Genomic DNA, 118,785 nt, shown 5'->3' with positions numbered 1-118,785 from the left:
AAGAAGATTGTGTTTACAAACATTTTTTAAATATTATACAAAATACTTTTTATTTCAGTTTAAACACCACCCCGTCCGAACTTCTAAAGATTCCTGGTTAGGCCCGATCGCATTTCTTTATCACAAAATTCGTTTCTTTTTTTCCCTTCACAACTTCGGGACTCTGCTCATCTGCAAACCAACTCTTCAGCGCCCTCAGCGGCCGTTTCACCAAAAACCTAATTTCAAAACAGCTCGTTTGTTTCGGTGCAAAAGTGGACGTTGCCGCACTTTCGGCCCTCTGCGCATATGTCAGAGCTGGTCGCGGCGCCGCGCGCACATGTCGCCATTAGCGACCGTGAACTCCCGCGGGACGAATTTGTCCATTTCGCCGAAAATAACCCCGCGCCGCTCGCCAACCCTAGCAGCTACGAAAATATGTCTTCGTCACTGTTGCGCGTTCTTTGTTGCGTCATAGACGTCGCAAATTCACGGTCGCCTTCTGCCGTGCATCGCGAGGCACGCGCGTGCTCTGTGACGACACAACAAAGAAGGGGCACGCGCCTCCCATTGGTATGACGTCACATTGACAACGAAATTGAAGTCTGCTCGACGCGAAGTTTTTTTTGATGTTTGTAAGAAATTCTTTCGCCTGGCGGGTGTGAACGAAATAAAGTTGATAAGACTGAAGTTCAAACATGGAAAACTTGTTTTTAAACATTTCTATCACTTTAAAATTGTAAAGTATGGTCTGTCTAACATAATTTCCTTCTAGAGAAGTTCATGATTTGAATAAGCTCGATGAAATATTTCTAATATTCGTAAGCACAAAAAATGTTTTTCCGTTTGTTGTCAAAAATAGTTTGAGTACCAAATAAGAAAGAGTTGAATTTAAAACAAAAACTTGAAAAAGTTTCATATTTTTGTAAGTATTATATTTTATTATCAAAAAATATAAAAAAAGTGGAATATATGAACTAACCTAACAAACTGCTATTTTTTAACTTTGACTGTAACACATTGAAATATGTGTATTTAATTTTTTTTTTTTCATTTTCCGAAAGTTTTTTAAGATATGTTTGTTTATTGTTGAAATGGTTACGATATTTAAGATAACAGTCTGTTAGAATTAAAAAAAAAGTAGTTTGTATAAACTATCGACATATACAGCAAGTTTTTTTTTTAATAAGTATAATACTTTTATTAGTTTGCTCTACTTAGACCTTATAAAACTTTATTTATAACTATTGTGAAAGTTTTCAAACAGTTATACGAACAAATAAACCATAAGTATTCTTTTTCATTTTTTATTTACATTTCAATTGTTTACGAATTGTATCTTACTTCTGTTATTCAACTATCGTAGCAGGAAACAAAAATTACGCGTTAGTAGTAAATTAAATAACATCATTATGCAAGCAAACGAATATAATTGACACTACCGCGAACATTGGTTTACAAATCATTTACACCTTTTCTCGTAAACTGATTAATTTAATCTTTACTCGTAAATATAACTCGTAATGAATGTTTCAAAAACAAACCAACAGTCAACACAGAGTTTTCAATATTAATTATTATTTACGCACATTTGCTTGACTGGCAAGATTTTAAATCTATTAAATGTTTACATTGGAAAATGTTTCAACTTATGATTGAAACTCAGACATGTGATTCTGAGAAAACAATGAAAAAACAACTTTGCTCAAAACGTTTGTGTTGATTAATTCAAAACTACATTTGAAAAACATATACTTTTTATTCTATAAACTAGAGATGTTTACTTAATTTCTAAAAATATTTTTGGTAAGTAAATTCTGATACTTTTTTAAAGCTGCATATGCTTGAATTTTTTACGTCTTAAGCTACGTAAGTCTGCTGCCATTTTGGTTAGTAATGTGCAGTAATATTTTTGAAAACAGTAAAACTTTTAGCCTTGCTACAAAAATTCCAAAAAATACTAGTGCTTGTTAAAATAAAAAAATGTCTTTATTAAAATATATCTGTACGGCTTATCGTTGTAAAAAAACCATGTCAAGTGTTTTAATTAAACGTATGTCATTGTTTTAAATAGTTTAACATTGTTTATCTAGTTTTTACATCTTATGTTAAAGTTGATTAAGTTGGGATGATTCCAAAAGTTAATTGATTATATACTAATATTTTCTTTACATAAAAGAATAAAACAAAAACTTTCAGTTAACAGCTAACCATAATATGGCTGTTAAAATCTTTAGTACAGTAAGAAGTATAGGACTAAAAATTTCTTATATGAAACAAATGTAGTTGTTTTACGATTTATGTTAAGAATATAATATAATCGAATTTTGAAACATATTTATAGTTATTACGTTAAAAAATTGTAAAAAGAAATTCCAACTTATTTTCACGATTTTTTAAAGTAAAACTTTAACTTTTATGCACATTAAAACCACTTAATTATGTATTTCTTATTTGAATGTTAAGTCAAGCCTTAATCTTGTGTTTAAAAACTATATTTATTTCTTAAACGTTAATTGACAGTATATGATAGATTATAAACAATTAAATGGACAAGATAATACAAAATTTTCCATTAGGTGCTTAATATTCGTATTTAGATGTATACTTTAGTTTTTCGAGAACAATATGTAACTATTATAACAAAAAAGTAAATTTAATTGTTTCTTCTTGTATTTAACTTTTTTTATTTAAGCTAGTAAATTAAAAGATTTTGTAATTAGATTAGTTTATATAATTGTCAAAAATAGATGAAAAAACCAAATGTCCAAAATAGTTTAATAAAACAAGTATAAGTGTAAAGAATTCAAAATTTATAGCAGCTATGTTACATTTATTGTTTTAATATAACGAAATTTTAAATTCTAAAATTACAAACTGTTAATCACTTTTTTTATACAGCTAATATATTATTAGTAACATATAAAGCCTTTAATATTAAGAGTTTAGTATTTCTCCGTAAAATTATATTAAATAGCTCTACATTACCATTCACGAAAAATAATTTAATAACTTAAAAGACAGCAATTAAAAAGTGAAGTTGGGAAATTTTGTGCTAAATCTAGAAAAAAATTATTGATTGTGACTAAATTGAACAGTAGTATGCTGTTTTTATATGAATTTAAAACTTAAGTGTTTAGAATTGTTGTTTTTGTTTTTTGTTTTTGATTTGTTTACAAAACACCCAATCGTATACAACAACATCAAAACTTTCAAACTTCAAAAGTAAACTACTAAAAAACAAGTGTATGAGTTTATGGTTTACCACACAAAAATAGTTTTAAACGACTAAAACTGTTGACGTAGAAGGCATATTACATATAAAAAATATAACAAAAATTCAAGTTATTAAGTCTGAAACTCAGATATTTTATTCCATACACAATAAAATCATGTTTTTCGAAACAGCTATTAAATCAACATAAGGTTGGGGTTTGTTCAAAAAATTTCAACTGAGAAAATAAAATTTTTCAAAACACACAATAAAATTTAACATATTGTTCTGTTTGAAAACGAATAACGACTTACGGTCAATTCCAAAACGAAACTTTTCGAAATTGGTTTGGCAAAATGAAAATAAACAAAGAAAAACCAAATAGAAACAAGATGAACACAAAACAATAGCATAAGTTGAGGTGAGTTGTACATATGGAAGTTTGAGATCAGGTAAGTACCGTGCATTGTGGGAGTAGAAAGTTTTACACAAAATATTTTTTGTTTCAAAGTTTTTAGTTTTTTTATTGAAACGTGAAAGCGTGTTGCAATTTTCGAAAACTGATAAACCAAGCTTTACAAACATTTTGAAACATGTGATTAGTGTAACTTTGCAATGTTACATGCTGATACTTAAGCTTTCGTTGTCTTGAGATTTTTAAAGTGTATGTAAGTGTTTCTAGATTTGTATTCTAAATTAATTAAATCTAATTAACTTTTTATAATTTTGTTTTAAGTGTATTGCTAGTTTAAAAGTATTGTAGTATGTTTTGCGTAAAACAATGAAAAAGTAATATTTAAACTCATAAGACTTTTTGTTAATGTTGAGTACGTCTTACCGAAATGTCAGTTTTTATGAAAACTTAATTAAAAAAGACACAGTGTAGTCTGTTCTGCTCAAAAAACTACTTAAATGTTTATATATAATTGGTAAATTTTCAAAGATGCTAACCATTTAATACATTTTCTAAATAAATAAAAGCTTGAAGTTCAAAGTATGACACTTTGAAAAGGAGTTCAGCAAACTATACGAACCGTAAAGCTGAAATATTTGGTCAGCAACCATCTTTTTAGTTCAAAAAAATGTTCAAAATAGTCTAAACAACACAACTTTAGTTATCGAAGTTTACAAATGTAATGATCATCAAGGTGTAAAAAATCTATGACTCTAGCAACATTGTTTTTAGTTATAATTTGATAGATAAACAAAAACAAGCTGTTATACTTTTAACTTTCAAAATTAAGCGATGGACGAAACGCTATATTTATTAAACCTGGGCATATAAAAAGCTGCTACAACTTTTTTTTTCAAATTTGAGGATCATTTAACACTTTAAAACTACTTCAGAGAGTCAATATGTTGATTGTTTCAAAGCAAATAAAGTTTTATCAATAAAAACAATAAACATGTTGAATTTAAAACAAACTTTTTTTATAACTATAAATTGTTTTCTTTACTCTACTGGCGTGTAACTTTGATTTAGTATATAGATTACAAATTTCAATCTATAGTTTTAATATTTTTCCGTATATTCTAAAAATACCTTTTACAAATTAAGTAAGTAAATCATTATATATTATGAAAAGTTTAACAATATTTGGTTTAAAAATTTAGAATTGCTGTTTTACTTTCTTTTAAACCCTGTTTTTAAATTATTTTTGTTACTTGTTTCCAAAAAAAAATAAAAGTTTTATAGAAAGTTCATACTACACTTTTTTAAATACGTACAGTTGTTTTACTTAATTTTCAAAAAAAAAAAAAAACACTTTATGTAACTGCAGCTTTTAATTTAAAAAAATGCTTAGAAAAAAATTTTACTAGAAATGATTACAAAGTTTAACTTCTATAACTACAGTAGACTACCGCTTAAGTACGCACTTTTTTTGGTACGCATCACGCCTTAAGTACGCACTTATCAAGAAAGGTAGAATGACCAACCTGCTGAGTTAGCCTAAGACTTTCACAAATTTTAAATTTGGGTGAGTAATCCTGAGTAGTCTAAGTGGCCAATTGTGACAGTCCTGTTGCTAAATGTTAATAAACAAAATACTTATATAGTGGCTGAAGAAAACTGAAAAAAATAATGTTATTTTAGCTGTAATGCTATTAAATTAATAAATCTAGATGACAAAGCTAAAAAACCTACAAATACAACATAGTTAAGTCATAACTTAATTTAAATGTACAAACATTGATGTTTTCAAAATGTTTGGTAAACACAATGTAGTTTGGTACTTTACTTCTAACAAAACAAAATATGGCTTAATATTCTTTTTTATACCATTGACTGACATTGACTTTCTATATTAATAGTATGTATTAATTATGTAGAAACTTTTTATAGACAAAATAATGTTTTTTTAAATCTAATAAAAAGTTTTGCAGATTAGAATTATGTATTAAATGTTATTTAAAATAAAAAGACTTGTTTATTTGGCTTAATTACTTGGTGGCTAGTTTTAAGAAAGAAAACAAACAACTAAAGTTTATATTATACCATGTCTTTAAAAAGTACGCACTACCCGTGCTAAGTACGCACTTTTTGGTCGGGTTCAATTTGCGTACTTAAGCGGTAGTGTACTGTAGTTAGTTAGAAAAAAGTCTTCAAACTACAACAGTGTTTTAATCATTTTATAAATGGAAGTCAGTTTTTGAAATAAATTATATATAAGTAAAGTTTGATTTCCTTTTGGTTTTTTGAGATCGTTTTCAAGAAGAAGTCTTTTCAGTTTTCATAAAAAATATTTTGTTATGTTATTTATTTCATTTATTGAAATTATATACTTAACTTTTAGTTTTTTATTATAATTTTTTGCAGCTTTAACTAAAGTTTAAAAACGTTTTGTTACTTTGTAGTGTACAACAAGTTTTTGTGATAAATATTACTATTAACGGCTTTGTGTTTCATAAATATATAAAGTACTTTATACTGATATAAAACTTAATAAATTTCCGATTGAAAACTAAAACATTGTTTACTTAGAGACAGGCAACAACTCGGAAGTAATTAAACTAAATGTTTTAAAAGCTGTGATATAATGAGAAATTTTTTTTTTTTATAACAATTTTCATATTTCCTTAAAAACTTAACGACTTTTACTAAAATTTATATGTTTTAAAACACAATTTTTAAAGTTTAATCGTTAACATTGGTATACAAAGTACTTTTACCAAAAAAATTGGACTGTCTATAAGCGTAAAAATATTTTTTATAAAAACTTGCTACTTTTTTTTTAAACAAAAACTTAAACGGTTTGTATAAACCAACTTAATTTAAGGACTAAAAACCAAGGCCAGATAATTTTCATTGGCGGGCCTTATCTGCTCCACAAGTCGTTGCTTGTTGACCCCTGCACTAGCTACTAAATTAAGATTGTTTGTATTTTACGAGGTTTTTACATTTTAAAGATATGTTAAGAAAAGTTATTGGTTTTGAACTTTTAAAAAGTTGTAAGGAAACGTCGTGCATATGCACTAAAAACATCAGCTGGTTTAGGCAAACAGCCTTCTTAGAGTGTGGCTAAGTTCAATTTTTTATTTATTTAGCTTTTGCCGTTTGCTTTTGCTCGGATTAAGCTAACAAAAAGTGTTAAAAAAGTGTTTTGTTATACTTGATTTGTTGCCATAGGTAGACCGATTAAAATTTGATTTGTTAAATAATTAACTGTTATAACTTCATACAAAATTATATCAGGTATAGTTAGTAGTATAAACTGTTTGTGTTTTAACTTACAACTTGTTATTTACCATAGTTTTAAAGTATGTGACTGTAAAAAATGACTTGTTTTAGTCTTGGACTTATTTTATTTAAATATAAAGTTCATATAGAATACGAAAGCAAATGAAATTAATTTATAAATGTACATATTAATACTTTTAATGTTTTTTACCTTATTTTTATTCAGTATTCTATTTCATAACTGGTTTTACTTAAAAGTGTTCGATCTAGTGTTAGAGTACTGTTTAAAAAAAAAAACTTTTATTGTAAGACGAAAGAAGTCAACTCTGATTTTCTTTCAACAGGGTTATAAATAGAATGAACATAGATCTCTCTACTAACATTATTTTTGTTCGACTTTCAGAAAAGATGAAAATAATTTCAAAATTCAGCCTTTAATCTCCAAAAATCTCAATAAAGTTTCAAAACTGGTGAAAACGTTTTTTTTTTTGTAGTTTTTTCATTACGGTCTATTTTTGAAGCAAAGTCTACTTTTATTTTTAAATCAAGTGTTGAAGACAATACCTGTAATTTTGCATTACATATGTTTTAAAAGGTTGATGATAAGTTAAGTTTTGAAATATGTTAATAACATGTAATTTTAGTGTCTTTTCAATTTAGTTATTTTCAAATTGATTTTTTTAAGGTTTTAACTAGATTAAAACTATCAATTACACAAAAAAGAATTTAAAAGGTAAAATAATATACTTTTAAAAAAGTTATTTTCGTTAGTTTAATTTAAAATTATATGTGTTTGACAACTACAAACTTTTTGATTAAAAATAGCTTTAAAAAATAAAAACATTTGAAAAACTTATTACTTACAACTTCAAACTTCTATTCAGCTCCCAAGTTCACGCTTTTCTAAACTTAATATAAGATCTTGTAGTTGTTTTTTTTTATTATTAATAAAACGTTTTAAAAGGGTAGAACATTAAAAAATATTTGTTGTACTTTTATACTTTAACTACAAAGTTTATTTCATTCTTTCAAAACTGTTATAAATAGGCAGCGCGTTTAAAAAAAAATTTAAGTTGAATGCATGCTTTTATATTAATGTGTGTATAAAACACACGGTTTTGTTTAACTAAGTGTTGTATGTTGAATGATTAAATACAAAATAGTATAAACAAAATATTATTATTATATTTAGTATGATGCTTTTAACATAAATAGTTGGAAGTTAAAAATGTACTTAGGAAGTCAAGTAAGATTTGTTATAATTCAAGCAAGTAAGAAATAATAATAAGATAAAGGAAAAATTCCAAAGTAGAAAAATAAACAACAAATTAAAATATAATCAGTAAAAGTTTTTTTTCTTTGCAAGATTATTTTGCACTTACGACGTATAAGATTATTTTTGTTATTTTACATTATATAAACATATAAATAGAAATTATACAACAAATATCTGCTTTCAAATTACTACTGAATGCTGTACATACACAAGTGGGGGATTCAAAATCATTAAAAAAATTTAACTCTTGCTCAGTTGCTTTCTTGAGTCCAAATATACAGTTTTTTAAATGAATTTAGCTTTATTAGATTAATAAAGAACTTAAATAGGTCTGCATAGCTTCCTATAATTAATTTTGTAATAATATTAAAGTAGTTTGCAAATCTATACTATTCAGCAGTAAAAAACTAAAACTAAAACATAATATTGTTCCCTTAATAATAAATTTTTTTGACGTAAAATATTTTGGTGCACACGAAATTCCTTTATATAGTGGTTTATTGGACAAAAACGAAAAATTGCTCAAAATAAATAAAAGGTACGCAAAAACAACTCTCGATCATCGAGTCGCATACTGAACATTATTAAAATTATAATGAGCTACAAATGAAAAAAAAATACAGTCTTTATATGGCTTACACACATGAGTTTTTTTTTTCATAAACTTTTTTATAGTTCTGGGTGCATTGTGAGTGTTTGAACTTTACAAATAGAATAAAACAACATTTTCAAAGTATTTCTTTTTGTAAAAAATTCAAGGTTTTGTCAATCAGAAATTTAATACTTATGTAAAAGTTTAAAACGTATTCTAAAATATTGTAGAAGTTTTAAAAGTATATACAATATATATCATTTAAAAGATATGGGTGGAGTTGCCCATATAATACACAAATAAACAACAATTACGAGAAGGTAGCAATCAAGAAAGCGAAGATTGTAAAACTTATTTTAAAAAAAATCTTAAAAAGCTTCGCTCTCATTTATTTATTAAATTATTTTTCAATTTTAGCTCTCACAAAAATGAGCTAGTATATACAGCATTAAACAATGTGCGCAATACTTTGTTTGAAATGTTGTTTTCTGTCAAAACTTATTCCTTTATTTTTATAATGATCTTTAAAAATTTAGATTTTTTGTTTTTCATATTAAAAACACCTTCAAAGTTTTTTGTGCGTACAGTTTTAAATGCAATACATTTATTATAAATCAAAAAGCTGTTGGAAGACAAATTATTTTCTTTACAAATAAAAATCCTTTAGACTCGTAAGTGCAATTTTTGTTTCTTTAAGCAATCCTTTCACTTTTAAGTAAGGGCCTTCCCTATTTATATTTGCCTGTGCACTCGACTGAATTGGGTTTTCTCTAAAAAAATCATATAAAAAAAAACTACTTAACTTACTAATAAATTATAATTGTAGTTATTCACTTCACAATATTGAATTAACATTAAGAGCACAAATGTTTACTTTTTTAATAAATTCATTTCAGAAATTTTGGTTTAGAATACAAGTTGTCAGCAAAAATGTTTGTGAGCTTTACTTTTGTTTTGGTCTACAGTAAGTTTAAACTTACTTATATTTATATTATTTAAACTTTAAAATAAATAGTTTAAAGTTTTGTTTTGTAAAAATAAGCTAGCTGTTCTATAAAATAAAAAGTTTATGAATCAATCTTTGTAAAAAACAACATTTTTTTATACTTTCAGTCGCTGTTTATTACATTACTTTTTAACACATTAAAGTCTGTTTTTTATACAAAATACTGATAAGATAATATCTATTGAAACTAAATTGAACTTTTTCAATATTTTGTTTTACTTCTACCAACTATAAAATAAAAACTAACTTAACTTAAACAAACTTAGAATACACAAAAATTTTTGAGAAAAAATCACTAAATGCGAAAGTTTTTAGGTGAATATTTTTATTAATTGAAATATTTAAAAAAAATGAATAACTACGTAAAAACTTCTATCTACTATTTATCCTTTCAAGAAACTTTAAAGATTATAAAAGTTTTTATGTTACGTCATCAACTGAATTAGAGGTAAATATATTCGTGACACAATATTAAGTCTAAGAATTTTTAGAGAAGCTAAAAAAATATAATAAATATAATTGAAAGCGAATATAGGTTTAATCGCAATCTTAAAAGAGACTATCTACCAAGAAGACGTATATAAAGAGCAAGGTAGTACTCAAGCGCATGAGATGCCTAATTTCATATAGATAATTATCAGAAAGTAAAAAATAGAATTTTCTAAAATAATATATAAATTTTTATGAAAAGTCACTAACGAAAGTTTATTTCAGGTTATGACTTGACTTCACATTAAAAAATAATTCTTAAAAATATAAATGTTAGTTACAAGTGCGCAATTTTGCAAAAAAGTTTGTGATATTTCATTTGTAAATAAAAACTTCCCTAATTAGCTTGCTTTTAGTAAACTTTTCTCAAAAATTATTTTATATTTTAAGGTTTATACCTTTTAGTATTGAGTATCTAGTTTATAGTTGGTAGATGTAACAGAAAATATTAAAAAAGTTGTGTAGACATTAGCTCGTTATTTTTCTGTATGAAAAACAGACTTTAATGTGTTTAGAAGTAATTGATATATAAAAATTAAAAGCATGCTTATGTGGTAAAATGTTTTTTATTATACACGATTTCCCGTTTAAATAAGAAAGTTTTTATTTTTTTTATTTTTTTTTGATTTTTGCCAAGCAATAAATTATTAAGTATTAATAAAACAAATTAAAAACTTTTTTTTTTTTATTTAAATCAAATTAGAAGAGTTAGAGAGATTTCAAAATTCACGTTTGGTTGTTAAGCTCTACAAAACTACTTATACAAATATTTTAATATTTAAAGTAAACATGAAAAAATTACTTTTTCAAAATTGTTCATACAAATCTCAAAAAATAAAATGTATGTCAGATCTACGACAAAAAGGAAATTCATAAAAAGTATTTTTATTTTTATATTTATACGTCTTTTTACATAGGTATAGTTTTATACAGATTTTATAAAAAAAAACTAGTTTCGGAAAATTTATAAGTCAAAGTTTAAGAGATATTAAGTAGTAAAATGTTTTTATTAGTTATTAAAGTTGTTTATTCTTTGTAAGTGTAAACTACAAGTAGTTTTAAGCATTTATACTGACATTGGCTAGGGTTTATTTCAATAATAATATTTAACTATCTAAACTATGAAAATACAATAAAATTAAGCAATATTTATAAAAAAGTCTGAAAAGGGTACTGTTGTTATAAAATACTTTCTAAGGTAGAATTTAAAAATGGTCTATTACTAAATATTATCAAAATTATCTAAATAAATCAGCTACAATTTTGAAAGTTTTGTAGTGAAAATATTTAAAGTCATTCGCAAGAAAAATTTAGTCCTTTTTAAGTCCTTCCTATTGTGTTATCAACTCTTAATTAGAATATTTAGGAGTTATACTAATTTGGATTCTTATAAAATAATGCATTCATAAAATTAATAATTCAATTACCCCAATGTTTTAAGAAAAATATGCAGGTACTATATTTAAATCAGGTGTGCACATTTTTATATTAAGCTATATTAAACAAAAAAATAATTTATTTCTAGTTAAGTACTTTCAAAGCAAAATATGCTTAGCTGCATTTAAGTTGCGAACTGTTTGCACAAATGTGCTACACTAAAGGGGTTTTTCTGTGGTAACAAAGATAGCAACATTGTTAAACGAGCATAAAGTTATTGTTATAGGAAAATTTATTAATTTTTCAAAAAAGATAAAATTTTAATGTCAATATTTTCCTTATCTTAAAAGCTATCTAAAAATTTTTTTTTTATTATAGAGAACGCACCTTTGCCTTTAATTTAAAAAAAAAATTATTTAATTTGGGGTTGGAATTTTTTCATGGGGTCCCTCCAAAAATAAAGGTTTTTTTTCGTTTTTTTTTCATCAAATGGTATTAGAACCAAAAATAAATATTTTTTTTTAATTTTTTTTTTTGATTTCCCTTAGTTTGCATGTTATTAAAACTCTTAAATAGTTATTTTATAAATAATGTTAATATCTTTTACGATTTGGCCCAAAATCAAAATGTAGTATATTACACTATCATTTGCCTTGGCCATTTCCTAGATAAAAAATTGATAAAAGGAAAAAAAAAGTTAATAAGAATGTGAATATACAACTAATTTAATTAAATTATTTTATTTTAATTTAGTTTGATGTAATTCACATTCTTATTAACTTTTTTTTTCCTTTTATCAATTTTTTATCTAGGAAATGGCCAAGGCAAATGATAGTGTAATATACTACATTTTGATTTTGGGCAAAATCGTAAAAGATATTAATATTATTTATAAAATAACTATTTAAGAGTTTTAATAACATGCAAACTAAGGGAAATCAAAAAAAAAAATTAAAAAAAATATTTTTTTTTTGGTTCTAATACCATTTGATGAAAAAAAACGAAAAAAAACTTTTATTTTTGGAGGGACCCCATGAAATAATTCCAACCCCAAATTAAATAATTTTTTTTTAAATTAAAGGCAAAGGTGCGTTCTCTATAATAAAAAAAAAATTTTTTAGATAGCTTTTAAGATAAGGAAAATAATTGACATTAAAGTTTTATGTTTTTTGAAAAATTAATAAATTTTCCTATAACAATAACTTTATGCTCGTCATTGTTAATAATAAACCCTGATTATAGGTTAAAGTTAATATTATTGTAAAACTTATAAGCATGTTTTAATTATACATTTTCAGTAAATTAATGTTCTATTTATTGATGTATTTAACTTAAAATAAAAATTTATGTATGTATTTCTTTTCTAAATATTTTCTTATTGGATATATTTTATTTTTAGTTTTTAATTAACTAAAATAGCATACTAGTTTAACATTGTTACACACTCAGGATATTCTAAAGTTTTTTGAAATCTCAGGACAGCTCAGAATAGCTTATTGAACAACAAAAAAAATAGCTCAAAATATTTGGTCCTGGTCCTGGGATTTGGTGCACAAAGAACCTTTTAATTATCAAGTTGCACACCACGGATACCTTTTAACCCCTTGTCCAGGAAATATAATAACTCAGGATGTTGTAGCAGATATCAATTTATACCAGACTAACCGTTTTTTAAAGCTTACAAGCTTATTACTTGGTTGTTGCAAGTTGCTAGTTTGAAATTTTGAGACTGATGTTTGTTAACCATAAAAAAATATCCCACAAAATTCATTCAATCATTTAAGAGTAGCTCCCCAAAAATAGTTAATAGAAGTTCATTTCTCATAACTCCTGTGACTACTGATGCAATTTTTGATGGACTATGCACTGCTATATATAAACGTCAGTTTCAGAGTATACACACATTCAAGCTTGAACCTTGTGCCAGTGCAACTGTAAATACTTAGATCCAGAAATTTTTACCAAAAAAAAATTGATATTTTTATTATATCATTTTAAAAACCTTTTCAGTAATACATATATTAAACAAAAACTAGAGACAAAATTCAATCAAAAACATTTTTATTAAGCAAACAAGGAAAATATATTTCAGCTAACCATAATCAACTACTTTTGTTAGCAAACAGTTTCAAAATTAAATTTTGAGTAAATAAACAGTTATAGTTTCATCAGTAAAAACTTAATTCAGGGTTGCCACACACTCAGGAGAACTCTGGGCAGTATAGGTTACTTCTAAAAATTTCAGAAAAATTTAAAAAAAATTTTTTAAATCTCAGGGAAAATTTTTTCTAGATCTATAAAGAGATCTTTCAGTATTTTGTTCAAAAAAGTTAATTTTATTTCTTTTTAAGTGCTTATTTAGAAATTTTTTAGCCTTGCGGCTAGTTCTTCAATATTCTTAGAACTAACATTGTAATTTTTTAGTTAATAATAAAATTTTAAAGGTTTTGAATAAAAACTCAGGGAAGTTTCTGGTCACTCAGGGAAGATTTTTTGACTCAAAGAGTGGCAACCCTTTCAATTGATAAAATTAATTAAAAATAAGCAAAGTTGATTAGAGATAGATTAGCAGTTTATAATTACACAATTATAAATTAATTAGTAATTTATTAAGTCAGAAAAGCATACACACCAAAATAAGTAAATGTAGTATAGTTTGTTTTACTTATATTTTTGGGTGTATGCTTTTCTTACTTAAATTACTAATTAATTTATAATTGTGTAATTTTAAACTGTTAATCTATTTCTAATTAATTTTGCTTAAATTTGTTTAATTTTCTTAACACAATATTTTCTGATGTAACCTATAACTGTTTAGTTACACAAAATTTAATTTCAATTAAATTGTAGTTGCCTACTAAAATAGTTGAGAAGGGTTAGCTGAAATATATTTTACTTGTTTGCTCAAAAAAAAAAGTTATTAGTGAATCCTGTCACAAGTTTTTATTTTATATTAATCTTAAGTAAAGTTTTTATCATCAATGTTTAGTTCTTATAAAAAATAAATATATCATCTTAATTTATACAATTTAAATTTTTTTTATTTAGATTTAGCAGTGTTTAATAATTTTGAATCTATTAAAAGTACTTTGTAAAGTATGATGTTCTTTGTATATTATTAGTGTTTGCACATTTTCTTTAATGATAACCAAACCACTCATTTTTTGTGCCTAGTTTATACAGATAGTTTAAGTAGCTTAAAAAATAAGCTTAATTAAGTATATTTAGTTATAGCTAGGTTTGTCTTTTATTATATATAGCTAATACTTAAGATTTAGTTCATGATAAAAACCATACAAGTTTATTAAGTTAAATAACCCACATTCTGTGTTGGATATAATATTTTGATTTGTTTTATAAACTCAGGCAAAATTTAATTTTGTTTTTTTTATAAAATACTCTTTATAGATTTAAGATTTTATAAAATATTGACACAGTTTTTTTAGATTTTGAATGAGGTTAGTAGCAATATTTTGTTATTTTATTAACAATTTTGTCAAAAAAGTTAATTCTTGTTTTTTTTAGCTTATTTTATTTTTGAAAAATAAAGAATTTTTTTTAGAACTTGAAAAAAAACTTATAATGACTCAGGACAGTTTTTTGTCATGTAAAGATTGGCAACTCAGGTTTAAATTTAAAGCTACATCTACATTTATTACAAAAAATTTAGCTAAAACTATTTGTGATAAATTTATTTTGTTATTGAGTTTTTATTAATTACTTGGCTACCATTTAATACTTTGGTATCTTAAACAGTTCTGATCAATTAAAGTTAAATGTAGAACTCTAGCTATTTTACATAGTTTCTAACATTTAATAATATTTTATTTGTTTAATTTTTGCTGTTAAATTTCAATAAAAAGTTTTACTTTCATTTGAGTTTATTAGTATCACTTTTTATATACAAGTGTTTCATGCACATGGCAAGGTTGCAGAAAAACCTTGAAATCTGGAAAAAACTGGGATAAACCGGAATTTTAAAATATTTTTTCATGTAAAGTAATGACATTTTGACTATACACTAAGATCTATTAATAATTATGTTTTTTATAATTTTAAAGCTTTTAAAATAACTTACAGTATCTGTTTAATGTTGTTATACTAATTAAGACAGTTTTTTATCTAAATTTAGTTTTTTACTAAAAATTAACCAAAAAACTTGTTCTTTAAATAAACTAGAAGAAAATTCAACAAACTTTTTTGCAAGCCTGACAAGCAATGTTCCCAGTAACAAAAACAATAGACAAAACTATATAAACATTACTAATTACACCATTGCCACACATTTTTTGAAAATCTCAGTCGGTTTTTTCTACATCTTGAGTAAATTTAGTTGTTTCAGCTTTAATATTTTGATAACCAATTTTGTTCAAAACCTTGATTTTTAATGATTATTAAAAGTTTATTTAATTTTTATTTATTTATGTAAGACAAAAAAAAATAGTTTTCTTGTTTATAATTTAAAGAAATATTAAAAAAACTGAACTTTCAATTATTTTACTGTTTTTGTCTAGTGCTTGACAAATTTTTAAATTATATATGTATGGTTTTAGGTGTTTTAATAAGAGTTCTTAACTCAAGTTCAAGGAGATAAATAAAAATGTTTTTTATGAAAGAATTCGGTTTAAAAACTATGTACCACGTTCTACTTAAATAGAAATTTGATATAAACTGAAGATCTAAAATAGAGTAAAACATTGTTTTATAACGGAATTAGTTCAAATAAAATACTTCTACATGTACTGTTGGGTACTTCTGGTGCTCAGCATAAATGAGAAATTTGTAGTAGTGTTTGAAAATTTGGCAAATGTGTAAATAACAAAAAATATCCTCTTAGCTGTTACCAAAAATGAGTTAATGGTATTGGTAAATTTATTTTAATAATTTTTAAAAGATTAACAGAAGAGGTCATAAATTTATTCTTTACCTTTTGTCTACTTTATTTTAAACTTAGTGGTTACAATAACTTTAATAATTTGTTGGTACAGTTCTACAAAAGTATTTTAAATACTCATTATTATTAGAGTTTTATCTCTTAAAAAGTTACTCAAATCACAAATAGTTGTAGATATTTTTATTAAAAACAAAAGTAGAACAAATTGATTAAAAAAAATTCACACTAGTTTAGTTTTAAGTTTTTCTTATTTCTCAAGTTTGTCACTTCTTTCTCATTCTCCTTGATAACTTGAAGATTGTCTTGGAACATGTCTTCATTTCTTGAAGAAGTTAAAAAATTGCTGCACAGTTTACATCTTTCTCATAAAGTTGACAATGCTCATATCATTTACTTTATTGCCTTTATGCTAGGTAATATTTGTTGTTAATCATTTTTTTCAGGCTATATAAAAAAGAATAATTGCAGCCTAGGACTTTAAAATAACACTGAATACTTCCAACAAAGTCTGTTAAATCTTTTCTCTCTTTCCTCAGTAGCACAAACAAGCAGTTTAGGTAACTCAATTTTATTTTTTTAAGATCTTGATCTAATCCTGTCTTATTTGATGATTAAAAGCATCAGAAACCTTAGCGTTAACTGACAGAATGGTATCATTATCAAACAAACTCTATTTCTACAGCAAGATACCAGAGGTGGTGATTTATGGATTTTAATGTATAGGTTGAACACAATTTATCAGTACTTTTGAAGTGTGTTTTTTTAAATCCAAATTTTTGCTAGGAGCTTCTGCTTGTTTTACTAAAGAGCTATAACTATCTACTCTGTCAGTTTTCATGCATTCAAGATGCTGCAAGACAATTTTTTCGATATTTTTTTAGAAGACCTACTGTACAAACATTAATGTATCTTAAGTGAAACTCATTTTTATCTAATAACTAGAAATTACTAGTATTGTATAAAAATTATATTATAAAATCTTAGATAGACTAAATTGAACTAGTTGACTGTTACTAAAAAAGATACATAAAGAAATTATGTAAAGGGCATAGGGGGATGAATCACTTTTTTACAGTTTTAACTAAGCTATAAGTTTCTTTTTACAAATTTTTGAGATAGAGCAGGTCAAAGTCAGAGACAACAATAAGTTCCTTATGGGAGGCGCAAACTACAAAAAGACTAGTTCATTCGAAATCTACCTTCTACATTTTTTGAGATAAATACCTCAAACTTTCAGGAAATGTTACTTGCAATATTAAGAAAATTCTGACAAAAAAAGTTCAAAAATAAAGATTATATTAAAAATATAAACAAAAAACTTTTTTTTTTCATAAAATTGTAATTTTTTTGATGGTTTAATATTTTTTACCACAGAATTTTCTAAATAAATATTTTACACTCAAATAAAAACACTTGACTAATTATAAACACTACAACTGAAAATAAAACTAAGTTTGTTCTTCAAGAAGTGCGCTGTCAAGACGAAAATGCTGGTCAAGACAAAATAATATTTTCAGAGAAACGCTCTTTTGATATGATAAGTTTGTTGATGAAAGTAAGGAACCGTATTGGTATTGCCTCAGCTATTTTGCTCGTTTGACTGCAAGAGTTTGAGATAACCAAAAATTATATTACAAACATGAAAACATAAATATTGTTATATGAAAATTTTAATATATGTTTTTATTTACAAGCTTTCAAACTCTGTTTTATATACTGTTCAATATGACTGTGTTTTCCTTGTTGGAACTATTAATATATATTCTAAAATTTACTTACATTAACAATTATAAATAATAAAGTTTAAAACTTAGTAACACGTTTGTAATAGTTTATACCAATACTTTAGATTTCATTTCGTTTTCATCTACAATATTAAAAAAGTTATTTTAAGAATTAACCTAACCCAACTAAGCTAAATATTTATCATATTGTATTTAAAAACTCTACTTTTTATAGCAGAAAAATACTCTTAACAATTTTAAATATGGTTGCCTCTAAAAAAACAGTTGATCACAAAACAGAGATGAATTCTATGACCCCTGAAATTCTCGAGATCCAAAACATCACGGAGATCTTCCAAAAAGTCGAACGAGACCAGAAAACCATTGATTACTTGAAGACGGAAGAAAAAGAAACCTTGCTCAGGCGCTTGTACAACATCTACCCCAAAAGAAAATCCCCCAAAGTGAAAAAGGACGCGAGGGCGCGCAGGTCCTCCAACAAAGTCGTGCTCGGCGAGTACGACCCAAGCCGCGTCAAGGTCAGCGTCCTGGACATATTCAAAGAGGGTTTGCTGGTCAGCCCGAAGCTGAAGACGTGCTTTCTGACCAGCATCAGGGAAATGCAGCCCAGAGTGAAAATGTCACCGGCGGATTCGGCTGAAAACGCGCAGGAGTTTTTCCAAATGCACAAGATTGCCACGCCCAAAGCAATAAAAGAAGAAGTTTTATCGAACGACGAAGAAGGCAGATAGCTGATGAAAAAATCTGAATTATAAGTCGAGCCTTATTTTAGTGCTTAAATACAGACTGATAGTTGTTTCAAGATATTGTTTAGATCTATACAATTTAACATTTTGATAATTTGGTAAATTTGTTTTGCCTCGCTACAGTATTTAAGATATTAACAACCTGTATGATAATTTTTCTTAAAAATAATTACTTGAAACAAAATTTTTGAATATACATTAAGTATTAATCTGACTATTTGAAAATTATAAAGTTGTTTTTTAAATGTGTTAATCGCTAGTTGCAAACTTAAAATCTTCTACTTATTGGTATAAAATTTTATTTTATTTATTCAGAAAAAAGTATCTGCAATGATAAATGACACAAAAGTAAAGTGTGTTCTTGATAGTAAACTTGATGTATATTCAAAATTGTCATTGAGTAGATAATATGATTAGATTTGGTTTAAAATTAACTTTGAATTTGTTTGCCATATAAATGTAGCCTTTAAAATGAGTTAAAATTGTAAAAAAATATTTTTAATACTTAAAATACAACTTTTAAGATGATTTAAAAATAAAAATGAATAACTTTGTTTTTTATATTTCTAAAGCTAAACTGAAACAATACAAATGTTGTATATATAAACATTTCGTTTTTTCAAGTGTTTTAAATGCCGAACCATATATAGTTCTGACAAATTAAATATTTTTGCTTTCTTTTTTCAAAATTTATTTTTTTGCAAAGTAAGCATTTAGTCAGTTACACAGAGTTTTGAAGACCTAAACAAGCTTATTAAGCCGATCGTGAGCCTTCGTTTGAAAGTAAGTAGCGCTTTTATTGTTTCTAGCTTTTGAAAACATTGCCAGCTTCTGAAAAACTTGTTTACAACCTATTAAATTGTAAAACCTCAATTTGAGTGGCGATGCTTTCTCAATGGTTTTACTTTTGACAAGTTATAAATTTTCATGTCATTGGTTGGTTTTTAGTGTCGGATTTTATTCTCAATGCTTCATAATTGCTATCTGCTTACTCGTTAAAAATTGCATACTAATAAATTATAATAAAACTTTTGCTTTTTTATCTTCCTAATATGCAGTTGTGATGAGGGTTGACTAACTCAAGTTAGTTTGTATTTTTTTCTGGAAAGCTATTTAACAATCCTTATGTGAATATTTAAAGAGATAGAGAAATTGATTGAATGTTATTTGGATAAAAATAAAAAGATTCGGTAGTTAGTTTTGTCTGCATACTCAGAATAAATAAAGACTAATTTTAAAGCTTGCGGTTAAAATACTAGATTGTTGAACTTTCAGTAACTTTATAAGGTATTTCTCTTAAGATTTAATAATTTTACTAACTTTTTTAATTTCAAAATACTTTTAACTTAAAACAAGCAATATATGTAGCATTTACTTCATGCAACAATGCATTGAGTAAATTTATATTAACTCAGTTAAGTCTTTCTAAAAAACAGACTTTTTTTTTTAAAGTTAAATGCAGTATCTAGTTTGTTGTCAATATTATGTGTACTAAAAAAATATTTTGATAATGATAACAGTCATATAGTAGAATAAAAACAAACAAACTATAGCATCATAAACCTTAGATATATTACGGCGTTAGTTTTAAAATTTAGTAAAATATTTTTTGAATAAAATTTTGAAGAAAGCGAAGCTTTTTGAATACCAGTAACATACACTTGTCAGTATCAAACACACAATAACTTAAGTAAGGGAAGCCAGAGAATAAGCACTTTAATAAAATAACAAATACACAAGTTATGGCAATTCTACTTAAAACAATACTTTACTAACAAAATAATAACATTAACATATATAAGGCTTTAATGACTGCTGTATTGCATTTGAATAAAGATTTATAACACCTGTTTTCGTATGGATACGTAAGGTTCATTTAAAAATTCTTTAAAATCGATGTAACCGTAAAAAAATTTACGTATTTATTACAACATAAGAAACTAACAAACTTAGTTTGCAAAATAAACAAAAACTTTCATTTAAATCTAAAAAGTTGTCGTGTATAAAAAGAGTTTAATAAAAAAAAGTATAAAATAAATAACTTTATAAAAAAGTTATGTTATTTGAATTATAGGTTTTCAGCAAATAAATTTACAACAATACTAATACTTCAAATGTCGACTAAATCAAAAAAAAAACAGATTTTACCAAAAGTTTAAAACTCTTAATAAATCGATATGCATAATATGTTTATCGCAATAAACTATTTTTATACTTAAAAACTAAAATAACAAAGACTCTTTTACACGTGTTTCAACTCCCCTTCAGGATTTTATGATTATGTAATAAAGTGGATGATCATAAACAATCTAAAACCAGTTTGTTAACAAAAGGTTATTATTTTCATAAATTTTTTTCAAGTCAAGGGATTATTGCTGCATTATATTTGTTAACTTGCAATTAAAACGACTCAACCGTGTGAATTCAGTTTTAAAAAGTATAGGTGATTTTCAAAAAATTTTTAAATAATAATAAAGTGTTTCGTAAACCTACACTGCTCAGAAATTCAAGTTAAACTTAACGTTACGCTCTTGAAAACATATGGTTACAAATATTTTAGCTCACATGAAAATGTTTCGTATAATTTACGCATAACAGTATGTTTTACTAACATTAAACATTAAAGATTTTGTCTATAATAAGTTTAATAGTTTATAAAACTGTTCTTGAACATAACACAAAAGTTTAAAATTTGTATTTAATTAAATTTTCAAGTCAAATGTTTAACAGCTAGAGTTCGGATTGGTATTAGAATTTTGTTGGATCTTGTGTTACTTTTTGCCTGTGTTTTTAAAACAATTTCAAAATAATTTTTATTGTTAAACTCGTTTTTTTTTTTTTCATGCCAAAAAACCAGTTTGGTTCCAAAATAGAATTTTCTTATTCACTCAAACCTTTCTGGCTTGTAGGTCAATGATATTCCTGAAAACTGTCATTGATATGAATCAATTCTTGTTATTTCAATTTGTAACAAATATGTTTCGTCTTTTAAGATATATTCACGTCTTTGGTGCTTACTTAGAACTCAATTTTACTTGAAAACTTGCAAGCTTTTGTAGCAGTCAAGTAACTTTTATTAGGCAAGAAAACCAAATTCACCAGTTGCAGGCAAATTCAGTTAAAAGCGTTAAATCCTAAGAAAAAGTTTTTGTTGATCAAGGAAAGTAATTTTAATTCATAAAGCATGAAAAAGGCGGGCTGTAGGTGAAAGAATTGATAAAGCTTTCTTTCAATATTTTGAAAGATCTTTTCATATTTCTGCAGCTTCTTGAGAACAAACTTTTTGACTTATTTTCCGCTTTGGGAGCTTCAGCGGTTGGAAAGACTCTATTGCGTCGTTTTTTTAAATTTATAAGTTTTGTTCGAGTTTTGTTTGATCTGGTGGGAGAATCTTTCTTGGAATTTGAACTATTGGTTGCAGTAGACTCATGGCTGGTTATTTTGTTGTTTGTTGCTGTGAAGAACTCACAATCGTCCTCGTCAAGTTCTTGATAGATTTCGAACAAGTGGCTTTTCATTGGTGTCATGTTATTAACCTTTTTTGTTTCTGTTTTAATTATTTCATTGGTTACAGACTCAACTAAACTGTCCACTGAACTGCAGCATTCGCCACCATTTTGCTTCAGTGAAGAGCAGTCTCCGTTGGAAAGTTTCGTTTCTTCTTTTTCATTTATCTCTTTCTCAACTAACAAACCACCTTCAAACTCACCAAGCTCATTTGTTGTTTTCGCCTCACAACTTGTTATGTTTTCTTCTGAATTGAAACTGTCAGAAACAGGTATGATGCTATCAGCAGCTTTTTTTGAACTTCCGGTATCTTTTTCGAGCTTTTCAGTTATTTCAATTACAGATGGAGTGTTTTCGATTGTATGTTCTTCAATAACTTTATCACTTTTATTGCTGTATTCTTTATCTTTTAGTACTACTTTTTTATAATCTACATTGCTTTTAATAATATTTTCAAACAAGTCAATTGTTATTTTTCCAGCTAAACTATCTAACAGTTCGTTTTCACAATTTTCTGTCTTCAGATTTTTATGATCGACCGTTACATGTTCTTCTTTTTGTATTTCTTTTTCAGTTTCTTTTACAAAAAAAACACCTTGACTAAATCCATTGTCATCTGACTTTTCAGAAAACTTCTCATTTTTGTCAGCAATTACACTTTTACATATTTCTACAGAATTGTCATTGATTTCTGTTTTTCCCATCATTTTGTTATTCACGTCAGCACCATTTAATCCTTCATTTGTCTTTTTAAAAAAGAAGGTGTCATCAACAACTTTACATTCCGGTAAATTATTTGTTATTTCAAGCGACTTCTCATTTTTTGTGTGTTTATTATCAATTATCCTGTTACTTGCTTCAACCTCAACTGAGCTGACTTCTGTTTCACTTTTTTCCGTCTTTTTGTTAATCGCACCAATGAAATCAGACAATTCTTCACCAGCCTTATTTAAAAAGAAGCTGGCATCAATACGTTTACATTCTGGCAAGCTGCGAATAAAATGTCTGTTTACTTTGTCCAAAACATCTGTCTGCTCTTCTAAAACGCCACCTCCATTATTGTCTGTTTTACTAACCCCCAGTGATGTACCAGAGTTAAGTGTTATTTCAGAAGTTTTATCATTTTTCATTTCTACGCCAGTAATCATCTTGTTACATACTTCAATTGAGTTAATTTCAGTTTCCGCCACATTTTTTCCCGCCAAATTATCATTTACTTCAGCACCACTTAAATCAGACAATCTTTGTTTCTTCTTATTTGAAAAGAAGCTGTCGTCTACAACCTTGCACTCCGGCAAGTTTTTTGTTAGTTTAGGCGATTTTTCATTTTTTATGTCTTTGTTGTCATTTACCTTGTTACACATTTCAACTGACTTGATTTCTGTTTCAGTTCTAACTTTTCCATTTTCGTCCGAACCACTGAAATTATCAAATCCTTCGTTTGCTTTATTTAAAAAGAAAGTGTCTTCTACAACTTTGCATTCTGGCAAGTTGCTAATAAAATCTCTATTTACTTGATCCCAAACTTCTGTCTGCTCTTCTAATGTTTCATTATTGCTTGTTTTACTGGTTGAAGCACCATAGTTGACCATACTATTTGAAAGTTCATTGTTAGAAATTTCGTTATCCTGTTCAAAAGATGCTTTTTTCAAATCTGCTTCACTCTCTTCCACTATCGTAGCTGGAATCTCCAAAGACTTGAATTTTAGCTTGAATCTGTCTTTCAAGCTAACGTCGTCATCGGAAAAAAAGTCTTTGTTTTTCACGTTTTGTGACTTAACCGGATAAGCTTGTACATGTTTTAAAACTTTACTTTTGTAGCTATTACTAAAAGAATTAATCAAATCGGCATCAGTCAATGTTCCATTAATTTTTGATCTCCCCTTAATTTTATACCTCCTAAATCTTGGCTTAATATTTGTGTTATCACTAGACATGTTTACCTTCTGATAGGTGATCTTGTTCAGTTTATCTTTGGCTTTTTCCTCCTTAATTTCTTTTAATGCCGAGTAAATTATTTTGTTCAGATCCATTTTGTTTTCAATGTCAATGATATTTTATAAAGATTTTAACTATTTATTTTTCGCCATAAATCGTCGGCTGACGTAATAATACGTTTGTTTTTTTTAAATCAATACTTTTTGTTGATTTATTATAGATTTTTTTTTTGTTATTTTATTAAATTAAGTTAGCTATTTATTATTGTTTTATTAAATAAATATATCTATTTGCTGCGCCAAAGTGTAAAATAGCACAAATTTAAACTTTTTCAAATTTAAAAGTAATAATAAGCAAAACTATTCATATAGTGATCTACCGGATCCACAAACTAGGATTTGGGAGAAATTGATCTTTTTCTTCTAAACAGATATTCGGCTTGATCCCGACAACTTTAACTCTTTTATTAACGACAAACAGCTCTTATGTCTATGTTTGAAGTTGAAACAGTAACGTTTCTTTTATTTTTTTCGAACGTAAACTCTCAAGCTTACGCTGCTTTTAGAAGTCAATCTTCTTTTTAGTCAGAAGGCTCTTGTTCACACTTAAACTTGTAGATTTTTGGTTTCATAACAAATCTTTGAAAAATAAATTCGACCTTGAAAGCTCTTTTGATGTGTTTATTCGCTACTTCTAGATGTATACTGCTAGGAAGTTTAACTTTTCTGTTAGATCCAGCTTTTTTACTGCTAAGTAAATATTAGTGATGTTGATGTAGGAAAAAATGTTTGACATAAACGTTGATTTTTCTTCTACAACAACTTTGCAAGCTACTTTTACTGTTTTTAAATTTTATAGTTTAAACCGTTTTCTTAGTTTAAAGTTGATTTGTACAAACTTTTTAGAGTGCAAAGAAGCTACATTCCAAGAGCATGGTTCAAGTTTGTCCACACCAACCAAAAATTCCCCTTTATTCGCGTCATCAGTCGTTGAGACAGAACGAGTCAGTTCTTTATCTGGAACACGTCGGTTCAAATTGCAGTTTGGATCTTAAAGTTTTAAAGATTTTTCGTTACGATTAGGGCGTAAGCGTTGCTAGATCCGTTTTTTTTTTGCTGTCTTACCAACAGGTGGATACAGGCAAAGAACAACTGAACTTTGAACAACTGAACTTTGAACTAACTACTTCGGCAATAAAGTGGTCCATGAGGATCAACACTGTACTATTTGCTTCCCAGCTGAATTAACTTACCATACTACCACTAAACAACATTATAAAAAAAAAACGGATATGTTCTTTCAGATGGTGTGTGAGAATTATAACAAGCGTGTTTAACAGAAGCATTTTCAAAACAAGACGCTAAACGATTTGCAATCGTTCTTTCGGACTGAGCAAGCGAAAGGTTTACATTGTAAAGCTTTCCGAAAACTATTTTTTAAACCAAGGGCCAAATTTTGAGAGTACAGCGTAAGAAAAAGTTTTACTATAAAACGGCAGGGTGACATCAACCGTTACACAAATTTTCCCCTGACAAACGTTTTAAAGGAAAATTCCACTCTGTTTTTTGAGCGGTGGATCGATGGCGCGATTTTAGTTGAAAATTCAGGTTTTTGAGATAGAATTGCTAATTATGATATTAACCCACAATCTCCTAAACAGCCCCGATTAAAGTCACATGTTTTTCAAGTTTGTAACTTTGAAGCACTCAAAAGTTTTATTTAATTTTTTTATTTTAATTTTATATCTTGATGTTATCAACTTTATGTACTTTGTTCATTTTTTATAAGTTTTACGCTGTTTATAAACAAGCAATTAACTAAAAATCAACTAATAACATAATATACTAAATCAAAAACCTATTTCAAATGCTGATTTAATTTTTTTAAATAAGAAGTAATACCTTTTTTCTAAAAATCTAATAGTTAGACTAAAAAAGATATTAAAAGCCTTTACAACCATAAATGTTTTGTTTCATCTAGTAAATAATTGTACATTAAACTCAAAGAGCTATGCTTAACCTGGTAAAAATATTGGTAACGTTATGTTGTATAAACATGTTTTTTATTAATTTTCTAACGAAAAGCTGTTATTAAACTCTTTAGTAGTCTTAAAAAACAACAAAAAGGAAACGTTAGTTAGCTGTAAATTAACCTATAAAAGCTTCGAAAGTGATAGATAAAGTTTTAGTAGTACAAGTGCAACAAATACTTCGGAAATTTATATTTTTAAAGATTTTTTAAAGTTAATAAGTAGAGAATTTCCAATCTAAGTAATCAAAAACTGCAACTTAAACAAAAAAATTTAAAAGATAGATTTTAATGGAAAAACTTATAAGTAAAGATAACTAAATAATAAGATTGAGAATGCAGCAAAGAATTTCTGATCAAAATGCACAGAAAAAGCAAATAAAAAATTATTACTGTATATAATTTTTGGTTTAATATATCTCAAGTATCGTAAAAACCCAAAAAAAATACTCAGAAAGATTAAGTCTGAGGTTTATTTTTGCAGAACCTTTTACCCCCATAACCATCGTTTAAGTTTCGGTGTTTTAAACTTCAAACTTTAAAAAGTTTTGAGCCCCTAAGTTAATTCTTCACCTTTGTAGAGAAAGTTCTATTTACGCGACATGACTAAAACACTTATATACCTCATCTCATATTTCTAAAAAACCTATTATTCATTTTTTGATATGTGATTTGAACTAGTTTTAGATATTATAAGTAAACATGTTTTACATACTGGTTTACATTTAGTGTTTCCTTTTATATCATTTTAGGAAGTCATAATACGCATTAATAGTAACGAAAAGTTATTAGAAACTTATTCAAGTTTATAACTTATTTAATGTACCAAAGTCGTTATTTAAAGCTCATAAAACTTTAATTTATTAGCTAATGGTGCTTCTAAATTGTTAATAGAAATGTAAAGTTAAAGTTGTAGTAATTCCTATCACTAAAATAATACACTTTTTTATACAGTATCCGGAATAAATAAAAGAGTTGAAAAATAAAGCTGATTTTGTTGTTTTTTGAGATCTTTTTACTTTAAAAATGACAAAAATTCCAAACTTAAAAAATATACTTTTTATGTCAATAAATCTTTTGTCTTATAACTTTTATAAAAACAATTAAAAATACGTTATTTTTTAATATATATTTACGTATACTATACTTAAAGGTAAGTCTGAGGCTCGAACTGAACTAAAAAGATTGCTGAGTAAGAAAAAAAAAAATTTCAAGATGTTTTTTTTAATTATCAAAACTTTACTTTTTATTAACTTTTGTTATGTTTTGGTTAGGTGGTTATGTATAACGATGTAAAAAAAAAAAAATCTTTAAAAAATGCTGATTCAGCTTTTTTTTTGCTCAGACAGTCAGACTGACCCTTAAAAATAGTTTCCTGTATATACTACTGATGGTAACTTTATTTTTCGTGAAAAAAGTTAAAAACAAGTTTTTGTTTTACTGACCTAATATTTACATAATACAATCAACTAGAATACACTATATATACTTGGTTTAATAATTTTAGTTATATGTGATTGTCTTACTTAACCTCACAACATTTTTACAGAATAAACAAAAACTTTGTTGTTTACTGCTACTTTTCATGTTTCAAAAAATACACACTGACTTAGTTATTAAAAAGGGGATTACTTTGTTGTAAAGGAATTGCAGAACACAATAGTTAGTGAAACCAAAAGCAGTTAATTATTAACAAATGTTAAAATGATGTCCTTAAAAACAATTTTTTTGACCAATTTCAGGAGACAGTCTTTTAATAACCTTCGTACCGTAAAAACTTCAAGAAGCATGTCTTGCAAGAGAGACTTAAACAACGAAACAGAGGGTGATGACTGTTTGTCTCATTACAACTATTTTTTCAATCCAAACTTGTTAAAGTAAGTACATTAGTTTTACTAAGAATTTATTAATTCTGTAATCTAAAAGATGTTTTTGATTAAACTTAATTAATAAAAGTACTTTTTGATAAAAAAAATTGTAGATTAATAAGTTGTTCCTAAAGCTTATACTAACTTGAACTATTTCGCTCACTAATTTCTACATACTCATTTATATTATCATTTATTATTATTACATAATCATTTAAAACTTGCTTAAGAATTTGATGCTGTTAAGTTTTCCAACAAAATTGGACTCTCAAGTTGGACAATATATTCCCCTTGAAAAGACTTTGTCTATTAGAAGATATTTATTATATAAGAGTTAATTACTAGAAGTAAATGAGAAGTTAACTATTACAAGTGTAATATCTATTAAAGAGCAATTATTGTTTCAATTTCTACCAAGTGGGCAATATGAGCAGGAACTTATTATGAAATTTGAAATTCAATATTTATAAATTCTAGTGAAAAATTAGCACTAGTCTTCTCATGTTTTACCATACTAAACTTAAACTTAAACATTGAAACTTTTTATTTGTGTATTTCTAGTTCTTGTCTCCAATGGGTGTCAATTTAATTGGTCATTTTACTGTTTTCCTATAAATGTTTAAGTGTCTATTACAAAGCACAATTACTACATAATTTAACGAACCAAAACTTAGCATTCTTCTCATTTTTCAACCTACTAAGTTTAAACTTGAAACGTTGAAACTTTTTATTTGTGTATTACTATTTCATAGTTTGTTTCATTATTTTTATAATAAAACAAATTTTTGGAATAATAATAAACACTAACTCATTTAATTGTTTAGTGCTATATATTTACAAAAACTGCAAACATATTCTTTTGATTCCAGTGCATTGTAATCTTTTTCTGTTATATTCAGGCAGCATATATGGTACCATTTGTTGCAGTTATGATAGCCTAACTGAAGATAAATGGTCTCAAGAATGATAAACAATAAATGGTCACCCGGTGGAGACGAGATTTATTGATACATGAATAAACATATTTCAACCTTCAAGTTAAAGTTTAATATGTTAAAATATGTGGGAAGACAAGTGCTGAGTTTTGGTTTGTTAAATAGTATAGTAATTATGCTTTATATTTGACACTTAACCATTTATAGGAAAACAGTAAAATGACCAACTAAAATTGCTTTCAAACTGCAAGTTCGTGCGCAATTCAATAAGTTTATTATTTAAAATTCATCATTTGTCATATAACATCCGTAATAAACCCAAAACATAGAATGTCCGTCATATAATCCATAATTTCTTCACTCACACTTAGAATTAAAGACTCATCTTCATCAGTCACTTCTTCGAGTGATGGATAATTTGCCTCTTTTAACTTGTCTACACTAGAGATGTAACTGTTCTTTATAATTTTTTAACACTTCACAACATTTTAATATGTTTATATTTTTCCCTTGCATAGATTCACTCAGGTTATTTATACGGTTGAAAATGCCATTTAAATAAGCTATTATTTGAATAAATTTCATTGACTGCATTTCTTTGACATGGTCATAGTCATGTTACTTAAGAAAAGCTTTGACTTTCTTGTCTTTTGCTTTGGTGGTTCTCTTCAGATCTCCACAAAATAAGAAATTTTCCTTTATGATACCATCATGCACATATCTCACTAATTCCATCAGCTGACTGCAATTTTCAACATCTGTTGTTTTGCCAACTTAAGAGAGATTTTTAATGGACTAGCTTTGATATCAGCAATAACTTGGTCCAAAATATCCAACCTTAAATCACTAATTCGACTCTAAATAACATTATTTGATAACTTGACTAATTCAAGCTTTTTTGAAGCTTCTTTTTCCAGAACAATTTTTCTCATTTGTAATACACATGGCTTTATCACATCACACCCACATTATTCATAAACTTGTAAAAAAACATTAGTTTTTAAAAAATACAATAACTTTAACAAGCTTTAGATTCAGGTAATGAAAGTAATGTTTTTTTTGTTAATCAACAGTTAAAATCAAAATAACAACTAAATTAGTATTGAGTCTGAAAGCTTTGTTTAAATTATGCAATTAGAGTATAAGCTAATGATGAAAACTTTAATTTTTTATATGATTTTGTTGCTTGTTAGCTTTAAAAATGCTATGTTATGTTTTGTTTAGTAAAATAACTTTAGGCTTACAGTTGCCCAAGTTAAAGAAAAATATCCTTATTAATCAAAATAATTGAAAAGCCATCTTGCACCCCCAAGGGGAGTGAAAACCCCTGGTTGGGAAACCCTGCTATAAATGTATTTTGGGCATAGAGGAGTAAGGACTTTTTTTAAATGTTGATCTTATTTTAAAGTTCTTTAACTAAGCTAGCAGTTGTTTTTTACCGTTCTATAAAATTCAAATTAGTTTTTGAGATATGAGGATACAGAGTGGAAAAGCTCAATGACAAAAGTAAAAAGGCAAACAAAAACTATTTCATTAAAATCTATCTTCTCCTACAGCTTTTAATCAATCTTTTTGGAACTTTCTGAATTTAATCCTAACTTAGTAAAAAGCATTTTTATTAAAGAACATATTTTTTATACTAAAAGTAAAATATTGTTTTTATTAAAAAAGTAAAAATAAAAAAGGTTATATATTAATTTTTATTATAAAACTTTTTAAAATGTTTTCAATAGGATTTTTTTTATTAATGCAAGGAACATTTCCTAATTTGAGGTAGTAGATTAAGAATGAAGTAGATGATAAACTTTTAGTATAGGTTAAAACTTCCAAGAAAATCAACAATTAAACATTTTTCTCCATAGCTTTGTATCAGAAACTTTTCACACAACTGGCATTATCTGAAAAGTTGATTTTTTTTTCTGTTAAAACTATCTTTTAGTATATAATTCTAGCTTTCAAATAAGGTCTTAAGTTAGTTTTTGTAAAAAAAGGTGTTGGATCCCCTATGCCCTTAAAAGGAATTTAAATTTAAAATAGTCTCTTAATTTGACAATGAATTTTTTTAGTTTGATGTCGTAATTAGTAAATAAATTTACTTGAAATTACTATTTGCTATTATTGAGTCCAGCAGTAATATTTATACAAGTTACCATAACTATATATGCAATGAATTGCACTGTATTCTGAAGTGTATATTACTATCAGCGCAATGTCCTAGAGAGTGCAAGCAACATATTACAAGTTAAGTATACAGCCTAGTCATTTAATTTAGGGCCTTGTAAAAACCTAAAATATTGTTAAAACAATTTTTATTAATATGCTTTTATAGTTGTTTGTCTTAACTAAACAAGATTGCTCAATTTAATAAATGTAAAGAGCTTATTTAGATAAAGATGTGCAAATTAAATATTTCATTTACAACCAGGTTTTGGTGGCAAAAAATTGCGACCATCATATATAAGCAACATTGTTACGTGCAGTTTACTATTTTATTATACTTAAAAAGGTCTCAATTTTTGCCACTGAAGCTGGTTGTAAACAAAATATCTAATTTGCACATTTTTAATTTACTTTAGTTAATATGCTTTTATAATTAACTACCTATTTTTGCCATTTCATTTTTTGCTAACAATTAGCTTCTTGCATTAGCAGAAATTTCCCATATACGTTGCAGAAAGTTAAAATTTATTTTTATCACGGTTCAGTATCTTTTGACCAGATAAATGCCAATAATCAATTAAATAGTTACCATCTTAAAAGTTTTTGTAAACAGAACATACCGAAAAAAAAACACAAATAAACTATGTTGTCATAGGCACTACTACTACTACTGTGCAAACTTTGAGAGACACAGTCTTAAACCAAAAGACACAATCTTGCTAAGCAACTTTAAATACTGATTTACCAATTTATTCAGCAATTAACAGTGCTAAGCAGCATATCCTAAAATATAACTTCAAAATTTATTCATAAACTTTACATATGATTTTTATTTTACTTCAAATTTTTTTCTTTTTTGAAGTTTCAGTTGGAATGCTGTTTTTTTATATCATGGGTATTGGTTTCACAGAAAAAGCTGGAATTAGATTTTGTTAAAATTAAATTTTGACTTCATCTGTCACTGTTGATCTTTACTTATGGTTATAATGTCACATGTACTTTATTCTTGTTATATTTATAATTCCGTTGTTATCTCTATAAAGTTCATATTTTTTTTCTGAAAAAAACTCATTACGCTAACTGAAAAATAATCATTATTATGAAAGTATATTATAAATAGTTTTATCTAAGTTTGTAAATCAATTATTAAACTTTTTAATTTTTGAAAACTTTATGTTGCTAATATATTTTAAGTGGACTATGTATTAGTGAAAATTCATAATAAAACTTTTATTATTTTATTAAAATAAATCAGTAGTATTTAGAATAAATCTTAAGTGCTTGTAGTTTAAAGTTTTTGTATTATAAACTGTAATATAATCAATTGCTTCTTAAAAATTTTACTTTCTAAACTTATTTAGGTTTATATAAATGTTACTTGATCAGTAAAATAAAAAACAAGCTGTAAAAATCTTTTAAAAGATGTTAAATATAATAAAACTTTTTTTATCAGGGACAAAGTAGCATTCATCACAGGTGGAGGATCAGGAATTGGATTTAGAATAACTGAACTTTTTATGAGGTTTATAATATTATATGATATATGAGCTCTATGAATTTATTCTCTCAAAAATTTATTTTACAAACTAAGTTTCGGTCTTAGTTTGTAAAATAAATTTTTGAGAGAATAAATTCATTATTTCTCCTCCAGTAGTTGAGATCTCTCTATTTGTTTTCTTAAAACCAAAACATATAATATGAGCTTTATAATAACTGATTTTTTTATGAGGTAAAATATTTTGAACTTAAACTAAACTAGTTACTCGTTTTTGTTTAGTTTTTATTACTTCCATAACTGAAGAATCATAAATTTGTCTAACTGTTTTTATAAAATAGTATGTTTTGCTGTTAAAATATGTTTAAGTAAACTAGTGATAGCATACTGTTAACAATGTATTAGGATACTGAGTCTGAACTTTTTGTAATCTTTTCAACACTAGAAACAATTAGTGCTGTAAAATATTTTTGCTTATTTTTATTACATAACGCATAACAACTGAAAGATAAAAAATGTTTTTTTAAAAGTAAATACTACGTAGTTTTATGTTTATTTATAATACATATTTTCAGCAATTTTATTCTTAGTATTTAATTTATACTAAAAAAAAAGATATTATAAAGTTTAGAGTTTGTACTATTTCATTGTATCCATAATAGTTTTTAATGGATACAGCTGTTAATAACAAAATAAATCATATAAATGTACTTCATATTTTAGTTTTTACTCAATTTCAAAACTTTTAAGAAAACTTATGATCATGTGTTTAAAAACTATTTTTGGTTTTTAATTTAGTAAAAATATTTAGTTATTTTTTAAGTTTTCTTGTTTGTCTTATATCTTACAATAATGTACTAAAATTGTTGTCTCGGGAATTTATGAAAACTATGAAGTTAAAATTGCTACAAACTCAACAAAAGTTGAGGCAGAACTAAACAAATATTTTAAAGTTGAGGCAGAATTAAATTTTTTTAGTACAAACGAATATAAAATAAGTATGTTGTTCAATACTTATCCAAATCGGTCTTCTTTTTACCATACTCTCATATACTAAAAGACAGTTTTTCTCGTGTTAGAGTTCAACGTTTTTCTAGGTTAATTTTACTACAAAAGCAAACAAAAGAAATATAAATTTTTAAATATAGTATTTATAGTGATTTCTTTCTATCTTTTTTAATAAATTAAAACGCAGGCACGGTTGTTCTTGTGTGATTGGCAGCAGGAACTTCGAGAGAGTCTCACAAGCGGCAGAAAAACTGTCGGCTGCCACTAGTGGGACCTGCATACCCGTTAAAATGGACGTCAGAAAAGTCGGTTTAGTTTAATTTGTATGTTAAGGTAGACGGAGTAATGCATCATGAAGTCGTAAGAGGTGCGGAGCAAAATTAACTATCTTAGACATTGTTTTCGTTCATTCTTACCTATTTCATTTCGAATGTTTTTAAATTTAAAAAATAACATTCAATAAAGTGCAGTTTCAAATACAAAATAAACATCACATTTAAAGCAGTTGCTCCGTGTTCATATAACGCCCACACCGCTAAATTCAAAATAATTTTCGAAAACTTAATTTTTTGCAACTATATATATGAATTAATAATTATTATTTTTGAGAATAAACAATTACTCAGTTTCACCGCAGAGCGGATTTTCAAATTGTAATTCTGTAGTAAAATAATAATGTTAAAAATGGCAAATAATTAAAAATTGGTTTGAGTTGAATTTATAAACAAAAAAAAAATATAATAATAAATAGATTAATAATTATATTGATGCAAAACAACCTTTAATTTAAAAGCTATCAAATTATAGTCTACAAACAATACAATTAAACCATAGTATACAGTGGGGTATTGATATCTAATGGATTTAAAAAGATAAAAACTTTTACAGAGTTAGAAGTTATGGAGTAGTAGATACATATTATTAAGCACACAGTTCTAATAATAAATTAATAATGTAATAATGTTCAAAATAAATTTCAAAATAAAACCAGGGAGTAAACATTAAAAATTTTTATGAAAGCATTGTTGTTGTTGTTGTTGTTAACACAGTTGTATTATGATGACAAAGAATAAAATGGCTTTTTGTGAAAAATATTAGATAAGCGAAAAATAGAATGAGGGTTAGATTTCAGATGTTAAATTTAAAAAATAAGATAAAAAATTAAATATATTTAGTTGAGAGATAATCAAAGAGAGTATAAACTACTAATAATCCAACTCAAAAAAAAAATATATATACTAATTCTCCAATAATTATGATTTACAACTGGAAATGGGTATATTATAAGGCATGCACAATTTATCTTATATCTTAATAAAATGTATTTAACTAATAAACAGACTTGAAAAAGAGAAAAAATAAAAATAAAATAGTTTTAACAGTTTAAGACTGAGAATGGGAATAATATTATAATACATGCACAAATAATAAAATATCTTAATAAAATTGATACCTATGTGAGATATAAATTATAAATATTCATTTAAGTAATGTGGGCATTGGGTTATCAGTTCGTTTCTCTTGTTTAAGGTTTTTCTTTTGTCTGCTAGGGCTATATGGAGTCTTTCTAGGTTACATAAAGTGCACATGTTAGTATGGTTTGTGATAGATTTTACTGATTCTACTATTTTCCATTCAATAGAGTATTTTATATGGTTACTGTGTAGATCCCATAGGTGATTTGCAAGTTGGGTACAATTTTTGGGTTTGCTTTTAAAAGCTTTTAACTATATATATATACATAAATTTTACCTAACATGTATTTGTTTAGCCTGAAGAAATTGAAAACGCAATGTCAATCACCCTTTCAAAGCTGAACAAGCTCGACATTCTTGTGAACTGTAAGTTTAAATGCTTATACAAAGTACAAAGCCACTCATTGCTTACAAGTTGTTGTTGACAGGCGCCGCGGGTAACTTCCTGAGCCCGGTGGACAACTTGTCGTACAACGCGTTCAAAACCGTCATGGAAATTGACACCATGGGCACATTCAACGCTTCAAAAGCAGCTTACACAGCTTACTTCAAAGTGAGTAAAAAATTTTAAAGTATTAAAAAAAAAACAAGTGGTTTAAAGCTCAAATTTAAGAAATATTATTTTTTTTTTCTAGAAGTTAATATGTTAATTTCAAATCGAACTACAGTGTTAGTAATGACTCTTGTGTTTTTTATATAAGAATAACTAAAAGAAAACTATTCCATGTTTCTATACTTTTGTGGAATAAACATCAAAGTAATGTGTTTGCCTATTTTTTATTCTATGGTTATAGTTTTCTTAGTTCAAAGAAGTAAAAAATAAAATGGCTTGCATTTCAAATAACTAATATCATTATCAGGAGATTTGGTGATGTTTTATAAACTATCTAAAAACAAAAGTAAACGCGCACAAAAGAGTTTCCACCAATTAGAATATACCTAATTGTAAACGGTTTTCTTTTAAATTCAATGAAGTTGTATATTTTGCTGAATCGTTCTATATTTTATTTCTATGTTGTAGGAGAACGGAGGAAACATAATAAACATAACTGCAACTCTTCATTACAAGGGACAAGTGATGCAGTGCCACGCTGGAAGCGCTAAAGCCGCTATCGGTATTTGTTTTATTATTTTTATATAAATATTTATAAATAAAATAGACTTTATTTTTTGTTTGATTTTTCTTGTTAAGAACATTATTTTTTCTAGCTAAATACAAGCTATGTTTTATAGTTAAATTTTTTACTTTTCTATACTAAGATCTTGTTAAGTTTATAAACATGTTGCTTCTAAGAAAAATATAAAAGAATAATGTAGTTTAAGTTTAATATAAAGTATAAAAAAATAAGATTCTTTTTACGTATATAAGTACTACACTAAGTACTAAATCTGTTGTGAAAAAATAGTAATTTCTTACAAAAATTTAAATTTATATAACCATTTCCCATAACTGATCATGACTGGGTAAAAAATGACTAAACAAATAAAGTGTCATAAAATAAACAAGTTGGCATTAAAAGGTATGTAATTTATTTCAATATGATTTCTTAACTGAATTTGGGTTTTGCTGAACTTTCAAATGGTGTGAAAAAACCCAATTTAAAAGTTGACCATTCGTAGGTTTCTTTGTAATTTTAACCTTAATTTTGCTTAACTAGAAGTTTTTTACAATACAATATTTCTCCATAAATTCCCCAAACTTATAATTGATAAAGTTTTTATTTATCTTTTTCAGAACAGTTTAAAATCTATAATTGTTTTTTTTAGAAATTAAAAGCGCACTGTTATTTTTTGCTTCTTTAAATCACGACCACCTTAATTTCTCCAGACTTGTTGTTTCAAGGTTTTTCAATTGATAAAAAAAAACTTATTGTTTCAGACGGAATGACGAAGCACATGGCTGTTGAGTGGGGCGGCAGCAAACACGTGCGAGTCAACGGGGTGGCACCGGGTCCAATTGGTGGCACCGTTGGTATGAACAAGTTAGGTTGGTTGTTAAAATATATGTACTTACATGTTGGTATGAACAAGTTAGGTTGGTTGTTGCGTTATGTAGAAAGTATAAGAAATTTTGAGAAATATATGTATTTATATGAATACTGTTCAATAAATGACAACAAATTTTGATATGAACAAATTAGGTTTGTTGTTGAAATGTAAAATATTTTGAGAATTATGCGTACTTAATTACTTTTTTTCAATAAATGCCAACAAATGTTGATATGAAAAAATTAGGTCGATTGGTTTGTCCTTGAAAGTTAAAAAAAAATGTATAAACTTATACGAAAAATTTCGGTCAGTTACTTATTAAAGCTTAATTAGTATAAATAAGCTCGGTTGTTTGTTCTGTTATAACAAAGTTATTTTGAAAAAATATATATACATACATACTTAAAAGAATAATGTCAATTACTTGGTAGCAATAAATTATGCTGCCACAAGGTCAGGAAAATCAGGAAAAGTCAAGAAAAACTAAAAAAAAAGAAAAAAGTCAGAAAAAATGAGGGTTTTTTGAAAAAATGTTAGGACAAAACTTGAAAAAACTTCATATTTTAAATGTTTAGATTTTCAATTTTTTTTATTTTCCAAAGCCTTCAAATGGTTAAAAATTGATTAAAAATTTTCTTTAAGTCAGACTAAAATTGCGAAATTTTCCTAGAAATTTACAAAATTACTCATCTTCCACCAATGCCTTCATCTGGTAAAAATTAGTAAAATATCATTTATAAAACTGCAAAGTTTTTCTATTAAAATATGAGACAGATACCCTACTTGAACAAGCAGTTTTTGTATGCTTTTTAGTATTGATGATCTGTGGCAAGGACACAACTATAACGAAACTGTGATGTATACACAAAAGTTTATCTTGCAGAATTTTAGAATCAAAGTATTTTTTGTTTAAGTAAAAAAACTAAGTTCTTTATAATTAACCTCTAAGTTTAGTATTTTATATTACAAGTTTATAAGTATACTTTACCTCTTTATAATTTTTTAAAGTTGTTGAAAAATAAGTTACAAGAGAGGGATATGCCATGGTCAAGTTTACTTATTAGTAATCTTTTGTAGAATAACTGTAATTTTTAAAATAAATAAGAGTAAATTTTTTTGTTACAAATTTTATACTAATTGATAAAAGGAAATATAAGATTGAAAGATTTATATAGTTTCAAGTGTTTGATTATGTATTTTAGAATAAGTTTAAATTAATAGTTTAATTTAGAAAACTCAGAAAATTTAAATAAAACGTCAGGAAATGTCAGGAATTTTTTCTCAGCTAGATCTGTGGTAACCCTGTAAGTTGGTTGTTGCATAGGTTATATGCTGAGAAAAGTGGTATTTTGTTTTGTAAAATTTAGTATTGTTGATTGTACTTTACCTGTACTTAAACCAAATGGTCTTAGTTGTTTTCACACCTGCGCAATGAATTAGTAAAAATAAAACTTACTAGTAAATTAATGGCTATACAAGTTACTTACATGCTTATGACCTATTTTACTTAAATTCAGTATTTGTCAAATACTTAACCAAGAATTGATTTGAAAAAGTAGTCACCATAGCTTTTGAAATAGTTGTTTATCTTAATTATGAAAAAGTAAATGCTCTAGAATAAACTTAAATACAAAAAATAAAAACACGTATGAAATCTTAATTATAATAAAAATATGTTGAATGCACAGTTCATCAAATTTTATATGTTCAAATGTTTGCAAAGTCATCCTTGAGCTTTTTAACAACACTGAATATATTCTAACCAAAGTTGAAAAGCGAATGCACAGATTCTGTATAGAACATTATTTAAAAAAATAATTTGTTAAACTAGAGTACTTAAAGTTAAACCAAGGTTATAATATTTACTACTCACACTATAACTAAAAGATTTAAATTAATTGAATTTTATTAAATTTTAGTTTATTCTAAACGCTACAAAATGCAAGGGTACTTGCAAATGGGCACTCGAAACCCGAGTTTTTATCAACTATAGTTTTCGTGCAAACCTTACAAAGAAAATGGTCGCACGGAAAATGACACACATTTTGAAGTTTGGAATTTAAGAGTTTGATTTGTCGTGCACCCCGTTAAATTGTATTAAAACATGAAAAAATAATTTTGAAACATGTACAGTATACTATTTTTTTTACTTCCAAAATGTAAGAAAATAATCTATCTGGGACATTTTCTAGTCCAGGGTTTCCCAAACTTGTTTTCATAATCGCCCATTTGGCAGGACCTTAAAAAATAGTTGCCCCCCTATACTAGTTTTTGCCCACATGCACATTTGCACAAGAGTTTTCCTTGCTTATTCATGTCTAAATTGGGGTGCCGAATACAAACTGAGATCACTAAATATCATACTACGTATAGAGTGTGTTTATAGTATATAGTTAGAGCTAATATAAGTATCAATAGTACTAAAAGCTAAGCTGCAAAAGTTAAATTTCAAAAGTTAATAAACTAAGCGCAGCTTGCACAACGATAATACACGCAATTTATTGATTAAGTTATAATAAATAGTCATGGTTTATAGCTTATTAACTATATGTAAAAGCCATGCAAATTGGTATAAGTTGTAAATATATATAAAAAAATTTGATCTTGAAACTGCTTTTATTTTGTTTACTAAAAAAATAGTTGCACAAGCTAAAGTTTTTGTTTGTACGTGATGGTCATAAGGGGTCGGGAATAATAAGAAGGTTTAAGTAATAAGGTTAATAAGAAGGTTTAAATAATAAGGTTTAATAAGAAGGTTTAAATAAGAAGGTTTAAGGTATAAACTGTATGTCTATTTCTATATAAAAATTTTAATATATGTATTAGATTTTTGAAATAAGAAAATCTATACAGCCATATGAAACGTAATTTTTTAAAATTAATTTTCGAGGGAAAATTAAAATTTTACAAAAATATATTTTTTTTTTCTTTATTTCTTAAACTATTGAACTCAAAATTTTAGAAAATGTGTCTTGCATTATATGAAAGAATTCTACTGAAACAATTAAATAAAAAAGAAAAATTTAGCACTTATTGATCAAATAAAAAGTTTTTTTTATAAAATATAAATATTGATTTAAAAAGCCCTACAATGCAATTACTTAAAGTTTAGTTAAGATCTTATACCAAGAAACTTAGAGAAAAAATGTTTGAAACTGTAAGAGAAGATACTAATTTAATGAAATAGTTTTTCTTCTCCTCCCTAAGTTTTCCCCTCCATAAAGAATCTATTGATTTCTCTCATTGTTAGCTAAATTAAAGATCATTACATGAGATCACGATATAAAAAAGCTCCTTATTCCCTAATGCTCTTAACTTTAATAAGTAATTTTAATAACTGTGAGTATGTACTTTAAAATTTTATTCCGACAAAACATTTTTTTTTTGTTACTTTTTGATACAACATGTATTTCTTTTGAGTAAATTTTAAATAGTGCGGTTAAGTATCGAGCTTCTAATAGATACTTACTAATTTGCCATGTAAAACCCATTGTTTTTTTATAGTTTCCGTAAAATTTGAAAAAGAAGTGTTTTAAAAAATATTTTTTTTGATAGTTTCTGAAAAGTTATGTATTATTTTGTTCCTTAAAAATGTGAGTTTATTTCTTCTCATTGATTTTTAGTTAAGGGCATAAGGAGGTAGAAATTTTAATTTGTAAATTCCAACATTTTTGCTTATTTTAAAGCTTAATTTATGAACTATTAGTCAGCTTTAATAGAGTATAAAAATTGAAATTTTCTTTTCATATATAGAAAATTTGTAAAAAGTTTCTGATACAAACATATTGGCCGAGATTTTCTATGTCAATTTTCTCGGAAATTTAATAACTCACTAAAAAATTTTCTCCTTATTTTTTGAGCTAGGTATATAAATTTTAAAAAAGCTTTCCCTAATAAGACTATAAATGTTATTTTTTTCAGTATTGATAAATAAAGATTTAGAAGAAACAGAAAAAAGTAGGTGGTTCTTTTTAATAAAATTGTTCTATCTTAAAATTTGAAAGTTTAAAAGGTTTAAATATTAGTAATGGGCTTACTTTGAAAACTTGTATAAAAAACATGGTTAAAAAACGAAGTAGAGGATAAGTTTTTAGTGGTACAACCTCTTTATGAGCTTTTAGTTTGTTCCTTCTGTTAAGGAACCTGTTAAGATCAATGACTTAAATCGCTTATATCTCAAAGGTTACCTTCAGTTTTGTTAAACGGTTAAAAATATTTAATAGCCTAGGTACAAAACTTTATTAAATTAACTTAATTTAAATAGTTCTACAATATAAGTTCAATTTGTAAAAAAACAAAGTGGACCCTATATGCCCTTAACCAAAAGGTATTATGGGCACTGCAATTTATTTACCTAAAATTTAAATTTATTATTCTACTGCAATTTAATTTAACTAAATGAAATCAAAAAATGCACTGTCAAATTAAGTTTTTAAATAAAATAGTATTATAATTGAAAACATAAAAGTTGCAACAGAAAAAGTAAATAAAGAACATTAATGTAAGCTATAGAAGCTATAAATGAAAAGCATTTAACTTTATTTAAAACTTTTATTCGAAGTCAATATTTTTTTGCTTTACCAAAAAGTTAATTTTAAAGAGACAAACAAGTTAGTTTTGCTCACCCAATAAAAAAAATACCGAATAACAATTCATTTTTACCTCAAAAACAGCGCTACAAAGTGTTTATACATAAAAGAATGTAGGTATACAACATTCACACAATATTTTAATTCGAATTTATTCTAAACGCCTAAGAACACCAAAATGTTCAAGTAGAATCGCCTACCTACGATTCTTTCTTTTGTTGTTATTTTTCTTTTTCTTCTTGTTTTTTTTCTTGTTTTCCGTTTGCGATGAAACACCCAGATCGTCTAAAATTTCATCAACCGTGTAATCCGCGTAACTTGGTTGGTAAATATCGTCCGTTATTGGCTTTGTGATGCCCAGCAGCGATTCGTAAAAAATTGTCAGCCTTCAGCACGCCTCTTTAAACTGTGATAAGGCATTACAGGTTGCGTCATACATTATGGCACAGGCATTGATAACTGCTGATGGAGCTTTGACATCTGAAGATTGAGTTTTGTCATCTAATGATGAAGCCTTAACATCAGCTGCTGGTAGACTTTTATCATTTGATTGAGAAGGTTTGCCATCTTTTGGTGGAGTTTTGTCCTCTATAGATGGTTTTTTTCCAACTTTTGATTGATCTTTGTCTCCTTTTGATAAAGTTTTGTCACCTTCTGATGGATTTTGGACTTCTGCCGGTGATGAAGTTTTCTTTTTATTCCTTCTCTTATTTACTCTTGATTTTATTTTGTCATCTGCAGAGCATGAAGTTTTTTCATCTGCTGGAGCTTTGCCTTCGTCCGACGACGCAGTTTTCTTACCAGCCGAAGGTGTTTTGCTTTCATCTGATGCTGAATGTTTCTCCTCAACTGAAGTTTTGTCACCTTTTGAGGCTTCCTCCTTGCGACACACCGGGCAGTGGAAATCCTCGTCCTCGAAAAACATCTTCTCGCAGCAGTCCCTGCAGCAGAAGTGGTGCTTGCAAGGCAGCCGGCAGACCTCCGTCTCCTTCCTGTACTTTTCCTCGCACGCCGCGCACTCCTTCGCTCCCACGTGACCTCTTATCTGCCCGGTGAACTTGAACGCCAGCTTCTTCACCTTCTTCATCGTTTCTTGCTCCTCGCGCTGTGCCTCCGCCCTTGCGTCGATCGAGGCTCGCAGTTCTTCGTAAGTGGCGCAGTCGGTCTCGAAGCCTTCCAGGTCGACGAGGCAGTCGGTTTCCAAAAACTTTTCCATCTTTTCGTTGGTCACCTTGCCGAAGCCGGACTTGACTCTTTTGAGGATTTCATCCTCGACCGGGTGAATGGCGCACAGCAGTTTGAAGTTCGTCTCGCCGATGCTCACCTTCTTGACGAAGCTCGTCACTTCGCTCAGCCGCATGAAGTCCCTCAGCGAATCAGAGTAGCTCAGGCCGGTCACGTGGAAAATCAACTTCTCGCTGAACTTCACCTTGACCGAGTGGACCTTCAGGTACGGCTCGTGCTCCATGATGAACTCGATCATTTCCCTCCTCACGCACTCGTACTTTTCCCTCAGCTCGTCCACTTCCCGCGAGTACTTGGCGTTGACGGAGTGGGAGATGCGTAAGAGGTACTGGGCGTACGACTTCAAAACGCCTCGGAACGATTTCTTCACACTGCTGAACTCCAACTGTTCCGCTTGGGGGAGGATGTGAAAGTTTTCACCGAACAATGTTGAGTACAATCCCATGCTTTGTGTTTAGTTATATGTTTTTTCTGTGAAAGATTTAGTTATGAGAGAGTACTAAAAAATATAGGTATAATGAGAATTATAAGAGTTAAAATTTTGACTGTAGTAGCAAAATAATCTTAACTGAGGTTGTGTTCCCTTCTTTAGGTTCAATATAGGATGCATCCTACCCATAACGCCATTAAAACCTCACAAAGGTCGTGGATTACATATTTGATCCATTCATAATTAAACACTAACTTATTTAATTAGTATATTATAAAACTAGGTGCTATTTCAGTCTACTTTATATGAATCAGACAGTACAATCTGGGCAATGTATTTATTACAAAAAAGAACCACAGAATACTATTATAAAAACATTGTTTCAAAACATAGGTTAGATTTATAAATCACTTTAAAACTTTAACTAATGAGAATTATAAAATAAAGAACTCGAAAAAAATTTTTTTTAATATGTTTTATGCAATAACTCTTATATTTAAACCATAGACATACAGTTATAGATAATAGGACTATTTATAACTTCAAGCAAGATCTCAATACCAACTCTATATTGTAATAAAAACTGTAAATAAAAAAATAGTCTATTAACATGCTTAGCTGCACAACAGTCTTCAGCTTATTATGTTTACTAACTCCACATGTGCAAATAAAATGCAGCAGTTTCATTGCAGTTAGTAAATTTTTGAAAATATTACAGCAGGTGAAATAAGTGAACTTACTATCTAAAACCCTTTATATATTATTTCATGAAACTAGAAGTAACTTCTCTATGTTTGTGAGATACCTGTGAATAGTAAAAATTCAATATTACGTTGATAGCAAAAAAAAAAAAGAGCTCAAACTTTTATTGCTGTTACTTATAGCTCTCTTGATTTAAATTAATTCCTTTTGCTACAATACAGTCTAACTTCAAGATAGTTATAATTTAATTCATGATGAATTATTATGATATTGTATTTTATTTCTGTAGTTAGTATTTATAAATATATTTAAGTTATTTTAAATACTTTTAATTAGTTTTATTTAATTGCACATAAATACAATAAAGGATTAAATTTTTATAGCTGTTACATTTAAGGGTTACCAGTTGCCACTCTTTTAGTCAAAAAAAAAACTGTCTTAGATAACCAAAAACTGTTTTGTATCATCTAACTTTCAAAAAAAGATTTTTTTTAAACCAATAAAAATAAACACTTTTAGCAAAATTGGTTGTAAAAATTTTAATATTTTAACTAAATATTCAAAATATAGAAAAAAATATCCTAAGTTTTTTTTTCTTAAAAATATCTCAAGTTTTATTTTAAAAAACCAAAACTATCCCAAATCAATCTGAATAAAAAAAAAATCCTGAGTCATCCTTAGATTTTACAAATTTTCCGAGTTATCCTGAGTGTCCTAAGTACCAAGAGTGTGTGGCTCTTGTTAGCTTTGTTAGCTACAACTATTTTAATTTAATGCATTCAATTTACAAAACAATCAACTCCATTAATTTAATGCCTTTAATTTACAAAACAATCAATTCCACATAGTTCTGATGTTATATGGTGGAGTAATATATCATTTTGTTTCATTTTCTCAGTTAATATTTTTGAATAGTTATCAGCTTTTTTTATACTTTTCTTTTGTATTAATAGTGTAGTGGGCGTTATTTTAATTTGAAAAATTTGGTGTTCATTAATTCATATCTACTAACTGTAGAAATTTATACTGAGTTATCTACAATTTTGGTAGAATCTTTTAGAACATGATTATTTTAAAATTAATAAAATAAATTGTGGCAAAACACTAAATATTGAAAAAAGTATATAAAACTATTTTTAAACCAGACTCTCTATTTAACTCTTTTTATTTGTTAAACTCAATTTTTTTTTGTTACTACTGTTTACTTTGTATCTACTATTTATAACTGACATGTCACCAAGCAAAAAATATTTTTTTTTTTTTTGTATTTTTTCATTATTTCTGTGGAAACCTTGTTAAAATCAAATAGTTTTACCTCTTGAGTTATTGAAGCAAAAGCCAGGATGACCAAAAAGTTTCCATGAAATTAGCCTGAATCATCTCAAGTATGTAAAAAAAATACATACCAAGAGTTTAAAATTTAAATAACTTTATTAATCAAGCTTGAAAACCTAACATTATATCTAAAAGTATGTATCTAAAAAAATATTTCAAAAGTCTTAAAATTTAGCCTGAAGTATAGGAAAAAAATTCAAACTAGTTCAAGGAGGTGGCAACCCTGATATCAAAGATATGAAAAAAAAACTTTAATAAACCAAGTATTTATGAAATTATACAATTACTTTTATAAAACCTAAATTGAGATTTTTTTTAATTTAGTAAATTTTACTCAGAATTTAGAAGTATGGTACTTGACTTTTTTATGTATACTAATTGTTATTTCGTGTTTTTTTCATAAAAGTCCGTTTTACTTAACTTTAAAAATAAATTAAAGTCTGTGCTCAAAATTATAATATAAAATAATCACCCCTACAAAGAATCATAAAACTATAGGTTGTAAAAATTAAGCTTATTATATTAGGAAATCAATAAAAACAATTTATGACTGTTGGAAAATATTAGTGAAAATTTTTATAACTTACAAAGGTATTAGTGTTTTCATAAGAAATATTTTTTATACTCAGTAAAATGGATTTACAGTAAATTAGTTTTTGTTCAAAATTTAGTACTTCTTTAAGAATTAACCTGATTCTATATTTAGAATGCAATTAATGATTTACCTTAATACAAAACAAAAACATTTATACGGTTCTAAAAACCATTAAATATTGCTTATTGCTAAATTATTTGCCTTGAAATATTAAAATTGTAACCCATTCAGGGTTGCCACAAAACCTTGAATCCTGGAGTTTGACAATTTAGGCTAAAAATACCTGGAAAAACATAAAAATTGAAAAATTTTGAAAAAAAAAACCTGGAAAAACATAAAAATTGAGAAATAAAAAAAAAAAACTGGAAAAAGCTGGAATTTTAAAAGTTTTATATGGTAAGTAGTAAAATTTTTATTTGAAAAAAAAAATCTTCTATATAGATAAAATATTTTTGTCATCAATAAAAATTATTATTTATTTAAAACAAATTTCAAGTATCCTTACAGTATCTTTTAAATGTTGTTATACTACCTAACCCAGTTTTTAACCTTAAATTTAATTTTCAACTAAAAATAAAGCCAAAAACGTGTACTTTTAAAATTTTGGAAGAAACTTGTCAAAAACCAGTGGCAACCCTGTAAATTACAAAAGTTCATTTTCTGACTCAATCTATATTTTGAAATTTTTTTCACATCTACTTCTATTTTATCAGTTTTTTTCACTATTAATCAGACTTGAATACCTAAAAAAATTCAAAGTCTTAAAACTTACCTGAAGTATAGGAATTCTACTTAGTTATAATATGTACGGTATTTTTATTTTAATATACTAAATATTATATTTTGATTTTTTTTCACAAAAGTCTTCTTAGTCTTAAAAAGAATTTCAAATACTTTCACCAAAGAATTATTTAGAATTATAAACCCCTACAAAGCAACCTTAAAATCTTAAGTTGTAAAACTTTATCAATTAAAACAAATTTATTACTGTTAAAAAACATTTAACTAAGAAAATTTTTATACTCATTGGTTAAGATATTTTTTTAAACAATAAAAAAAAATGGATACATAGAAAGTTAGATTTTAGTGTTTAAAATCTACTACTTCTTAAAAAATTAATCTGATTAAAAAAAAAAAATTCTATTGGGCTTTCATGTTTGCTAAATAAAACGCTAAATTACAACTAGGAAATAAGACTATTCAAGATACAATAATTCTAAGTTTTGTAAACAATCTTATGTCAAGAATTTGGAAGAACACAATGAAGAAAAGAGTTAATACAAGTTGCAATAAAATAGAAATTATGTAAATATTTACATGGTATCTTCTTATTTATTTAAAACTATTCTTACAATCTTTTTTATTTTAAATGTTAATTTGCATTAATTAGAGAAGTAAAGATTTAAAATTTAAAGGTAGTGAAAAAAAGATAATAAAATCAAAATTCCTAATTTGGATTTAGAAAACTTTAAGTCAGAAAAAATGTAAGAAATTTCCAAATATTTTAACCTAGTTTGTATGCCTTAGAATATTATGAAAACTTTAAATATGGAAGTAACTTAAATATTCATTAAACTATTAATGAACACTTGAAGAAATGAGGTATATCTTAAAGATAATGTATTTAAACAGTTATAAGTTACTATTACTAAGTAGATTTTATAAGATTAATTGAAAGACAATTTTATATAAAACTAAATTTGCTTATGAAAGCTACTTGGTTATTTACACAACTTACCTTTATATTTTGGCAATTTTAAGATTATTCAAATATTGAGCACTAAATATATAGTCATGCAAAACTTTCTTATCTAAGTTTGACTAAATGTGATTTTCAATAACTTACTTGATTAAAAAATTTCTATCCTTAGAAATAACAATTCTTTTTAAAGTAAGATATTGTTACTTATTTAATGAACAAAAAGAAACTAAGAAAATACTAGGTTTCTAAAATGGCTCTTATATAATGAATATTATTCAAAAATTAATAGTAAACTCCAAGTACCAGGGAGGGACATTTAAAATAAAATATTGTTAAAGAAAAACTCCCAATGTTTAAAGAATTAGTATAATTTTATTGAATACTTTACTAAAAGCATCAAATATTGATAGGTCATAATACTTTCTTAGGTAGAAAGTGTATGCTACATTAAAAAAAAAACTCATACTCAGTTAAATATATTTCAAATATATTTCAGAAACTCTGTTGAATTAAAAGTTTTTTTAAAACTGAAACTAGTGGATGAAGATGGCTCAACATCCTAAAATTCAGTTTGGTCTGTTTGACTATCTGAGGGCAAATTTTCCTTCCAGATTTTATAAAGTATATTTCTGTTGTAGTTGGACTGACTTTCCATAGGGTAAGAGCTCAAGATATGCAGCAGACATATTATTATGTGTTGGACTACTTGGCTTAGACTGCTACTCATAATCTAATCTAACTTGGGTAAATACTACCTTGTAAATACTGGGCAAAACAAATGAACTATGACCCTTCTAATGCAAAGAAAAAATTTAGACAGTAATATCACAAAACCTATACTATATAAATTTAGGTTTCGAAATTCACTGTAGATTGAATGAGAACCTTAACAATTAAGTTGAGCTTAAATGAGATGTAAATAAAAAAGCTTATGAATTAAAATGATAAAAAAAAATATTTAAACTAGAGAGACTTTTAAAAAACTAAATAAACAATGAAAAAATATAAGTTTTATTACTGTAACTAAATCATAAGGTTAAACTTATCTGTAAGAAGTTTTGACTCCAATGCCTGACTTTAAGTTTTGATGAGAAATATATACTCTCCGTTACGCATAGTTACACTTAAAACATTTCATCAGCATCCATTTAATTGATATTTAAACTGCATTAAAATTGCATCAGAAATGCTGGTTAAGTTATTATACATAACTCGGTTTTCAATAAACTAATTAGCAAATGAAAGTTGCAATTTAACCTGTGAAAATTGAATTATCATTGTTCAAAATTATTTTTAGAAAGAAATAAATCATAAAAAAAGAGAATGAGTCAAACAAATTTTGTCTTTTTAAGTAGTCTTAATCAAAAAAATATGTTTTAGTTTGCACAATTAAAGCACTATAAAAAAGTGTTTTTTACTTTATAGTGTAAAATTACAATTTAATATAACTTTCTGATTATTTTTGCTGTACACACTCAGAAAATTAGATTCAAAATTGTTAATACTTAATACTACTATTCAGGATTGCTAAAAGTAAATAACCCACAACACTGAATTTTAATATACTTTTGTTTGTTTCAACTCAAAATGTTGTGCTCAAGTATTTTTTATTAATCAAATGGATTAGCATTGGAAACTCTGCTACTATAGCATAACTTAACATTTTAAGAGTTTAGATTTTGACTGTAATTTTTTTTTTCTTTTTTTTTCATTTGTAGCTCATTATAGTTTTAATTAAGTTGGGTATGCAACTCGATGACCAAGAGGTCTTTTTGCGTATCCAGGTCCTTGAACCAAAAAAATTTGATTAATTTTCCGTTTTTGTTCAATAAACCACTATAAATATCTCAAACACTGATAAAATTGTTTAATTAGTTTTAAATTACTTCCTTCTTACAAAAAAGTTATGTTTAGTTTTTTATGATTTATCTCATTTTACTTGCAAAAGTTTCTGAATAAACTTTAAATATATACCTGCTTTAACACTGAGTTTAACTTTATGCGCATTTTTTACAAACGCAAAACTTAACACTTCCACAATTATGCTAAATTTAAATGCTCAATACAATACAAATTCCAGGTGGAAAGTCGGAGTACGCTGAAGAGTGGAAGAAACGGATCCCGGTTCCGAGGTGGGGACTGAAGACCGAGATAGCGGAGAGCTGCTTGTACCTGGCCAGTGACGTCAGCAGTTACGTAACCGGTCACGTGATGGTGGTGGACGGCGGCGATTGGCTGAGCAACCCCAACTTCATTCCAAAGTTGTAAAGTGATTTGATGTTTTTTTCAAGTTGGTTCTTAACGCACCGTGTCGACCTAATTTTAGCTATTGGTCACAATGACATGATATGTGCTGTTAGGACGCTATTTTTAATTAGATTTAACACGTCTAAAGCTTTTCAAAAATGTAAACTTTATTAAAATGCTAAATTGTTTTTATCGTAATTGCTAGAACTTTAGACATTTTTAAATGTATCTTTTAACTTGTTTGTTTTATCTTTATGTAATTTCAAACGTTTTCAAGGTTTAAAACCTAGATAATATTTTAATGTTGATTTAAATATATCTGTTCAAAATTTAATAATTTTCAAAGTAAGTTATGTTTTGCTAAATTTTTTCTAAACTAATTTTCAGACATTAATATCTTCATTACTATTTTAGAAATTAAAAAAGGATACATTATTTAATCTACAATATTTATTAATATGATTAGTCAGCAATTATTTTCATTACTTTTTTGGTTTATATTACTGTAAATTACAATTAATGTTTTCTGTGTTCTAGCAATAGTTATAATCATAAGAACTTTTATGTTTACAATATTATTCTATGTTTTAAAGATATGTGTACTTAGTTTAGATGTGTTATATATAGTAATAGAAAAGTGTACTTAGTTTTATGATGGTTTTTAACATGTTTAATAACAGTGCTAATAAAACTTTGATTTAAACAAACTAAAAACGATTAAGTTGTTTTTAGTTGTATTTATCAAGTTTATTAGTTGTTTATTAAGTGTATTCAACTAACTTTGATATAAAAGGAAAAATAGTCCCGCTTAAATTAGTATACTAATAGGTTTATTTTTTAATAAACAAGCAAATCAATATACTTTGAAACTTTTAAATTGTTAAAATTAATTGAAAATTATAATATTTTTGCTTATTACTTTAAATAAAAATAATTTAAGCTGCTGAAAAATCAAAAGTTTCAAGTTTTGTCAGGAGTTACAACAAATTAACAAACCGTTCACAAAAAAATGTTTTTTAGGTAAACGCACCATAGAACTTGAACAGTAAATTAAGTATGTTTTTAGATACAATAATTTTGTTTTACAGAATTTTTTAGATTTTATTAGGTTCAATTTTCCCCAATTTTTAGAAGCTTGCTAACACGTTTTCAAGCTTTAATTTAGCTGTTATAAAAACATATTTGACCAGAGTGTTTTAGAAAAAACAGTTTTTCAAAAAAATATGGAGTTTAGAATTCTTGTGCGATTTACATAAAATACATGTTAAACAAATTTCGCGGTTCTTCAACATTCATTTTTTATATGTCCGGTCCGCAAAAAAGTTTTATTCTGTTCAAGCGACTTCTTATTTTTTGTGTCTTCATTATCAGTTATCCTGTTACTTGCTTCAACCTCAACTGAGCTGACTTCTGTTTCACTTTTTCCCGTCTTTTTGTTAATCGCACCAATGAAAACACTCAGTTCTTCATTGCTTTATATAAAAAGAAGCTGGCTTCTACATGTTATTTATCTTTACATGTTAAATTATTTTTTTTCCGGTAAATAGTCGACTAGAAAATATATTCAATTCTCATATAGGTAACAAACAAATAAGAAATTGTAAACTGAAATTTAAATTTTTAAGTTGTCGGGATCTAGCCGAATATCTTTTTAGAAGAAAAAGATCAGTTTCTCCCAAATCCTAGTTTGTGGATCCGGTAGATCACTAGTTTGAATAGTTTTGCTTATTATTACTTTTAAAGTTGAAAAAGTTTAAATTTGTGCTATTTTACACTTTGGCGCAGCAAATAGATATATTTATTTAATAAAACAATAATAAATAGCTTACTTAATTTAATAAAATAACAAAAAAAAATCTATAATAAATCAACAAAAAGTATTGATTTAAAAAAACAAACTTATTATTACGTCAGCCGACGATTTATGGCGAAAAATAAATAGTTAAAATCTTTATAAAATATCATTGACATTGAAAACAAAATGGATCTGAACAAAATAATTGACTCGGCTTTAAAAGAAATTAAGGACGAAAAAGCCAAAGATAAACTGAACAAGATCACCTATCAGAAGGTAAACATGTCTAGTAATAACACAAATATTAAGCCAAGATTTAGGAGGTATAAAATTAAGGGGAGATCAAGAATTAATAGAACATTGACTGATGCCGATTTGATTAAATCTTTTAGTTGTAGCTACAAAAGTAAAATTAAAAAGCATGTACAAGGTTATCCGGCAAAGTCAAAAAAAATGAAAAACATTTTTTCTGATGACGACGTTAGCTTGAAAGACAGATTTAAGCTAAAATTCAAGTCTTTGGACATTCCAGCTACGATAGTGGAAGAAAGTGATGCTGATTCGGAAAAAGCATCTTTTAAACAGGATAATGAAATTTCTACCAATGAACTTTTAAATAGTTTAGTCAACTATGGTGCTTCAACCAGTAAAACAAGCAATAGTGAAACTATAGAAGACCAGAATGAAGTCTGGGATAGAGCCAATAAAGATTTTGTTTGCAATTTGCCAGAATGCAAAATTGTAGAAGACACTTTCTTTTTAAATAAAGCAAATCAAGGAATTGATAGTTTCAGTAGTGAAGACATAATTGAAAGTAAGGTGTCTGAAATCAAAAATGACTTAATTGAGGTGGAAACATTTAATAGCATAGTTGATAACCAAGACATAAAAAACGAGAAGTTGCCTGAACTAACAAAAAACTTGCCGGAATGCAAAGTTGTAGACGCCAGCTTCTTTGCAAGTAAGAAGAAGCAAATATTGTCTGACTTAAATGGTGCTGAAGTAAATGACAATTTGGCGGGAAAAAAGGTGGCGGAAACTGAAATCAACTCAAATGAAGTATGTAACAAGATGATTACTGGCGAAGGAATGAAAAATGATAAGTCGTCTGAAAAAACACTTAACTCTGATACATCACTGGGGGTTAATAAAACAAGCAATAATAGAGCTTTAGAAGAGCAGAATGAAATTCGGGATCATGTAAACAGAATTTTTATTCGAAATTTGCCGGAATGTAAACATGTAGAAGCCAGCTTTTTTTTAAATAAAGCAAATGAAGAACTGAGTGATTTCATTGGTGCAGTTAACAAAAAGACCGAAAAAAGTGACACAGAAGTCAGCTCAGTTGAGGTTGAAACAAGTAACAGGGTAATTGATAATAAAGACACAAAAAATGAGAAGTCGCTTGAAATAACAAATAATTTACCGGAATGTAAAGTTGTAGACGATACCTTCTTTTTAAAAAAGACAAATGAAGGGTTGTATGGTGCTGACGTGATTAACAAAATGGCAGGAAAAACAGAAATCAATGACAGTTCAGTAGAAATAAGTGAAAGTGTAGTTATTGACGAAAAAGTAAAAATAGAGAAGTTTTCTGAAAAGTCAGATGACAATGGAGTTGGTCAAGGTGTTATTTTTGTAAAAGAAACTGAAAACGAAAAGCAAAAAGAAGAAAATGTAACGGTCGATCATAAAAATCTGAAGGCAGAAAATTATGAAAACGAACTGTTAGATAGTTTAGCTGGAAAAATAACAATTGACTTGTTTGAAAATATTATTAAAAGCAACGTAGATTATAAAAAAGTAGTACTAAAAGATAAAGAATACATCCATAAAAGTGATAAAGTTATTGAAGAACATAAAATCGAAAACACTCCGTCTGTAACTGAAATAGCTGAAAAGCTCGAAAAAGATACCAAAAGTTCAAATAAAACAGCTGAAAGCATCAGAACAGTTTCTGAAAGTTGCAATTCAGAAGAAAACACAGCTACTGATAGTTCTATGAGCAGTTCAGTTGAAACCAATGAATTATTTGAAATAGAAACAAAAAAAATTAATAACATCAAACCGATGAGAGACCACTTGTTTCAAGTTTATCAAGATCTTGATGATAAAGAATTATTCACAGCAACGAACAACAAAATAAACAGGTTTGAAGCAACTGCAACCAATAGTTCAAATTCACCGAGAGGTTCTGCCATCAGACCAAACAAGACTCGAACAAAACTTATAAATTTAAAAAAACGCAGCAACAGAGTCTCTCCAGCCGCTGAAGCTCCCAAAGCGGAAAACAAGGAAAAAGGTTTCTTCTCAAGAAGCTGCAGAAATGTGAAAAGATCTTTCAAAATATTGAAAGAAAGCTTTATCAATTCTTTCACCTACTGCCCGCCTTTTTCATGCTTTGTGAATTAAAATTCATTTCCTTGATCAGCAAAAACTTTTTCTTAGTATTTAACGCTTTTAACTGAATTTTCCTGCAACTGGTGAACTTATTTTTCTTGTCTAATGAAAGTTACTTGACTGCTAAAAAATCTTGTAAGTTTTCAGTAACGTGTTCTTAGTAAGAATTGAGAGCAGGACGGTTTTTGGAAAACTCAACTATGTTTGTTTCAATTGAAAATAACGAAAATTGATTAACGACATTTAGAAGATAAACTCAACGACTCACAAGCTAGAAAAGTTTTGATGTTTGAATGAATAAGAAAAAAATTATTTTGGAGGCAAACTGGCATTATGAGAAGCTCATTTTGTAACTACAATGAGTTATGGAAACAACTTTAAAACGGTTTTATTTTGAATAAAAAAAGTGGATCTAGTTTGCTTTGTTTTTGTTAAAGTTACCTAACCTAATAACTTATAGTGTAAAATTTTTTATTTTAGTAATAATTCAAATAGGAATACTTAAAATTATTGAGAATTTGAAATATTTTACAAGTCTATACTCTACTTGTATGCCTTTAAAGTTTCTTAAAAACTAAAAAAAAATCAACCATATCTACTAACAAAATTTATAGAAACCTTAAAACTTTGACTCTTAACTAAACTGATCAGATTTTGTGTTTTACATGTTTAGAGAAATAATTTTTTTAATATTTATGAAGTGCTTCTTTTGGAGAATTAAAAAAAAAGTTGGTAATGTCTGTCTTCTTTGGACTAAAATCTAAACAGGAAGTATTAGTAATTCGTAAATACTTTACTAGCTACCAGAGACGTAGCTAGCTCAAAAAAGTTACGAATCTACAAAAATTAAAATATCTGAAATGACGCGTGATAACGTCCTAGCGGGAACATAGCAACTTAAAATACCTCTAATGTAATTGAATTTAATCTGAAAATATGCAGTAATGTTAATACATCAAAAATGGAATGTTGAAGTACGAGTAATAACTGTATACAAGGCAAGTTATTTTTGCATTACAATCTTCAAGCAAAAAAGCCGGGAAGAAAATTTTCTGCTGATTATAATTTCATAAAATTCTTGTAGCACTACATAAGTATCTTAAGATTAGTTAATTGCACCAACCTCTCTTGCATTTAAAAACTGAAGAGTTTAAGATATTTTTACGACTTAAGTGATTGCATTAATTTATATTTTGTTAATTCATGGATATGAAGTGCACTTTTAAGTGTCTGTAAGTTATTTTTTACATTATAAAGCAGCTGTAGCTTACATAAAAAAACACGATGTGTTGGTTAAATACTTTTTTAGTTTGGAGTTTTTATTCAAGGTAAGATTTTATGAGCTAGAATAAAAGTAAATTCTAAGCCTTTCTAAATTTTATGCTAACTTAAAGCTTAAATTACTCCAGACTTTAAGTTAAGATAATACAAAAATGTAAAATTTTCAAAAATTAAAAACTCTAGGCTCTGCTTACAATTAAAAGTTACTCTGGTAAGCCTTTGATTTTGTTTTCTACTTGGCTGATTAAAACCTATCTCACTGTTTACCACAAAACGAACATTTACAACAGCATTATTGCCAGATTTTGGTTGTCTGAAATTAAGAAGTTTATTAAAAAAAGATTTCAATCAGTTTAGTTTCGATAGTAAACCATTTAAATTGTGAGCTATTATCTGAAATTCTAAAGCAAGGTTTCCTAAACTATTTTTCAAAAGGCCCCCTTTAAAGAAATTAAAAAAGCTATGGCCCCCTTCTAAACGATTTCTACCACTAAAACGCCTAAAACTTTTTTTATTCTTTTTATTATAAACTCCAGAACATCTAGTACAATGATCTTATGGTCCCCTTACTGTACATGCCTCCCCTTTTGCTGTTCATGGCCCTTTAAATTTCTGTAATGGTCCTCGAGGGGATTTAGAACTACAGAAGCTGCGTTTTATAAGCTTTTATTTGTAGTACGTTCTATATATACATACAATGTTTAAAAAATTAAATTACAATAACATGAATTATTTCTATTCTATCAAAAACTAAAATTAGTACTACTTTTAAGAATTAAAAATAACAAATTTTTTGAAAGTTATAAAGTTCAGATTTAAAATTTAAGCTAAAGAAGATGCTATTTAAAAAGCATTTTGTGTTAAATGTATAAGCATAAAATAAACATAAACAAAAAATCTAAAGCAAATATACTTTTTCTGTCGATTAAAGTACTTTTCTGTTAAAGAAGACAGCATAAAAAATGATATAGTTAACCTTATATTTAAAAAGGTTATATTTTGAAACTAATAAATTTAAATAAATGGCTGTTTATATTATTCACAATGAAATTCGATATTATTTAAGTAACTTCTAATAATAATAAAACTTTCAGATAAGTTTCATTGCAAAGCAGCTCCTCAGGTACAATAATAAATTTTACTTTTTTTATTTAAGTAACTTCTAAACTGAACACAATTAAAAAAAAGTAAATCAACTATGTTGAGTACAAACTGAATAACGTTTGTTTTTGCATAAGTTTTGTTTTTATAGTTAATTTAGCTTTTAGTTGTTTTACACGTCATGAAAGTACAAAGTTAAAACATTTAGTTAAGCAGTGTTTTTATTTTTTGAAAGTTACACTACTTATGTACTTAACGTGTTTATTTAAATTTTAGAACTTTCTTGGAAATAAGTTTAAAAAAGTCAAAAACTTTTGAGAAAAGGATAAATAAATTTTTATTTATCTGTTTGATTTTTTCAATAAGGCTTTACTTAGAATATAAAAAAATTAAAGCGTATAATATTATTTTTACGTTATCTTCTTTTTATAATACTTTTATTGAAAAAAAACCTTAAACTATACTTATCTTTTTCTATTAGAGTGTTTTTGAATACACTATTTTACAAATCATGTGTACGATCAAACTATAATGTATAAAAAACTTACTTTACAAAAGACTTTTGTAGATATAAATGTAGAAACATACATGCTTTCTGTCCTAACCTAATTGAAATATAAAATTTTTATGTAATTAACAACATCAGTTTTGTTAAATGATGATTACAATTAATAGTAGTATTTATCTGAAAAAAATCAGTGAGTTTTCTTTTGATGATATATTTTTACAGCTTATAGATAACTCAAGTGTACGAACAATGTTTATTTAATTACTTTATTAAATCCTTGCTACTTATGCATTTTAAATTTTATTGTAAAATGTAACTTTTGTAGAGAACAAAAACTTAATTACCGTATAAAAAATAATAACAAATTAAACAGTGCTATATCTTTATTACACTAACGCATGTTTTTGTGTTTTAAAGGACTAACAGACTTCAACGGAGCTATGAAAATAAAGAAATTGAATTTCTATACGTTGTTTTTAAATTTTTGAAGATGTGTGTGCACTGTTGAAAAAAAATTAACATTAGAGTGATTACGTGCTGAAAATTTTTATTAAGTAAAGTTTTCTTCACCAGTGTTTGTTTTCTATGTGTGAACTCAGCAATTTTTATTACGAACATGCTGAATATTTTCTAAAAATCATTTCTAAAAATATGTTTTAAGCACAAGTTTGAACTTGAGAAAAGCATTTTGAACTACAAAAGCTGCTACCCGGAATTTATCCAACTGATAAAAGAGTAACTTTTTTTTTTTTGAATAAGTAATTATTTAGTTAATCAATACTTTCTCTTTTAAATAAATGTAGTAACATTTAATATTATTACTACCACAGCTATAAATGTTATAAACGATGTTGTACTAAAAAAGGTGAAAAGTTTCTTTGAAATAAATTTTTTGGTTGTTTTCGATGATTGGCATTTGAATTAAATTGTCTTTTAGCTGTATTTTTAATTACTAGTGTTTTTTGTAAGTTTTTGGTATTTAAACCTAACAGTTAATATTACATAGCGAAAAAGTGTGAATAATATTATTTAGCTAACAAGATATTATGAATAAACTGTTCTATAACTTGAAATATTTTTTAAAATTTAAGGAAAACGCTTAGAAAACTTGAAAAATTAACTATTCTATTAGTTCAAAGTTTTGTAAAAAAAAAACGAAACATGATCTTCAATCGTATCAAACAGGAAGCCCGCGTCAAATCGCTTTAAACTTTAAGCCATTCAATTTATTCAAAAGTTCTGTGAGTAAGTTAAGATTTATTTAGTATTGGTTTCATATTTTTTAGCGTTTATATTCATTTAAAACATATGCAAAAAACGAGTTTGATTTGTTAAAATTCAAAGTTTATCAGTTGACTTTTGTTTTATATTCTGTTATCATGGCACAGTAAAATTGTTTAGTTAAGGATTTTAACTTTGTTATAAAACGGTAATTGGATTAAAAATACTAATTAATTATAGTATTAAAATTTGTATTAGCAAAGGGTCTAGAAGTTTTAATGAACTTTAGTTGCGAACGAGCTGCAACTTTTGCTAAAAAATATAGCAACATAAGTAGGTTAACATTATAAAATTTAACATTACCTTGACAGAACAACCATAAAAGGTTAAAACTTTTTGTTCATTGCAAAATGAGATCGTGTTTGAACTTGAAAGTCGCGCAAATCGCGGTGTTGATCTCCGTGGCGTTCAGCCTCGAAACACCCGAGCTGAACCCCGGAAGCAACGTGCTGCAGATGAAAAGGTCTTACGAGGTTTGGGAGGAAAGCGACAGGATCTACAGGCTGCCGGGGGTTTCCCGGATGCCCAAGTTTCCCATGTACTCCGGGTACCTGGACTCCAACAACACCAACCACGTGTTTTATTGGTACGTTAAAAGTGTTTGGTAAAAATATATTTAAAAAAAAAATAATTTTTGTTCCAAGTCAAGTAGTTTTAGTTTTGCTGAATTTAAGTTTTGCATTTGTTCAATTTTATTCTAAATAAACTGAATGAACTTTTTAAATAAACAAATCACTTATTTCTAGGGTGCGTTTGAAATATTAGCTGGTTGTTTCTATTGGTTGAGTTCATGTTTCAGTTCAGAACAAATTACTTCTTCATAAACGTTTTTAGAAAAAAAAAAGTTTTGCAATAATTTTCAACACAGTTCAATTTCAATGTATAATCTACTAGAAATACTTTTACATTAAAAGAATTTTTATGAAGGCTAGTTGAGTGCACCGACCCGAAGTCCAACAACCTGATTCTCTGGTTCAACGGCGGTCCGGGCTGCAGTTCCTTGGACGGTTTCTTTTACGAAAATGGACCTTTCATGGTTACTTTGTCAAACGAAAATAAAACTTTACTTGAAAACTATTTATTTCAAATGCTTTTAAAGGCTGGAAATTTCGTTAAAGAAAAGTTGTTTATTAACTGTTTATTAGTATTCGCACAAAAACGATTTTACATATTTACTTACAACTATTTAAGTAAAAGTACTGGAAACGGGTCAGAGAAGCACGGCGTCAGTTTAGCACGGACTGACATTTACAAACTTTGTTAATTTAATTTACAAAAAAGTTTTTTTTTACTTTCATATTTTCGACATAAAACTAGTTTTATTAACCTAACAATATACAAAATCTCTAGGTTAATTCTCAAAACTTTTAAAAAAAGCTTTAGTCAGTTAGAATAAGGTTAAACTTTTTGCGTAAGTTTTAAATAAAAGGTGAGATATATAAAGGTTAACAAGTATTGATAAGCAGTCTACGTTTGTTATTTACCAGCTCTGATAACTTTATAGCTTTTTAGAAATTTACTTGTTTCATTTAGAAATATATATAGCTTTAAATGTCATAATACATAAAGATGTTAAGTTTTCTTATTTCTACATGCACGCGTCTCGCATCTTTTTTTATATATACTTATTTATATGTTGTAAATTTATATATGGACTTCTACAAGGGTAAATAAGCTTGATTAAACATTTTTTTTACCCGCAAAGCTTTATAATTATTTCTTTTTTTTTTGAAATTTTAACAAACAGCTTAATTTAAAGTGCTACTAGTAAAAACTTTATTTATACTTTTTTTAGGACGATACTTTCAAAAGAGTTAGAACTAATTTTCGCACTTATTTGTTTATTAACTTGATAGTTGTTAAGTGATTTAAACGAACATTTTAAAAGATCTAAAATTACTCCGTGCTAAAGTGACGACGCGTGTTAAAGTGACGACCCGTGCTAAGATGTCACTCCGTGCCAAAGTGTCATTCTGTGCTAAGGTGACGCTGTGCTTTTCTGACGCCTACCCAAAATAAAAAAACATAGAACACGTGAAAACGAACACACTTTTGTAGTTATTTGAATCATTGTTACCCACTTAGTTCGACAAGTACACGGGGGAGTTGGTGAAGAACAAGTATTCTTGGAACAAGCTTGGCCACATCGTCTACATCGAGTCACCGATCGGGGCCGGGTTCTCCTACTCCGACGACCAAGACTACTTGAACTTTATTAACGACGAAACCGTTTGTTGATTTTTACTTGAAACAAGAAGTAGTTTGTATTGATTAACGAGTTCACTTCAAAAAACCTCTTTGAACTTAAAAGCTTTAATAAAAAAAGTTTAATATTTAAATAACAAATAACACTTTCATTGTAAGTTTCTTGAGTAGCAAAAAACTTCACCCTTTTAAAGCAATTTACACAACCATTTTCTGAACACCAACGTTGAGCAGTTTTTGTGAAAACTCCAATTTTTTTAAAACAAAAGTTGCTTCGCAGACTGCAGAGCTCAACTTTAAGACGATCGAAAACTTCTTGCTGAAATATCCCAAGTTCAAAGGCATGAACTTGTACGTAACAGGAGAGAGTTACGCCGGTGTTTACATCCCTACGCTGGCCAGTTACATACAAAACGAAGGAGGGGATATCAACGACATGCTCAAGGTTTTTACTGAAACTTTTTCTATCTTATTGTCAAGCATGGTTTAAGTTATGAATTTTTTTTTTAATTTTTATGACTGTTTTAAAGTAATGCAGCTGTTTTCTGAAATCTAATAACTTTATAGAACTAAATATATATATATTGGTTATTGAACGATAAAAAAAGCTCTCAAAAAGTTTGGTCTAAGGATACCGATAAATCTAAACTGTATCAGTTTTAAAGTCTGTTTGAAAAACAAAGCAAAAAATGTTGCATAATTTTAGCACAGATTTAATTTCTAATAAGTAAAACTAAATTTTCTGTTTAAACTGAATACAAAAAACTAATTATAAGTTGATTTTTTTTAAGCTTTGACTTCAACTTTCCAGGGTCTTTTCATTGGAAACGGTCTGTTGCACAAAGAACTGAACGAGAAGACACTGATTGATTACTCCCGTTACCATGGATTCATCGGACCGAGGCTGTATGACGACATAGTGAACTACTGCTGCCACAAAGACAAGAACGGAGAACAGTACTGCAACTACCACAACTCCAACTGCCAATATAGTGTTAGTAGTTTTTAACAAAGTTTTCTAAGCATAGCTGCCGAAAGTGAAAGTTTTCTAAATCTTGTTAGACATGAGTATTTTAAAACTCTTATATATAAAACAAGGTTTTAAATACAATAAATAAGTGTTATAAGCTGCTGAAGTTTTAAAAAAGCATCATTCATAACAACTGCCAATTAAATAAATACCAAAGCGAGAAAAAAAATTGATCATTTTTGATCAATTGACTTTTCAAACTTTTCAAACTTTTTCCAGATAATAAAGTACTAGCATTTTAGATCTAGCAGTAAGTAACTTAGCAAAACGGTTTAAGTATCAAAAAACAACTAGATTTAAAAAAACATCATTCGTAACCTTTGTTATTTATAAACATAATTCAAATATAAACATCGAAACCGAATATGTTTGATCAAAGACTGTTTAATTTTTGTTCAGGTAATAAAGTACAGGCATGAGCTGTTCAGCAACGGGCTGAATATTTACAACTTCGCCGACGACTGCACATACAACTTGGATGAAAGTAGCAGTGGAGAAAACCTTCGCATCGCAGGGTGGCGAAAGGTGTGTGGTTTTTGAAAAAAGTTTTTGAAAAAAGTTGTAAAAAACGGTTGATGTACTTATAGGTCAGTCTTATTTGTATATTTTCTAGGTCAGCAAAAATATTTTTGTTATATTTTAAAATTTAAATACTGAAACTTTATTTTTTAAGTTTTAACATGTCTGAGTAAGCTGGGTTTCGGATAAGGGTATAAGTATATAAAAAAAAACAGTTTTTAAAAAAATTTATGATTCAGCAAATATGCAAATCAAATGACCTTTAAGTATACTTTTCGTAAAAAACGTTGAATATTTCATTATAAGTTTTTTTATTTGTCTTTTTTTTAAACTTTATATGGTAATTAAACTTATTTTTTACAGGTTTCTTCATAAAAAAATACTTAATTATGTTTTTTAATTTACTATTACGTTACTTTATAAATTTATCAAAATAAGTTAAAAGTAATAAATTTTATAAACATTTTAAAACACCTAAAACATTTTGATTATCGATACAATTTTTTTAGAAGCAGCTTGTATCACCAAAACTGATGATTTTGAAAATATAAAACAAAGATACGAACTCATAATTAAACAAAATTTTATCTATTTGTAGAGTTTTTCCTTCATTCTCATAATCTTTTGAATTTTTAATTCACAATGACAAAATTTAAACAGCTTTCATTTAGCTAGTTGAAGCATTAGAGTTTCAGAAATTTTACAACAAAACTTAACTAATCAAAAAAATTTAAGGTTGAAAGCAAACAAATTAAGAAAAAAAAAGTAAATAGCTCTACTTGAACTTGTAAGTAATAAAAAACTATCAAAACCATTAAAAAAAGACGATAAAGTATTAAATCAAGAGTGAAATCAATTTAAATTTTTCCGAACGGTAAAACCTAACACTTTTATTAAAGCTTGCATTGACAACTGAGTATAAACAGCGTCATCAATGTTTCCAGATAAATTTTCTATTTTAACTGAAATTATTAACAAATGATCATTCAAGCGTGGCGAAAGCAGCTTGCTGTCCGAGGAGAGGTTGGGGTTCACTCCCGTTTGCTCGAACATCACCTTCGTCTCCGAGTACCTGAACAGGGACGACGTCCGGGAGGCCATCCACGTCAGGGACACTGACAAACAGTGGAAAGTGTGCAAGTTTGTGGAGTTTCTATTTTCTCTAAGTTTTTTATGCAAAATTTACATAAATAAAGATTGAATAAAGATGCACAAATTAAATATTTTATTTACCACCAGGTTTCGGTGACAAAAAATTGCGACATCTTTAAGTTAAATAAAATAGTAAATTGCACATAATAATGTTGCTTAACTATAATGTTATTTTAAACTTTTTAAACAGTGGAAAGTGTGCATTTTCTGTTTTCTTTAGGTTTTTTATGTATAAATTACAAAAAAATATCGAACATTTGAAGTTTATAAAAATATTTACGTACAGCTTAAACTTGAAAAAACACCAAAATTTTATTTGAATAAAAATGTTAGTCACGGTTTTGAAACTTTATATATGATCCTATATGTAACTGAGCAACTTAAAAGTGTTTGTGTAAACGTATAAACTACTTCGTGCGTTTTATGACAACTTATGTTCACTTTTTTCACAGCACGGATATATTTTTCAACTACGCGCAAAACTACGATGATCTCAGTGACGTCATAAAGTCTTTAGTGGAAAACGACGTAAGCGTCTTTAGTTTTTTTTTTATTTAGCACAAATGTTTTATGATATGTGGTTTTTTTGAATAGTGTACTAAAGTTAAAGCAAGGTTAACGGAAAGAACGTTTTGTTTTCTTTTATGCGGTAAAAATTTTGAGCTCAGTGCTGTAACGCGCTTTACAACTATTTAGAAAAGTTTGAAAATCCTGTTGTACTACGGGGACTTCGACTTGGCGTGCAACTTCTTCGGAGGAGAGAAGTTTGTGGATCAGCTCGGATACAGGGTGAGAAATAAATATTAATATAATGATTAGTAAAATTTTTGTAAAGAAAAGAAAGTACTTTTTTTGAAAAAAAAATCTATTACGTGCATGCAAAGCTCTGCTTTGGAAATATTAAAGTAAAATTTTACACTTGGGGTTTTTAAACACTCAATGTTTCGTACAAAAGGCTCGTATACAGGGTTAGAAGTTGTTATAAATTAGTTCTTATAAAATGCTATTTGAAAATCTAGAAGTTATTCATTGCTAATAATAATTGTACGTTGAGATCCAGATGAAAAAAGTTTGTTTCATCAAAAAACAAACTACTTGATTTATTAACAAAAATCGCCGTTTTCCTACGTTTAAACACTAGCAGAGCTCTTAGTTATTTCAAGGAGAATTGTAATAAATAGCATTAATTAATGCTTGCTTCGTAGCTAACAACGACTCGGCAAGAATGGATGGTGAAGGTACAAGGAAAGAGGCAACTAGCCGGTTACTACAAGGAATACGGTAACCTGATATTTGCAACTGTAAAGGTAAGTTTTTATTTTCAAATCTTTTAATCAATGCGTTTATACTACCAAAAAAAAGGATTATTTTTTATTTTTTGATAAAAACCAAATAACTTTGTGTAACAGATTTAAGTAGTGAAGTATAAACTTATACAAAATTTTAATAATATTTTTTCTCGGACAACACACTTATTGCTACTAGTACAAGCTTCTTCAATTTAATATTAACAACATTGCTTTAGTACTCATGCTCGAGTCAATAACGATTTTTAAACATCTTTATTTTTACATGCTGCTTCTGTACGCAGATTTGTTTAAAAACATACAAAACTTAATGCAAAATAATCAAACGTTTTCAATATCCTAAATTAAAAACAACCTCAAATTTTGTTGGTTTTGTTACAGGCCGCAGGGCATATGGTACCAACGGACAAGCCGAAACAAATACTGCAGTTGCTCAACAGGATCATCAAAAACAAACCCATATAAAAATATCCGCTTTCTTAACTGTTTTGTACTAATCTTTTGAGATCTTTTTTTGTTAACTTTAAACTCACACACTTAAAAAATGTTGAGATGACTTTAAAATTTTTAAATAACTGTTTGATTTTTTGTAATTTTTTGTTAAACGTATTTTAGTTAAATTGTAAGTACATATGTACTTAAATTGCTTATTTGTGTAAAAGTATGTGTATTTTAAATCTTATTTGGTAATAGACATTTTTAAAAACTATTTATTTTTTTCTTGTAAACGAATGTTAAAGTAAGTTCTTAGTTATGTATTTCATTAGTAAAGTTTAAATAACTAGTTTACAAAAGTTTTGAAATCTTTCATTAACTTTCTTCGATAAATAGCTATTTATACAATTATCAAGTTTTGGTATTTACAAAAGTAACATTTTACTTTAAAGTTTAAAAAATGTTAACTAGCAAGGATTCAATAACGAAATAAACTGAATATTGTTCGTACACTTGAGTTTTTTTTCAAGCTTTAAAAATATACAAATAAAATAAAACTCACTGGCTTTTTTTAGATAAATGCCACTACTAATTGTTATTATCATTTAACAAAACTGATGTTGTTAACAACAAAAAACTTATAAATTTCAATTAGGTTAAGACAGAAAGCAAGTATGTTTCTACATTTATATCAACGAAAATCTTTCTTAAAGTAAGTTTTTTATACATTATAATTTTATCGTACACATGATTTGGAAAATTTTGTATTCAAAAACACTCTAATAGAAAAAGATAAGTATAGTTTAAGGTTTGTTTATCAATAAACAAATTATAAAAAGAAGATAGTGTAAAATTAATATTATAAGGTTTAATTTTTTTTCTGTTTTAAGTAAAACTTTACTGAAAAAATCAAACAGATACCTAAAAAATTAATTATCATTTTCTCAAAAGTTTTTGACTTTATTAAATTTATTTCCAAGAAAATAAATACTTTAAATACATAACTAGTTTAACTTTAAAATAAATGAAAACACTGCTTAATTAAATGTTCTAACTTTGTACTTTCATGACGTGTAAAACAACTAAAAGTTAAATTAATTATAAAAACAAAACTTAAGCAAAAACAAACGTTATTCAGTTTGTACTCAACATAGTTGATTTACTTTTTTTTTATTTGAATTTAATTTAAAAGTTACTTAAGTAAGAAAAAAAATATTATTGTTCCCGAGGAGCCGCTTATCAGTGAAACTGTGGTATACTACTAAATAAAAGTTTGTTATCTGAAAGTTTTACTCTTATTCGATGTTACTTAAATAATACTTACATTATAGAGAATAAAAACAGCAACTTATTTTTTATTTCCAAATTTTAAAAGTATATCGTTTTTATATATAAGGTTAACTATAGCAATTTTTATGCTGTCTTCTTTAACAGAAAAGTGCTCTAATCGACAGTATATTTAAACAAAGTATATTTGACTTTATACCTGCCTAAAGTTACTCTTTTATCAGTAGGATGAATTCCAGGAATCAGCTTTTGTGTTCAAAATGTTACTTTTCTTACTTGTTTGTGCTCAAAACATCTTTTCAGAAATTAATTTTGAAATAAATTTAGCATGCTTGTAATAATAGTTACTGAGTTCACACATAGAAAACAAACACTGGTGAAGAAAACTTTACTTCATGAAAATTTTTAGCACGTTATCACTCTAATGTCAATTTTTTTTAACAGTGCACACACATCTTCAAAAGTTTAAAAATAACATATAGTTATGATTTGAAATGTTTTTGTTATATTTAGTTTTGTTTTTAATCGTGCAAAAATGTTTCACACGGGCCGATTCCACAGTATTTCGTTTGAACAAATACTTTATTTTCTGTATTTATTTTTTTATGTCGTTGTTTAGAAACAACTTGTTGTTTTATTAATTAAAAATTTTGTTAAATGACTTAATTTTTTTTTTAACATTATGCTGTTTGTATAGTTATCAATCATATAAAATATCCTGATGTAAGTATGAACTTCTTTGTATGTCATACTAAGTTATTTTGTTGTATTAAGTACTTAAGGCAACAATTATATAGTCTTGAAAGAACATTTCAACTTGTTCTCTGGTTCAAACCTCTTGAAACAACTAAAAATTTCGTTTGAATTACAATTTAAAAAATTATTTTTATGTAAAGTCCTATTACTTTTAAGATTTCAAAATTAACAAAAAATAGTACATTTGTGCCTTTAAACTGTAATTTGTTAGTACGTGTCTGTATATCTGTGAATTTTTTAAAATTAAACTGTTTTAAAATAAAGCATTGCCAATAAAAGCTTTATAGCATTTATAAACTGCAAATCGCCGTTTAGTTTTAACATTTACTAAGAACTTTTACTTTTCAATATCGAACAAAAAAAAAAACAACAGTTAGTTAAAATTTTAATAGCTAAACATGAAAACTGTTTTTAGTTTCTTTTCAAGACCTGAAAAGCTGGATTGTTGATTTCACACAAAAACCATACGATCTGTTGCAACCAATATATTAAATATTTTTGTATTTATGGCATACAAAGTTGCCATAGCTTAAGTTTTGGTGCATAAAGCGTTTGTAAACGTTACGCTTTCTAACAATAAGACTGTAAAGCTTTTAGCTTACACGCATTAAAATGAAAAGTACAACATATATACCACTAAATTCAAGGAAGCATTATTTGTAACGGCTTTGTTTTAAAAACAAAAATCTATTTGGAATCGTAAATGTCAATCGCAACGATTACAAAAGTGAATCCATTGGAACTTGTGTTTTCATAAAGGGCATAGATGGGGGGAATTAAAATATTTCTTTTACAAAATTTAACATTGGCTTTTGTATGAAAGCTTAAAGTATAAACTACAAGCTAGTTTCAAGAGAACAAAAGAATTAATTTAAGTATTGAGATATAGATTTTTTTTTGTAAAAAGTTTCCGATAATAATGTAAGTAACAAAGTTTTTCATCCCTAATTTTATCGGAAGTTTTTATCGGAAGAATTTTATCGTAAAAAACTTAAAATCTACCTTCTCCTCGAAACTTCAAATTTTAGGGAAACATATCCAAATAGTTTAAAAGACTTTGAATGTTTTAGTGTAAAAGTATTTAAATTAAAATATATAAAAAAACAGGTCGTTTTATTAATAAAAGTTTTATATTCTAAATAAAAAATAAAATCATGCATTGAAAAAGTTTAAATATTGTTATGGTGTTACTGTGAAAATTTTAAGAAGATTAGTTATAAAGTTATGAAGGAGATATATTTTTTATGAGTATTTATTTTTCATGTTTTTGGATCGCGCTTTCCATTAGGAACCTATTGAGCTCACCCATTTCGCTCATTTATATCTCAAAAGCTACTTTAACTCTTTTTAAGCGTTTAGAAATTTCTGGTTGCTTCAACAAAACTCTACAAGTTTTAGACTTGAATACCCTGCTTGCAGTATGATAAATGCACTGAGCAGCTTAATGCACACTGTAAAAAGCGATCGGAAAATCTTTCTTATTACGGTAGACAATAACCACGTACAAATTAGATTTTTAGAGTCTCCAAAATAAAAATAGACTAAAAACGTTTATGAGTATTACACTATTGATTTTTATTCAATATATTTTCAGATAAGTTTTACAAGTGCTTGTAGTAGCGTGAGTATGAAAATAGGACGATCAAAATGTGCATGAGCGTTTCAAAACCACAGAGTAGCATTACCTAAAATAAACAATTAACATTTAAACAGTTGTTAGTTTACAATAGAAAACCAAACAGAATTATATCAGAGTTTTTTGAATGTGATGAACAGTTTTTATAGCCTTCCATATTAACACAAACCAAAAAAATTTTTCCAAAAGTAAATATATTGAATTTGTCTTAAACACTTATTTATTTACCAAAGTAAAACTTTCGAAAAAAGTTGCAATTAATTAAGCGTAACCACACTGTTTAAAGTATAAGACTATCAATCTTGACTTTTTTAAAAGAAACATATGCCTAGTGTTTGGTGGTAAGATACAGAAACGTAAGTGATGCAATTAACTTGAATGTTTGTTTAAATAATCGATACAAACAACTTGAAGTTTGCAAAACAATACAAGGTTGTTTATCTTTATCATGATGTTTTTTCGTTATACGGAAGAAAAAAAAGCCGTTTAAAAGATATAAATCACAATGAAGCATTGCAGTCATTGCCAATTTTACAAGAACAACGCTCCTTGGATTTTTTTGATCTATTGAACATACATTAAAAAAAGGAGTTATATTGAACACAACAGATAATTAAGCACTAAAAATTATAAGAAACAATTCATTACCCTAGCCACCTGAAGCAAGCCATAATTGATGCATAATTTTAAAAAATTGGAGAACTTTACGTCGAAAACAACTCATAAGAACCATGTTACTGTAATGGCAGGTGAAATTAATTTAAACAAATAAGAAGCAAAATTTAAATGTCTGTGATTAAAATGTTTCGACGATGTGCAAAATCGTCTGCTACGAAAACGCACTTCAAACGGCGCTTGTTTAGACAATGAGGGCCGACCATCGATATGAAAAACACCCGTAAAGAGCAATCATGCTGCCATGGCAACGAGCCACTCGAAAAATGAGAGCGTGTGTAACCTGCCAACTGTCGGTATTATTTCGTCACAGTATCATCAAAAACTTGTCATAAAACTTTTTCACTGTTCGCGACAACTACTCTGGTCAGAAGACAAAATAAAAATCCTTAACAAAAAAGTTGGACAAAATGGCTTCCAGTGACATGTCCATGGATGTGGACCAGGGACGTGGTTCGGTCCAGACGTTTTCGGTTGTTTCCCAAAAGCAGTACTGCGACGTTCTGGTCATTTTGTTCTGCGGCACGGCGGGTAGCAACGAGCCCCGGTTGCTGGGGAGCGACGAAAGTGACGTCATAATAATTGCCTGGCAGCTCGTCGACATCAGTTTGAACACAGTGAGTTTTTTTTTTGGTTTTTAGAAATAAATGATTTTTTGAATTCATTTTTAAAATTTTACAGTTTTCTCTGCAATCTAGTTTTTCAGAATCTATCAGATTCTTGTACATTAATATAATATATTATTTATAATATAATACTTTTATAAAATAAATGATTTAGCTTAACGAAGCGCTTTAAATTCAGAAATATTTAAGCACGTTTTTTATAAGAGCTATGATTATTTAGTTATTGCTAAAGAGTTAAAAAGTTTTTTTTTCAAGTTTTTTGTTGTCAAAATTGATAGAAAAGTTTAGTGTTTTTTAAGTTGTTTTGATAATTATTTTAAAATGAGTTTTTGTTTTAATCTAACAAAATTTAGCAGCAAGGTTATTTTAATTTTTTTAAATTAATTAAAAACTAATAAGGATAGTTGTCAAATAGTTTCAAGTTAATGTTGTTTTTAATACTAAAAATTACCTTGATCATCATAATGTAGGTTAACTTCTACAAACAAATGATTTTTAAACCAAGTTGACCGCTTAAACGTCGACTATCGGCAAAGGCTAATGATACTTTCGAGTAGTACTTCAGAAATAAAACTTGTATCGTCTTCTATTATTTTGTCGTCTGTCCATTGTTTTACTGCTATTCATGAAATTTATTCAATATTTAATCTGACAAAACATTGTTTTAACTGTTCAAGAACATTTTTTAAATCAGTTTGTTTTAGCACTTTCTACACTTTAATTTTGTTAACAGTTATAACTTTTGAATTTTTTTATCTTCCTTTTAAGAAATTAATAACAATGCTTAAAATGTTTTGTTGTGAGACTTTTATTAACTTGCATGAAAACTAAACAAACTCTTTTTCCATATATTGTCAGCTATTTTAGCTTTAAAGCAATAAATAGTAAATTTCAGCTTAATATTCCACAGTCCTAATTGTACAGAAAAGTTATGCATTTAGTACTTAAAAGATTAAGCATATAAAATTTGTTTGTTTGTTTAAAACACGCTTCGAGTATACTTCCGTCTAATTCCGTTTGTTTGATATTCTGCAACGTTTTCGTGTTAAATTATGTTAGCTAAAGCAACATAGTGCGTGTGCGACAACTACCAAGTGTAAAGTATGAAACGTGTTATGCTGTTGAGCAAACAAATTGTTTTGTAGCAACATGTGCTGCTAATTACACAAGTTTTTAGAATACATAACAAATTGAAAATTTAATGAAGGAATTTTTAAACAGTTTAACAAGAAGTTAGACTGTTTTGTGTAATTTTTTCTTGGTCTTAATAACAAATAATTTTTCAACTTGTTTTGTTGGTAACTTGTTGTTCCTTGTTGTAGTGAAATGTATGTACTGACAGTTTTTTAATAAACTAACAAAATCGTATACAAAACTCTTTTCTTTAAAGTATTTATTAATAAATGCTAAATAACTTTTACATTGTATGCAATAAACAAACATTTAAAATGAATTTAAAAAAAGAGCTTTTTGCATGTTTTTAATTGACAAATTTTTTTGATACTGTTAGTTGCAATAGTTTATGCAAAAAAAAAAGGCAAATAAATATTATGTTTTGATCGTTTTATAACAGCTATTTGTATACTTATTTTTAAATTTTATTGTTTTTTAATGTAAAAAAAAATATTTTTGTATTATTAAAATAAATTTGTTTCAGTAAGATTTTATATACGTATTACAACTTTTAAACTTAAAATTATTTATTTAACTGTGCTTCTAGTAAAAATTGAAACATGAAATAACTATACCAACATTTCAAAAAAGTTTAAGTTTAGTAAGATAGTAATTAACACATAAGGTTGTTTTAAAGATGAAAACTATATAACATCGCTAAATTTTTATTTTAATACAATCATTTTGTACTAAGTTAATTTTTGTAAAATTTGACATTTGTTTGAAAATTAAGTTATATTTTGGTAAACTTTTTTTAAGTATATAGAGTTTTTACAAACTACACAATGCAAAAGCATATTATAAATTTATTTTAATTTAAAAATGACAACGTGTTTAGTCAGATATTAGTACAAGAAGTATTTTTTTTTTTTTTCAATTTTTATTCGGACCATCATAAAAACTTAAAAATCTTCTATATCTATAGGCACATACATTTTTAACTCAACACAGTTTTAGTTTTTTGTTTTATTAAGTTCTAGTTTATTAAAAATAAATTAATTCGTTACGAGTCAAATTTCTTATTTTTGATTTTTTACTAGTCGTTAAATTTAGACGAATAAAGTGTTAAGGCAAACGATATGACTAATATAAATTAAAAAAAAAGTATTTTTAATTTTTGCATAACAGTTTTACAAAAAACTGATAAATAAAAAACTAACCGATACATCCTACCACAGACAGGAGATATTCATTACATATACGTGAAGCCAAAGACCGCCGAAAAAAACTCAGAAGCTTCCAATCACAACTCAAACAACGGTTCGCAAGACGCAGAACTTGCAAATGGCGCATCGAGTCCTGAAAATGAGATGGGGAACACCGGAATATTGAAAAAGCAGTTGGAAGATGCCCCTCACTTCTCGGAAGCAATAAAACAAGTATTTACAAGTTTGAACTGATAAATAGTAATAGAATAAGAAGATAAAAAACAGTTGGTATGGAGGTTGAAGCTTGTAAATGTACCCGAGTTAAGGTTTTTAGAAGACAAAACAAGCGTTTAAGATAAGTTCTAGCACTAAAAAATTGATAAGTAACAACAGTTTTAAATATTCAAAATTTATTTATTTCAAAATCCGACAGTTACTTAGTAAAAACTGATTATAAAACTTCGATTCTTTTACAGATATAATTCTTGAACTGATTCTTTTGTTAAATCTGTTTTAAGCATATACTCAACAATTTTGAATATGTTAAAAAAACACAATAATAAATATACAAGAAGACAATAAATTTACTTAAAAAACTAACGAGACAACTTAACTCAAGTTCGAGCAAACGCTGCGGTACGAGCTGAACAAGAAGAACCGACCGTGCAGCTTCTGCCTGTGCACCGACGGACAACTCCATATAAGGCAAGTTCTCATGCCATCTAGCGTCAGGAATGAAACCAGTCTCCCCGATTTTTTTTACAGGTAAACATTTTAAATTCTTTTCGATTACAGGCGTAACAGTTACTTAAAGATAAGGTTGTTTACATGAAAACATAAGCATTTTTTCCATTTAGAAACTAAAAACATTATTACCTTAAGTTAAAATACTTTTTTTTTACTTTTATTTAACAAGAAAAAGTTTGTCTAAAGTTTTCTAAGCAAGATGGTACACACTGTATACTACATTGTTTTGAAATCACGGCTTAAAATAAAGTTTAATATACCTTTAACTAGAACTTTTAAATTCTTTGTACGTAAACAAGTATATATAAAGACGCTAAGTTTTACAAAAAATATTAAAACTATAAGGTTCTAATTTATCCAAATAATTGCTATGTAATGAATAATGTTTTTGTGAAACATATAGTTGCTTAAAGGCTTAATTAGTTATAGTTTTCTTGAAGTTTAATAGCATGGTTTACCACAGCTTAAAGATAAATTATTACTGGAAATGGTAAAAAAGTATTAACAAAAATAACTTTGATAACTTACGGTTAACAAACTTGCTTAGAAGTATTTCTTTTAGCTTCTTTGATCTGAAAGAAGAATTTCACAAACACATAAAAAAACGAAATAGCAAAGAAAACTGCGATTTAATTGATCTCAAAGAATCGACTAACATTGAAGTTGAATTTATGTTAAAAGGTTTTTTTTTTTAAAACAATCAAAACTAGTTTTACTGAAAGCTATGGTTGTTTCGAAAATTGTTGTTACTTTTATTAACTTTTAACTTTTGATTAGTTTAAATAAAAAATATTTTATAAAGTGCTACAAAAAATTACAAAGTTAAACAATTTTTAAGGTAAAAATTTTATGCTAGTTAACTAACGTTTTTCTTTTACACATAGTATTTGCTTAGGCAACTTATAAAACTTTTCAAGTTTATTTTAAGACTTTAACTTTCAAATAAAAAAAGCAAAACCAAAAACCAAGAACCAACAGAAATTATCATTTTTACAATTTTGTGCAAAACTTTAGTTTTCAATTGTTACACCATATGAGATTAAAAATATTTTAACATGTTTTTAAAAAGCAGGAACATTTTTTTTAACTAAGCATTTGTGTTTTAGTTTACGACTTGTAATATTTTTAATAACATGTTCTGGTGCTTAAAAACGCGATAACAAATTTTAAAGTGCTATGGTGTAGCAATTATAAATCAAAACTTTCTAACAAAAAATGTTTAAGTTACAAATAAAATTTAGTAACATTAAAACAAATTATAATTAGTTAAGAAAAATCAATAAACAGACTTGAAAGTAGAAATAGATGAGCTGGGAACGTTCGGTGTTGACCAAGTAAGAAAAATGAGTTCTGTGGTGCAAGTTCTACTCAGCGAAAAACACAGTATGTTGTATAGTTGTAAATCAATACCTTAATTAAAAACTCTAGGAATATCAATAAAAAAAAGCTTTTGTTTTGTGTATACTCAAATAAACTGTTCAATAACAATACTGATTGATCAAAAAAAAAAAAAATAACAGTTAATCAACTCAAAGCGTTAGGTAGATCATGATAAAAACCTCGACAAGAACATAGTTTAGTACTAAGTTAAAAAATACTAGTAGGTAAACGCCGTATTTAACGATATATGCCACTAACTTTCTTTATTTTTGTTTAATATATGATTAATTTGTTATTAAAGGATAAAAAAATTACTTTGTAAAATACACTAAAACTACTTTTGAATAATTTAACTATCTTCTATATATGTGTATGCTGCTAAGTATTAAAAAATTTTATTATTAAAATGTTCTAAACAAATGAGTAAAAACTATAAGCTTAAACCCTAGCAAGAAATTAAAAAAAAAAATCAAAAAGAAGGCAAATGGGAACAATTGAATAATAAACAATTAGTTTAATACAAACAATCAAATACTAGCTTACTAAAATATGACAAGTTATACAAAATAAAAGCTGTGTTTTAAGAAAAACGGTTAAGAAATATTAATTTTTAAAATAAAAGAAAAGCAATTAGGTAGTAATTAATATACTGTTTAGATCATGAATTTCTCGAACCGGAACGAATAGACACCGATTTAGAAACAAAACCAAGGTTAATTTACAATACTTAACTCTATTGATAATAAATTTCTCACTCTTTTAAACTTTTTATATAGTATTCAAATTTCATATAAACGTTACGTCAACAACTGCGGTTGTATATTGATATCTAAACAATAAGTTAGTATTGATGTTTTTTTCTTTTTAAACAAGGTAAATTTTGACAGACTAAACAGTAAATTCAAAAACTTTTAACTACAAACTTTAAATAATAGCAATAGTGCTTAATACATCAACACATATAATAGTAGAAATGTAAAAACAGCAACGAGTCCGCTCCTCTCAGTGACGATCTTGTAGTTCGAACTAGGGGTTTACCCTGGCAAGCTTCCGATCACGACGTTGCGAGGTTCTTCAAAGGACTCAACATTACCAAGTTGGTACACAATACTTTGTTTTAAAATCGTGTTTCTTTTTAATTGCTTGTCTTCTAGCATTAGTTAAAAAAAGTATCTTTTTTACTTCCTATTCTACTTTTGTATTATGATTAAAAATCATTAAATGCATCTAGTTTATTGTTTAATCTTTGCTTTCCGCATTTTTTTAAAACATCGATTCTACAGTAGAACAGGTGTTTATGAAACCGATTAAAAATAAACTTTTTAGATAACTATATTTTCTTCAGTTTAAGTTAGTATTTATTTTTCCTGCAGGGGAGGAGTAGCTCTGGTGCTGAACAACCTGGGCAGGAGAAACGGTGAGGCCCTGGTCCGTTTTACGAATCCCCAGCAACGCAGGTTGGCATTGTTACGTCATAAGCACCACATGGCAAACCGGTATATCGAGGTGAGAAAAAAATTAATACAAAAGTAATTAATACAAAAAATTAAAATAGTTTAAAGTCGTGTTTATCAAAGTGTTATAAGCTGTTCGCAGTATATTTTTACAGTTTGTTCTCAAACATTTATTGGATGGTTAATTCTTTATTTTTTGTATTTTATTTCAATTACTATTTCAGGTTTATCGAGCAACTACCGAAGATTTTCTTAAAATTGCTGCAGGTAATGTATACAACAACATTTTTAAACTGTTTGTCAAAAAACTAAACTGTTTGTTTTTCTGACAGGAACTTCGGGAGTAGCTTCAGAGTTCCTGAACAAAACCAACAGTGATGGGATCGTCAGAATCAGAGGACTGCCGTTCACCGCAACTCCTGATGATATAGTAAGTTTGTAATAATTACTTCAGAAAGCATTTTTATTTTTTTTATTTTTTCGATGTTTGAGAAACTAAAAACACTTATTACTGAAAAGAAAATTAACTTGTTTTATAAGTCTAATACCTTAATTCTTAATTTATTTTTAATATGATTATTCAAACAGTACACTTCGATTAAATATTAAAACGTTTAATTTATATAAGTTGCTTTAGACAATAATTTATTAAAAAAACCTTGATATATATCAATAACGTCAAGGTGAAATTAAAATTTCTAAATTTTATAGTACTATTAAAAACTTATCATACTTAAAGATTATATAAAACGTTTAAAATACGAAACCTAGCTTTCGATTTAGACTTTTCATAAATTTTTTGGGTTTTTGTTTTAAAACAGTATAAAAAAATTTTAACAGTGACTGAGCAATACATTTATACTTTTTTAGAACAGAAACTTTTTGTATAACTAGTTAGTTTTAGTGATGCTAAAATGTATAAGAGTCAAACAGCTGGTGCAGATTTTAAACACTAATGTTAAAGTTTCGAAATTTAATTTGGTATAGTAAGTTTTAACTTTTTTTTCTTACTAGCACCTTCGAAACTTTTGATGCATATATGTAAAAATTTCTCCATTAGTTTCTAATCATATATCATTCTAATACAATTTGTAAAACCAAAGTTTCGTCACAGATAGGATTTTTCGCGGCATCGAACATCGAGGTGTCTCATGGAACAAATGGAGTTCTTCTTGTGAAGTTTTTTGATGGAAAGTTCACCGGAGATGCGTTTGTACTGTTCAAAGACGACGCTGTGAGTTTAATAACATTATTTTATTTTATTTATTTTTAGTTTGTTGAAAAATTTTAGCTTTTGTAAGCTGGTATGGCTGTTATTGCTTAAATTGATATACGTTTATAAAGCCTATTGCTAAAACCTGTTGTAAATTTAATAACATTTTTCCAATACAAACTGGTATGCGTGCAGTTTGAACAAAGTTTATAAGAGCTCTAGGTTTAAAAAGGGTTTACGAAATTTTTTTATTACAAAGTCGGAACTTGTTGTTTAAGCATTCAATTGTTCGTATCAAAAATAGGTCATAATAATCAGTTGCGTTTTTACGTTTTTTATCTAACTAATTTTGATGTATTTTGTTCTTTACCGGATTAAAATCCCTTTTATATTAGACAAAAGCTTTGTAATGAACTTGAATAGGATTATAGTATTAAATGCACTTAACAGTCATTAAAATTCAATCACATAAATTATAAGCTCACTTATTAAAATATATATCTTATGTGCATTTTTTTCATAACTTATGAAAATAAGTGTTTAGGATACTCAAAGTTTAGTCACACTTTTGCGTGGTTATAACAATTTGTGTTAGTTTTTGCTGAATGTACTTGTTTCACAAATTTTCTACTCATTATAAAAACTAACAGACAGCCCAAAAAGCACTCACAAAACACAAACAGACGATTGGGGCGAGATATGTTGAGATATTCAAAAGTACAGCGGCAGAAGTGCAACAGGTGAACATTATTAAATAATAAATTTGTTATGCTTAGAGAATTAATTTTTTTATGAATAAAAATGACTTGCGTAAATGTTAACTTCTCGCTAGTTACAAAAAATTGTATGAAAAAACAGTCTTTTATAGAAAAAAAAACTTAATCTGTGTTGTAATACTTCAACTAAAAATATAAATGTACAAATTGAAAGTAAAGATTAACCTTCAATAACTTTTTGAATGCAGAAAAACTTTACTTTTTAGTTTTGAAACACTTTTATTTCTTAAACTTGTAAAACGTTGTTATGTTCTCTACAAAAGGTTAAGGTTAAACTAAAAACAAATACTTTATTGCTCTGTTTTTCAGTATAAAACATAAAATGTGTTGTTTTTTGCTTGTACACAATCATGTGTTTAACTTTGTTTATTAGCTAGTTTATAAACAACAGTTATATTTTAACCAGCTATGTATTTTTATGTTTTTTTCTTTAATAAGTTAAAATACAAGTGTACTTTTTTGTTTTTGACTTATTTGTAAAACTTTGTAACAACACTTAGTTTTAGTTGTCAAAGCCTTTGTTTTAGTTTCTTTATAAAAAACTGGTTTCGACTTTATTTCAACTGTTTTAATTGTTATCAAAAAATGAAAAATAATCACAGGAAGCAAGTTTGAGTTTTGGACAAAAATTAGCAGAAAAAAAAAAACACAATTGCGTTTTTTACGTTTTTACTTATAAAATTCAGATCATATTTTGTTTAAAGATTTTCTAGTAACTTGAGTATTTTGAACATTTTACTAATTATGGTAAGTCTAAAGAAAGTTGGTAAATAATTCTATATTAATTTGATGTCTTTTTGAACATCTTTAGCTGATTTTTGTTTGTATAAAAAGGTTATACACTAAACTATTATTCATGAATTTTTAAGTTTATTGTATTTTGATGCGTTGCTTAGATTGTATTTAAGCCAAGCAAAGAATTTTACAAAAACAAATACAAGAAGCTTAAATAATTCATTATAAAAATAACAACCAAAATGCTACTTAGATATACTTTTCTTAAAAGCATAAATAGTCAAGTAGTTAAGTTAATTTGATAGTTAGAAACAAATTTATTTAATTAGTATTTGTTTAACTTTGTTTTAGCTTATCATTTCCTTAAGCTTATTTCTTAAGACTAATTAGACAGTTAGTGTTTCTAAATGTATGTTTATTTAACCAAAACTCTTGTTTAAATTTTTTTTTAAACTGTATATAGTACGAAAATATACTTTAGGCTGTTGTATCTTATTGTTTCGTGTTTTATGGTTTATTCAGTTAAAATTTCTAGTTATAAGCTTTTACACTTATTTTAAACTAAGTTTGCAAACACAATTTGTTGATGATTCATAGTTTTTAGTGGTTAAAATTGAGCTGTAACAAATACTTTTTGATAAATAGATGTCTTTTTATAACTTTAAAAGTAGAGAGGTAAACTTTGCTTGTTTGTTGTTATTATTTATTTAATTTGTTTTGAGTTTAAAATAAAAACTAATAATAGTAGAAACAGGTAATATTTGCTTTTTATGTTTTACAAATATTTTTTGTCTTCATACTAAGTTAGCTTTTAGTTTTGCATTTTTAGCCTAGGTTAAAAATGTTGCTTAATAACGTTACATCCATCTGCTTAAAAAGTGTAAACAAAGTTTAATTGCTGTATGTTCGAGCAAAGTACATTACGTGTTTTTTAAATAACTAAAATAAGATATTAAGTTTTGGAATAACATAAAAGCGAAAAACTTTATTGCTTTTAATTTTTTTATGTAATTTTTTTTTGTGAAAACTATAAAACTTAAATAACTATAAAAAGGCAAGTTCAGTTTTTAGTTATGTAAGACTAAAAGAAAAAAAAAACTTTTTGTACTTACTTTCAATTTAACAAAGTTAAATGTTTAAACTTACAAACAAAGAAATAAGCACAATCAAAAATTTGTATTTTTTCGTGATGATTTCAGCAATATTAAGTTTCGAAAACAACAACGTAAAAAATACACACTTCAAAAAACTGTACTACCAGTGTGAAAAGTTTGTTTTCATTTACTTTTTATTTAATGCTACATTACACACATCATTAAAAAAATATTCATTAAAATAAAACCGAACTGCCTCGTCCAACTGGTTTAGTTTTAGTTTTTGTATTTTCAAAGTTAATTTTCACATCACTTGCATTCAAGTTGAAAATAGCCTCCGGCCTGCCAGCTAAAGTTTGCCAGGAAATTTCGCTCACTCTCGTGCTTTTGTTCGTTTAGGATGTGTTTGTGTTAGATTTGTAACAAGGTTTTTTTGTTGTGCACAGAAAAATGGACTAAAAAGAACAAAAAAAAGTGTTATTTTATTTTTTAGATCGGTAAACCACAAGAAGTGTATATGTGTTTATAAAGTTACTTTTGCTGCTTTTGTCACAGTAATAAATTTAATTTTGTAAGAGGTAGATTTTGTATCAGAAATTTCTGTATATGAACATTGCTTTTTTTATTCTAACGACAGAATTAATATTTTTTTACAGAAAATTATGTTAAGAAAACTTACAAAGTGTTTTAATATTTCAAAATGGTGTATTAATTAATTAGTTAAGTGTTAAAAAACGTTTTAAACAACTAACAAACAAATCACAGGTCATAACAAGGTATAGCACAAACGAAAACTTATCGCCGCCCATAGTAACCATGACGTCATCAGCGAAGCCCCAGCAACTGTTCCACTTCGTCAACTACCCGTCGGGCGCACTTCAGAACGGAACCATCCCGATCGGCAGCGTTCCGGGGTTGATCCCGACGGCGAGTCCGATCATCGCGAACCCGGGAGCCATCAGGAACTACATAAGGTTCGTTGGAGCATTTGAATATATTTTTTTAAGTCAAAGCGCATTTAAGAAAAGTATCAATGAATTTCAGAATTTTTATTCAAGTAACAGTAAAATATTTATATCACAGCAAATCAGAGTAAAGTTGTTTAGTTGTTATTTTTTTTTTCTTTAAAGGTTACATAAATTTCATTGTCGTGTTTGAGCTCGGTCTTAAAACTTTGTGTGCCGAATGAATACAGTGTTGTATAAAAACGTTTTATGAAGTTAAACTTGTCGAAACTTTTTTTGGTTTTAAGAATTTTTTAGGTAGCAGCTACATATAAAACAATAAATAATAAATTAACACCAAAACAAATGTTTTACTAATTTTGTAAATTTAGGTAAAATTTTATTTATAAGATTGTCAATTTTATTGTTGATCGTGTAGTTTTTGACCTTTTTTAGATGCATTTTTTATTGATAGCACACGTTAATCTAATTAACTTATTTTATACCTATGTTTTACATAAAAAATTTCTCACAAAAAAAAACATAAGTAATTATAGGTAAAATTATAAAAATTTAAAAACAAGTTTTAGTCTTTTTTTTTGCGTCTAAGCCACAATAGCAAAATATGTACAAAATAGATTATAGCATATAGTTTTAGTTTAAGCAAGTGTTTCGATAAAAAAAGTAATTTAGCTTAATAAGTTAGATTATATTTTGTTAATTTTACTTAGAATGAGAGGAATGCCATACACAGCAACAGTTGTTGATATCAGAAATTTTTTGGGCCATCTTGCATCGGAAATGGACCACAATTCAGTTAAATTTGTCGTCAACTCACAAGTTTGTTTCTATAAATAATTTCAGTAATAGTTTAAAAAAGAAAGAGAAATAGTTTAACACAATTAATTTTGTATTAGAAAAATAGCAATAAGTTCATTAAATTTTAATCATCTAACTCAAAACTTATTTTTTAGATTATCTGTTTCCTTGTTAAAAGGTAAAGTTTGACTTATATCTATTTAAAAAACTATAACTTTGAAATAAACTAAAAGTTTTTTTTAACTCAACTGACTATTTAAGATTTTTTTTAACTTGGTTGCTTTATATAGCTTTAAACTAATAGAAATGTCGTATTTTTATAGTGCAAACAAAAACTAAGTGTTGTTCTTTCGTCTTAATTTCGTAAGAATTACCAGAAAAAGCTTTTAGCGGACCAGACTTAATACGAAGAAATATTTGTAGGCCTTGTAGTTTTAAAAAGTTGTACAATACGAAATAAACAATATTTTTCGAGTAAGATTATAAAAAAGTTTTTGGCTTTAAAGCACTAATGTTTACTGAAATCAAACTGAGTCGTAATTGAAAATTCTTGTAATAAAAAAATTAATTTGATAAGAACTACGTCGCAGACTGTTGCCCAACTACTGTTTTTGTCTTTCATTTTTGAAAAAATTTTAACAATGGAATTAAAACTTATTATTTGCCTGCCAAAATAAGTAAGAACCTTTAAAACTTTTGAAATGAACTTTTATACAACGCAAACTGCTTTTTAACTTTATTTAGTTGTGTTGTTTGCAACAGCCAAGTATCAAGTTTTCAACAGTTTTGTGTCAAAGTACAATAATTTAAATGCAACAAAAGACACTTCCCCACACTTCCCCACACAAACTTCAGAATTAAAACTTTTTTCTTTATTTTACACAACATATACGTTTAATTTATTGTGAGGTTAAACACAAAACTAATAATAGCATAAACAAGTAATATTCTCCTTATGTTTTTTACAAATATATATATATATAAAGTTTAATGTTCAAACTTAATATATATATATATATATATATATTATTATATTTTGTAATATTACACGTCACAACAGGGCCGACCGTCGGGTGACGCCTTCGTGCGCATGACGTCAGTCGAAGGTGCCGCGCGCGCGTGCTGTGACGTCACGAAGGGAGGGTGCCACAAGAAGCACATGGGCACGAGGTACGTGGAGGTGTTCCAGTGCTCGCACGACGAGATGCGGTGCGTGATGATGGGGGGGACGCTGAACAGGAACGGAACCATCCCCCCTCCCGGGCAAGGTCGGTGTTTTAAAATTTCAGAAATTTAGTTTAAAGTTTGACGGCTAATACCTATGACTAACTTTATATATTATATTTATATATATATATGTGGTATATTGTTATAAACTCAAGATGATTATTTGTTTTAATGGTTCTTTGGGATTTCGTTGGTTGTTGAAAACGATATTGTTGGTTGATTGTAACAACTGTTATTTATTATAGATTGTTACGTTCTTACAATTTATGCCCCAACTTGTATTTTGTATCAGAAAAAAAAATCTATTTTTTTTAATAATTTTATTGGTGTTATGGTTATAGTACTTGTATTTCTGAGTTTTTATAAGTTTGCAAGCAAATAGATTTTGCGAGGGTTAAAAGTCGAAATAAAAAGCTGTCATAATACTTATTGATAATTGTAAATATTAGAGCATGGTCCAATTAAATTTGTACTTAAAACTGAGCCATAACAAATAGAACTTTCAGAAGTTTAGCAGAACTAGTTTTTATACCTTTTATTTTTTACTTTTTGTAAGTTTGTGTTGGTTTGTAGTTTGTAAATATTGACGTTTTTAGTGGTTATAAATATTGTGTGTGTGATATTGATTTTTTATACGATTGTTCCCAAGCGTACTAACTTCAAGAGCTTTTAAAACATAAATTACTCTACTGCTTCATAAAAAAGTCAACTACAATAAAGCTATAAAAAAAAATCAATGCTTGTTTTGTTAAGTTACAGTTATTACTGTTGTAAATCTCTATTGACCCGGGTTTTGCAAAAGTATGTTTAATTTTAAACAGTTTTTTAAACCGAGCTATCAAAAGTTATAAATCTTAATGAAACTCTAGTTATTTGAACATAAGTTATAATTACTCGACTTTCCAGTTTTTTTTTATGTTTATTACTTGACTTATATTAACACTTTAAATTTATACTTTAAATAATGTAAATTAATGCATATTTCTTTTTATGTGCTGATTGATGTGATACTAGTAGTTAGGGCTTTAACTTTTATTAGTTTACATTATGTTTCAAATGACGTTAGAAACTACAAAAACATGTTTGTAAAAGTATAAAATATTTCCTCTTAACTTTTACATTAATCAAAACAAGTTTTATGACATGCTAAAACTTGTAAAATGTTAAGTATTAAAAACTAAACATTCTACTGGAAAACAAAAGCCAATTTTAAAACAAAAAACGAACTAGTTATTTTCTATCGACGAGAAAGGTTTTAGTTAAACTGTAAATGTCTTTATTGATCTGCAGTCGTTAGAACTCAAGTAAATTATGAGTGCTTTTTTAACACTGAACCACAAACTGTAAAAACCTCAGTGTATTTCTAACAATCATTTTTTAATGCAGCCGCCCAGGAAAGGTTCCAGCAGCTATCGCCCGTCTCCCCCTTAGCAACCCTCCCCCACCAGTTCACCCCCCTCAACCCCGGGGTGCAGCCCCTCCAAAGCCCCACCGGTCAACCGATCCTGATCGCCCCGCAGCAGTACTACATCTCGCCACCGGGTGGCGTCGTTCTGCTCCAGCAGCCTCCCGCAGGTCTCGTGTCGCCGAGGTTTGTGACCGCGGCAGCCAACCCGTTCCAGCCGCAGATCGTACCTCAGGTTTTACATTTGTTTTATTTTAAATACCAATAAATTAAGTTAGTTTTGAATGTTGTTTTGTAAAACACTTTTAAGTTTATATAAAACTGTATGTGACTTGCTTTAGACCAGAGCTTCTCAACCTAGCTTTCATGATCGCCCAATTGACAGAAGTTGAAAAATAGTTGCACACCTTTCTCAGATATCGCCCCTTAACTTGATTAATACCCAATAAGTTTTTTGCCTCTTACTAGTAATTTCCTCGTAACAGCTAAAAGAAACCACACAGGGCGATATTGCCCGCTTTACGAAACCCTGCATTATACTTTAAAGCATTAAAGCAAAAAACTGACCTGTGGACATGATTTTAGTTTATTTAAGTGCACTTGTTAAGCATTTACATAGTAGATTAAGTATTTCTATTATCTTATATAATATATCTTTCTACATTTTTTAGTGTCCATTTGCTAAATTTAATAAGACAAAGTAGTGTAGTGTAGTTCCTAATAAAATGTATGAATTCATTTTTCTTAAAACTTATTAGTATTTTTTAATCTTGATTTTGATTAAAGTACAATATAAAACTGTGTATAAATCTAAGGTTTTAGCTTTAACTAATGCTGTAATTATAGATTTTTACGTTAAATCATTTATTTTTGTTTTTTTGTAAAGCAACTTTATTGTTTAAAAAGTATTTAGAAATTTTTTCTATTTTTTTTTCAGTTTAAAGACGTTACTCAATCATTATTTGAAAGGATGTTACTTACTGAGTTTAGAATTATTATAAAAAGTTTTAGTACATGTTGTAAACATTTTGTAAATCTTTTAAAAAGAAATAAAAAAACCTAGATAAAATTTAAAAAATCTTATCATAATGTAATAAATAAAGCTCTTATACCCTGTTTAAAACTAAAGTTTGATTGTATAATGTTTTAATTTCTCTTTTTCGGAGACAAAACTTAAGTCATCATTGTTATGTTGACAAATATTTTCATAAAAAACTTGTTTTAATATAATTTAATCTACTAACATATGTTTCATACTTTTAGCTACTATAATTCATACCTTAAACCTGTATCGTTATCAATCTTATATATATATTTTTTTTTTTAGTTTTGTGGTTATAAGTATATAAGCTAGTTAACTGAAGTAATCTTTATACTAGATTTTTTACTGAAGATATTAAAAACAAGCACAGCACATGTAAAATTATAGTGTAATCTTGTCAGTGGAAAAATTTGTTAAGCAACCGCAAAATTAATCAAAACTTACAGTTTTATTTTACAAGTTCTAAGTAACGTTTAGTTATAAGAACGCCTAGGGCGAAAATAAGTAATTTTATAAGAAGCTAACTGTCTCGTATATTACGCAACGGCAGATAATAAACTGATAACTTTAAATCAACTGTAGCCAAAATTTTAAATGCATTTTGTGTTTAAAATTTTTAATCAGTATGTGCAATTGAGTCTCCGTTTTATTTTAAATTTTTTAGTCTTAACTTGAAGAAGCTATGATACTGTTTTTAATATCATGTACTTATTATTATGTATGTTAAAAAGTTTTGATCACCGTATTTAATAGAAAACTTACTAAAGTTTCATAACTTTAATCCAAATATGTAAGTCACATAAGTTTACTTAGTTGCAGTATGTAAAAAAGAAGAATAGAAAACAGCAAAAATACCGTGAGTTTGGCACAAAATATTCTAATTCCGTGTCGAAAAACATAAAAAAAAATTAACATTTGAATTTTTTTTAATATTTAAAAACAAGCCAAAAAGCTTTGACAAACTTTTATTGTGTAGAAGCTTAAAACATGTTTTCTTTTACTTTGAACTTGTTTATATTTCTTAGAATAGAGAGTTTTGTATGAAATAGTACTTTAAAACCACCGCTGAAATAATAAAGATAAAAAAATTATGTTTGTTTTTAATATATGTTTAACTATTTTTTCTTCGTTTAAATAGAACACTTGGTTAAACATGAACTTTCAAAAAAAAGTCAATAAAGTTTTTAAGTTAATTAAGTTCAGAAAAAATCTACATCATAAATGTACATTATTTTATCAATAAAAATATTAAAACTAAAAGTATACACCCGCAGATGAGCCAATTAGGGGCGTTCGTGTCTCCCCAGCAACCGACAAACGGGGTCCACATCCAACCGTCTAGCAACCAGACCACCCCAACTTCAACCAACCCGAGTGGCCAGAACCCGCAGGAGCTGGTCAAGCTGGGCAACGAGTTCAGCATCTACTGAAGAGTTGGAAGGTCCATTGAAATGTTGGTTTTGTTGGAAAGTTGAAGTGTTTTGTTAACAATAACCTAGCAGACAACAACTTTGTTTAAAAAAAAATGTGAAGCAATTTAAGTTTCAATTATTTCGTGGCTTGTGCTTGTTTAACAGCATAGTAGATTGGTCTACTTTTTAGTGAGTGTTCCCTTTTTTTTTTGTGTAAATATCCTGACAAGCTGAACAGCTGTAAACGGGCAACAAGTTTGCATGCCAATTTCTATATAGGGCTTCTACAAAGTATTAGAGCTTTTTAAAACCTAGCGGTTTTTTTTTTGAATTTAATCGTTGTGTCAAGCGTGTAACTGTTTAAATAAAAATCAAACTTTTCATATTTTAAAATGCTTTATTTTACTAACTATGCTTGACACCGTGGTCTATGCTAAAAAAAACTTTAAAAACACCATTTTAGTTTAAAATAATCAAAGTAGTTTTGTCGCCAATATAATGTTTAAGACTTTTCTAAACTGTTACTGTTAAAACAACCAATTATAAAAGCTTTAAAAGCTACAATCTTAAGTATGCTATCTCGTTTAGAAGCTTCATTTTTAACTTACCTAAAGGCAAGTTGCATGCAGATACATCACAAAATTATTTTTTCAGATGGACGGAAGAGGGTACTTTTACAAAAGGACGCACTCAAAACTTGAATGCCTTTTCCACAACTGTTCTATATTTATTTTTTTACCATTAAATTAAAGGCTGGCTGCGCTCTTATAGTTAAGTATACATAATTAGAATCTTTAATGTCTACTTCAAATTTCTAAAACTTTGAAATATGCTCGAAAAAAAATTAATGAGTTCAAGCGTATCAAGTTCGTATTCTAAAAAATAGTCGAAATAAATTAGGAAAGAGTTAACAAACAACTGTCAAAAAATTATGTTTAAATTATGTGAATCGTTTTACTAACAAACTAACTTGTACTTTATTTTGTTTCGTCGTAAAAATTATTTTGTTTATAGCCGACTTTTGAAAAGTACTAGTGCGTTGTACTTATGTTTTTTTTTGCAAAACTAACTTGTCTTGCATACCGTGTTTAAATATAAGAGGTTTATTTAAAAGCTACCGACAATACTGTGCAAGCTATTTGTGAATGTCGTCTCACACCAAGTGCAATGTAGGTAATTTATATGGTGATAGGGTGGTAAAAGAGGTGAAAATGGTGTTAAATACTAAAAAAGCAAACTGAAAAAAAGGTAGGCATTCTAAAAACAGTTGAATAACTTTCTGAAGCTAAGTAAGCAGCACTAACGTATCAATTAAAAAAATTTGCACTTTTTAAAAGCTAGCTTTAAATTTTTAATTTCTTAAACTAGGCTATGATTTACAACCGATCATGTTGAATAAGTTTACTTTTACATAAACTTTAAAGTTGTTAGTTATTTTAGTATTTAGTAGAGTTGTTGTTGTAATTAAGTGTATGATACTATATGCTAAGTTGTAAATATACTTTTTTTGGTGTCCTTTAATGTCGTACTAACTTTATTTAAATTGGTGTTTATGTATATATTATCGGTGTAGCGTACAAAATAAACCTGGTGAGAAAATACATGATTTATCATGTTTTGTATGGTGTTTACTGGTGTAAAATAATATATTAGAAAACAATTAATATGATAGCGTATCGGTGAATATATATTTACTGTTGTCTCGCTTTTAAAACATATTTTTTACACAACACGCAATCATATACTTGTAAAATATTGCAAAAAACCACTATGAACTACAATAAACCTGATTTTAGATTTATCATCTAAGTTTGATTTTATTTAGTGTTGTTGAATTGCTACAAGCAAAATCTTTATAAAACGATGGCAATCTTTTTAAGTAAACAATATTCAAATTTTAATTTTAATCAGTTTTTTTTGCCCGTAGGAACAATCATATATATCTTTTTTTGTTCGAAATTGTGTGGTTTTAAAACTTTTAGCATTCATGAAATTCAAACAAAAAGTTTAAAAACAGCCTTAGAATTTCAAATTTTTTGTTAAAATGTTATTGCTAATAAAAAAGTTAAAACACTAACCTTGGTTTACTTACAAAAATAATTATTGTTAAATATAACCTATGAATTTACTTTCTTTCTAATTACATTTGACGTTTACATTTAATAAAAAAATATTTCATTTAGCTTTAACTCATTATGGTATAAAGTAAAAATGCTTAAAATGATTTATGACGCTTTACGTAAGGATAAAATAAAACTAAAAGAAATAAATATTTTTGTAACTCAGTTACAGTTTTTGAAAGGTTAAAAAAAACTCTTAAAATAAGATAAATGTATAATAAATGGTTTTAATAAAATTTTTTATTGCCAATTAAAAAATAATTATTCTATATTCAAAAAAAAATTCATGTTCTCTTTAATAAAGATTAATTTTTTGTTTTTAAAAGGCATAAGAATTATTTTTAACTTTTTTGATTATGTTTATTTTTAAATAACAAAACATTAAATATGATATATTAGCTTAAGAATAAACTTGCCCTCCTTTATATTATTTCGAAATTTCCATTGTTATTGTACAAAAATATTTCTAATGGCAAGTTTTTAGAAGTTAAAACAATATATTCAGCACAAAAAAATAAATTTATACATTATCAATAATGTATTTACTAAAAAAAATTTTATCCTCGAAAGTAATTAGAGTCCATTATAATGCGTTTAGTACTATAATATAAGCTGTTTTCAACTACCACTTTATATTTTAAGAGATCTTTACATAACTATACAAGTTTGAACTTTCATGTAGGCTTATCATTATTATTAAAAACAACAAAACTTCCCTATCAAAGTATAGAGTCAAAATCTATACCGATGTCTTTAAAGTTTTTAAAAGTAAAAATCAATTTAGATGAGATAAATCGTTACTAAGTTAAAATCGTTTAAAAGTTCTTTTTAATATAAATCAGTCATTTGAAGTTTTAAACTAGTTTTAAGAACTAATAATGAAAATATTTATCAGAGCTGAAATTGTTCTTCTTTGTTTATTAAAAGTAAATTTAATACATTTGAGTTTTTAAAATTTAATTTAATGACATATATATAGAGTTTTTTGATATCTTTGTAGTTTTGTAGCATCGATATTTACTACCTAGAATGAAGTTATAATCTATAATTATTCAAAATTAAAAGTTAACCGTTTGCTTATAAAGATCCTAGCGAAGCAAGTTCACTGGAATGTATAATTATAACAAATTTAAACAGTATTCTTCTTTACTCAACAAACACATGTATTTGTGTGTTAACTTCAACGAAGCTCTGTGAAAAATAAATATTGTAAGGAAAGAATATAAGCTTAAGTAGGTGTATACATGTGTTTACTAAAAATATTAATAATTACTATAGATTATTTGAGATAAATGGTTAATAGGAGATACATATATAATGTTAAATACGACTGTTATAAAGCTATATAATTTTTGTAATTATTATATCTTAATAAAGCAAAGTAAAATACAAAAAAATATTTTATAAACCACTCACATGATAGTTGAAGAAATATTCATAAAACTAAGTTGTAATTTACTTTACTTAAGTTATACTTCAGATTTAATCATTATTAGTATATTAAGATATATATATACTACCCGTAATTACAAATCTTTAATTACCTTAAACTGTAACTAAATTATAAATTTACAGCATTTCATGGCACTTCAATTTAAATTTATTAGTTAATTTATTAATTTAGTAATTAGTGTATGTTGTATTACTTCTTTTTATTTATGATAGATAAATTAAGTAACACATCTTTTTAGCTTATTAGTGTGTTAATTTGTTAACAATTTTAGTATAAAAAATTCGTAAAACGTTTCATTCTATTGGTAAATAAAGCTAAGAATTTTAACTTGTATCCTTGGAGAAGTCACTAAAAACATGTAAAAATATTCTAAAAATTTTCAAAACACAATAACTAATTGAATTATTTATATACTTTTTCTACGAAACAAATGAACATCAATAGCCTAAAACAACTTAGGTAAAAAAAAAATTAAAGTCTTTTTTTCAGAATAGTTTTAAAGAAAACAAGCCTGTTTTCGATGAGAAAATGAATAAATACAGTTATATAGAAATTTAAATAGTTTATTTATGTCAATACCAAGGATCATGTAGTAGTTCTTAAAAATCAACAAAATATAAGCGTTTTGAGATTTTTTTAAATATTTATAAGTAGTGATAAAACACAATATTAGCTAAAGATTTTTTTTTAAGTTTGAGCGTTAATTAAACCAAAAGTTATCAGTATAAATAAACTTCATTTAATTTAAAATACCCAATGGGTTATATAACCTAATTTGTTTCTATTAATCCATTCGTTTTTTATTTAGTATAAATGTTTTTGAATTTTTAAAAATGTTATCATTAGTAATGTGTTATTAATTTTTTAATTTTGTAAAGTATCGTAGTTAGCTTTGGTCTGTAATGGATAAGTTTTAGGATTATGAGATATAGCTTTTATCTCACTTTTTAAGACATCTAAAAGGTCAGTTATTTTTCAGTAGTTTCAGTAACAGTTTTCAAAAAAGTCTTTTTTTATAAAAATATTATCTAAATCAACAAATTGTTAAACAATACTGTTGTTATTCACTTTTCAAACTACTCACATTTAGAATTAAATGATTAAAAAAAACGTTGAAAATAAAAACACAACTACTAGTCATAACTAGTAGTACATAAAATAGGTTTTTAAGAAGGATATTTTTAAACAAAGCATTAGTTAGTTATAATAATGATAATTATTTTTATAGATATTTAAAATCATGACAGCTTTTTGTAACTATTTTAAATATTTTGAAGTTAAAATAAATAATGAAAACGCAACTAAAGAAACAATCTAATTTTTTGATTAGTTTGAATTACATAAGTCTAGCTACAAAAAGGTTATATAAAGCTAAAACATAAGTTTAAAAGAACATTAAGCAAACCAAAATGTTGTAAACTTTAAATAACAAGTTTTTTAACAATTTCTTATATTAAATAGACTTCGAATATTTGTTTAACGTTTCGGATAATGTTAGTTTGAACAGTTTAGTTTATAAGTTTACAAAGCTAGTACAGCTGTATATCTTTTAAACTAATCAATCAACAATCAATAATTATAGTTGAACTCAAAATATTTTCATTTTTAAACTCTTCTTAAGTTTTTGCTGTTTAAATACCTAGAACTGTATGGGTGTTAAGTGCTTAAGTACAGTAAAAAAACTCCATACAATTAGGTAAAAAAAAAAAAAACAATCAACAAAAAAATTAAATATAAACAACTATTGCTTTAAAATTAATCGTTGAAATATAGACCAAAGATTAATTACTGTGCAAACATATCAAGAGCTCCCTTCAAAAAAAAAGGAAAATAAACGAAAATTATAAAATCGATAGCTGGTTGTAATACATCGTTGCACCGTGACTGGAATTTAAATATTGATGAATTTAAATAGAATTTTCACAAAACCACCGCTACATTCTTCACAAAGTATTGATATTGCTGATTAGTAAGAAGACTACTGTGTTACTACTAAATGACCTACTGATATTTGACATACTTTTTATTTTTTTATATTTTTTATCATATAATAATGTAGTTAATAATAAACAAAACCTTTCTGTATAGCTATACATATTTTTTTTGTTTATACATAAATATCCTTGTATTTGCTATATTTTATATTTAAAAATTTTTTTAACAAATAAACTAAGCTGTATTGCAATAAACATTAACTGTTTCATTTCAAATAAGTAAAATTTGGAAGGAAACAAAATAAGTGTTATCAGAAAATTTCTTGTGAAACATTTTTTTTAAACTAGTTTTATTCATTTGTCGAAAGTTACGTAAACTCAACTAGCTATTTTCAATTTTGCATTAAAAAAAAGAACTGTTGTGCTAAGACTTAACTGTAAATTTCTACTCAAGTTAAATAACAGTTACGTGTTTTTGTGCAATTGTATTTATAAAATTCAAACTAAGAGTGAAGATGCCAAAAATTTTAATACTTTAGCTTTGTTTGAAAATTATAAAACCAGTCTAGTATTCGCTATTAATATCGTTAGACGTACTTCGTCCTAAAAATTTAAATCTTAGTTCTTTCTATTTGCAAAATTTTAACAGACAAATTGAAAATTCTATTAAAAATTTCCAAGTTAGCTTGAAAAACCGATGTGTACGCATTAAAACTGGAGTTTTTGTTACAGATTTCTTAAAACTATTACTTTTGAATGTAAACAATGATATTTTCAAAGGTTTAACATTAATAGTTTAAAAATAAGAATCTTTCATAGAGAGCATTTTCTCAGTCTAAAAATTATTTACGCAAAAAACCGATAAAAAATAATTACAGAATTTTAAGTATCTAGCTTTGTTTTTTTATACCTGTTTCTATTATTAATTATGTCGATTACTTATAGACTTATTTTTTTAAGTGTTTGTTTTTACACCTCTATTTTCAACCGTAGTAAGTATTAAATTAAAGAAAACTAGTAAAGTATAAGGAAAAACAAAAAACTTTATCCACTTAACCTCGGTATGTCTCAATTAAAAAGTTAAAGAGAAGTGTCTAAAGTAAGCTCAGATGAGAAAAACACAGTAAATAATTTAAATTTAATAATTCACACAAATTCTAAATCCTTTATTGCTCTTCTAACTAAAAGTTATTGCAAGCCTATTGAACAATTGTTAAGTACACTTTGTGAATAGAGCTATTGTAAAACATAGCTAAAATTGTGATTTTTGCAGTTACAAAATTGATTCTAACTGCTGGTTATTTGTTTCATATGTTTTAATTTTATCATAAGCAAAAGTTTTTTAGCAAAAACAAACAGAAATACCAAACGAAAGATCAGTTAACAGCAACAAAGTTTCCAGAAAGGTTAAGTCCCCCGACAGAAAACATTTGAAAGGTTCGAAATTCAGTAAACGAATTAACTCAACATGCGCGACTCTGGTAGTTACATTTGTTCTCTGCTGGATGCCACAACACGTGATGCATTTGTCCCGCTTGAAGGGAATCCCCATAGATGTTTTAGCAAATACAAGTTTGACTGGTTTAAAGTTAACTTGTTTTATTGGTGAGGTTAAAAACTGTTAAAATAAATTTTATATTAAAGCGAAGGTTTAAAGTTATCGGAGTATCAAACTTTTTTAATAAAAACAAACAGTTTTTTATAAACTAGGGAGTCAAGATTTTGTGTGTAACTTATAGCTATAAATATTTTCTCATTTAGCCAAAATAATTTTTGTACGTGAACTTAAACATTTATTTGCCAACTGCCGTAAACTTGCGTATAAGTTGCCGGATTTTTATCAACGATTGGCCGCATAACTACTTAAGTATTTGGTTTATAATTAATCAAACGTATACAAAGCATTTAGGACTCTTTAATTTTAGAACTCTGGAAAATCCGCCGTAAAGATCTACGCAATGTTGGTTAAAAACATCAATGCTTTTTAAGTTTACTCAAAATAATTGCTCAACAATAAAACAGGTTTTTCCAATAAAGAATATTTTTTGTTTATTTTTCAGAAATTTTATTAGTTAAATTAGGTAAAAATTTCTAAGTAAAAAACCTACACTAACCGTTTTTTTTAACTTTGGTTGAAAACGAAGAATTAGTGTTTGTAAGTTGTCTTTTAGTCTAAGCTTCAAAATAAGTTCATTATGTTTGTATTGAACTTATGTCAAAAAATCAATAAACTTGCAATTTACATATAAAAACCAAGAATTATAGTGATTTATATTTTTAAGTAAGAAACAAAGTTTTATACTTAATAAAAATAAATTTCATACTTTTTTACAAAAATTTATTTTTAACTTTAACATACAGCTTTTACTAATTATACTAGTTTTGATTTTAAGGAATACATCATAGTCATTTTGAACATGACTGGAAGTTTGTTTGGATATTTAAACTCACAATAATCAACCCTTTTTTTCTACACCTATGTGGTATAAATTTCATTAAAAGATTGAAGTTAGTTTGTATTTATGAATTATGAATTAGCATGAATTTTATTACGAAATAAGATTTCATCACATTTTTGTTTTGTAGTTCTTATTGATTTTTCGAAAGCTCATGTAAATATTGTTTTTAGAAAACACTAATCCAAAAAACATCACAACACAGACTAATAGTGTTGCGAAACCAAACAAGCAACCGTCGAAAGAGGTTTGGAAATATTCAATCGTGCAAAATAAAATTTACGTAAGAATCATTAAAAATTCGTTAAATTATTCATGAGATTCAATTGCACTTGTTTCGAATATTTATATAGATAAATTTTAGAAAACAGTTTTGTATTTGGGATTTTGAAGTCTACTTTTCGGATTTTCATTTTTTTTTTGTTTGAAAATATATATGATAAACGTTTACTCGGTGTTATCGGTTTGTTTGAACTGCTCACACATGCAACACGGGCGACGCGTGGGGTTGGGCATTTGATAAACCGCCTATTTAAATCAATGAAAAAAAGACAGTTTCAGAGTTTTAGCTTAGTTTTTGAATTTGCGTGTATATGAGACTAAAATTTAAAATATGACCATTGTGCTCAAAGTACAAATGCGTTTACTATAGAAATTCGTGCACTTCAGTAGTAATGAAAAATGCTAATGCAAAATTTCCATAAATTTTTGAGCATAGATTTTAAATGCGCTAACGAAAATAACAGAACAAGCTTAAGTAACCATGTGACGTACACTCAACCTAGTGTAAACAACCAATGAAAACAAAACAATTGTAAGCATTACCAATAATCCTTGTCTGTGAAATGTTCAATTAAATTAAACAGAAATGTAGATCTAAAGTAAAAACAGTAAAATTTATGTTTTTATCTGTTAATGTTTAAGCAAAAAAATACAAAATTTGTAAAAAACAAAAATCATATCAGATTTTGACTAATTTTAACTAATTTAAAACTTAAGTCAAAGGGAGAGTGGTTTTGTTCAACAGTATACAAATTCTTCTTTGAGATTTTGCATAAAAATATTATGAAAAATTCAAGCGAATAAATTTCAACATGCATATTTCGAAGAATGCAAATAATTCAATTTTTAACACTTTTTGTTAATATATTGTTTATTGAACGATAAAAAAAGCGAACAAAAATTTGGTCCAAAGACCTAGTGTACGAAAAAACCTTTCGGATATCGAGTCGTAAACCAGGATAAAGTTTAATGCCATATCCAAGCATTGGAATAAAAAGGAAAATTAAACGAAAATTAAGTAAGTGTTGTGTTTTCTCAAAAAATGTTATTCATAATTTACTAAAACCTGTCTAATAACATGAAGATGAAAATACAGTACACGTCTAAAATTTTAAAGACTACAAGTAGAAGTGAAGAACAGTTTTAGCCTTAATAAGGTTTAACCTAATTCATAAAACGAGATAAACAATACATTTGCAGACATGAAAATACTTAAAAAAGTGGTAACAACTTTTTCAAATAAGGTAAAATGTAATAAGCTCAAAGACTTTTACGTTGAATTTTATCAACATTTTATGCTAAAAGTTCAACTTTTTTTTTGATAATAATTGAAATACTTAAACAAGATAATATTTGAATAAATAAATAAGAAATAGTAAACAGTTCCTATTACTTTTTAAAAAAGTGAATTTAACTTTTGTAAACAAGTCCTGGTCCATAATTTGGTCCTTGACTAAACTTTAAAAGGTATCTAATAGGTGTAAAACTCGATAACTAAAAGGTTTTTTTGTACACCAGGTCTTTAAACCAAACTTTTTTGTCGTACAATAAGCTGTATAATAATAATATAAAAATAAGTACGGTAACATTTATACACTATGCACTTTATAAAAATAAAACAATGAATCATAATAACAAAAAAAATATCTTCTACAAAAACTTTCTTTGATACTTCTTTAATCCAAAAAATTAAACTATCAAAAAGCAATTTTATTTTTTTCTATTAGTAAATCATAAGTTTATCATTATAATTATATTTATAAGACCTACATAAACAATTATTTCTAAGATAGTTTTCAAGATATTAGTATAAAAAGTTTTAAATCATACTAATATATGGCCATATTTAGTATTTATGAGATTTATAAGTATATTTTTTTAATACTTTTTATCACTATATATATTCAATAGTTAGACTTTAAGATTATTTCATATTTTCTATAGATTAATTCATCTCTAGAAATGTGGCCTAAAAGCTTTCTAGAATACAATTTTGTAGTTTTTTTGATTAGCTTATCAAAAGGTTACTAAAGCTCAAGTTAAGAAATATAATATTTACAAACAAAATAGCAAAAATAAGAGTTTTATTATGAAAAAATAACAATTTTTCGAAAAAAGGAAAAAATTGAAAAATGAGAAAATGACAATTTAAATGCTTTAGAAACGAAATTAGTTTTCAAAACTTAATCAACATGTACAATGTTTTATGATTCAATAGTTGGTTACCGTTTATTTTATATATATATATTAATGGTATAAAATTTTGATACCTTATGAGTTTAGGTTATAGACTTTTTTTTATCTAACAAAAATATTATAAATACCTACTAAAAAGGACATCAATGATATAAATTTTTTTGTTACATTTTCATTAAAAAACTTAAAAGATTAAATGGTTTTATGTTATTGACAAAAGTTAAATGTTGTTAGTTGTTGTTTATTAAGTAAAAAACTCAAGTCCTAACTTAAATTGTAACTACTCAAGTTATTAAATGAGTTATTTTTCTTCACCCCTGACAATAATATCATGCTTCGCCACTGGTTACAACTATAAACTATTAAAGTATAAAAGAAGCTAGTTGTAGGTTGCAAGTTGAAACCAAAATTATTGTAAAAACAATTGTATTCTCTTTACTAAAGTCAGGTCTATAGCCTAAAACTTAAACTGCTTCTAATATATTAAATGAAACTCATTCATATTTTATTTCTCATAGACTGTATATTGAACTATAAATAAAGAGTTAACTTTCCTGTATACTTTCTACTTTAAATCAAATAAATAAAGTTGTCAATTTAAAGTTGTAAGAACTAATGCACGAGATTATTTCTTCAACGATTTTTTGTTAAACCTTTAACTTTAAGTAAACAAAAATACAAAACAGTGGTTATCAAAATCTAAATTACTTTTGAACCAGAATGATTGTGTAAAATATGTTTTTTTTTGATTAAACCCGGTTTTTAACTCAAATAAAAATATAATAATAAATCTTGCGATAAATAATTTATACTCAGTTTGATAAAAAGCAATACTAATTTGTAAATTTTTGTTAGGCCTTTTTTATATCAAAAAACTTTCAAGTTGCTTTTTCAGAACTTCAAATTGCAACTGATTTCGCAATTAGATAAATATATTTAAATTAAATACTTTTATTCAAGGTTTTAAAAGATATTTCACATAATTTATTAACTGAGAAACTATTTTTACAGTCTTAAATGGTTCACACAAGTTAATTAAAGGATGTTTAATTGTTTTAAGTAGAAAAAATTCCATCAAGAATTTACTTACTTGAATGATTAATGCTACTAGTCTTTAACATTTAAAAAAATAATTAAACATCTGTTTACACACCGAAAAAGTTATAGGCAAATTAAAAAATTTAGAGCAGTTTGAAATAGCATGTAATCAAAATAACTTATAAAAGTATTTTTTACATGGGGCTTCATCAAACAAAATAGTGTAAAAAATATTAAGCATCTTTAGTTGAGTATTTAGTAACAGTTTTAGGTTTTCAAAGTTTATTCAAGCTACTAGTACTTTTATTAAAAAAGAAATACTCTCATTTCTAATACCATCGTATCAGACTTAAAAAAACAAAAGTACTCTAAATTAGTACTACTTAAGAAAACTAATTATATATACACGTATTATATGATTTTGTTAATTACTTTTAAAGATGAAAAACTGTATTAAAACTAGTGATGTACCGGACCCGGATCCGGACTTTTTTTTCAAAGTAGGATCCGGCCGGACCCGGATCCGGACTTTTTTTTCATATCAATATTCGGCCGGATCCGGACTCGGATAGTGAATCCGGTACATCACTAATTAAAACTTCTATGTACTTATACTAAACAACTTTAAACATAGATGAATACTAAACAGATGTCATTTTAGGTAATTTTTTCTTTGCTAGAATTGAAAGTTTTAAGTTAAAGTTTATTTTTTATTCACATTAAAACACAACTTATTAATCGAATGTACATTTTTTATTGAATGGTTGTTTTCATTAAGACTTGAATAAAAATAAACCTTTCTGCTTTTTTGCTTCCTGCATTAAGTGTAAGCAATCATACAAAAAGAAAAAAGAAAAAACATGCGAAGCAAGTAGTTTTAAAACACTATTCATTGTTTTTGTCCAATATATTAAATATTATATTTTTGATATAAAAACACATTAACTTGTAGGTTATATTTTGAACGTAAATATCTTTTAAACCTTTGTTCATTTGATTATTTGTGATAAAAAATTGCTCAGTTTACCTGGTAAAAAGCTTATTCCATTAATGTTACCAGTGCGAATTAACTATTTTAATCTAGTGAAGTTTACTATATTACTAATACTTGATAAAAAAAGAATGTTTTTACTGAAACCTGGTAATAAATAGAAAAGTTATTTCGCACTTGTTTAAGTTTTAAGTAAAAAATTTGCTCATAGAAAGTACGGTTACACAACGACACTAGTTTACTTGTTTTAATTTAGAAGTTAACAGCAAACCTTTCAAGTTTTTTGAGTAACTTATTATGAAACAAAATTTTACAGAAAATAAATAACAGGTAAACAAACTTAAGTAAACAAAAAGTTTAAAATAAAATCTAAAGAACCCTTTACATTTATTCAACATTTTTGAAAAAATTATTATTTAAACGTTGTGCTTATGAATTCAAAAAGGTTTTAAAAGTTTTTTCGGTAGTACTAATGGTTTAAAATAAATTTAACTAAATGAAAAAATTTAAAAAAAAGTAATTTTTATATTTGAAAAAAAAAACTGTAAAGAAAATCTAACGTTTTACCAAAGCAACAAACAACATTAATATGGTTAAGAAATACTAATTTCATTTAACTTTTTAGTGTTTCACTGCTGTTTTTTAAGTCGAATGGTTAAACTTTGAAAAGCAATTTTGAAATAACGTACTTAAATACTTTAAAGAAAAAAAAGTATTCTAATACATAAATCGCTACTCCTAGCAACATAGCACTTATGTAAATTTTAATAAAACAATTAAATATAATAAGCCCGAAGATTGCTCTCTAATGTAATGGTAAAACAAACTTAATATTTTTTTTAATCTCTTATTGCGAATCTGGCAATACTTGAAACTTAGACGTCTAATATTTGCTCGTATGAAAAGCCAGACAAAACCTTTGTTTTACGTTAAATAATAGTTTAGGACTTATAACTCTTTGAATTCTGTCATTACAAACGCAAGTTAAAAATACTATTTTAAAGAGTGTCTTAAATTTTCAATTTTTAGCGGCAGTTTAAATTTTGTAGAAAATATAATATAAAAAATTCACAAACCTGCGTAGATTCTAACACTTTTTTTACTAAAATTATACTTAATTGAAAAAATACTAATGTTAAAAAAGGTAAGCTTAGTAAAATTAAACTTTATTGACATCTAGTATTCTGCACCAAGTGTCAGTCATGTCAAAATTGATATAGTCTAAACAAAGTAGTGTAAAAAATGTTTTTTGAAAGAATGAACATCAAAAAAAATGGCTATTACAAATTTAGGTTATGTTTGGAAAGTAGTAATTTGTCACGTTAGTATGTTTTAAAATTATTGAACATTTACTGAGCATTTGTACATAGAAAAATGGTAAACCAAAAGAACTGATTTACTTCTTTTTTTTTCATATGCCAATAACAAACCTTTTAAGCTACTTAAGTAATTGATTCGGAAATAAAAAACACACAAAATAAATCAGCAGACTAAATTAAACAAAAAAATATTTGTAAAAAAACATATATAGACAACAATGTTTAAAAAACATTAGTAGAAAAAATTTTTGCTGATGGTAAATTGTTGGAAGCTATATTAGTGGTATGGGACTTATATTTAAAAAAAGTTATAAAAAAAATAACCGTTTAACTGCAATTTACAAGACAAACTGTATTTTTCATTTATAGTTTAAATTCAAAATTTTAATGTTTATTAAACATAACCTAAATAAGTTTAGATGTAACAAATTTGACAAATATAAAAAGTTTAGAAATATTAGATTATCTAAAATATAAAACATTTTAGTCCTTTTTCTTTTTGAAACAAAAGTTTAGGCTTTTCTAAATAACTTTTATATTCCATGCTAAAATACTTAAAAGACTAACAAAATTGTTTTTTATCTAAAAGATGATTTAAAATATTTTCAACAAAACTTTTTAAACATTGTACTCTGTTTTACTGCATTTGACAAGGTTGGAACTCTTTTCACATCGAAATAAGGTATTGAAAAAATATATATTTTGCATTAATACTATTATTCAAAACATTAAGCTCAAAAATATTCGAATGCAATACCTAGCGACATATTCCTAATTACTTTTTTGTTATATTGCAATTAAAAGCATTAAATCCGACGAACTGCTTTCTAATGTGCCGTTTACATAAAATTTAAATTTTGTTATCCAACTCTTAACGCAAACAGATAAAACTTATTAGACGTCTAACATTTGCTATAATTGAAAGTTAAAAGTCAGACAAAAACAATGTTTTTGCGATCAATAAGTGCTTCAAAAGAATTCAAAAGCTTTTCTTAATCTAGTTACTACCCATACAGCCAAGAAGCTAAAAAGATTAGAAAAAGTCATTTTGAAAATGCTGGAATTTCCTTGCTTGAGAGTATACTTTAATTATTACTAGTTTAGTTTTGTTAAAGCTTAGTGAACAACAATGTTATATTACAACATACTGTGTGTATTTTATTGAAACTAAGATAATTATAATTTACGTGAATACATACTATTTCAAACAATAATAGTATCGTTTGTATAGATGCTATAGTGCATTAGTAATGAAAAGAAAAGTAAGTTAATAAAAAACAAAACAGTTACATAAGTAAAAATCTTTGAGAAAAAAAATTCAAGACTGAGTTGTTAAAAAAGTAATTTGCTTGAATACGGGAAAAAGATTCTATAAGATGGTATATATTTAAAAATACTGAGTGATGTTTTGTTTTTTAAGTTAAATAACAACTTTGAATAAGTTTAAACATAACAAAAACAACTATTTTTCATTCTGAAAACATAAAATCACATACAGGTTCAGCATTAAAAGTTTTGTACTTACTTATTACCAATGAGATTGTTAAATAATTCATTTAGGGGTATTATTTTTTTTGAAGTTCATACTAAAGCTGTTTGTGGTCATATAACGTTTTATAAAACTTGTGTTAAAAACTAATAATACGATATAAAACAAAAGCAGATTTTTATTTATAATAAAATCCTAGAAGTATGTAAACTTAAAAACATTACGCTTATTTCAAATTTTAAAGGGTCAAACTTTAGTTTAAGTATTTTACGACAATATAAAGTAAACAGAAAGTATAAAAGCTAAATTTATGTCGTAATTGGTGAGTTTGGATAAGTTTTCGTTACGTATTAGTTGTATGTAGCTACAATATTATGTTTTTTTGTTTGCATATACTTAAATTGTTGGTAATTAAACAACATTTAGTTTTAAAGTAGTAGCTTACAAACAAATAAAAAATGCAAGTTCGAATTAAACAAACATAAAATAAACAAAACATATTAAAACTAAAATTAAGTTTTTTATTTGTCCTAATGAAAGAATACTTTTATATTTTAATTCAATTTATAAGCAAAAAAAAAAAAGTTTTTTTAAATGAGTCGCTATGGATTTGTTAATAATTAGTGAAACATTGAATATAAAATTTTCAAAAGATCAAAAAAATAAGTCTTTAGAGGAGTGATAAATTATTTATAAGCAGAGATCGTATTAACTAGAGAATTTTGTTAGGTTTCAGCGTTAAACAAAACAAAAGTGTTATTAGTATAAACTACATTAAAACTATTTTATGACGGAAAAGAAGAAATGTGTTTTCATAGATCGATTTTTTTTACCAACCAAAACAGTTCTCTATAAAAGTTTGAAAACAAAAATAGAAATTTTGTTTATTTTTATTTTTATAGATACAAGTTGTTAATTTATGTTATAAGTTTTAAGTAAGGCCATTTATCTAGTTTTTGTTTGTTAAGTATTTAAGAAAAAAACTAGACATAAGTTTTATGAAACGATTTTCTATATAGTTTTAAAGTTATTAACAAATATGTTTATGTATTTTTATTACTTCAGTGTTTCTTAGAATTTTTTTCAAAGCTAGTATACTTGAGTGAATCAAGTATAATTAAAATATTATTTTATAGAATTGTTTGAAACAATGTGAAGTAAATTAATGCAATGTGTGCGTTAGTGCAAAAATTCTAGATTTGATTTTATATAAATAAAACATTTAAAAAATGTTAAACACATTTCTGATAATGCTTGAATAGTTATGTTTTTTATTTATAAGTATTACATAAGTATTTTAAATTCTAAAAGCGTTATGATATTGATTTAAACCAGATTAAATGACACTCAGTCTTAAAAATAAACTACTATAAATAAAAACATCAAAAAAAAAAAAAATGTAAAATGTTTGTATATAACAAGAAAATTTTACAAAGAAATTAATAACGATTTTTTTGAATAAATTTGTAAAGCGAGATATCTGAACTTACTAAAAAAAGGTGATATCAAAATAAATATAGCCTTGTTAACAATTTTGCACACAAATTATATTTTATTGGTATTAATAAACAGCTAAAATGCTGGCTTAATATATATTTAAAACTACTTTTTCGAAAAAATAGAGCAAAAAGTATAAGTGCGTAAAAACTGAAAACATATCTATCAAAAATTTACCCGACAATATTGTGCTTAAGTTTAATTAAAGTGCGAAATTATCAAGAGCTCCTTTTGAAAATATAAAATTAAAGAAAATTAAAAATCGATAGGTTGTTGTAATAAATCGTAGCACCATGAATGGAATGAAAAAATTGATGAGAATTTTTCACAAAAAAAATAGGTAGAGTGTAGCAAAGTGTAGCAAAAATATTGCTGGTTAGTAAGAAGACTACTGTGTTACTAACAAATAATCCACTGGTTTTTTGCATACTTTTTAAATGAACTTTGTTAAAGTGTTAAGTTTACTATATGCAAACAAGAAGATTTCTTGTACAGATTTTTTAAGTTTTAGTTTTTTCGGTTTGATTTTTCTAACTATATTGTATTTAAAATGTTTAATATATCAAAAATTTAAATATACTAAATAATAAACATAACGGTAGAGCTATAACTATAGGTCAAACAATTTTTCGAAATGTTAGTTAACTGTAAGAAAGAATTTAATTTGGTCAATTTATATTTACGTCTAAAACATGGTTTTATTTTTTATTTTCGGTAAAATAGTTGACATAAAGTGTAAAAACAAACTTAAAAGTACTTTTAGAAACTAACTTGAATTAATTTAATCAAAAAGAAAAAAAGTAAATTTATTTTTTTATCATTTTAGATTTCTAATTTTGTTAATCTTCTTGAAATTTTAAAACAGTATATTTTTAGTAACTGAAAATTTTATTATAAAAAAACTGATTTATAAAAAGTAAATACAATCTGGTACTCACTACTAACAGAATAATGTGTTAAATACTAAAAAATATAAATCAATTTAACCTTTTGTAATATTTTACGGATAATAAGAGTACTATTTTTATAACCACAAACAGAGTTTTCGAAAATTAAGTTGATATAAGCTTACTAAAACTGAAGTTTTTTAACTGAATTGTGAAGTACAAAGTTTATTAACGGTGTAAATAACTTGAACGAAATAGAACAAAAAACAAAGTGTAAGAGTTAAATGTTTTTCAAAAACATACATGTTTTTTGTCTATAAATTTCTATTATTATTTATTAAAAAGAAAGATTCTCTCAGTTTAAAAACAATTCACGCGAGAAAGAAAAAAGAAACACTGGTATTAAATAAACTAGCAGCTTAGGATTTATGTTTTAATCCAGGTCGACAGTAATGATAGCTTTTAATATTTTGGAACATATTTAATTTAAGCTGGCTTAGTTTATGATAGTGTAATAGTAAGTTCATGTAAACAATACAGAAAAACTATAATTTATTTCGTTTTTAGTGAGTTTTTAGTCGATAAAAACGTCAGCATTTAATATTGTAAAATTATTTTGTCATATTCTTTATATAAACTTAATTTTATAAAATAAAATATGTTAATTTTTTTCTAATTTAGAAGTGTTTAAATTTTGTTTGTATTTAAGAGTAAAAAAAATAAAATAATAGTTTCAACTTTTTACAACATTAACAAGTATATTACCAACTGGTATCCGAGAAAAAAAAAATAGAGCCGATTCACCTTCAAAAAATCTTGGTTTATTTTTTTTGCTTTTTTGTGACGAAATTTTAAAACATGTTTACAATAAAAAATTTGCTAGTTTTTTTTTTGCTTATTGAAGACTTAAAAGCGTGTTATCATTTTCTAAGAACTTGTTAATTCTGTTTGATAAATTAATGCAAATGAAACGCTTTTCTTCCATTCTAAGATGTATAATTTCTATCTAAAAGCATTTAATGTTTCAAGCTAGTGTTGCTGCACTTTTCACTATGTTAAAATTGTAAAAATCAATAAGTTTTAGTAATAATTGCATATGTTAAGTTATGAAAGTATGTTGTTGCTGAGAAATGTTTACATCGCTTTTCTATGTTTTAGTTCAACAAGATTTTTGAATTTATTATATAACAGAAAAGGTTCATTTCAAAAAAAAAGTTAAAGTAAAAATATATACTTGCAATAGTCATTTTCGAAGTACACTTAGTTTTAGTGATTTCTTTAATAAAACCATAAAAAAAGTTTATTTTCATTACTGTGCTCAAGATGGAGAAATTATATAATTGTTTTATTTTATCACGTACCGTAAATATCAGTGCCTCAAATGACGTATATTATGTATAATAAGTTTTGAAAAGCGTTTTAGATAGAAAATAAGTTTAAACACAAATACTTAACTGTTTATTTGCTATATCATATACTTTTGTGATCTAGATTATAGTTGTATAAAGAACTGTAAAGGACTTTTATAAAGTAATTATCTAAAGATGGAGATTGAAAACAAGACAGGTATGCTTTGTGTTAGTGTTGTTGTAAAATTATAAAATGAAAGTTTTAGTTTCTAAAATTTAAGCATTAATAGACATTCTTATTAAAATTGTAAACTTTAAAGTTGTAAATTTTTATTAAAGTTTTAGACTATGCTTATTTTATTTGAATTAAAATATTTTTTTAGATGATAAACATAGCATAAACTATAAACTGTCTAGTTTGCTTGAGTTTATATTTTCTTATAAAAAGATTAATTTAAAAAAATAAAATAAACTGATGTTCAAAATTCACACAGATATCATGGTAAATGAATACAGTATGTCTGGAATATTCCTTACAAAAGCAATTATTTCTATTTTAGTTTGTATAATTGGTCTGGTAGGAAACATATTAAGTATTTATGTAGTTTTAGTTCTTAAAGACTACAAAAAGTCCGTGCTACAAATGTAAGTACAATACTTGTTAAGCAAATATTATTTGTTAAAGTAAAAGATAATAAGTTTATTATTTGAAAATTAAACTAAAAACATCATAACTGTTTATAGAGTAAATTACTTTAAAACTGTCATTAATAGGTTAATAAATTTTGAACATACTTCATTATTTTTTTCTTTATTTGACAATTTTTGGCACGATAAAGTTCAATGATTACTTTTTAAATATTTTACAAATAGTTTCATTTGAACAACAGTAATGTTTTTATTTTTAAACATTTCAGATACGTTCTTCAACTTGCAATAGCTGACACTTTGTTCTTGTTGACCCTTCCGTTCAAAATATACGAAGACATTTATCTGCATTGGGACTTACCCGATTTTGTTTGCGTTGCCAAGGAAACGCTCTGTCATCTGAATTACAATGCTTCAGTGCTGTTCTTGGTGGTGAGTTAATTGGGAATTTCGTTGCTTGTTAACGTTAACATGAGTATTTTGGGAAAACTTTAAAAATTACTTAGTCAAATGTTTATTTAATTTGACAATTTTCCGTTTAAAATTATTAGTTTAGGCATACCTGTTTCTTTTAATTCCATCATTATACTCTAAACAAAAAACCGTAGATTTAATTATTTTAGATTAAAACTGTCGACTTTAATAAAGTTTATGCTAAATAATGCTTTAATAATTAATAATAATTAATTTATATTTTTATAGTTTTATTTAATTATTGTATACATTTTTAACTATCACTATTAGCACTTACCCTTAACCTCGGTCGGTAATTTATTTTTGCTTTTTTTATCTTTAAAAATAATCTTTTATTTTTGTTTTTATATTACTTATCATTTGTTTTTTAGATTATTCTTACTATCACTGTTACCCCTAACACTTACCCTTCGTCGGTAGCTTTTTTCCTTTTTTTTTTTGATTAATATATTTATATTTTTTAATTTATTTTTATTTTATAACTTTTTCTTTTTGATTATTTTTTACTCTCGTGCAAAAATGACTTTCCGTGCAAAACTGTCACTCGTTCAAAAGTATCTTTGTGCAAACTGACCCTTTGTGCAATTTTGTCTTCTCATGCAGTTTTATCTTTGTGCAAATTTTACCCGATCCCTAATTCACATAGGCGAGCTCAAAATTTTTGTTATCCTTCTGTCAAAGAAGTATTATTAAATTTAGTTGTTGAAACTACTGATATATTTATTTATTAAAACTTATAAAAAACCAACATTAAAATACGTTTTACATGCACCTAAAAATTTATGTTATTATCAAAGTATATAATTTAACTTCAAAAATAATTTTAAAATACCAAAACTGTTAACATACAAATTATATTTTTTTAAACGCAGCTGTATAAAACAGCTGAATTTTTTTTTTCAAAAAATATTCATTTATCAGCTTTTTGAAAATAAAAAATGTATATACACCTGTTCAAGTATATTTTTTCTTATAGTCATAAAAGATTAAAATTATTAACTCGGGTAAATATTTGTTAAAATCATACGTAAGCTCTTAGTAAATATTTCTATACTTCGATATGTTTACACAGTGTATTGAAAAACTTATAGGTGTATTTCAATTTTGAACCAATTGAACCGTTAGTCCAGAAACAACAAACCTGTTTTTTTTTAACAAAACAAACTAAATCAGGTGATGAGCTTGGACAGGTACATTGCAGTGTGCCACTCATTTTCGGTGCAGTTGAAAAAGTTCCGGGAAGGGTGGTCCGCATGCGCGGTTGTCACGTGTGTATGGGCGGTTGCCATAGTGAGCTGCACACCCGTCATCACTAACACTCACAATTCAGGTGTTTCCCCCAACTGCAGATGCAAGTGAGTAGTTCTTTGTAAGGACTTAAAAAGTTTTGAGCAACATTTGACAGAGTTTAATAACATTTTAAGTGTTTCCTTTAAATCAATATCATAATAAATGAAACTAAAATAGTTATGATTGTTAATACGTTCAAACATATATTAAACAATTTGAAAACTTGAACTACGAAGTTTTGTTAGTTTATTCAAGGCTTTTATGCTAAACTCTGTATTACTAAAAATATGATTGATAATGAAAAAACATGAAAAAAAAGTTTGTAACTTTTTAATTCGTTTTTTCAACAAAGTTATTAAAATTGATCATAAATATAGATTTAAATAAATGTTACAGGTTTGAGTTTCCAAAACCATTTATTCAAAGCAACATAAACGAAACAGAATGGTGTTCTGAATCAAAAAACAAAAGTGTTTGTATGGACGGTATTAAAACTTTACAACTGCAACAAAAAGCTCCAATCTGCAAGTAAAAAAGTGAAACTTATTTTAACCATTATAATAAGTTTAAATTAATTTATTTTAGCGGCCAGAAAGAAGTGAATAGTGTGATTGATTTTACTAAAATGCATGTTGGCCAGAGTATTATCAATCAAACTAGTTCAGAAAGTTTGGTTTCTTACGATTCAACTGGTATTTCTAAATACTGCAACTACTTTGATACTTCTGAAAGTTGGAAGACATTTCTAAAAATTAATTTTGTCTTTCTGTACATGCTTCCAATACTAATAATGTCGATTACGTATGGACTTATCGTTAAAAAGGTTTGTACTAATGTATAGTAATTAGTATCTTTAGACAAAACTTGTTTTGTAACTTTTTATGTTCATAAACATAATTTTTTGTCTAACTTTTATGTCTAACTAAACCTAATACAATTGACGATTTAGTTAAAGTTTAATTTTTTTACTTAAAAATCACCAGTCTGGCAATTAAGATTAGCTAAAATCGTTTTGTACAAAATATTTTTAAGTTCACTTACGTAACAACAAGTATTGTAAAATAGTATTTTCTCTGTAACTACATACACAGTTAAGTTGTACTTGTTGAAAGCTCGTAGAGTTTTCTCTATTTATAATAATTTTATTATAAACAAATTTCATTTTAGGTGAAACAAACAGAAATGCCGAACGAAAGACCAGTTAAGAGCAACAAAGTTTCTATACAGGTCAAGTCCCTCGACAGAAAACATTTGAAAGGTTCGAAATTCAGTAAACGAATTAACTCAACATGCGCGACTCTGGTAGTCACATTTGTTCTCTGCTGGATGCCACAACACGTGATGCACTTATCTCGCTTAAAGGGAATCCCCATAGAAGAAAACAAGGTAATTAAAAGTTTTAGTAAAATTGTTATGTAGTAGTTCTACTGCTTTGTATGATTTAGTATTCGTACAGTTTTAAAAACTAGGTTTTACGGTACGAGTTGAAAGTATAAAGGTACAACAAAAAATAGTACTATTTTAAAAGTAACTTAGTTCTTAAGTTTAGTTTAACTGAATGAATTAGTTTATTTAAACTTAAACAAAGTAAATGTAGTACTACCTGTTAATGGAGTTTTACTTTTAATGTAAACCCTTGGTAATTAAATAAAACTTTATAGTAAAAAACTTCTCAGTAGTAGGTAAATTAAAATAGCTATTAATTTGCAAACTACGTAGAATAAATACAAATGTTTCGTTGCAGTTACATGCTACACTATGTTTACAAAACAATTAAAAGTAAGTTTGAAAGAACCATTGATCTTTTTTGATAAAAAAAACTTTTAATAGTCGTTACACAAGTATAAAAAATATTTTTCAACTGATTTTTGTCTTTGTTCGATGTTTTTATGTTTGAGTTAAAAAGAAAATGCATAATTTTTAATCAAATTTATGTCAAAAGTTACACTGTGTTTTGCAATTTGTAATAAATTTTAGATTATTAGCAAAATATTATTCGGACTGATAATTTTACGGTTGTTTTAACGTTTTCCCTTAGAAAAGTTTTAAGTTAATATATTTTCAGAAAGTTTCATTTCCAACATTTTAGTTTTAGTTTTTTAGTCAATAACGAAATGTCTTAAAGTATGTGTAGAAAAAATACTTTAAAAAAATATAGTCTACTACTAAACTTAAATTACAATATAAATTTCTAAACTATTTATCAAACACTATAAAGTAGAATTTTTCATTAGGAATACATCTGTGTTATTTTGAACATGACTGGAAGTTTATTTGGATATCTAAACTCACTAATCAATCCTTTTATTTACACCTTTTATGGTACAAATTTCATTAAACGATGGAAGTTAGTTAATGCTTTTTTTGTTTTTCTTTAGACTTATTTACTGAAAGAGTGTATCAAAAACTTTTGATTTACTTGAATTTAAATTTATACATTTTGTTTTTAAATGCAATTAACACATTTCGCTTTTGAATCTCAAAACTGTATTACTAATATGAACATTTATGCTACTTTATTGAAAACTATTTTTTAGTAATAAGCGATCAGCAGTAGCTAATAACTTGGGTCGAATAAACAAATGCAAAGTAACATGTGGAAAAAAAATCGATGACAATATAAAACATACGAAAGCGACTCTTTATTCTAAATCTTCCCAGCCATTGAAGTTAGCAAGATTTATTATCATAAAAAAATATTAATATTGCTTAGGTCAAAAATTTTAATTACTTAAAGTAGTATTTTTACTAAAACGCTGTTACTATTTAGTTTATTGAACTTAAAATTTATAGAAAAATAGAAACTTTTATAAATATGATTAAACCTAAAATGAAAATTAACTATTAACTTTTTTTCAAACTATAAACAAGTTATTTGTTATATCTAGTTTCATCTTTAATAACTCTATAGAAAAAAGCAGTTTGTTGTTATTGCAAATTCTCGTCCTTTTGAAGAAAATCTTTAAGTTAAGTAGGAAAATTGGTTAAAAGACTGTTTAAGTAAGTTAATTTTTTTATTTTTATATAAAAATTACTTAAGAATGAAGTTCTAAACTTATGGCAATTTAACATTTTCTTAGGTTAACAAAAAACTCATGTTATCGAAAACATAAATATCATGTATGTGCTATTTTATTAATCAAAAAAAAAGTATAACATTATACTAATTGAAAAGAGAAACAAATTCAAAGTTAAAAAAAGACATCGACATATGTATACTTTTTTTTATAAATTTAAATGTAAGTAGTTGGATAAAAAACCACAAAAATTTGAATTATTGTAAGATATAATGTTTTACTAAAAAACAAATTTATTAAAATTGTTATTGATTTTACAAAAGCTAATACAAATATTGTTTAGAAAACCATGGGCCATTGATCTATTTGCGTTGATTAAAGTAAGAGATAATAAGCTATCTTTCGAGCTACGATGAAAAAGATAATGAATAAATAGCGAAAACATACTCAACCAGATTTTGTATAAAAGCTAATGTACTGTAAGAACCAGCGAAGCACTACGACTTGTTAATCTTTTGAATCGGCATATCAAAACGAATTATATACTGTTTTATTGTTGTGTATTTAAAGTTAAAAACCTTTTTTTTTTGTACAAAAACTTTATTCTTAACTATTAATGTTATAAAAGAAAATTGAAATAAATGCAAAGGTTTCAAATAATTTGTTTAATGTTACTTTTTATGTAGTCTTTCCTTTTTGTTTAAACATTTCTTTTCGGTTCAAGATATTAAATAGTTTAACACCTTTTAAAGATTGAAACTATTTAGCTATTAGTGTTTCAAAATTTTAGTAATTTGTTAAAGTTTGTTATTTAGTTGTAATTATAACCATAGTTTTTTATAAACCAAAAAAATCAAAGCTAAATAAAGTATAAAACAATAACAGCCTGAAACTATTGTACTAAATAAAATGATTTATTTTACATTTAGTAATTAAAAAAAAAAATTAATAAAAATACCATGAACTAGCTTTTAATTGTTTAAATAAGGTGTACAAGCAACATATTCTTTTATAATAAAATTTAATGACGTTTAATTGGAAAACAATCACTAAATTTTCATCAAACTAGCATGCTAAGTATAGATTTCATTTTTCATTAGCAATCAGTCTTTTGGCTTTAAAAAAATTCAATACCGATTTCGTCTAGTATAAGTTAACAAAGATCATATTTAAACGCTTATTATCTTGCATTTATAAGGATAAAAGATTATTAAAGTAAATACTATTGTTTTGACTGTTCAATTTTATCTTAGTGAAATTTTGTTAGCAAAATCAAGTCATTTGATAAGTAATCAAAACTTTAGTTATATGGTTTGCAACTATTGAATATCATTTTTGGTAGTTCGTCTAAACAGGCTTAGTATTTAGGTTTTAAGTAGATTTAAATAAAAACGTCATAAAAAAAGCAACAGCATCTGTTTTCCTTTGTAATTTTTTTGTATTAAATTATAGCTAAAATTTTGCTTGTCCATTTTCTGTTACATTGTTCTATTTTTAGATAAATTATATCTATGGCATCTTGTGGAATATCTCAAGACAGCAAAAATTAAGCACCTAAGTGTTTGTTCCTTTTAAAAAGCACTGTGAAGTTTCATTTTTTTGCACAACAAAAAACTTTTTTTTTTCTATATTTTATACAATAACGATAAAGTATTTAACTCACAGTATTAATAACTTAAAACAATTTTCCTTACACAGCATATTACTTGCCTTTTAGTTTAGAATTTAAATTGTGTAATATTTTACATATGATTAATAAGCCTCATATAATATGTAATAGTTTTAATGAAAACTTCACCTTGTCAATTTGTTACTTTTAAGATTTTTAATTACATAGAAAAATAAAGAGATAAAATCCTTTTGCAAGGTTAATTAAAAACAAAACGCTATCAATTTAAACGTAGGACTGACAAATATTTTGAAAGTTTGTATGGCATGTTTTTCTTAGATTATTTAGCTAAAATAACAAAACTTGAATTGCAACATTAAAAGTACTTTTACAACGCATATGAAAATTTTAAACAAATTGAAATGTTTAATCTTTATCAAATTCCTAGTAGAAAACAATTGTATAAAAATGTAAATTGGTATAAAGGTATTACAAACAAGTATGTACTTGTCTTTACTACTTAGTTTACCAAAACTTAAGTATAATCAAAATTTTCAGCTTTTTACTATTTTATCAACATTTGTCTTTTTTCTGCAAATATAAATACATTAAAATATTCTTAAATGTAAAGTTTGAGAAGCATAAATTAAAAAAAAGAACCATAACTAAAACTAAACTCTAGTTTAAAAATTACATTTAATTTCTAAGGTCTTTCTTACTACGTAGTGGTTTATAAAAACAGGAATTACTTTAATTTATTTGTTTTGAAACGTTTAAAAATGGTTCCTATAATGGCTTAGTTAAATAAAATTCTTAGGATTATTAAAGTTTATGTAATAATTTCTTGCCCAAAAAATTTTAAGTAAACAAGATGCAAAAAAATTTCTTTACTTTATTTGGAATTTTTGTTTAATTTTTGTAAAGTACAAAGCTTTTAAATAGCCTTGGGAGACGATCTTATAACTTAAATCAAGTTAATAAATTTTAAGCTAATATGCTAAAAAGAGAATATTATCTATAGATATTAGTAAAACTAACAGAAAGTTAATTTATTTACTAATATATTAATGAAGTTTAAGTTATTAACAAGCCTAAATACAGTATTAATGTTTTTAAAAATTTGTATGTAAATAAGGTTGTTTAAAACAAAGAGAAACCTTTAACTGTAGATAGTTAGAAGGGTTACTTAATTTATTTAAAAAATTATCGGTCTTACGAAAGCTAATAAAATTAATGTTTTTAAAACTTTGGATCAGTGATATATCTGCGTTGATTAAAAGCACTTTTAGATACAAAAAGCTATCTTTAAAAACTTATAATTTTATAAAAATTAATGTGTTTGTTTCTATCTGCTCAACAAAAGACTTATGTTTCATTTTGTTGGACAATATTTTGAAAACTGTTAATCCTTCACAAATTGTAACTGCTTTTTTTCATGTTTAAAATAAATTATTGAATTAAGACTGTGTAAGGTTGAGGTGTAATTTACACACTCTGTAAAGTGTGCACAATTTTTACAAGAAATAAAATTTGTTATTGCTCACTTCTTCAACCTTGTTTCCTTTGACTCTGGAGAAGAAATTCTTAATTATTTTTTTCATTTGTTAATCGAATAAGTTTCTAAAAATGTATAAGGAGCTTGATTTTAAGATATACACGTTTTTAAATGTTCTATAAAATGTTTTTCTTTCAGAATAAGTTTAGCTTAAGTTTATTAATAGGTTTTCAAACTTTAATGTTAGATAGATATATCTAGACAGCAATGCTTTTTAAATACTATTTTCACCCTTTCTTAGATAGTTGTTTTTAGTTTAAATTTTAGTTTCTTAAATGCTAAACCAGTTTTCCCTTTAACTTTTCAACTTTTATTTATTGAAAACGACTTCAGAATATGTAATGCAAAAAACCCGAAGTCACGGTTGTGAGCAAACAGTAGTGATCATCAAATAACGTTTTCTTTAAATTTCTTATAATTTTTTTTTATTACTGTGGCTCGTAGACGAATTTTTCTCTAAACTTTTCTCCTTACTAATACACCGCTACAGACCTATGACGTAGATTTAAAGGATTGTATTTTTAAAAGTTTGTTAACCTGCAGATTTTTTAACAAAGTACTCTATTGAAAGTTAACACAAAACTAATGTTAAATATATTTTATAAATTTTATTAAGAGGCTGTTAACTTCTTGATTACCTTGCATTTAAGCATTTTAACTAAATTTTAGTGGTGTATGGTAAGCTGAAAATGACAACAAGTTGAAAATATTACGGGTTCATTTGATACTAGATAACTTCAACTAGAATATTTTTACATTTAAACTTTATTTCAAGTTAAACTCCAACAGCTTTCAATCACTAGAAAGAAGTAGTTTTCTATTACGATAACAATACTAATATTTCAGTTCAAAATACTAACTATTTAAATTAATAAACTACCACTAAAATAATTAATATCTACGTTTAAAAGTCTAATAATTTTAGTTTTAGCGTAGTAGACTTTATAAAATTTGCTATAATATTGAAAAATATACAAGATATGCGTGTATATATATAATAAGATAAATTTTGTAAACTATACTACATAAAGTTAAGCTTAATGTATTAAATCGTTATAAGAACAAAATTACACTTTTGGTTTATCTTAAGAGTAATAATTAGAGCTCTCTCAACTTGAGTTCAATGAAACAAAAACTTTTATAAAAAATGTTTTGCTTTGTAAGGCTCTTCAATAGTAATTAAATTTTTGTTTAAAGAGTTGAGATGGATAAAAAATCTACTTTAAGTTCTATTTGAAAAGGAATTTAGTTTTAGTTCAAGAGCAGGGCAAAACACTGTTTTTTTTTTGTATGAAAAATACTTTTGTTCAAAATCAATTTAATTATGGATGTAAGTTCTAAAACATAACTTTTTTTGCGAAGTATATAAGATACACTTGGCAGTAAATTATGATTGTATATATGAGAAGAAAACTTTCATTAGGCATTTCTGTTTGTTTTACCTAAACATATTTTGCTTATGCTAAAATTAAAACATAATAAAACAAATAACCAGCAATTAGAATCAACTTTGTAACTGCAGAGAAAACAATTTTAGCTATGTTATACAATAGTTCTTACCACAAAGTGTACTTGATAATATTTTATTCAATATATTTGCAATATTACTTAATTAGAAGAGCAATGATGGATTTAGCAAATTATGGTTGTCACGGTAACTATTTACTATGTTTTTGACTTGTGAGCTTATTTTAGACACTTTTTTTAAACTTTTCTGATTTTTAAACTTTTTTTTTAAGTGAGACCTAATACGATTAAGTACAAATATGTTTTTGTTTTTTCTTATACATACTTTTCTTCTTTCTTTATAAAACTTATACCGTTGAATATGACGGTGTAAATACAAAGGTAAAAAAAATAATTCTTTAAGTAATCGACGTAACAAATAATAGAAACAGAGGTATAAAAAAGTAAAGTTTTACACTTAAATTCTGTAAAAAAAAATTATCTGGTTTTGTGTAATAATTCTTAAGCTTAGAGAATTCACTTTTTGAATAAAATAAAAGAATAAATCACAAGCATGCCTTCCACAAGCGATTAATTCTTACATTCTTATTTTTAAACTATCAATGTTAGACTCTTGAAAACTTCATTATTCACAAACAGAAGTAGTAGTTTTAGGAAACCTGTAACTAAAACTCCAGTTTTAATGCGTACACATCGGTTTTTATTTTTAAGTTAACTTATTTTAACATAGTTTGAATTATTAAGTTAGAGTTGCACAAAAATACGTAACTGTTTTGAGAATGTTTAACTCGAGTTAAAATTTACATTCAGTCTTATCAAAACCGGTTTGTGTTTTTATATTTTATATGTAGAGATTGAAAATAAATTTTTGTGCTTACGTACTTTTCGACAAACGAATAAAAATCAATTCAAAAAATGTGTTCCATAACAAGTCTCCTGACAATACTTGTTTTATTTTATTTTGAAAATTTTACTTACATTAAATGAAACGACTAATGTTTGTTGCAATACGGCTATATTCCTTTTAAAAAAATAAGTGAAAAACAACATACTGAAAATAGCAACTACAAGGAAATTTATTTTTTTAAGGAGGCATAGCTGTACATAAACGTTTTGTTCAATACCAAATAATTTATTATATGATGATTAGGTTCGTTTAAAACTATGTCAAAAATCAGTACATCATTTAATAGTAACACAGTAGTCTTTTTACTAATCAGCAATATTAATACTTTGTGAAGTGTTTCGTGAAAATTTCTCATCAACTTTTTAATGCAAGTCACGGTGCTACGATGTATTACAACGAGCTATCGATTTTATAATTTTCGTTTATTTTCCTTATTCTTTGAATGGAGCTCTAGATGTATGTTTACGAAAATTAAGCTAAAGTTTTATATTACAACGCATAAATTTTTAAACAAGAACTGTTTATATTTAAACTTTTTATTGGTTTTTTTTTTTTACTTAATTTTACGGAATTTTACATAAAATCAAAGATATATATTAAGTAGTAATAAAATATTTTTCACTGTACTTAAGCACTAACACCCGTACAGTGCTAAGTTTTTAAACAGTAAAAACTCAAATAACAGCTCAAATAACAGGTCTAACAGCAATATCAATACTTTGTGGTGCGTGTAGCGGTGTACTTGTGAAAATTTCTCATCATTTTTTTAATACAAGTCACGATGCTACGGTGTATTACAACAAACTATCGATTTTATGATTTTGTTTTACTTTTTATTACTTTACAAGAAGAGCTCTTGATATATATGTGCACGAAAATTAAGCTAAAGTTTTATTTTACAACGCTTAAATTTTTAAGCAAGAGCTGTTTATATTTTAAATTTTTATTTTTTTTTTTTAATTTTTTACCTAATTGTATGGAATTTTTTTACTGTACTTAAGCACTGACACCCGTACACTGCTAGGTATTTAAACAGTAAAAACTTTAGAATAGTTTAACAACAAAAACATTTTGAGTTCAATTATGATTATTGATTAGTTTAAAAGATAAACATTTTTACTACCTTTGTAAACTTATTAAACTAAACTATTCAAAACATCATTATCCGAAACATTAAACACATTTTTTTTGAAGTTTAATATTATCAACTTGTTAAATTTTTTTTATTAAAGTTTACAATATTTTAGTTTGCATGAAAATTGTTCAAAATGTTCTTCTACACTATTCAACTTATATTTCAGCTTTATACAACGTTTTTGCAGTTAAACTAAAGTAAACAGACTTAAATACCAAAAGTTAAAGTTTTTAAGGATTTGTAAACATATATTTTTGGAAGTTTAAAATTCATAAATTATTTATATAATGTTGCACAAGTTTCATCCTATCAAGTATCAAAAAGTTTTAAAATTAACTTAGCTACTATTCTGACAAAACTATTTAAAATATAATTTCGTCCAAAGCTTGAATAAAATACCCAAATTTGGTCACCCTACTTAAAAAAAGACATTAACAAAATTGTGTCTGTGCAAAGAAATTTTATCCATTTTATATGTAGTCGTTGTAACATGTCCAATACATCATATAATGATAGATTGGTTAAACTTGAATTGAAGTCTCAAGACCAGCGATTCTTAACCTGGAGCAAACTTACTGCCGGGGATAATTTTTCTCTATCACAAATTGTGTGTAAATGTTAATTAATAATCATAATTATCTTTTAAATTAATAAATAATTTTTTTAATTAAAAACTCTTCAAATTTTACAAATATCTGTATTTTATAAGCTTAAAATTCAAAAAATTTAGTTTTTTTCTTTAAAATTAACCACTATTTTCTATATTGGGGTAAACTTGGTGATTTCCTTCCGAAAAGGGGTAAAAAATGAAAAAAGGTTAAGAACCGCTGCTCTAAAATATAGAATATGGAAACTTGATTTATT

At 26.4% G+C, this 118,785-nt stretch overlaps 4 protein-coding genes across 5 annotated transcripts in view; all 4 read left to right on the top strand.

Annotated features, from left to right (window-relative positions):
* The first annotated feature begins 28,086 nt into the window (after window positions 1–28,086).
* On the top strand, window positions 28,087–50,778 carry LOC145840245 (peroxisomal 2,4-dienoyl-CoA reductase [(3E)-enoyl-CoA-producing]-like). Of its 2 annotated transcripts, XM_082947437.1 has the most exons (9): window positions 28,087–28,132; window positions 28,213–28,347; window positions 32,887–32,955; window positions 34,124–34,241; window positions 35,708–35,777; window positions 35,840–35,964; window positions 36,433–36,526; window positions 37,291–37,398; window positions 50,079–50,778. In XM_082947437.1, the coding sequence occupies exons 2-9, from the start codon at window positions 28,259–28,261 to the stop codon at window positions 50,264–50,266; spliced, it is 861 nt and encodes a 286-aa protein (XP_082803563.1). In that variant the 5' UTR covers window positions 28,087–28,132; window positions 28,213–28,258; the 3' UTR covers window positions 50,267–50,778. The 2 variants fall into 2 exon arrangements, with proteins under 2 accessions (XP_082803563.1, XP_082803562.1); XM_082947436.1 differs by lacking the exon at window positions 28,087–28,132 and having other exon boundaries at window positions 28,164–28,347.
* A 7,777-nt stretch (window positions 50,779–58,555) lies between these two features.
* LOC145840487 (lysosomal protective protein-like) lies at window positions 58,556–65,578 on the top strand. Its single transcript, XM_082947762.1, has 12 exons — window positions 58,556–58,575; window positions 58,923–59,197; window positions 59,539–59,647; window positions 60,697–60,840; window positions 61,097–61,261; window positions 61,628–61,810; window positions 62,246–62,371; window positions 63,357–63,505; window positions 63,970–64,045; window positions 64,214–64,306; window positions 64,723–64,824; window positions 65,206–65,578. The coding sequence occupies exons 2-12, from the start codon at window positions 58,962–58,964 to the stop codon at window positions 65,287–65,289; spliced, it is 1,467 nt and encodes a 488-aa protein (XP_082803888.1). The 5' UTR covers window positions 58,556–58,575; window positions 58,923–58,961; the 3' UTR covers window positions 65,290–65,578.
* Window positions 65,579–69,939: 4,361 nt separating this feature from the next.
* On the top strand, window positions 69,940–88,820 carry LOC145841069 (epithelial splicing regulatory protein 1-like). The gene is made up of 18 exons (XM_082948435.1): window positions 69,940–70,230; window positions 72,591–72,791; window positions 73,180–73,325; window positions 73,870–73,988; window positions 74,595–74,690; window positions 75,345–75,399; window positions 75,673–75,783; window positions 76,061–76,193; window positions 76,366–76,408; window positions 76,474–76,571; window positions 77,256–77,375; window positions 78,005–78,094; window positions 80,725–80,933; window positions 81,635–81,743; window positions 82,783–82,990; window positions 84,336–84,589; window positions 86,671–86,849; window positions 87,463–88,820. The coding sequence occupies exons 1-17, from the start codon at window positions 70,024–70,026 to the stop codon at window positions 86,824–86,826; spliced, it is 2,355 nt and encodes a 784-aa protein (XP_082804561.1). The 5' UTR covers window positions 69,940–70,023; the 3' UTR covers window positions 86,827–86,849; window positions 87,463–88,820.
* A 17,194-nt stretch (window positions 88,821–106,014) lies between these two features.
* The window catches only part of LOC145841563 (somatostatin receptor type 3-like), a 12,982-nt gene continuing 211 nt past the window's right edge, over window positions 106,015–118,785 (top strand). Inside the window, exons 1-6 of the mRNA XM_082948918.1 lie at window positions 106,015–106,036; window positions 106,314–106,464; window positions 106,737–106,899; window positions 108,115–108,296; window positions 108,628–108,703; window positions 109,399–109,617. Coding sequence (XP_082805044.1) covers window positions 106,015–106,036; window positions 106,314–106,464; window positions 106,737–106,899; window positions 108,115–108,296; window positions 108,628–108,703; window positions 109,399–109,617 — 813 coding nt within the window. The remainder of the gene's footprint in view (window positions 106,037–106,313; window positions 106,465–106,736; window positions 106,900–108,114; window positions 108,297–108,627; window positions 108,704–109,398; window positions 109,618–118,785) is intronic.

The sequence above is a fragment of the Thalia democratica genome, chromosome 7 (genome assembly GCF_965202585.1).
Source record: "Thalia democratica chromosome 7, ktThaDemo2.hap1.1, whole genome shotgun sequence".
NCBI classification, from domain to species: Eukaryota; Metazoa; Chordata; class Thaliacea; order Salpida; family Salpidae; genus Thalia; species Thalia democratica.
The sequence above is the reverse complement of the archived record's forward strand: the minus strand, read 5'-3'. Positions and strand labels throughout refer to the sequence as shown.

Bases quoted from the DNA above. Each gene is read 5' to 3' on its own strand.
- LOC145840245 (XM_082947436.1), top strand. From the start codon at position 28,175: ATGATGTCCTTAAAAACAATTTTTTTGACCAATTTCAGGAGACAGTCT. The intron at 36,527-37,290 runs GTATTTGTTTTA...TTATTGTTTCAG, and splicing joins AAGCGCTAAAGCCGCTATCG to ACGGAATGACGAAGCACATG. The intron at 37,399-50,078 runs GTTGGTTGTTAA...TACAAATTCCAG, and splicing joins CGTTGGTATGAACAAGTTAG to GTGGAAAGTCGGAGTACGCT.
- LOC145841069 (XM_082948435.1), top strand. From the start codon at position 70,024: ATGGCTTCCAGTGACATGTCCATGGATGTGGACCAGGGACGTGGTTCG. The intron at 75,784-76,060 runs GTTGGTACACAA...TTTTTCCTGCAG, and splicing joins AAAGGACTCAACATTACCAA to GGGAGGAGTAGCTCTGGTGC. The intron at 76,572-77,255 runs GTAAGTTTGTAA...GTTTCGTCACAG, and splicing joins CCGCAACTCCTGATGATATA to ATAGGATTTTTCGCGGCATC.
- LOC145840487 (XM_082947762.1), top strand. From the start codon at position 58,962: ATGAGATCGTGTTTGAACTTGAAAGTCGCGCAAATCGCGGTGTTGATC. The intron at 60,841-61,096 runs GTTTGTTGATTT...GTTGCTTCGCAG, and splicing joins ACTTTATTAACGACGAAACC to ACTGCAGAGCTCAACTTTAA. The intron at 63,506-63,969 runs GTTTGTGGAGTT...CTTTTTTCACAG, and splicing joins AAACAGTGGAAAGTGTGCAA to CACGGATATATTTTTCAACT.